Source organism: Drosophila montana, unplaced genomic scaffold (genome assembly GCF_035044405.1).
Source record: "Drosophila montana isolate Dmon_TW-CO22-7 unplaced genomic scaffold, ASM3504440v1 contig_446_1, whole genome shotgun sequence".
Taxonomy (NCBI): domain Eukaryota; kingdom Metazoa; phylum Arthropoda; class Insecta; order Diptera; family Drosophilidae; genus Drosophila; species Drosophila montana.
In genome coordinates, this window is record NW_026998780.1 from 1 (window position 1) to 133,376 (window position 133,376).

The following is a 133,376-nucleotide window of genomic DNA, read 5'->3' on the forward strand; positions in this document are numbered from 1 at the left end:
CGGCTGCAAGTTAATGAAGTGAATATTCATGAGCTCCTCGTTGACTTTGCTGCTCGGATTGTGTACGTGGAGAACGGTATGGCCCTGGCTCCACCTGTCGTCGATGAGCTCTCTCCTCCTCCAGGTGGTATGAGTAGTACTTTGTAGAGTAGTTTTTGGTTCTTCAAGTTTCTGTATGATGGCCCTGTAGGTGGGCACATTCATTGGCTAGGGTAGTCCGCATAGTCCTACCTAGGTTGAATTTGATGGTCTGGCTATCCAGGTCCACTTCTTGGGATAGTATGCGCCACACGCCGTTGATGTCGTCGATGCCATTAACGACGATGGGGGTTGGCTTCTTTCCTTAGCATCATTATATTAAATGCTAAGATACTCTAAGAGGGAGAACGTACTCAGTCATATATTTACTTCTCGTACATAGCGCTCCCGGGCATTCGCCTGAGGAAAGCATGTTCAGCGCTTTGCGTAAGACGGTGGCCAATCATGTTAAATTATTTGAAGTTATTTGTGATTAAAAATAATTTGTTTAATGGTGTCAATCTAAAAATAAGTTCTGTTGTATTATCTTGCGTGTATTTAAGTATGTGTGTGTTTTTATGTATTATTATATTATTTAGTATCACAACAAATAAAAAAGTTTTGTGTTTTTTAAACCCTGAACCCATTAAAAATGGGTAAAAAGGTTATATTTTTGTTAAAATGTATGAAACAGATAGAATAAAGCATCTCTGACCCCATAAAGTATAAGAATATTCTATAGCACAACAAGATTTACTCTTAAAAATTGTTTGCGTTAGCTTTCGTAAATTGCAAGAATTGATGTCAATCAACAGCATTGCAATTGCGATTGTATAGTTTTATATGCTGTGTGTATGTGCTTCGTGCACGTTTTTTTTTCATGAAGAATGAATTGCCGGTGTAGCTGTCACGGGTTTGAAAAAACTTTTTTTAAATGTATAATTATTATTGCTACAGCAATCGAGCACGTAGCGCGAGCTGCATTGGGTGTTGGAAGAAGAGGGTTCAGGGTATCTTCTAGTCGGAACTCCCGACTAGAGCCTTTTGCTTGTATTTTTAAAGGTAAGTGGCGTACATTCTTGTTCTTGTTTCACAACTTTGTTTTCGAAATTAACATAAATAACTTTTATTTTTATACCCTGAACCCATTAAAAATGGGTAAAGAGGGTATAATGTAAGAATTTGTGCAAATGTATGTAACAGGCAGAAGGAAGCATCTCTCGACCCCATAAAGTGTATATATTCTTGATCAGCATCAATAGCCGAGTCGATCTAGCAATGTACGTCTGTCTGTCCATCCGTCTGTCCGTCCGCCCGTATGTATGATCGCAAGGATCTCAGAACCTATAAGCGCTAGCGAAATTTTAGCTGTAGGTCCTCCTAGTGCCCGCGCAGATCGAGTTTGTTTCCGATATTCGATAACTTGCCCCGTTTCCAAGTAATCGTTAAAAATCGATATCGAAATCCTGTTTATGGAGCAAATTGAGTAATTAATAAGAGCTAGATATGTTGCATCTAGAATAGTATATATATATCCAGTATCTTTAATTTTATAACTGTCACCACCTCCCCGCTACCACCACAAACCTATAAATCAAGTAAATAAATCAATTTACATATGCTGCCCACCAATATAAGTTTTTTTTTTTATGCAATTGTGAGAATACACGAATATTTTAAAGACAATTAGATCTACTGATGAAAATTACATCAAGATCGGGTAAGAAGCACAAAAGAAAATATGATTCGGCTGCCCACGTGTTTGCGGCAGTTAGCGCAAATTGCAAGAATTTCTGTATACATGTATACACACACATTCATGCGCGTCTTCTTTGAATTCTATCAACGGCATTGCAATTGCGATTGTATTGTTTTCTGTGCTGCTTGATCGTTTTTATGCGGCCAAAAAGCTGCACGACGATTTGGAGTATGAATGTAACTATAAAGATATCACGAACAAGGTGCTTGTAAATCTTGCAGAAAGTTGTATTTCGTGAAAAATCCATGCCAATAATTCCATTACATGGTATTGGAAATTTATCAAGCTATATATGAAAATTCTGAGGTATAATGTATGAATATGTATGTCTGACTTTATTTCGACATAGGCAAATCTAATAGAATTCATTGTTCCTTCACCGCTTCCTGTTATTTGTGTAATACATTTTTGGTTTATGTTGACAATATGAATTTTAGTTTTGTTTGACTTTCCAATTCTAAGGGATCCGAGTTACTTTGTGTAACTCGAACATTAGTATCTCTGTCATTGCCATTGTTGTTTCTATTATTGTAGTTTTGCCTACTGCGAAAGCTTTTACTTCATATACCTATGTAACTGCCTCGCAAGCTTATGTTTCTACTACCGTGGTTAGTATTGTTGTCTCCACGATAGTTATTGGTAAAATCCAGAACTGTATCTGATCGGCCAGTTGCATCGGTGCTGCTGTTGACCTCTTTCGTTAGCTTACTATGATCAGTTTTTTACCATTGCTTTAACGCTTGTATAGTAGAATATTTGTTTGCTATGGTCAGTCAAATGATGTTTTGTCAATTATTATATTCTGGGGTATATAATTAGATATTCTTCTGCTGATTTCGCATTCAATTTCTATTTACTGGTTTGCCACTTTACTGATAAATCTTTGCTTTTCTGACATAGCTGCTTGGTTTTTACAACGGATACTGCCAAACTTTCGTGTGATTCTTTTAATAGAATCAACTATTTCTTTAGATTTTCCAAATTCCATAATTAGCTTTGAGTCTTTTTATCTAGAAAATGGACAGGAGATTGGGTCATGTTCATAAATCGTTCTATGCTTCTTGATTGGGCCCCCGTCCTCCGTTGGCCGTATTGCTCGGAGTGACGTTTACGGCCAATTTTGCAAAAAACTGCAATATTAAATAAAGATATCAGATTGTTTCATTTAATTCTGTAAAAATTGAGTCTGTTTAATTAGTTGACTTTATGTTGACTCTCATTAACCAAACTCCTATTTTAATTGTATTGGTCTTGCCCCAAGTATCTCAGTGCGTTTGAATTTTGTTTGGTTCTGAACAGATGCGCTTTTATTCAAATAACCTTATATGATTTTTATACCCCTGGAAACAGGCTGAAAATGGGTAAAAAAGGAATAATGTATTTGTGCAAATGTATGTAACAGGCAAGGAAGAGAACATCCGACCCATAAAGTACATATACTCTTGATCAGCATCAGTAGCCGAGTCGATCTAGCCATATCCATCTGTGCGTCCTTCCGTCCGTCTGTCCGTATGTATGAACACAAGGGTGCAACCTATAGGAGCTACAAGGAGCTCGAACGAAGGTCCTCCTAGTCCCCGCGCACATCGAGTTTGCTTCCGATGTTCGATAACTTGCCCCCGTTTCCAAGTAATCGATAAAAAATCGATACCGAAGGTCATGTTTGATGGGCAATTTCTGGTAAAGGCGAATTCTATGAGCTAGTGTCACCAAACTTGACATGTAGCTTCTAGATATAGTATATATATCATGAGTATCTTTCATTTTATACCTATCGCCACCTCCCCGCTACGACCTCAAGACTATAAATCAAGTTAATTCTCGGACTCGTATTGCCCATCAATTTAAGCCACAGTTTATACGCAATTGACTTTTTGAGAATTCACAAATATTCTATATTCTATTCTACTGATAGAGATGTGTTATGTCAAATTTCATGAAGATCGGTTAAGAAACACAAAAGTTGTTTGTTGTGCGCACGTGTTAACAGCGAGCTAGCGCGGATTCCACGAATTTCTGTATGCATGTACACACCGACTATTCATGCGCGTCTGCTTTCGAGATTCTATCAACAGCACATGCAATTGCGATTGTATTGTTTCCTGTGCTGCTATCTTAATTGTTTTTTTTTTCAATAAATCTCGATTATTCGTGTGGCTCTTGAGTTGAGGCGGCGGCAGAGTGGTGCAGGATTCGTTGCGAGCTCGAGCCCTGCCAAGGGAACAAATTTTTTTTTTTATTTTAATTTTTCTTTATTACGACTAAAGCAAACAAGGGCGTAGCGCGAGCTGCATTTGGTGTTGGAAGAAGAGGGTTCGGGGTATGAACACAATTATTTGCAATTTTGAAGGTACTCCTAGTGTCCGCGCAGACAGACTTGTTTCCGATAATGAACCGCAGCTCCCCGTTTCTAGCAATCGATTGAATCGAAAATCCTGTTTTGGGCAAATATCATAAATTTTGAGAGCTGGAAACACCAAATTTCCTATCACAAATTGCCAAGAATTTAAGTATAAATTAATTATATGAACAACATGGCGATTGCAGTTCTGTTGTTGTTGTTGTGCTATGGTCTTGTACTGCTATTTTAATTAGTTTTTTTTTCATAAAGGTAGGTGATTCAATCTGTCACAGGTTCGATTCCTAGTGAGGGAAAGACAATTTTTTGATTACTGCTAAAGCAAACGAGCTCGTGGCACGAGCATCATTTGTTGTTGTTCGGAGTGTCCCCTAGTCGAAAACTCCCGTCTAGAGTGTCTTACTTTTTTTGATTAGTATTTGTTAAGGTATGAGTATGGATGTATCACACAAATAAAATCAATTAAATGGGGCTGTGTACGGAACTTCTACACCCAGGGATTCCAAAAAAGACGAAACTACGACTTGTAAGCTGTACTCCGTTGTTACACACGAACTTCTTGGGCACCCCGAATATACTCAAAATCTTTTCTCAGAACGCCGCCTGCAAGTGCGTCGCCGTCGTCCCCTGAGTGGGATCAATTCCACCCACTTCGAGAAAGCACCATGAAACACGAGCAACAGAGTACTGCCGTCAGCTCTGCCTCCGTAACATGCAACCGGCCGGCTTGAGTTGTTAGCTGTTGAATATCTGGCGGACTTTACAGCATTTCATATACTTGGCGGAGTCGCAGACGATACCCGGCCAGTAGTACCTCCGGGCTAACCTTGACACTGTCTTCCTTGTCCGGTGTCCGGCCGTGGGAGCAGCATCGTACATCTCCGCAGCACCCTTTGTCGTTGATCACTTTCCAGCACACTGTTCCCAGGGACATTCTGCGTTCTCGTCGTCCATCCGGTGGCCCAAATGTCTATACATTTGCCCATTTTCTGTTGCGCAATTAATTTCCCAGGGGGGCCTTCGCCACCACTGCTTGCTGACAGGTCTGTGAAGTGCTTGGATCGTGCATCAGCCGCGACGTTAAGCTTGACCATGGGTCGTGGACATCAAACTGGAATTGTTGCAGTTCCAATGCCCACCAGAAGGGCACTCGATCGAGTTAAGCCATTTGAATGCCAGATGATCCGTTATCACGTCGAAACGGTACCCCTCGATCACAAGATCGCCAGGCACTCCTTCTAGCTGGCGGACTACTTCACCTCAGCCTTCAACAACTTTCAAAACGTGTATGCTAACACTTGCTCCTGTCCCTCTATTGTCTGCGTCAGCACTGCACCGAGACCATATTCACTCGCGTTAGTCTGCAAGACGAATCTGGCGGAAAAGACCGCACAAGCTAACACAGGGGTGTCCTTCAATTGACGCAATGCCTCCTCCTGCTCCTCTCACCAATAGCGGCCGTACCTGAGCCGCGAAGATGGGCACGGAACGCCTGTACCAAGAAGCCATCACGAACGCTACCCCAACTCCTTGCAATTAGTCAGGTATCTACGGTTACGTGTCGGCTCAACCTTCTCCGGATCGGTCCATATCCCCTTCCGCTAATCACATGTCCACGATAGACCAACCTCTCCTTGAGGAAAGTGCATTTCTTTTTATTCAGCCTTGGGTTGGCTGCCCCTAACCGGCGGAATACCTCCCTCAAATTCTCGACGTGTTGTTCTCGTGTCGCCTCTATTACTACAATATCGTCTAGGTAGGCGAACGAATGGGGCTTCATCTCCGGTCCTTTTACCGAGTCCAATGCTCGCTGAAAGGTCGCACACGCTGAATGTAGTCCGAATGGCATCCCCGCCCTTGGAACAAACCTCTTCCCGGCAATTGTATGCCGTGCATTCTCTTCTATCGCCTGCCATCGCTATCTGCCAATACCCGTGTTTCAAATCTAGGGTACAGATACATCGGGCACAGAGTAAGCATCCGGAATGGAGTGCGCATTAAGTTGCCGGTAGCCGATGCACATGCACCGCTCTCCAGTTTTTTGCTTGATTAAGATAATTGCGGCGCTGTGCGGACTACGTGACGGCTCGATGGCACCTGCATGGATCAGCTCATCTACCTGCTCATCGATCACCTTCAACATGGCCGGATTCTTCAGGTAGTACCTTTGCTTCAATGGCTTGTCATCCTTCATCCGGATCTTGTGCTCTATCTTCGACCACAGATGGAGCCCTATGATTCCTCCACTCCCGGTCACGTTTCCGCCGTGCCACCTCCATGAGCAGCTGCAACTCTATGCACCGCCTTTTGGGCTCCTTGTATGCTCAAACCGATTCCAAGTAAGGACCTTCCTTCACTTCCTTCTTCGTGTCCTCTCCATTCGATTGCGGAGCAGGCACTCCCTTTCCTGACGTGGGAGGCCTTCTGTTGACTCAGGCCCCATGATCGGTGCCCAATACACACAGAAAATGTATCCCTACAATGTCGTGGCATGGAGAGCATGATAGCAGGCATGATCGACAAGCTGATCACATTTTCTGTCAATCCGACATCTTACCACAAGGCCTTCCATTCTTCCAGCGTGTGGCGGCAACAATCGTAACTATTCCTGCCCCGGTTCCCACATAGCCAACAGAACACGGCCCTTGCGTTGGGACACTCCTTGGCGAAGTGCCCCTCCTGTGCGCACCTGTGACATGGCTGCTCCGGCCTTTTGGCTCCTCATCCGATGGGCGATCTCCGCTTGGTCCATTGCTGGCGAGGCGGGGAACCTTCCGTCCGTAATTGCCGCTCGGCTCCCACTGGGCATAGACTAGAACGGATTGAGATGTCTCCACGTGGACTGTACTGTCCTTCCCAATTCAGCGCTACCCGGACTCATGGCAGCCATATGTGATGACGCGCTTCTCAAGGTCGTCCACGAAACCAAGCGGGTCGGATCGGCCATCATACCTCGCCCCATTTCCGAACTTGTTCCGGAACGTTCGAAAGTGGCCTAGCATCCGACTGAGGATACGGCCTGGGAGCATAAATAACACTGCTCGGGTTGGCGGGGTTCCGCCCTATCTTGGTGTCGATCGCTGTTGCTCGGAGGGCTCCATCCCTTCTGATGTCATGAACCTCCCTTAGACCCCCTGACAACTAAAGTAGGAGTCCGAATTTCTGGACGCTCGTACAATTGGCAGCTCCTCAGGTCTGGTTCCGATTTTTGATGTGGCGCCAACGTCGGGAAGGCCGTTCCAGGATGGCGGGTCTAACGTCTTGGCATACTGTGCTTCCAACTCAGCGAGCCGAACCGTAGTTTCAGGGGAATGGCCGCCATCCTGTTCATATATAGTCGCTTTCGCAGCTCCTCCACGTGCCCTTCCTTTTCCATTTACGCCCCGTATAGAAACCTAGCGGAAAAGTAGCGCATATCCAAAACAGCCGAGTCTGCCTTCAGAGCTTGATGGAAATCGCGGGCGTTATCTCACTAAAAGCCTGTATTGTTCTCACAGGCGACGGGACTGGTCCTCGTTTTACTAAACACCACACTTTAGGTTAGGAATATGTTGAACACCGGCTTGCCACGATGCCCGAGATTACTATAATAGGAAATAAAATGAGTGAGCATACTTCGTTGCCTTCGTACATTTCTTCTTTGGACTTCATTCACTATGATTGTTATACACTACTCTATTCTTCTTCCCTACCTAAAGGCCCTGCCGCACTGCCTGCGTGCCTTAGCGCTCCGCCGTACACTTTCGGTTATTTTCGTTTCTTTTTGTCTCCCTCACGCACGCTACTCACATTGATCGTCAAAGCAGAAGTGCCGGCACGCACGCTGTCAAGCCGTGCGTTTGCCTCGGCCACTAAACTTCGCCTCGGAGTTTTCGCTCTTCTCAGCCGAAGTGAAGTTGTGCTCTCGAGGGCGGTGTTGAGTAACCGATCACTAACGCAAGGTTGCTGCGGTGGCGATTAAATTCAAACTTAAGCTATGCCCTTAATCAACTTCAAAAACTCGGCTCCTTGCCCTACTCATTCTAGTTATTAATAAAAAAATATTCACAGACTAATAATAATAATCGTGACAAATATACAAAACAAGCGGCTTCTTGCCTTACTTATTACTAATAAGAACGATGCTTACAGACAAACGATATCAATTGAAATATAAATCCAAAGGCTCCTTGTAACTGTGGATTTTGGTTTGCCTGCTCAAGGTAGCCGCCTCACAACATTACATCGGGATGCACGCGAAAAAAAAAAGAAATGTATGACAAATGTTATTGCAACCAACAAAACAATATCTAAGCGTTGAACTTTTTCTAAAAAAAAACAAGTTGTGCCCACGAAGATCTTTTTATAAAGTCATTCTGCTATTAGGGGCCCCAAATCTATAAAAAAAAATGTGTTCAATAAAAATCGGTAATAGCTGTAGCATAGTGATATCGATGCTACCAACAATAAAAGATGGCAAGTAATAGGATGAAAACAGCATATCGTGTTTCGAATTTCTTAGTTCAGTCTAAATCACTTTCAGAGACGCTACTTTTTCGATAGATATAGGATAGGCAGTAGAGCCCAAACGCAAAAGCTCCATTCGCATTGAAAATTAACATTGTTTAGCATAGCTTAAAACTGTAGTGGAAACGAGGTATTTTTCCAATAGTAATACCAACTATAATCGATTATATAATCGATAGTGTTTTAGCCACTTGATCTCCTTTTCGTGAAAATTTAACTTCTACACATAATAAGTGATTATTAACCAAGCAATTTTGTTGACTATCATGCAGAAAACTATATTCCCACATATATAAATTTGTAGAGTTTTTAATAATTTTAGGAGAATTTTTTAAAGTTAAAGTTTTCTGAAAAGTGCTTGTGAGCTAATGTAAAATATAACAAAATGTTCTGTATGTTATAAGGGCATCAAAATGACAGTAAATAGTGTATTTATGTAAATCACGCGTGAGTAAATAACTCTTTTTCCAGCTTAAATCTATAAAATTGGTTTGACATATTAAAAATAAGCGCTATTTAAATTTATGTAGTTGTGTATATATTAAAGTTTTTATATTTGTATGGATTGAAAGTATGTTTATAAATACATTGTATTATGTATAAAAGGAATTACAATTATGAATAATTAATTTTACAAAAAATAGGAAAGAACGTATATCATAAGCAAACATCTGCATGTGTACATACAAATATTATATCTATACATAAACATATCCGTAAATATGTATACATAAAATCGGTGACTACAAATAAAAGGAAATGTCCATGAGTATTCTGACGCATTCCAATCTGGGTCAAGGTAATTTTGTACACTTTGTTTGTATACTATAAAAAATTGTGAAAATATATATTATCTATGGCGGTTATTCTCATTACTATAGAATAAAATCTGCAGCGAGTTACATACTAATTGGTGTTGAAATTTAAAAAGTTATCGGTATTATACCCAGAACACAATAAAAATGGGTTAAAAGGGTATAATGTATTTGTGAAAATGTATGTATGTAACAGGCAGATAAAGGCATCTCCGATCCCATAAAGTATATACATACATATATTCTTGAGCAGCAAAAAAAAGCCGATTCGATCTAGCCATGTCCATCCGTCCGTATGTATGAACGCAAGGTTATCAGAACCTTTAAGAGCTAGAGACTTGAAATTCGGGCCGTAGGTCCTCCGAGTGCTCGCGCAGTACGAGTTTGTTTCCGATAATCGATATTTTGCCCCGTTTCCAAGTAATCGATATCCAAATCGTGTTATTTGAGCAAATCTCTAGGTTTTAGGAGCTAGAGTCACCAAACGACATGTAGCTTCTAGAATAGTATATATATATCAAGCATCTTTCATTGTATAGCTATCGCCACTACCCCGCTATCACCACATAGCTATAAATCAAGTAAAAACTCCAATTTGTATTACCCACCAATTTAAGGCACAATTTTAATGCAATTGTCAATTGAGAATACACGAACATTCTATAGTACAATAAGATCTACTGCTGAAATTTCAAGTCTCTAGCTCTTATAGGTTCGGAGATCCTTGCGTTCATACATACGGACGGACGGGCAGACAGACAGACAGACGGACATGGCTAGATCGACTCGGCTATTGATGCTGATCAAGAATGTATATACTTTATGGGGTCGGAGATGCTTCCTTCTGCATGTTACATACATTTGCATAAACACATACCCTTTTTTACCCATTTTTAATGGGCTCAGTGTATAATTACAAAATATAATCTTTTCGCGTATCAAATCGAATAGCATAATTTCTTGAGAATATGCAAATGTGTACGGTTAAAAAAAACTCCTTAAAAGCCCCTACTGCGTATTACTCAATGGAAAAACAAAAAAATGGAGTTTTGATTTTAATTAAAAGGCATCTGAATTAGAAAAAAAAAACAAGAGGTTCTAAGTCGGGAGCTGCCGACTAGGGGATACCCTGAACCCTCTCCTTCCAACGCCAAATGCAGCTCGCGCTACGCGCTCGTTCGATTTAGTAGTAATAAAGAAAAATTAAAAAAAAAAAAAAAAAAATTGGTCCCTTTGGCAGGGTCCCGAACTTGCAACTAACCGAACCACTTGCCGCCGCCTCTACTCACCAGCCACACCAATAATTGAGCTTGAATGAGAAAAAAACCAATTTAAATAGCAGCACAGAAAAGAATACAATCGCAATTGCAATGCTGTTGTCTTATTGCATAATAGAATAAAGAATATTTGTATATTCTCAAAAATTCAATTGCATATAAATTGTGGCTTTAATTGATGTGCAATACAAGTTGGATAATTAACTTGATTTATAGCTTTCAGGGGAGGTGGCGATAGCTATAAAATGAAAGATACTTCATATATACAGTTTGTCAAGAATGAGTTTACACATTGAATATAAATCTACTTTTTCAACTATTAGACTAAAAATATGAGCAACCGCCTGCAATTTTTAACTTGCTTTTGGGTATTTATAGTTAGTTGTGCTATTTTTAAAGAGACAGTAACATAAAAATGCAATTTCAACAATAAGAAACCAAAAAAAACACAAATTCAAATGTTACTCTGTTAAACTAGTATCAAGAAACTCTTTACACATTCTTTTCCTCCTTCCTTCTTTTCAATATTCCATGAAATACGGTCATTTTACCGTTATCTATTCTTTGCTTTGCATTGTTTTCAATGCATTTCATTCTCATTCGGCGATTATTTTTGATGAATACACGTGCTTTGAGATGCTTTTGATTTGTAAAAGATGCCAGGCAAGAGATTATCATTTGAAGTTGTCCAGATTATATACTATAACCACCAGATGGGAAAACGTGTGCTTGAATTAGCAGAAATGTTTTCTGTTTCACGGAAGACTATCTACAACGTCTTAAAACGCATTGACAATGAAGGTACGTTGGAACCCACGCGTGGAGGTGGACCTAAGCCTTAAATAGGGGAGCGTACAGAGCGTTTAATGATGAGGAAGGTGGCTCTAAATCCTCAGATCTCAACCACAGCTCTTGCCAGGGAACTGAAGGATGAATTCGATGTTGCGGTTTCTATTGAAACAGTAAGGGAACCCATAATTCGCAATGACTACAAATCAAGAGCTTCGCGCAAGAAACCGCTCCTTTCTCAAATAAACATTGAAAAAATATTGTGCTTCGCATATATGCATATTTCTCATTCAATTGATTATTGGGACAAAGTCATATTTTGTGATGAAACAATAATGATGCTGTATTACAATGATGGACCAAGAGTGTAAGGCGGAAGCCGTTAACTTCTTGGGAAATCAAAACATAATACCCACTGTAAAATTTGGAAAATTGTCGGTGATGATTTGGGGGTGCATTTTAAGCAGCGGAGTTGGAGATTTAGCTTTTATTGAGACCACTATGGATGCGCAGCAATATTTTAATATTTTGAAAAGCCACTTGAGGAACAGTGCTCTTAAATTTGGGCTCATAAGAGATAACAAGCCACAATTCAGATTTTATCAAGACAATGACCCTAAGCACAAAGCGAATATGGTGCGCATGTGGCTCCTCTATAACTGCGGAAAAGTGATGGATACACCTGCTCAGAGTCCGGACTTAAATCCCATAGAAAATGTATGGAGTTTTCTGAAGAAAATGTGGCTTAAAGGCAGCCAAAAACTAAGTCGGAACTTAAACCTGTCATTTTAGATGAATGGCAGAAGTTACCAACAAATTATGACTTCAAAAAATTAATACACTCAATGAAAACACGACTACAATGTGTCATAAATGCTAAGGGTGGACATACGAAATATTAAACTTTAATTTCAATTACCATTTGCGTATATATTAAGTGTAAAGTCACTTTTTATTATTTGTGTAGTTTCTTGACACCTAAAAAATGTAGAGTTACTTCTTTTTTTGTTTTTTTTTCGTTGAATTTGCTACTAAATTTTACCTTTTTGTTACATATTTAAGTAAAAAGGATAAGTAAAAATAATGACAAAAAAAAACAATAGTAAAATAAATAGTTCATTTTTATTGTTATTAGCTTGAAATGTAGCATTTTTAGTCAATGTGTAAACTCATTCTTGACAGACTGTATATACCATTTCTAGAAGCTACATGTCAAGTTTGGTGACTCTAGCTCATATTATTTGCCGAAATTGCTAAAAAAAAAACCAGGATTTTAATATCGATTTTAATCGATTACTTGGAAACGGGGCAAGTTATCGAATATCGGAAACAAACTCGATCTTCGCGGGCATTAGGAGAACCTACAGCTAGCTGAGATCCTTACGTTCATACATACGGACGGACGGACAGACAGACGGACATGGCTAGATCGACTCGGCTATTGATGCTGATCAAGAATATATATACTTTATGGGGTCGGAGATGCTTCCTTCTGCATGTTACATACATTTGCATAAATACAATATACCCTGTTTACCCATTTTTAATGGGTTCGGGGTATAAAAATGGTGGCGTGCAGACTAGTAATATGTTACTCGATTTGGCTTTTCGTTCTTTAAACGACAAGCCAGCCGACTGGCTTTTCGCTCTTCGAAGGCCACACGATCAATTGCCGAAGTCGCGGCTTGTTGATGCTGACACGAGCGACGATGTCTGTCGCTAGCCTGCCTGCAGCAAAGCTGGTCGTTTCCTTTTCGAAGTACATTGAGCGAAAAAGTTGTATACTAACGATTAAAGCTTAGCACTTTTGCTATATCCACGATATGCATGCTATATATGAATGACTACATTAGATACTATTGCTAAAGCTTAAAGTCAGATTTAACAATATAATAATTGTGCAATAACTATCTTCAAAAAATAACCCACGTCAAAAAATTTTACCTTTCTTTTTGCATAGTGTATTCTGGCGAAAAGTTATTATATATTTTACGTTTCCGTTTTCCAGGATATTTTTGTCAAACTGCATTTACGAGCTAACATGTCTGCAAAATCGTTAGGCAAATTATTATTATATTTTCGCTGTGCTGAATTAAGTGCCTATTAAAAAATCTGTAAATACCAGTTAAAATGACAAAGCATTGGCATATACAAAATGTATGCCTCTCAGCTGATATTTTTTAAAAAAGCTTTATTTTTGAAAATTTTAAATGTCATTTAAGTATGAAGGGCTAATTTATCATGCTTGCCACCGTGATGGTGTTCAACTGGCGAATATGATAGGCGCACTGATGGCTTCGAGATTCCGCGTGTACCAACTTTTTGATAATGGATGATGTTACTGGGTTTCCCTTTGTCTTTAGAACGGTGTGCCTTGCGTTGGAATCTGATCGCGAATATTAAAGAAAATCCGCCGACTCGGAAGAATCCATATGAGTCGATGAAGGGTGTCAGGGAAATATACTGTTGTTCAAAGATAACAATTTCTTCTCCAAAGGCATCGCATACGCTTGAACAAAATGGACTCGATTGCTTTTGATCAGTACATATATAACTACGCGAAGGTCCTCGACAGTCGAATCTCCTCTGGAGTAGCTTACCTTGTGATGTAGTAACCAGAATCTGTAGATGTAAGCAAATACCGCCAGAAAAATCGTCCATTCCGTTCTAAAAGTTATAGTTATCCCTCAGTTCTCTTGGAGTGAAAACAAGGTGTGCGCTGGATATTTTTAATTTTTTTTGATGCTAAGCTCGATTGAAGGCAAAAACATTAAATTCCGGCATTCTCGAACCATAAAAGATCAATTGTAGATTCCCACCAACAATGCAATTGACAAGGGAATGATACATTTTAAGCGATATTTCAGTCCAGTGTTCCATGTACCAGTCATCATAAAATTCCAATTTAGAAATATGAAGCAGTTCCTATGGGTCCCTGATCGAAGATATACTCTGGTACACAACTATAAACGCACCCACTTTTTTCAATGTATTATTCTTAAGAATCGGGCGAACGAAAAACTAAATGAGGAATGAAAGAAACGCACTCTGATATTTTTGGTTTTCTCGTCAGTTTATAAAAAGCAGAATCGTTTAAATAATTGTTTGCATTAATTATTAAGCTAAAAGTTTTAAAAATAAGAACATGCCGCAAGTTTCATAGAAAATAAGTGCTTTTAACAGTGAGGGGATCCCGATGCAAAAATCATCAGAAAAATTAATCGTTCTGATGCTGTAGTCAGAAAGTATTTGAAGAACCCTAAAGAATACGGCACAAAGACGACGGGAAGCCCAAAAACAAAAGTTTCTGACCGAGACAAGCGATATATAATAAAAAAAGCTAGCAACTCAATGAAGTGGGCCAACCAAATTGTCCATGACTGTAACCTCAATGTGTATAGCTGGACCATTGCATTGTTTTAAAATATTAAATCTACAACAAGATTGCTAGACCGTCACAAGACAGCTCGTCAATGCTCGTGCTGATGGTTGCTTGAAGTTAATTTTTCCAACTACTCGCATGGATTCATCTAAGTACACAGAGATTCTGATCATAAAGTAGGTATAATTCAGGCGTGGGAATCACTTTTCAAATATACGCTTGAAACCCTAATTAAGAGCATGCCAAAGCGCATAGCTGAATTGATTAAAAATAAAGGGGGATATACTCATTATTAATTTGCTAAATACACTATTTTTTGTTGAACGAATTTGATGTTTTTTGATAGTGTGTTTATAGTTATACACTAGCCGAAAATTGTTTTAGTAATGAACAAGAAACGGTGAAGACATTAATGTTGTTGTTTTGCACTTTATGTTTTATTTTACATTCTCTTTTATCACGCATCAGAGTGTATTTACACACGCCTTATGCCACAATAATTGCATCACAAAAGGCAGGTATTAGAATGGTGGCTTGAAAAAGCACAACAAGTCGAAGCGTGGTAATCGATACTGAGAGCTAACTCTTGCCATACCAAATGCAATTCTTGGGAATGGTTTCCTTCCAAATTGAGTTTTATCTCTACATAATGATTGAATTAAATAACGTAAGTGCTAACAACAGTAGATAGAGCGGTACGTTTGGTAACTAGTCCATCAGGAACATTTTTTGAAAAACAAAACAAAAAAGGAGACTGCTCTAAAACCAGCCCGAGCATCTTGACAATATTCGTTACGTCATGGAACTTTTAACAGTTTCGTCTTATCCACCAAGCTCATCATCGGAAGGTTCGCTTGCGCATTACTTGCGAATAGGAAATTATCCACGGCTTAGTAATTTCCTCACCTGGCATCTAATCTCACTCACCTGGTTTAATATGTCCCTACAGACTTTCTATCCACATAAAAAGCTCTACGAATGATAAAAGATCGAAAGGAGAATTCAGACTCGTTATCATTGCCCTGCTGTTGCATAGAATTGCTAAAAAGCTGCTTGGTACCATATGTTACCGTGGCCAACTTGTAGGCTTCTACTTGTTCAGATGGGTCGTCGCGCCAAAGAAAGCATTGTAGATATTCATCATAATTGAAAATCCGAACTGTTGAACTAGCAAATAACAATTTATTTAGTTGGAAGCCAGATTACCAAATATAAGTGATTTGATAAAGCTTCCAGAAATTCTATGTACATAACTTAAACAGGCTCATAGAAATTGGCAAATGGTTCCGGATCATAAGTCCGGATCAAAGACGGTAACAATAAACTAAATTCTGTTGCAGGGACATATACAAAAAAAAATAGATATATTAATACAAATCAAACCGTATTTATCACAGTCATTTAAAAAAAAAGGCTGTTAAAGTTCAGAATTATGTCTATTTATACCCTGAACTCATTGTAAATAGATAATAAGAATATACTGCTTTTGTGCAATTGCTTGTAACAGGCAGAAGGAAACACTTTAGATCCGGTCGACCTAACCATATCCGTCTGTCCGCATGTATGCGTCGATCGCAGAACCTATAAGAGCTTTAGACTTAAAAATGTTGAACTTTTAGGATTTAAATAGCCCCACCAAGTTAATAGGCCGCGTGTTGTATGGTATAAACAGATTAAGTTTGTGATTTTTTTTTTGGATAAGGCAAAAATTTGTTTAATAAATAAATATTTAAAAATAGGTTTGGGCCGACCATGTGTAAAAAAATTAATTTGTTTTCGTTAGTATTTGAATTGTATTAACTTTTAATCTACTTTAGCGAAACGCAAATCGGGTGCGATTGGTGCTTAAATAAGTTGTATTTAAATATTGTTATTCAAAAATATCATGTAATATTCCGTTGTATAGAATTATTTATTTACGAATCAGATGTGCACTACAATTACCAACAAGTATCGATATTTTTTCTCTGAAGATGTGCTCTTTATACGCTACCAGGAGCTGAAAGTTCGATAGAAAATTACTTAACATAGTTTTGAAATCGGATAATGTAACATCTCTTATGTGATTGCATACAAGATTTGATCAAATAATAATGCTAATAAATTTAAACAAATGATATATTTAAACTAAGAGAAACCATTCACTTGTTCACAGCTCCGCTGTACAATAACTGATTTTCCTTTTCGCAAGTACCCTCAATTGAAAACGAATCGTACGCTGCTCTTTTCCAAGTGCCGGGTCATCCGCCATCGGAGCTTTCGCTTTTCGCCGCTAAAGAGAAGTTGCGCTCTCGCAGGGGATATTGGACCGGCGGCCGTTACATTCTTAAGTAATTTCAGTAATTCTGCTCCTTGCCTCACTTATGATTATGTAGCAATGCTTATACACTATAAATATGAGTATGACCTGTTCGGTGCTAGCTGCCTTGGTAGTCGCCTCAGAACAATACGCAACTAAATTGGGCTTAACAGGCTGCTCTTGGACACTGACTACATGGCCGCAATCGTCGTGTAGTAGTAGTAACATATAATAAACAATTTATTAAATTGGAATATCTTTTTATATGTTGAAAGATATTATCGGATTTATTTGAGTTGATAAGTAAAACACATGCACGTCAGTGCGATTTGATGTTCATATTGAGAAATGATTTTATTGTCTTCAAAAATGTTCTTAGCCTATGGATAACATATATAAACTTATGCTGTTACCGGTTAACAACTACAAAGAGAGAGAGAGAGAGAGAGAGCGCGCAAGTGTACTCATACATACATATGTGCGCTCACTCTCGGAGCGGCTACAGTGCTAGCTTCCCACGCTAGCTTGGCCTGCTCAAGTGGCTTCATGTTACTCATGTGCGCAGCACTGTATGTATGTATGTGCATGTGTATGTGCATACATATATACAATTATATTTATGCTATGCGCTTGGATTGATTCTTTATATTTGTTTTTACTTGCAACAGAGTGATACAAGTTGAGTTATGTATGAATACACTACAAAATACTTGCCAAGAGTCTGGCAATAATTGGACAAATATAAAAACGGAATTTACAAAGAAATTAGTTTATGAATATTGTGCAAATTAAAATACAAAAAATAAGTACGAAAAGAATTTGTGCGTAAATATAAAACAGTTTGTGGGTAACGTTGCGCATGATAGCAATAAAAACTAATTCACAAAATAAAAAAAAACGATGACACTCGCATCGACGAGCCAAATATACAGGCATAAAAATCCAAATTCCATTATCACCAAGCCGACGGCTATGGGCAGCGGCGACGAAGTCCAAAGCAACCAATGCTTTGGTACAAAAGAATTCTAAACAATCCACTAAGACATTAACATTCGGGCAGCAAGACATGTAAGTAAAAATCTAAACTAAAATTATTTTAAAAATCCCGTCAGAAAATAAAAATAAAAAAAAGAATAATAGAATAATTTTGTGTCAATGCGAATAATAAAATTTAATAATATTGTGCGTGTTTTGGTTTAATATTCTAAACAAAGTCATTAAATAAATATTTGTTTGGCTAGCTCGATGTCCGGGGTTTTTATTGAAGACAAAAAAAAACACAATTTTGCTGATTTTCACCGATATATTATATTGTTTGATGTGTTTATTAAGTGTAACATTAGAAATGTATGTCTTTTGTTGTAGAATTGTAATCAATCGAAATTTGTATTATTTTTGTCTTAATTTGAAGTCCGTTTTGTGTTAAGTTCTTCTTGTTTTTAGTTTAGATTTTGTTGTACACGCTATTGAAAATATTGTTGTTGGTATTTTCGCCTTTGTATTGTTAAATAATTTTTGTAACGTATTTGTAGGCTTGCGGGATAGTTATATTTCTTGTTTGGTAGATTCTGTTGGCTTTTGTGTTCTGATTTGTTGTCTTTTGAATAATCTTCTAATTACATTCTGTGGGAAGTCATTTATGGTCAAGAATTATTTTAATTTCGTGTTTAATTTCTTTGTGGTATATTGTGTCCGATTTGTTTGGCATTCTTCTCATATAGCTTAGTGCTGTATGTATTATCATACTTTTTGGGTGGTAAGAGGTAAAGTTTAGTATTCTTCCAGAGGCTATGGGTTTCTTATACCAATAATTTTTGAGAGAGTTGTTCACTCTGTTTACTAATGCGTATAAAAATGGTAGCTTCCCGTCTTGTTCTAGTTCAACTGTGAATTTGATGTGTTTGCGAAGCGAGTTAAATTCTTTTGGAAAGTTTTGTACTTCTGTTTTGTTCGTTACGGCAAAAAGGTCATCCACATATTTTGTCAAATAATGTTGTCCAATAGTTCTTCCATTATTATGTCAGCGATTACTGGAGAGGCCGGTGATCCCACTGGCATTCCTTTCAATTGTGTGTATATTGTCTTCATATTTAAAATACCTGTTTTCTTGAATAAAGAATTAAACTATATCCATAAATAATTGTTTAGGTTTAGTTGTTTGTTCTTCTAATTCAATTTTCATTTTATTGTGTCCAGTACCAATTCTATTGGTATGCTGGAAAACACTGATACTACGTCAAAATATAATAATATTTCGTCCCGACGTAGGCGTTGTTGACATTGTTTTTTAGCTTTAACGAATTCTTACTTTTGTATTCAGAGTCCATTGTCAAGTTTCTTAATATTTTTATAATATATTTGCATAGTCCATTTAATGGAGAATCAGTAGAGGAGCATATTTGTTTCAGAGGCGTTCCTTCCTTGTGAATTTTGGGTAGGCCATATGTCCTCGGAGGTGCCGCTGGGGTAGTAGTCATTTTATTTCTTTCGTCCTTTGAAATAAGTCCCATTTAAAATAATTGTGTCACAAGGCTGTTATTCTTTGTCTGTAATCTTGATGTCGGGTCCTGTCTTAATGTTCTATACGCGCATAAGTCATCTAAAATATTTGCCATTTTATTATTGTAGTCGTCACTAAACGTTGCTACTGTTTTGTTACCCTTGTCAGAAGATAATATTTTGATATTGTTATTTTCTTGTAAGAATTTACGTGTCTGTTACACTGTGTCTAGTATTGCTCGATCCCTTGTGCTTTGGTTGTTCTTTGTTTTGTATTCTTTAACTAAAAAAGACAATTTAGTACGTGCCGACTCTTGTGTTTCTTTTTCGTTTATCGTCTGTACCAGCTCTTCTCCGTCCGCAATGTAATTTATGAGAGGGAATTTCTTTCATATTAATCGGGAGAGCGAATTTTGGCCCTTTTGCAAGAAGCGTTTCTACGTTAGGCGGGAATGCTGTTTTCGTTTTGTTTACAAACCATTCTCTTTGAGTCTTGTTGTCCGCTAAGTCGAGGTTTCGTTTATTTCGTAGCTTGTCGTTTTTCGTTTCTTGCCTTTTCTTCAGTGTTGTTATTTTGTTTTCTATGTTCTTCTCGCTCTCAAAAAACGCTTTTGAGTCATCGATGGTCATCAGGTATTCTATGTTTGTTTTTGGTGTTTCCATATGTTTGGTTTGTTTTGTAATAAGTTTTATTTTTGTTATTTAAGTAAGATTAAATTGAACTAGAACAAGACGGGAAGCTACCATATTTAGACGCATTAGTAAACAGAGTGGACAACTCACTCAAAAATAAGTGGTATAAGAGACCCATAGCCTCTGGACGAATACTAAACTTTACCTCTTACCACCCAAAAAGTATGATAATAATACATGCAGCACTAAGCTATATGAGAAGAATGACAAACATATCGGACACAATATACCACAAAGAAATTGAACATGAAATTAAAAAAACTCATCACCATAAATGACTTCCCACAGAATGTAATTAGAAAATTATTCAAAAGACAACAAATCAGAACACAAAATCCAATAGAATCTACCAAAATACGCCTCACGATATCAGTCTGTTACAACAAACAAGAAATATAATTATCCCCCAAGCCTAGAAAGACGAAAATACCAATGATGGACAAAAGTAACGTTATTTACAAAATACCGTGTTGCGGGGATAACAACAATTTTTGCAATAGCATGTACATCAGCTCAACAAAATCCATCTAAAAACGAGAAAGAAGGGCTGTCTTGGGCACGCCGAAGATTTTATACCCTTGCAGACCCAACCTTTTCATAATGCTAATAGTGCTTGCCCGTAGCTAAGAAGCACAGGGAAAATAGTAAATGCCGAGTATAGTTAAGATATCTTGAAGAACAAAAAAGTTATCCATGCAAGAACCTAGGTTTCGACCGATCTTTCCTATGGCAGCTATATGATATAATGATCCGATGTAAATAAGATTTTGCATAAATGTAGGGCACATAGTGAAACTTCTAAATGGCGAGCTTGGTCAAGACATCTTGAAAAACAAAAAAGTTTTTCATACAGCAACTTAATTTTCGACCGATCCTTCCTATGGCAGCTATATGATATAGTAGTCCGATGTAAATATGTTTTTGCACAATATAGAGCATAGTGAAATCTCTAAATGCTGAGTTTTGTCAAAATATCTTAAAAACCGATTCGACCGATTGTTCCTATGGCAGCTACATGATATAAAGGTCCGAAGTTGATAGGAGTTTGTAAATACATGAGGAGCATAGTAAAACTAATAAATGCCGAGTTTTGTCAAGGTATCTTAATAAACAAAAAAGTTTTTCATACAAGAAACTACTTTTCGACCGGTCGTTCCTATGGCAGCAATATAATATAGTGGTCCGATCCACATTCCGACATATGTAATGCGTGCAACAGAAAAAAGTACTTCTGCAAAGTTTCATAAAGATAGCTTAAAAACTGAGACAAGTTCGCATAGAAACAGACAGACGGACATGGCTATATCGACTCGGCTGCTGGGTTCAAACTCGCAACTAACCGAACCACTTGCCGCCGCCTCTACTCACCAGCCTCACCAATAATTGAGTCTCAATGAGAAAGCCCAAACTTTAAATAGAACCGATGGAGCCAATCACAGGGATGCGTTCGCGGTCACGACCCGATAGAAAAAATGGATGTAGATCCAAGATCTTCGCAGCTTCCTCATTCAACAAACTTTCACCGGCAGCAAGGCCAACAGGGATACAGTCAGGTGGTATTAGCCGCGCAAACCATTAATTATCAAAATTTAAGAAGATCAAATAGTTTGATTTAATGGACAGTGACGTGAAAGAGTTAATCTTAGCTTAATCAATCGAGGATAAAAGTGAAACGGGTTATAACAGTGAAACCGTTCGTTTTTTAGAGGACTTTCCCAGTTTCAGTTAATAAAACGGAAGCTTAATTTTCCAATAGACACTGGGGCATCAAAGAACAACATTTAAGCTATATTGAATTTGAAAGCGATAGGCAAAGGAGATGATCCGTACACGACAAATACCCTTTATATACCTTTGGTACGACCTATTCTTGACAATATTATATCCATCAAGACGGAATTGATCCTTGTGTGCGGTTACCGTCATACTCCAGTAGACTTTTGATGATTAATCTTCCTTCTTCAATTAAAAGTAGAACTACGCTTGGTGTAATATTTATTATTAAGTTAATTACGGGTGTAATCGAATCTTGTGGGTTGACTAGCTAATTTAACTTCTCTGTCCCTACTAGATAAACACATAATTTTACACCTTTATGTTCAAGGTCCTCTGTGATGATAATAACAAGCATTATAATGATGATGATCTGCTGCCTTCAAATACGTCGGTCGTCGGAACAACCAAAGACACTATAAACACTAAGATGAGTAACGCAATTTGTTTTTTTGAAATTTGAGAACGAAAACGAAATTAGTATCACAGCCGAAAGAGCAAAAAGCTAAAAATAGAATGTATTCTGCGCTTCGGGTCTATGAGAGCCGTGCAAGCAATTATGTTTGTATGTGTGTTAGTATACATACATAACAGCATATTTGAATGTGTTGTTATTCACAGCTCTGGCTTTAGCTGGAAAAGAAATCAATTTTGTTAGTTTTCTAGCGCTGATCATGCACCTATCCCAAATTTGTATTCACATACGAATGATACTGAGGTTGGCTCCGTAAAAAATCTGTTTTATAAAGTCGTCGCAAATATTTATATAATTTCTTTAAATTAAATGATTAATTATTAAGTATTATTTTTATTTTATTAAAAAATAGAAGAGTGCCAAAAAATGCAAATAGGGTAAATTAAATACATCGGTAGCTAGTTCGACCGGCGGAGTACAAAATAATTTAAACAAAAAAAATTGATTAAATGAATCTTTGGAAACACAAAATTTGGGCTCTTATTTCATGTCTTTTATTTCTTTAAAATAATAATAATTTAATTAATAAGTTAATTTAAAGAAATTATATAAATATTTGAATCGACTTTAAAAACCTCAGTACACAACATGCATTCATATGTGAATATAAATTTGGAATAGGTCGTGCATGATCAGCGCTAGAAAACAAAATTTATTTCTTCAAAAGCCAAAGCCAAGGCAGTGAATAACAACACATATACATATACATATTTTGATATAGTTATGCATGCATAATTCACACATACAAACATAGGTGATTGCACGCCATTGGCTGAACAATACACTGTCCAAAAACTAAAGTGAAATAAATCTATGTGTGATATTTTCTTAACATAGTTATTGCACAAGTTGCGACTTTTTAAAAAATTATTTTATTCTTAAATTTTAGTGCAAAATTTATAGTTAGTATCTTGGGTAATGTATCATTTAAATAAAGCATACATTTCATGGATAAAGCAAAAGCTTCGAAAACGAAGCGACGCAAAGTACCATCGACCAGCTTTGCTAAAGGCAGGCTGGCGACTAACTTCGTTGCTCGTGTCACCGTCAGCAAGCCGCGACTTCGGCATTCGTTCGTCTGGCTTTTGGAGAACGAATAGCCAGTCGGCAGGCATGTCGTGCGAAAACTCAAACGCCAGATGAAACGCCAGGCATGAAATTTTTCGTCCCATGCAAATGTATGGGCGTTACTCATCTTAGTGTTTATATTGTCTTTCGAACAACCCAGACCGAGAAAGATGATCCGGTATATTCAAAATTATATCCGTTTCCAATAAGTGATGCCGATTCAACGAAGGTGTAAAAGATATGTGGAAAAACGGTATTATTTGCCCATCCAGGTCGCCGTCCAACAATCCAGTCTGCGTAGTGATTAAGAAAGTCATTGATGACACAGGCGCAGGTAAGCAGCGCCTGGTAATCGTTTTCTAAGAGCTCAATGAAAAAACATGCATGCTATGTTACTGTCAAACCTTGGAAAACCTCAATATTTTACACCTTAAATCTGAAAGCGGGCTACCACCAAATTACCATTGCGGAGTAAAACCATAAAAAGATGTCTTTCTCCGTCAACGGGGGAAAATACGAGTTCTGTCGACTTCCGTTCGGCTCCAAGAACATTCCAGCGAGACTTGTTACCTCTACATGAATGATGTCTTCATATTTTCCAAGACAGAGTCGAAATATATGAAGGACGCCAAAGAAGAGTCATACTTTAAAAAAAAAAATGCCGAAAGAAAGAAAACCACGTGGCGGACGCTGTGTCCAGACAGAATGTCAACGCGTTGGAAGACGCACCACGGTCCGACGCGGTTACACGATCGATGCTACTGAGAAACCATAGAACTGTTTCAGAGAGCAGATAATAGAATTCAACCGCACATACCACTTGGTCATAGACAGAATGCATGTTGAAGTAATACACTCAGCACCAAGCGAGATGGTAGACGACATAAGAATAAGTATCCACAAAGCGCAACAATGGCAGTTTTACACGTCAAGACAGAATAGCGTATTCGAGGTAGGGGAAAAGGTGTAGAAGATGCGTAGAAGAATAAAAATAAGCTATTTTGGGAACAAGTGTTCTTATAAAAGGAAGGGCGGTCCAAAAGGTTGCACTATCCAATACAAAATGATAAACACCCACTCAGATTACATATTCCGATAGAAGCTGAACTGATTAGGGAAAACAATAGACAATTAGAGAGAGCTAGAGAATCAAATGGTAGCGATAACGTTGTATTAAATCCTAAAATAATTGACGACTGTCACTTAAAAGTATTGCTGATAATACAGGTAGTACTATAATTCAATAAATGAATGTACAGCTTTGGCAAGTATTAGAATTATTCCCCTTATCATAAAATGTTCTAAACCTGAGTATGTTTGTAAGAAGATAGTTGTTTTCCCAGTCGCACACGCCGGCGTAAATATACAAATACCAGAAAACACATGCGCCCAATAACTACATTCTGGATCCGTGGTTCAATGCAACTCATATCCGAACCACCTGGGCCAATTACCATAGTAGAGGAGTGTGTCACCGTTATCAACGACAGACCTGTTGAGCAACAAGAACGGATTTGACAACAACATCATTGGCCCACGTAAACGGCACCAAGTACGAAGTTGAGGTCAGAATTTAACACGATACCAGTGATGGCGTCGATTGTATCTGGCAATAAACACTGTGATGACCGGTATCATATTTCTAGTACGCAACAAACAAGGGAAAGAGAACCATTCAGAAATCTACACGGTGCACAAGGATGTAGGCATGACCGAGGACGGCCCTTTTTTGAAAGGGGGAGTAGTTAACATAAGTAAACAATAAGCAGCTAAATTGATCACTGTTCATTATAATACAATATAATAATGATGACCTGGCTGCCTTTGGTCATTGACCGTCACGGAAGCGTAATATGAGTCTTGCATGACGCGAAAGCTCAGCAATATGCTTGAAGGTATCCGACGTTGCGGCTAGAGTACGGCTAGCTAGTAATAGTTGCACATATGTCAATTTAGTCTTCGACTGCCATCAACTTACATATCTCAACTAATTAAATACCCGCTATTTATGTTGTTGTATTTATGTTATGACTGTCATGTGGCAAGGTTTTAACCAGTTGCGAGTTCGACTCCGGTACAAAGAAATAACTTTTAAATGTTAAACCGCGAGCTGTATTTGGTTTTGCTAGAAGGTTCAGGGTAGCACCTAGTCGGGCACTCCCGACTAGAGCACTCATGTTTTGAATTGCCTGTAATTTCTGTAGTATATTTTATCTACATTTTTTAGATCTGTTGCTGGGTGGAATGAAAAATGGCTTTCCGACCCGTGCCATATCGTACAGCTTTCTATTCTTGCGCTGCGATGTCTCGTATTTATGATACGAATTATTCACTTACTTTTTGTTTTATAGACTCCAGATGATAGAATCCATGCTCAATATCCCAACACTACATTGTATGTGGTACTATGATTTCTCCTCTCTTTTTAATAATAATACATCAGCACCTGTGTAGACTAACTATGTTAATGCTTTGATTTCTCATTCTGTACTTGGTTATTCTATCTCTTATTACTGTTTGCGTTAAAACCTATATTTTAGATATTTCTGTAGCTATCTCTTTTGCTCTACCTCTACAACCATTGCCACGGTACCTATTGTTACCTCTAAGGTAACTATTGGACTGACTGTGGTACAATACACTCTTGGGTTTTCGAGTTGTTTCTGTAAAACTGTTCACAAATTTGTTAACTGGCTCATTTGTAATATTGAACGTGCCGGCCTGTGTTATAAATTGTACAGTTACACAGCCTAACTGCCTGTAAAGTACTATATTTTGAAGTGAGTTCTGCATTAAGACCTTGGTCAACTGTTCTACCTCGTGGGAATACTGATTTGCTATTTAGTTCCTCTGATAAAGTTTGAAGAGCTTTGGTGTAATGATGAGAACAGACTCGCCTTATACAATATAGGGCAGCTTATTCGCGGCTGTACTTTCTGTACTAATCAGATTGCGTGTATGCCCCTTTGATAATGGGTTTATAACTTGAATTTTTATTGCAGCTTAATGGATACTACTCACCGTAGCGCATCCAAAAACCTTATTAAGTTCTTAGCCTTACCATCGAAATCTTGGCTGAGCGACTAGGCTGTCTAGAAAAAGGACACTATCGATTGAGCCGCTTTGTCACAACTTTATAAATTAAAATTTTCTGGTTGGCTCTCTATCGATGCGGCTAGCTCCTATATTTCTGAATTATCTTTTAGCAAGTGCCTAATAACAATGGTAAATGGAGCTGTAAATTATATTGTGTTCACTTAAATTAATACGCGGAAGGCAGGAAGCGCTGACCAGATAGGGCGGACGCCGATGCAACTAAGTTACCAACGAAATCTGAGACCCGCTTGCCAACGCTGAGTGACTACTGCAAGAACGGTCACGAGTTGCCGAATCACCGGTCTGCTGCGGTCCTTGCCGCTTGCTATGCTTTGGCGCTGCCGCCGGCCATAAGCGATGCTGCGCGGTATAAAAATATGTTTTAAGTCAGCAGATCTCGTGTGATCCAAATAAAGAACATTATATCTGAAAATTTGAATTTGTTTACTTATACAAGTATTTGTATTTATGGTTTGCCTTCACACACTTAGAAGACTTTTAAAATTGGCCGCTTTATTCCTTCGACTATTTGAGCCTATTTCGCTTAATATAAAAACCCCTAAGGCATATTTCTGCCAGGGCCTGGTACCGTAAATTTCAACAAACATACATATATTCATGAAGAAAGTAAGCTGCCGTGGCGATGTGCACTTAGCGCGATACGTTTTGATGCTGATCGTTTGGCTATCAAGGATCGGCGTTCGGCTGACTCTGTTAGCAATCGTACTCTCTTTGGGCGTAAAACAATGCACGTAAGCACTTCTGGTGCTCTGTTGATGTAGAAAATATGTTAATACACTATATAGTGTATGCTTAGTGATTGTAGCAATTAACAAAATATTGAAGCCGTAAGTACCAATTAGTTTTATTAACTGATATGTATTCATTGAAGGTTCTGTAGCTTCGCAAAACAATTCCTTACGTCTGGTGACGTAATTTTGTCTATTTATATATATTTGTTTAATTATGGAATTCTTTCGGCATCATTTGACAGAATATAGCTTTGCCAACGTTTTTTGGACTTTAATTCGCTGTAGGTACGGCAACACGATATTTCAATAGGTCACACATAATCGTGAGTGCATATTCGTTACACTTTTCTGACCTTGGCAATAGTGTTGTGTGGACTAGTTCCGTACCGAAAACTCTGATTGATGTGTTTGTAATAGTAAATGATGTCTTTGTGTGCCATGTTGTTTTAGCATTTGGGCATTTCCGACGTTTACGTACGTACTCCGTAAAATGACGTGTAATATTTTCAATAGGAATGTCTTAATTTTTGCTAGCGTCTAAAATTTTTTCTAATGACATACGTTGGGCATAGAAGCATTTTCAAGATTTTGCCTTGGAAAATGTTTTTGTTTATTTTACTATGCTGTCTTGAAGACTCTTTCATAACTCTTTGTGAAAGTAATTCTTGAAAACGGATCTGCTATATGGCCAACTGAATAGCTGAACGAGTGAACTAAATGGCCGAATTGATTTACTAATCACTGAATAAGTTCAGTAGTTCATTTTAATGAGCCGTTCAATCGAACTTAGTCTGATCTAAACGACACAACTCTAATCAACAGCATTGCAATGGCGATTATATTGTGTTCTAAGCGGTCTTTATGTGTTGCTATTCTAATTCGTTTTTTTTTCGCAGCGATAATAAATTTTTGGTATGGCTTTCGAGTAGTGACGATGGCAAATAGTGCGGTTGGTTCGAGTCCTTTAGTCCTATTGTCCTACATATTTTTTTTTTTTTATATATTACTGCTAAAGCAAATGAGCTCATTGCGCGGGCCGGATTGGGGGGTTCAGGATGTTCCCTAGTCGGGAACTCCCTGACTGACACAAAACGTCAATCCAAAATTCAAAAAATCTTCTATCTACATCCGTTGGTTCTGGGTATTTCTCAATGACATCGTAGTTTTTGGTTTCTGGTAAAATACCTTTGTCGGTACCCTTGTGAGGTAGAAACGTCACTATTGAAAAAACGATAATTTCTCTGAATATAGCTTAAGGTTGTGCTTCTGACACACATCTATTCGAGTTTTTATCATGTATTTTTCGGAACTGTCAATGATTATTAATATATATAGAAAATCTTGAGATTGCTCGTCCCAGAGCAATATATTTTTGCTCACATATTTTTTTTTCAATTTGACAATAATTTACGACTTGTCGCCTACTTTGGTCTGCGGAACCTGGTAAAGGTTTCTTAGAAATTAGTAAGATTAAGACGTTGTATTCTGATACAGTAGGCTATACAATTATCCACTCGATATTTATTTTTTTTTTACTTATAAGTATGTGGGTTTCAATAATATTAATGTAATAATTCTATAATATAAATAATATATACACTCTCGTCATATTCTGATCTCAACTTTTGTTTATAAAAGTTATTTGCTGAAATTGTTTTTGATTGTAGTCTGAAATTGTCACTAAATTCTGCACATCGTTTTTTTAATAGTTTAGCAAACAATGATAATTTTTTTAATTATGCCAATAATTGATCATGTTTTTCGACATGGGAATGGTTAAGAATATTTATTATTATTACTTGGGGGCTCATAAAAAATATTTCCGAAGTTTGCTATTTGACTAGTATTTATTGTGTTTAATAGTAAAATATACCATATTTTTATATTCAGATTGGATATGAAATCTTCTTCTTCAGTTGATTTGATTTAAGCACCAAATACTACAAGGCTTTAGCAATCTGCGTCCACACAGCCGTTATTAAAAATTTTAGGTTACGATGATATTCGGATAATTATTCTAATATTGGGTTGTCAGTATTTTCGAAATAAATATCAAACTTCTTTTTTCTGTGGGGAAAAATTAATTTTATGTTTATATAAAATTCCCTTGTAGAGGGTATTAAACTTTTACCACAAAACATATAACGTACATATGTCGACATTTTGGCAGTAGATCGCATTGTGCTATAGAATATTCGTATATTCTTAAAAAGTTACTTGCAATAAAATTGTGGCTGAAATTAGTGAGCAGTTGACCTATTTATCTGATTTATATACATATTTATCTTTTTGACGGTAGCTATCAAATGAAAGACACTAAACCTGTATTTACTATTCTAGAAGCTGCATATCAAATTTAGAGATCTGCTCAAAAAACGGGAATTCGATTCTTATCGATTGCTTAAAAACGGTACAAATTATCGATGATCGAAAGTAAACTAAGATCGTTCGACATTTTAAGTCTCTAGTTCTTGAGGTTTCGAGATCGATACGTTCATACATACGAACGGGCAGGTGGAGAGACAGACAACTGGAAATGGCTACATCGATTCGGGTACTAATGTTGAATAAGATTATATATACTATATAGTATTGGAGACGCTTCCTTCCTCCTGTTACATAAATTTTCAAAAAACCCAATACCCAATGGGGTCAGCATATACATATATATATCCTAGCGGGCATAACCCGGCCTTGCCCGTGGCACGTATAAAATAAATGTTCTCAAAAAGCTTAGAAAATGATTTTGAATTCGATTGGACGGTAAATAAACAACTTTCATACAAACGTTTTCCGCCAATTTACCACTGTTGCGAGTGGAATTTCCCAAACCGCTGAAACACGTTTTTATTAAGTACGTATGTAGAGCTTTCAAAATAAATTTGAAGCGAATCAGACAAAACTTAACACTTCACCCAATCCACTGTTGCGAGTGGAATTTCCCAAACCGCTGAAACACGTTTTCATAAAGTACTTACGTAGAGCTTTCAAAATAAATTTGAAGCAAATCAGACAAAACTTAACACTTCACCCAAAAAATCTTTGAATTGCGCTTTCCACCGAGAAAGCTTTGATTTTGCGAAAAATATAAATGAATTTGAGCGCGAAACGTCACCCACCAAATCGTTGATCCCCATTTCACCAAGGAGGGATAGATTTTCCAAAAAGTGCGAAACATCTCTCAAATGAATTTTGACAAAGATCTTTGAAAATGTTTATGTAGCCGATCGGATGGTAAACAAACAACTTTCATACAACCGTTTTCTGCTAATTAACCGCTGTTGCGGTTATCGGACAAATCGGACACAACTTAAAACTTCGCCAACTAATCTTTGAATCGTATTTCGACCGAAGAAGTTTGGATTCTGTGGAAAGTGAGATACACGTCTCAAATGATTTTTCATATAGATCCTTGTATGTTAACTTGAGCGCGAAACGTCATCTACCAAGTCTTTGACCCCCATTTCCACCAAGGAGGAATGGGTTTTTTGAAATGTGTGAAACACTCCTCACATGAATTTGAACAACGATCTTTGAAAATGAGTTTAAGGCCGATCGGATGGTAAACAAAAAAGTTTCATACAAACTTTTTTCGCGAGTTTTCCACACTTGCGGCTGGAATTTTTACGGATTATACCCGCTAGTATATATTTATGTTATTTTATGTTGCTTACATTTATATGATAAAAATGATATATGAGTGCTTTTGTTTATTTTTTTACAGTTACTGGGGGAAACTAATTAAAAAAATGAATTTTAATTGCATCAACCAACGTAGGAAAATGTTGGCCACGTAAGTTTAGAAACAATTTTACGATAAATTGGTCAGTAAGTTTTATTACTTTGATGCGAACTAATTTGCATGATCGCCGAAAATGGAATGTTGTTGAATGTTGCCCTGACACTCCAGTTTATTTTTATCTTAACTAGTTTGATGCATTATTGAAAGACTGCCAGTTGCGCGCTAAATGAATTGGTATGCACTCTACTGTGTACTTATTAATCTGCTTTTAATGGATATCTATCAACCAAATTTAAAATTATTCTATAAAATAAATTCCTACTAAGATTTGTAATTAAAATGTAAAAATGTGTGCAACAGGGATATCCAACTTTAGCAAGTATATATTTCATCTTTATCAGCATTAATAGCTAAGTCGATCTTGCCATGTTCTGTGTAGCATGTGCATACAAATAGACGGAAATGACTTGATTGACCAGCTTTTAATGTTCAACAAGAGAATATTATTATATTAATTGACTTTCGCAAGTTAAACCAGCGAACTATCGCAGATCGTTATCCCATGCCAAGTATCCCCAATCAAGGAAAGGTCAAATACTTCACGACGCTAGATCAAAAGTGCGGATACCACCAGATCTACAAAGCGAAACAAGACCGTGAGAAGAGTTCTTTCTTCGTAAAAGAAGGGAAGTATGAATTTAACCGATTGCCGTTCGAACTGAAGAACGAGTGCACCATATTCTAAATAGCGATTGACGATGTCCTCCGTGAACAAATTGGCAGAACATGCTATGTTTACGCTGACGATGTCATAATTTTGCTCAGAAAATGAGAATGAATCTGAACACGTCAAGAGCACATTTACTGAGTTTTAAAGAGAGAAAACTAACCTTTTTAAGGAAAGTGTCGAGTACTTGGGGTTCATTGTCAAAAACAATAAAAGCTAGAAAACAAATTAACACCCTTGTGCACAGAAAAGAAGGTACAGCCAGATCTAGGAACGCATGTTCTTATTAAAGGGAGGTTTTGCCCATCTTTAGCCTTAACATTAATCGATACTTAAATTTTAATACGCTTGTCTCATTTGGGGACCCTAATCCTCCTATGCTATCTTATCACCCTTTCGACCTGTCGGCTGACTAATTACTCCCATTCAACCTACATGCCAATATTAGATGGAGGCATACTTATTTGGAAAGAATATGAATACTTGCGGCACTCGACATATCAAACCTTATATTATGAAATAATTAATAGTTCCAGGAAATTTTCGGGTTTTTCTCTCAGTCGTATATGCAAAAGTTATTAGAGTCCGATTGGAGCCATTTGGAAACTCTATTGTCCGCTTTAAGTTCACACCATGGAATCGTCAGAAGCTTAGATTTCTTAGGAACAGCTTTAAAGGTTATAGCCGACACTCCTGACCATGATGATATGGAAAGGTCCAGGCTAAAAGAAAAACAGTTCATTGAAGCTAACAATAGACAGGAAGATATCATCACTAGAACCACAAATCGGATTATTAAATTAACAAACACAGTCAACCAAATCTTGAGTGCCACCAAAAGACTCACTTATACGAACTTTACCAGCATAAATAGAATTCTTAGTATCGAGATAAAAAATCATGTATATTCTTGGCATAATTCAATGTAATTAACCGCACAATTTTAGACACCGAATATTTCAGTCTCATAACAACCAGTCAGGTTGCAAATATCACCGTCAGCGAGCTTTTGCAGTTTGCCGACGTAAACGTTGTGTTGTACGGCGATGTAATTCAGTTGCAGTGTAGAAGAGTACATATATTCCCTGTTGCACACAGCGGAGTAATCATCGATTTGAATGGCGATATTTTGGCAGAATGCAGAAAGCGGTAGAAATCTGCAGTCCCACCTTCCGCAGGCAATCTCAAAGCGCCAATTGCACGGAACAGCTATTTTCTGGTAGAGTTCTAGTCATCTAGCAGAGTTGGAAGAAATCGACGATAGCGTGCCAATCATTAAAGACTACACAGCGGCTGTCACCATTGATGGCGAGAACCCAACAAGGGTTAGAGGCAGTTATCTGGATACGTTCAGGAAAGAGGCAACTGTAAACAGGACAAGATTCGTCAGACGGCGCACTCCCGATCGGGAGTACATCAACAAGATGGAATCCGCATGGACTTCTTAACCTCTCATTATGGCATCTGGAGCGAAACAGCTAGCCGAGGCATGCGACACTGCGACATGCGAAAATGCAAGGTCAGCATTACGCCGGCGTCACCGCTGAAGTAGAGTAGGGTCTCGGCTTAGGAAAATATTTCCTTGTATTTCAGTCTAAGAGAAGTAATAAAGCGATGAGCTGCGAATTGTTTTTTAATAATAAATAGCCTGTGTACGCTTTACTCTTCGAACTCTGTAATCAACGAATGCTTCACTAATTCTCTTAAGTTCGGTTCGCTACTTATACGCATGTCCATTCCAGTTAACATCTTGAAAGGTGAGACTTTAATGCTTCGCGGCTCTACTCAATTTATGATTTGCTGAACTTTACTTAAGTGTTTGTACCAGGCACCTGCATCTCCTTTACTCAACTTCGAAAGCATCGGTACTACAATTTTGTGCATGCGCGCTACCTGCCTATGCCACGCTGAACTCCAGTTGCAATCATTAAATGTTGAATATTTCGATTTTCAGAATATTCACGAAATAAATAGGACGTGAATGCAGCACCTCTATCTGAAACTATTCGTTAAGGATTACCAAAGTTCGTAGCCTGCACTACCAGGCACTTAATGAATTCATCTATACCTGTGCTTCGAGTAGAGTACAACCAAACATATTTAGAGAATACATCTACCACCACAAAAATATAATTGTACAGCTTTTTAGTTAATTCCATTGGCCCAACAAGGTCAATGTGGTAAGTCAATAAGGGTCTATCTTCCTTTTCTATAGGCATTAAATACCCCTCTCGCTTGCCAAATTTCTCGTTAACAATAATGCACTCTATACAACTATCAACAATTCGTGCTACTTTGTCCTTCAATTTCGGAATGAAATACGATCATTTAATTAAGTCCTGTGTCTTTTTTGCAGAAAAATGACCTTGCTTGTGCGCTATCGATATAATCTCATTCTCTATTTGGGCTGGTACTACAATGAGCTCGCGGTTTGGGTCCTTAAACAAAACTTGGTTTTCTATATAATAGTCTTCATATGCTCTCTCTTCAACAAGACTCCGTATAGTCTTCATACATTCGTCCGCTATTTGCGCTTCTCTTAATCGATGTACGACAGCGTCGGTAAGCATATAACAAGAAACACGGCTTAAGGCATCAACGTGCCTCATCTTTGAACCTGATCGATGCTCTGTTATATAATTGTAGTCCTGCAAGTACATTGCCCAGCGCACTACCCTCAATGGAACATCTTTCTTTTTCATTGTTATTGTAAATGCAATACAATCCGTGACTATTTTGAATTTTACTCCCAACAAATAAACACGCCATTTAGTTAAGTATTCGATAATTGCAAGAACTTCGAGATCGTAAGCTGGGTACTTTTCTTCGCAAGGTTTAGTCTTGCGACTCTTGTACTGGACTGGATGATATATACCATCTTCCAAACTCTTTTGCAACATAACTGCCCCATTTCGACGCATCTGTATGTATTTCTGTCTCTAAATCCGGACTATATAACTGCAAAACAGGTCTGCTGGTCTAAGCAACCTGAAGTTGATGATTGAATTCAAACTTGGAGTCCTTGCGTAACAAGTCGGGTAAAAAGTTGTAGTCTGCTCCACTGCACTGTTACCGCACTCTCCTCTAACTCTTCAACCCATTGATTAATGTCTAGACTCTCAGAGCCTGAGAATTGTGAAACACTGCCTCCTTCATCTTTTAACGTAAACCGCGATCTGTTTTCAGTTCGTTCTTCATTTGGTCAACATTCTGTCCTGGGTTACTAAAAGCTGTTATAACAGACTCATCATCGTCTTCCTCATCGTGGTGGCCATAATGAAGTAACAATCTGTTTTGTAAGTCGCGTTTTACACCGGTCGTCTGTACACTAAGCGCGGCCAATTTTAGTCACAGGTCCGCGACTCTCAATACCATTATCTCATCGACCTGCATCGTTACAACAGCACCAATATTTTAAATATTTAGTGTTGATATTTTCAGATCTTATTGCTATAAAATGATCAGAAGTTTACTTCTTACATGCAAAATACAACTGCATACATTTATCGGAAAGTATCGATATAGCTTTTATGTGTTATTTCAGATAAATCGAGCAGCCACCGCTTCTGCTAACGTCGACTTTCTGCACATGCAAAATTTAATTCGCTGCCTCTCGTTGTTTTTCCGCGCTGTCGACTATCGAACGCTACTCCCGTCTCTAACACGAATTTGCTTTGCTTAACTCACTCTTGCGTTTGTCGTTTTTCGCCGTTTTCGCTGACTGTTCGATGCTTTTGCTCGTTGCTTCTACTCGTTGCTTCTGCTGACGCTAACACCATGAAATTCTGCACTTAGGCTGCTGTTGGTAGAAGAGGGTGTCCCCTAATTGGGAGCTCCTGACTAAAGCGTCTTGTTACTCTCGTCTGCGTTTGCTACAGTAACTGCTGCTTTAAAAAATCATGACAAAAGCCAGCACACCATTTTGGCCATGTGATATCATTATGTATTCTAGGCTACACAGGCTTAGTGGGAAATGCTCTTCCCCTACGGGTGGTGGCGAAGTGCAGGTGTTTATGCGGCAGACGAGAAGCGACTGAAGCGGTCTAATCGTTGGTTTTTGCAAATTTAATAATCACCTTAGTAGCAGGTGTCTACAAAGCCTAAGTCTATTCCTTGAGACTTGCAGTTCAGCCTTCGACTGCAAATCTACAGCATGCAACTCCCATCACACAGCAGCTCTTCTCTTTTGATGTGGACACAAGCCGATGGGTGACATTTATACGAGAAACACCATACATGTGATTCGAGCCATCCGCTGTCGGATGAGTTGCTGCGTCAAAAACTAACTTTCTGAAAGTGGCTTTTGGGTTCTCGGCTAATCAGTAAAGAAGATTGATTGGGAACTGAAAAAATATAGTTTGTAAAGTAGCAAGAAGTTATTGATTGAATCAAAAACCTTCAGTTTAGATGACGTCAGTCTCTGTTCTTATCTTAATACCATCAATTAATAGGAAAGTAATCTCAAGAATGTGAATTGTTGCAGATCTACGCATCATAAACCCATGGTGAAATAATAGAGCTGCATCAGTGTCTCAAAGGCATGACTCCCTTTTTATGGAGAGGAATGATCATATCTTTCCATTTGGCCGGAACAGAAAGAAGTAAAATAATAAAGGTTTGTGGTTACGGATCTACGCTGATGGGATAGTGTAATAATGGGGCTGCATAAATTATTGTGTTTAGATATAACGATTCTTTCAAGTTCTCTAAATTTCGTCATTAGATTTATGGACTTTTTATGAAAAAGAATGATAAAAAACTTCGCTTGATTGTGTTAATGTCGCTGAGTAGTGATAAAAGTGGTAATGAAATATTTAAAATGTGGATAAGGCTGATTTTTTAATACATAGAGGAGAAGCTAGTTTGGAAAATAGATTGGCCTTCCCCAGATCAATATTCGCGCTCACATTTGCAAAATGGACATCTTACGTATCGACTTAAAAATTGCAATAACAAACCATTATGAAAACATTGAAGCAACTTGCAATTGCCCTTTAAAACTTGCGCTGTTAAAACACCTCAATTAAATTGATGTTAGTATAAATTTTTTAAAGAATTCATAAAAACCATAACTTTATAAATTTTTAACGCTACAGTTGACTTTGCTATCTAGAAGTGACGAATTATCTTAATGTTGTCTCTTACCAGATAGAAACGACAAAATTAACAAGAAAAATTATGTTACGCAAATTGCGCGCCTCTTATTCGCTTTGAATACGGATGTACATTGTGGTGGCCCTTGCAATTTTATGCCTGTGGAATTTGGCACCACCAAATTTGTGAGAGGATGCACAATTTGTGCAGTAAAGTCGGCATCGACTGACCTTTCGTCGTGTTTGTGTTGTTGGCGTTGTTAGCGCTGCAACTTTACAAGACCTCCCAACAACAACACTGAAATTTCTTGTAACGTTGCTAAACGCAGACTACGACTACGAAAAACGACACGATTAGTATATCATTCGATTATTTGAATAATAAATTGGTTTGGTATATTTTAGAGCGAAAGTTGCAGAAACCGATATTTAGTGGTCTGTACAAGACTGAGACAGCTTATCCACAAAGCACCTTCAACAAGTTAAATTTTGTACATAGTTTCGTTTGTTCTTATTTCCAATAGGGTATTTTTATCGCTTTGCAGTTTAAAATAGCCTAATTAGCTAACTTACCAATTTTCGAAAAATATTAATCGCGAAGAATTTGTTTCACATTGTCCTGGAACGGGCATGTGATATAACTGAGGGGAGATTATTTATAAAAAGAGTAAAGAGTAACGTGAACCAATTTTGAGATAGTCAGCATTACTCTTTCGGTCCTACATTTTAAATAAGAAGAAGTCCAATGCAAAAGTGGGGAAGCCTATACGGTCAAGTTTAAAGAGTAATAGATCATGGTGCACTGAGTCAAACGCCTTACTGAATTCAGTGTAAATGACATCAGTTTGCATATTAGAAAGGAAAGCATCATTTACTAAGGTAGTAAATTCTAGCAGAGACAACTGATTTGCAGAAATGCTGCAAATTCGAAGTTATTATATTTTCAAATAATTTAGGAATAGCGGACAGTTTTGCAATGCCCCTGTAATTTTGTATATCAGACTTTACACCTTTTTCTTGCGGAGTGGAATAATATAATATTCTTTCCAAAGAGGTGGAAAGACAGACGATTGAAGGGATAGATTAAAAAGCTTTAGCAATGTACGAAGAAGGGAGGAACTGTAATCCTTGAGTATACAACTAGGAATATTTTCAGGCCCAGGACAGTAAGGAGATTTCAAAGAATTTTTAGCAGAAAGGAGAAAGGGATGGGAAGTAATAGGAAAAAGTATAGATAGAGGAAGTTATATCAAAAGGGTAAAAATTATTATTAGGACAGAAACAGAAGTAAGTAGATTGGAAAGAATTAGAAGAGGTTAGCAGCATCAGCATCATCATTGATAGCTTTATTCATCCCAAGAGAAAAAGAATATGGCATACTTGAAGATTCACGCTTCAAGTTTAGATAATTATGAAACTGTATCGGATTTTGGGCAAATTGCTTTTTGCAGCGAGTAAGATAATTCTCAACGCACTGAGAATTCAGGAAATATAAGTTCTTGGATATGGAATATTTAGCCAAATCAATACTCGAACCAGACTTATTTAACTTTTTAATTGACTTAATATCTTTTTGGTTTGATAGTCTGAAAGTAAACCAGGCTGGCTTTTAAGAAGCAGTTAAAGGAATTGAATGGGGAATACAAACATCTAAGAGGGAGTTCAGGGTGTTATAAAAAACATTAATATCAGTATTCATATCAACCGAGTCATATTAAGAAGACCAATCGGTTGAATGAATACGTTGATTAAGCAAGGAGTACTTTCCTTTGCTAAAGCAACGTCGGGGCTTATTGGTAGCTGATAAATGCGAAATAAGAGGATTGAAATTGAACATTGCAACCTCTAAAGTAGGATGACATACATCCTCAGGAGAGATAAAGGAGGGGACCTGGACACATTAGCAATAAGGAAATCGTTGACAAATACAAGATTCAGTGTTCTATTCAAATTCGAAATTGAATTGATTGGAAACAACGAAAGGTCTAGCATGCAATCAATAACGCCATGCTGCGCTGAGGGTACTTAATAATTTTTGGCAGTGAATAATGATTAAGAAATGGTCAGTATATCAAAATCACCCAACCCCACTTTTTTTGTTGCTTTTTTTTTTTTTTTGGGATTTAAAATTTGGGATATAAAAAAAAATTGATATGCAGCTACTGTAGCTTAGCAACTTTTATCAGCGTGAGGATCGGGGGCTCATATTAACTTTGTAGCTTTGGTTTTATGTACATGTTTATTTTGTTAGGGCTAGATTATTTTGGTTGAGGGTCTGCATGCTTAACCAAAGGCGTCGGTTGGCCAGGTCTATAGGATAGGTCTTTTTAAGCCTCCTTCTTCTTCGCCTCCATAGCAGATTCCTTGCCAGGACGTTAGGGTGGTTGCGGAGCTTAAACAGGTAGCTTGCTGCTTGTTTGTTGATAACGTCTCCTACCGTAGGAACCTTAAGGGGCTTTGCGATGTCTCGTGTGCGAATATACCATTCGGATCCACAGATTCTTCGCAAGGTCTTGGCCTGGATGATATGAAGTTTGTTCAGGTGCGTTTTTGCGGCCATTCCATAAACCTGGAGCCCTTATCGCTACGCAGGGGCAAGGATTACCTTATAGATAAGGACTTTGTTTCGGAGCGAGAGTTTGACGTTTGGGTCTAGCTGCCAGCTCAGACGCCTGAATTTGCTTTTCAAGTTGTTGGTTACCTCGGTGACATGTTTTTTGAACGAAAGTCGTCTGTCGAGTGTGAACCCTATTTATTCCACCCTTAAGCCCATTTTTCGAAGCGCTTAAGATACTCCTGCAGGATGTGCGTTGCTTCATACACGCAACTGTTCTTGGCAAGGATTGCCAGGAGGTCCTGCCGACTGACAGTGCCCATTTCGCTAGCCGTAGGCATATCGTGCGTGAAGAGAAAGTTTGGGGCCCAAAACACTGCCTTGTGGGACACCCGCTCTTATGCGTTTGGTGTGAGAGGCTACGCCATCCTGCACCACTTGAAATGTACTCTCAGTCAGGAATCTTGCAATGATGTTAAAGAGCTGCGGATTAAATTTGCCCTTTAAGACCTGCGTACCACACCCCATCAAAGGCTTGTTGGATGTCGATGTATGCTGCCACCATATGCTCCTTCCTGTGCAAGCTGTACAAAATAAAGCTTGTGACCCAACGAAGTTGCTCTGGGGTACCGTGCTTGAGTCAAAACCCAAACTCCGGGGTATACAGGATCCTTCTAAGGATGCACCTTTCCATAATCTTGCCGAAGGCTGATGGGGCGATTGGATTCCAGTTGATTAGGGGGCTTTCCGCATTGTCCATTGGCGATTTGGCCCAGGTGCCATCGGGATGTCGAACGGAGAAGTTTGGCGCAGCTTGCCGTTTGTATCCACCGGTAAGTTTCCACAGCGCAAATTTGGAGCTCTCGTCTGGCGTTGTTTCCTCCAGCATGGTGTCTGTGGCTTTTCTTCTCAGGATACTCAACTCTTTCCCGACCCTGTTGGCGATACGGCGATATATCCTGTCGATTCTGTGGTCCTGGGTACGTACTCGCTCCTCAGTCGCTTTTACAGGTAAAGAAGACCTTCAACGATGGGGAAGCGTCCTTGTAAGTTGGCTTGAAAGTGTAGAGTACATATGTGCTGGCGCAGCGTTGGCAGGCGCGGCATATAGTTGATCCAACAGGATACCCTTGTATATAAAAAGTTAATGCACGAAAGAGAACTTTGCCCATTGTACGGGAAGTGGGTAGGTTTCCCGGTGGCAAGGACCTGGGCTGAGCAGCTGATCAGCGCAATGCCTCTGCTGTCGGCTCTGTAGCTTCCCCACAGCCGGTGTTTGGCATTGTAGTCGCTACCAACGATAAATTTATGACAAAGCTGATCAAGAAGAGAATTAAATCCAGCTCGGCTCCAAGATAGGATTTGGTGATAGATACACTGTAGCTGCAGATATTTCGCCCAAAGGAGTTCCCACCATAATGGCAGCCATTTGTGTGGCGCTGGAGGTCACCCGATGTAGTTGGTAGTGCACCAAGTCCTGCTTGACAAGCACCGCAGCACCTCCTCTGGTTCGAACTGCTGGGTGATCCGCACGGTAGCAAACATACCCCTCCATGGCGAAGTACAGGCCGGAGTGTAGATGGGTTTCTGAAACAAGCATGATGTCTATTTCATGTTTTCTCAGAAATAGTTTGAGATCGTTTGCGTTTTGTAGGATGCTGCGACCGTTCCACGATCCGAGGCGCATCTGGGCAGCCATTATTTGCGGTGAGTGGGAAGATCGAGCTGTGGAGGACCTTGAGCGTCCTTCAGTTCCTTAATGCTGACCAGGATAGTTGCGACTGCGGCATTAAGTGCTGCGGTCGACTACTGGGGTCCTTGGAGGATGCTTCCGAGGACGTGTCTTGCACCTGAGATCCATGCTGGGGGATTGGGGCTGCATTGGTGTAACGATGGTCTGTTTGGTGCACGCGGGGTAAGTGTTGCGTCCTGGCCGCAACGTATCAGCATACGGCAGGCCTTGTTGCACAATTCGGGAGGGTACGAACTGCGAGTTGATGCGCCGTGCAGGCTGCTGTTGGTTGTGTCCTGCCGGGGGGCAACATTGATGGCCGGTTGTCTGGCATTCATGCGCTGCTGGTATGCTTTGCATCCTTTATAGGAAGCAGCATGGTTCCCCTCACAGTTCGAGCATCGCAGGTCTGTCATTACCTGGTATTGCTCCGAGTTCGCCCATAACATTACCTGATGCTTTTGTTCTTTATCGGGAGCTCAACTTGGACCCGTTACAAACCAGTAGTTGCGACTTGGCGAATTGTTGGTGGGGTCAGCACCGGCGTCAATTGTGGGTAGCCTGCTCCCCGGGTTGTAAAGGTTTGTCATAACGTGGCCGTGTGTTGCAAAGGCACCTTCGATTTGGCTCCTGGGAGTTAAAGCGGGCAAGTTTTTGACGACTACGCGATACGGTCTGTCCTCCTTAAGACAGAAGTGCGTGAACTGGACCCAGCTTGCGAATAATGGCTCCGTGAGTGTCAGAATCTTTCGCGTAGATCCTCAGGGTGCCACAGGGAGAGACCTTGAACTCGTAGGCATCTGAGCCAACTGCCTGGTCAAGCGTCTGTTCCATTGCGACCATTTTGTTTACTCCAGGAACTTTTGTGAGCCTGGGCTTGGAGGCCTTTTTTGCAGCTTGAGGTTCGGCTTGAGCTAGCGGAGCTTCGTCGGCAATCCCCCCTCTCATCTCATCTCGTCGTCTTCGATGTCAGTGGCTTCTTCCACTTGAGCATATCTGCTCCATTTGTCGGAGAGGCACTGGGAGCAGTGGAACTTTCACCTGCCTTGCTGGTTATCGCATTTTTTGTGGGTAGTTTCCCTTTTTTGACGGCTACGGCCATTAGCGTTGTTCCTCGCTGGTTTTTTGAGACTCCCGTTTGCCATTTGACCAGCGATTCCTGGAAGGCTGGCATATTAACTTCTCTCCGTAGAGGGTGCAGAGCAGGGTTTTGGCTACTATGAGCGCTGCAAGACGCTGCTGCCGGGAAAGAGCTCTGAGCGCCATATGTAGCGACCGGCTTGGGCTGCAAACCCTCATTGGTGGTTTTGGGGCGTATTCCAATGGGTTCCAGAGCGGCACGGCTTGTACCAGTGGAGGCAGAGGTCCTGCAAGTGCTACTGAAGGACGCGGTGGTTGTAGTTGTTGTTGTTGTTGTTGTGCTCACAATGTCGTATTGCTGGAGTAGTAGCTGGTGCATATGTTTCCATCGCTCAGAGGTGAACAGGTACGCCTCGATCATGTCAACAGATGGAGATCTACTTGCATCAGTGAGCGGGGCTGGAAGCCCCTGCACTTGATTGCTGTTGGCTTCGGGATTAGCTTGTGCTGGGATGTTGCTGATTACTGCATGACTGGAGCAGATATTGTTGCATGTGATGTATGCATTTTGCTGCAGGGACGACTTTGATTTTGAAGTTTTTATTTACCATGGCAGCCTGACAAGTGTTAAAGCCGGCTGCTAATTTTGTAGGCAACTCAGCATTGTTATTGACAGCACTGGCCTTGACAGCTCCCAGTTGTTGTTGTGTGCAAATTCACATTTGCGGTTTTGATTTTTGGGTCTTTCTTTATTTGAGGCACTTTTACACAGTTTTTGATTTTTTTGGGGTTGAATTCACTTTTAAATGTATTACTATGCCACTTTTGGGTGGGCTTGTCACTGTTTTTCAAGATTTTTGCGGAGCACATTAAACACTGAATGTTTTAGGTGAAAAGCACGCACATGTGTAGAAACTTCTTTGATACAAGTAATATTTTTAATACAAACTTGAATATCAGTAGAAGGAGAATAAGAGCATGTGAAGTAAATATCGCGTAATGGAAAAGTCACCTTAACTGACGCAATCTCAGCGTCATTAGGCGTAGTAACACAGAAAGGTTCTGACTGGAGAGCGGCTTTAATGGCAATTAATACCCCACCACCTCAAGTCGGCCGATCATTTCTATGCACAATGTAATTGTTCGAAAAAACTTTAAATCGGATATGGTTGAATTTAAGGCAAGGAATTGCGAGCCATAACAAGATTTTTAAGCTTAGAAATGACACCTCTGATATTCTGATAATGAATAGAAATCAGGTCGGAAGACTAACTTTGTTTTTTTGCAGCAATAACAGTACCTTGTATCGAAGGGACCGGAAGGTTGACAGGGAAAGGCTGGTTTCGCTTTTATTGCTTAAACTCGTAAACCATCATGTGAGGAGGCCAAAATCTAGGATAACAAATGATAAGGAAGGAATTATTTGAAACATTAATTTTGAATGGTGCAATTTCACGGCGTGTGGAGAATTCAAATTCTGTTATTGACTAGCAGAAGATTTGCTAGCAATGTAGGCAGCCAGTGAATCACAAGTTCTGTCAGCCAAAAGCGGGAACACAAAAACTAGCCTACGAGGGGCATGTTACCGTAATTGATACTGCTGTCGCGAAAGTTCATTGTCACTTCTGCCTGCATAGCGGTCGAAGACTATTATATCATTAAACATACTGAGTGTGTCTAATAGAAAGAATGGTGCAATTTTTCCAAACATTTTAAAAAAAACTTTTTTTTTTACTTTACTGGAGTCGTGTTGGAACTCACAGCTAATGGGGAGACGACAGGTGTTACGTTTTTAAATTCCTTTACGGGTTTTACGTAATTATTTTCCGCTCCAGGATCAATTAACATTTTTAATATGTTGCCAGCCAACGTTGTTCGACAGGATATCAGCAACCGCGGCTGTGGCTGAGTCTTTAAACCCTCTGAGTGACATTGGCCGTCATAAGCTCTATCGTGTTCTGCCTATTTTGAGTACGAGACTTTACAATGTTGGTAGGCTGTCTATATTTTTATGACGACGGGTCGACATCCATGGGCTCTTGATTCTGTTTCTGGGTTTTTCTGTCATTTGGTTTTGGGTTAGCTTCACTCTGTTTTGACCTACCCCGGCCTTGCCTCCAATGGCCTTCTCTCTATTCCATTCTCTCTTCATTGCCTATCATCAGGGCGATTTTGCAGCCTATTGCCGTCGGTTGCCTAGTTTCTTTCCTCAATGGAATAGGTGGATTTTAACATATTCTTCTCAATGCTGGACTCAGGCTCTCGGGCCAGAGCTAAAGCGGATGGCAGGTCTTTCGGTTGTGCTGGGAGAACTACTAATCTCAAAGCACTATTAAGCCCTTAATGCATGTAAAGCGTCGCTCGGAGGTCTGTGTTAAGCAAGGTGGCTTCTTCGGGTTTATAAGTCATAACGATTTTATTCGTGACAAATATCAGCCTTCTCTAGAGCTTATCATAGTACTGCATAATGCTCAAATCGGCTTGCCTGACCATCTTTAGTCCTTGGCAGAAGATACGTAGCGAGGGTGTATCGCCGCAGGTGCAGTCTAGCCCAGTAAGTATTGCGTCAAAATTAAGTGCCGCCTTACCTGATACAAGCATTGCTCTTGCCGCCCCTGTGATCTATTTGCCTCCGAGATACGTGTTCATTCATTTCACCTCACTCTTAATGTTTCCTTCTGCCTGTTACATACATTTGCACAAATACATTATATCCTCATTACCCATTTTTAATAGGTTCAGCGTATAAAAAGCAGCATGTTTTTGTCGTCAAGAACAGATGAATGACACCTCGATCTGTAAGCTGGTCAGTAAAGTTGAGATATTACAAAGCATTTAAGTAAAAGTTTTTGTAGCCGATTTATTATATGTGCAAAAAAATATATGTTATATGTGCCTAAACCTGGTCAGAGTTACACCTGATGAGATACGCCGTTCATCAAGTCATCATAGCGAACGTCATAAAGAAAAGGCATGGCTCGCGTAGTTTACTTTGATACACAAGACGTTTAAAAATTGTTTGCTTTCAATTTGCTTGGGTATGTAGGATATGGGTTATCATTCCTACTTAATTTTTATGATTATTCCGTTTTGTCTGGAGATCATGACTGATACTATCATAACATCAAATTTCTTACATTTTGATACGCGATACTTTGTTTTCGTACGTAAGCTAACGAAATTTAATTAACAATAAATTTGTTATATAATACGTTCATTGCTCTGGAGTTTATCGAGAAAGTTATCCCACTGGTAATAAATGAACGTTAAATTATACCGATTGGACAACTTTAAGGAGCAGGATGAGTCAAACAACTTCCGAGATACTAGAATCAGTAGAAACAAGTAGGAGTGCTTTAGTCGGAAATGTCCGACTATGGAATACGCTGAATCGCCTTCCACCACCACCAAATGCAGCTCTGCTTTATGCCAGTATGATGTTTGTATTATGTAATGCTGCCGATGCTGTGATGTCACGCCACCTCATTATCAAAATAAAAACCCGGGTGCAGACTGAAAAGGTACTTGATATCCTCTACAGTTGACAGACTAGAGTACCTTCTACCTTAGGCTTATTGCATCTATGTTTTTGGATATTGTTTGTCTAAGTGTATTTTAAATTTTCGCATTATTTACAGCCTAAAGCTAAAGGAAATGTTCAGTACGATTTTGTATATCCATAATTTTGGTTGTGAATGCACTGGGCGGTTACTCTGCGAAGCTGATAGATATAAATATTGTAGATATAGATAATCTTTTAGACATCAGCGTCTGCATTCAGCTAAATTCTGAACAATTGCTGTGAATTTTGATTCTGTTAATAACATGACACTCCTAACATCGGAATCTTGCTCAGCCAGTTTTAAGAGGCGACTGGCTATTGAGTGCTTGCAGGCTCTTGCTGTTTTTTATACCCTGAACTCATTAAAAATGGGAATAAAGGGTATAATGTATTTGTGCAAATGTATGTAACAGGCAGAAGGAAGCATTTCCGACCTAGTAATGTATATATATTCTTGATCAGCATCAAAAGCCGAGTCGATCTAGCCATGTCCGTCCGTCCGTCCGTCCGTATGTATGAACGCAAGGATATCAGAACCTATAAGAGCTAGAGACTTGAAATTTTAGCTGTAGGTCCTCCTAGTGCCCGCGCAGATCGAGTTTGTTTCCGATATTCGATAACTTTCCGTTTCCAAGTAAACGATAAAAATCAATATCGAAATCCTCTTATTTGAGCAATTTTGGCAAATAATATGAGCTAGAGTCCCCAAAACTTGGCATGTAGCTTCTAGAAAAGTATATATATATCAAGTATTTTTCATTTAATACCTATCGCCTGTCGGAAGAAGAGGGTTCAGGGTATCCCCTAGTCGGGAGCTCCCGACTAGAACCTCTTACTTGTACTTGTTTACCATATTTTAATAAACATTTGAAAGGTGTTAATCGTACATCGTCATTCTTAATGACTTTATATACGTTGGGTATAGAAGCATTTTTAAGATTTTGCCTTGTCAAGTTTCCTTGTTAATATTTATTGTTATGTCCTGCGCAGGATTTATTTTGTCTACTTTGTTGTCTTGTGGCGATTTTTTTTTAACTCATTGATGTTATTCTTGATAACTAATATGCAATATAATTATCTTTACCCTTAAGATATTCTACTGTAAATTCATATTCTTTTATGGTAATCGCGTGAAACGCTATGAGCCATTGCTCGTTGAAAAACACGTTATATTTCCAGAATTTTTATGAAGTTCAATCAGATGGAATCCTGACATTAGGTCGATATATGAAAAAAATTTTGCTCGTTCTAGTTGATCAAGAATATCTTCTATTCTTGGAAGTGGAAACTTGGGTATTAATCTGACGATAATCTACTACTATTCGCCATATTTTGTCAGGGGAACCTGGTAAAGGTTTTTTTTGGGAATCAGCAAGAGTGGGACGTTGTATTCTGATACAGACTGTTTTACCTTTTTTTTTTTGCTTAGGCATCAATATGCGAATTCTTGTGTTCCGGTTAGTGTTTTTATTTTTTTAATTTTCTAAATTGAAAGTGAATATGGGAAAATAATTGCTGGGTGTCGACTGATTTCTTAAAATTTTAGTGTGCGGTCTCAGTGACGCGATGCACTTGGAACACAGCGACTGCCTCTACCTTGGCCTTGAGTGCCAAGTTAGCGCAGCACCGGCTGTACCCTGAGCGCTACTGGCAACATTGGCAGTATTATCATCTGCCTTGGATTGTTTTCCACCCACTTTTATACAATAACCTGGCCTTTTTTTTCAATCGGTCAATTAGAATTATTCGCAATAATTTTTGAATTTCTGATTTTTATAATTTTAGCTAACAGAGTTCTATTGTTCGTTTACTTTTATAATAAAAGTTGTTCTTATTTTTTTTATTAAATTTAATGTTTTTCTTGTGTACAACTCGTGTTATTTTTTGTGTTTGTATTCAGCATGAAACGCATCTTAATTGTTTTTTTCTTGTTATATATATATATATATACTTTTTTCTTGAAAGTTAACTTTTGTTTTTGCTTAAGTAAATTTTTATTGATGATGAAAAATTATTTTGCGTTTTGCTATTTTATATTGTAGGTTTTGAATTTAATAATTTTGCGCGACAATTGCGCTTCTACCAAATTTTTTATACGTCCTTTTGGGACGTATTCTACATGAGCGAGCGAGTTACAGTATTTCTAACAGTTTTTAAGAACAATTTTTATTTTTAAATTTATATATATATATATGTGGCTCCCTTGAAGCGGCGAGCGGTGCCAGTGCTGGTCCTTGCACAAGCTTGGGTGTCAGTTGACACGTATCCAGGCAGGTGGCGCTAAATAAAAATTCCGCGCAGTCGTTGGGGCACTTCCTCTTGATCTCTGGTAATTCCTTTGGGATTTGACAATTTATTAGCCGTGCAGACAAATTTTAAATAAATATGAGTGGTGGTTGACTTAGTGTGTTTCCTTAGGTTTTGCCGGACTGCCTCTAGATGCTCGATCTCAGAGAACAGTTCCACGACTGGGGGCTTAGGACTGTCATCCGACAGTGCTTTTAATTCAGTCTGACGGATTTTAATACGCCGCTTTATGCCATCGCGTCGGCGGTGCCCTTTTTTATTGCCATCTGCCAATTTTGGGGCCTTCGTCGATACTCATCTAAAGTGATTCGAATCGACATGTAGCGGTTTGTTTTAAAAAAACTGAACACTTCAAGTCACCCAACTCAGTCAGATTTCTTAGTTTTCTTTCGGGGTCCTTTCGAGTCTGCTATTGTTGCTGTTGTCGCTTTAGTTGCTGTTGTTATTGAAGTCGTATCTGTTATAGGCTATGTTCTCTGATTGCAGCGTTATTTGCAGCGGCCGCCAAATGGTCTTCTGCGCAAGGTAGTTTTGTCCGGTCCATCGATCGTAGATCCTGGTCCTGCAATCTTTAGATGCCCTGTCACGGTCGCCATATAGAACGCTTTACACAACTTGATTGATTTTAATTGAATTAAAATGAGCTTATCGTAGCTTACAAATTCGAGAGCGTATGCATATATTATATAATTGCACTTAAGTATTAGTGCGCGTGCAGCTATGTACTTCTTGTACATAGCGCTCCCGGGCATTGCCCGTGGGATGCACGGAAAGTCAACAGAGTACGTTAAGAAAACAAATTTATGAAAAGAACCGTTTGGGTTGTAGTGTTCACATGTATACATACTTTCCACATGGAGTGTCCACGTTCAGTCGCTAACTTCTATGGCGTACTCGCCCATAGTGGCTCATGTTGGTCACGCGCCGGTTGCGTTGGGTTCGGGGGCGCGTACTTGACACTCCTAACATCGGAATCTTGCTCAGCCAGTTTTAAGAGGCGACTGGCTATTGAGTGCTTGCAGGCTCTTGCTGTTTTTTATACCCTGAACTCATTAAAAATGGGAATAAAGGGTATAATGTATTTGTGCAAATGTATGTAACAGGCAGAAGGAAGCATTTCCGACCTAGTAATGTATATATATTCTTGATCAGCATCAAAAGCCGAGTCGATCTAGCCATGTCCGTCCGTCCGTCCGTCCGTATGTATGAACGCAAGGATATCAGAACCTATAAGAGCTAGAGACTTGAAATTTTAGCTGTAGGTCCTCCTAGTGCCCGCGCAGATCGAGTTTGTTTCCGATATTCGATAACTTTCCGTTTCCAAGTAAACGATAAAAATCAATATCGAAATCCTCTTATTTGAGCAATTTTGGCAAATAATATGAGCTAGAGTCCCCAAAACTTGGCATGTAGCTTCTAGAAAAGTATATATATATCAAGTATTTTTCATTTAAAACCTATCGCCTGTCGGAAGAAGAGGGTTCAGGGTATCCCCTAGTCGGGAGCTCCCGACTAGAACCTCTTACTTGTACTTGTTTACCATATTTTAATAAACATTTGAAAGGTGTTAATCGTACATCGTCATTCTTAATGACTTTATATACGTTGGGTATAGAAGCATTTTTAAGATTTTGCCTTGTCAAGTTTCCTTGTTAATATTTATTGTTATGTCCTGCGCAGGATTTATTTTGTCTACTTTGTTGTCTTGTGGCGATTTTTTTTCAACTCATTGATGTTATTCTTGATAACTAATATGCAATATAATTATCTTTACCCTTAAGATATTCTACTGTAAATTCATATTCTTTTATGGTAATCGCGTGAAACGCTATGAGCCATTGCTCGTTGAAAAACACGTTATATTTCCAGAATTTTTATGAAGTTCAATCAGATGGAATCCTGACATTAGGTCGATATATGAAAAAAATTTTGCTCGTTCTAGTTGATCAAGAATATCTTCTATTCTTGGAAGTGGAAACTTGGGTATTAATCTGACGATAATCTACTACTATTCGCCATATTTTGTCAGGGGAACCTGGTAAAGGTTTTTTTTGGGAATCAGCAAGAGTGGGACGTTGTATTCTGATACAGACTGTTTTATCTTTTTTTTTTTGCTTAGGCATCAATATGCGAATTCTTGTGTTCCGGTTAGTGTTTTTATTTTTTTAATTTTCTAAATTGAAAGTGAATATGGGAAAATAATTGCTGGGTGTCGACTGATTTCTTAAAATTTTAGTGTGCGGTCTCAGTGACGCGATGCACTTGGAACACAGCGACTGCCTCTACCTTGGCCTTGAGTGCCAAGTTAGCGCAGCACCGGCTGTACCCTGAGCGCTACTGGCAACATTGGCAGTATTATCATCTGCCTTGGATTGTTTTCCACCCACTTTTATACAATAACCTGGCCTTTTTTTTCAATCGGTCAATTAGAATTATTCGCAATAATTTTTGAATTTCTGATTTTTATAATTTTAGCTAACAGAGTTCTATTGTTCGTTTACTTTTATAATAAAAGTTGTTCTTATTTTTTTTATTAAATTTAATGTTTTTCTTGTGTACAACTCGTGTTATTTTTTGTGTTTGTATTCAGCATGAAACGCATCTTAATTGTTTTTTTCTTGTTATATATATATATATATACTTTTTTCTTGAAAGTTAACTTTTGTTTTTGCTTAAGTAAATTTTTATTGATGATGAAAAATTATTTTGCGTTTTGCTATTTTATATTGTAGGTTTTGAATTTAATAATTTTGCGCGACAATTGCGCTTCTACCAAATTTTTTATACGTCCTTTTGGGACGTATTCTACATGAGCGAGCGAGTTACAGTATTTCTAACAGTTTTTAAGAACAATTTTTATTTTTAAATTTATATATATATATGTGGCTCCCTTGAAGCGGCGAGCGGTGCCAGTGCTGGTCCTTGCACAAGCTTGGGTGTCAGTTGACACGTATCCAGGCAGGTGGCGCTAAATAAAAATTCCGCGCAGTCGTTGGGGCACTTCCTCTTGATCTCTGGTAATTCCTTTGGGATTTGACAATTTATTAGCCGTGCAGACAAATTTTAAATAAATATGAGTGGTGGTTGACTTAGTGTGTTTCCTTAGGTTTTGCCGGACTGCCTCTAGATGCTCGATCTCACAGAACAGTTCCACGACTGGGGGCTTAGGACTGTCATCCGACAGTGCTTTTAATTCAGTCTGACGGATTTTAATACGCCGCTTTATGCCATCGCGTCGGCGGTGCCCTTTTTTATTGCCATCTGCCAATTTTGGGGCCTTCGTCGATACTCATCTAAAGTGATTCGAATCGACATGTAGCGGTTTGTTTTAAAAAAACTGAACACTTCAAGTCACCCAACTCAGTCAGATTTCTTAGTTTTCTTTCGGGGTCCTTTCGAGTCTGCTATTGTTGCTGTTGTCGCTTTAGTTGCTGTTGTTATTGAAGTCGTATCTGTTATAGGCTATGTTCTCTGATTGCAGCGTTATTTGCAGCGGCCGCCAAATGGTCTTCTGCGCAAGGTAGTTTTGTCCGGTCCATCGATCGTAGATCCTGGTCCTGCAATCTTTAGATGCCCTGTCACGGTCGCCATATAGAACGCTTTACACAACTTGATTGATTTTAATTGAATTAAAATGAGCTTATCGTAGCTTACAAATTCGAGAGCGTATGCATATATTATATAATTGCACTTAAGTATTAGTGCGCGTGCAGCTATGTACTTCTTGTACATAGCGCTCCCGGGCATTGCCCGTGGGATGCACGGAAAGTCAACAGAGTACGTTAAGAAAACAAATTTATGAAAAGAACCGTTTGGGTTGTAGTGTTCACATGTATACATACTTTCCACATGGAGTGTCCACGTTCAGTCGCTAACTTCTATGGCGTACTCGCCCATAGTGGCTCATGTTGGTCACGCGCCGGTTGCGTTGGGTTCGGGGGCGCGTACTTCTTGCTTTTGCTCAATTTAGCTTGTTGTGGTTGGGGGTTCTTCCTCGCCAAATCTGCATATCGACACCGATATACTAAAAGAAAAATATTAAGTACGCTTCAAAAAACAAAAAAAACCCGATCAAATACTATCATAAAAATTATATCATATCCTGTTCCAAAATAACTTAACTGGAGAAAAGTTTTCACTACTCCTTATAAAGTCACTCATACTTCCACCGTTGCGTGCACTTGGGCCCAATATGACGTCGATCTTTGTGCATAACAATATCACAACCTTACCATTGCATAATATTTATAGGACTAAAGGAATATTACTACTGTTGCTTAACTCTATTATCTATTGACTAATTTTTAATTCATTTTAATACGATTTTCTTCATGTTCGTTTTGCTCCTTAAATTTACATTAACTTGAAAGCTTAATAGGAATAGAATAGGTAGACATCAGCTGTCGGTATCAATTTAAATAAGTCGCCTATAGCAAGACACATTTAATGATCTTCACCGAGAAATCTCACATGTGGCACTGGAGCACGGTTTTCCTTGGAGTCGATTTACTAGCCATGTCCCCGAGCCAATATATGCACCAAGAGATTGGTGAAAAGGGACCAGCGCTTGCGGCAGCACCCCTGCCATGTGGCTGTAATATCGAACAAAGGTCAAACCCCAATCTAATGACAAGAAGCCAATATAAAAACCCCTGTTTAAACCTCTTGAATTACTTTTGTATTAAATTATTTTTCCACTAACACGTTTGCATCAAGACAACTTTTTCTCTCCTTTTTGATAAGGGTTTTTTAATAATTACACTGTTTAATTGTCTTATTAACGAAAGAACGTCTGTTCGCTGCAAATCTGAGCTGAAGACTGTCACTTAAAGCTTTCAGCGATCGCTTCTCAGCTTAACTGCATTATCTTATAATCTGCTTACGGGCAAAATCAGACACCAAAAAAAGAACATGCAAAAGTGTGGGATTCAAGTGCGAGGGTAGCAGATAAAGTTTCTAGCTACCAAAAACTGTTCGCACTCGGCTACTACAACGCAAATAAAGGAACAAGATTTTCGAAGAGGTTTTATTTGAAAAATAGACAAGGTGGTATAGTTACGTGTTATTTGGATGTCTCATAGGAACTTGCTATTTCCATTGACTAATTGGTAATAAGACGGACTTAGTTTCTTGTGAGCTTTAGCTGCCACAAATACCTTTGCTTGTTTTGAGCTGAACTTTTTGCTCGCGTTACTCAGAGTAAAGTTTTTAATAATTGCATGGTATCTGTACGGCTAAGGTTAACATCGACACTTAATATATTCAGGTTTCTAAGCAGAATGTAATGTTATGTAAATTGCGATCCATTGTCAGTGAGAATAGATTCGGGTACACCAAAGGTGTAGAAAATCGAATTCTCGAGATACTCTCTAATTTTCGGAGCTGCAAATTTCTTCAGAGAAAATGAAACTTCGTTTGGTGATCTACCACGATCAACAAACCTATGTTACCCATTTTTGTACGAGGATACGGTCCAAACAGGTCGACATATAGTCTTTGAAATGGCCCATCAGAGGTCACTGGCTTACCCATTGATTTAAGGACTAGGATCTACGAGGGTAGATCTACAAATGCTGCAGTTAGCAATGTATGTACGTATCTGGCTCATCATGCATGGCCCAAATAAATACCTTTTAATTTTCTCAACAGTTTTCCCCATGCCACAGTGTGCTGAGCTAGGTGGGTTGAATGCATCGTGTAACATTCTAACATTGTTTTTGCTCTTTTATAGGCTACTTCTAATCTATACTTAAATTCCTTAGGGTAATCATCTATATTGTAAATAGGATCTATTTTTGTCAAGTTATTGAATTCGTTGAATTTTCTAAGTAGCCTACCATAAACAAGTAGCCTACCAACAATATTCATGTACTGTAAATGGATTTGTATTGAAGCAATAGGTGAAATAATTCCTCCATATATGATGACTGCGGTTGGTTGTTTTTTACTTATTTTCATATACTTGCATAAGTCTTTTATAAGTGAATTTTTGTATTCAGTACCCATGGCCGTTATGAACGTCTTCATAGGACCGTACTTTATTACAAAATATTCATATATTGCTCTAGCTACTGTATTTGCACTTTTATCTGCTACTGGTATTGTTACTAGATATTTAGTGAGATCCCATATTATAGTGACTGCATACTCGTTTCCATTCTCTGAACGAGGTAAAGTTTTCACATATTTTGCAATGGTTTTATTCATGTGAGGCCAATAATAAAATTTCTTCAATTTTTAACAAGCTACGCGTAATCCCTGTATGGCCTTCTATTGGATCGTCATGATATCTTGACAGGATTGCTTTTATTTAATTTTTATCATTTTTGTCTATTTGTGTCGCCTTTGTCAATAGCGCTATTTTGATTTCTTTTAAGTGTTTATTGGCCATTTAAATACCCTGAACCCATTGAAAATGGGTAAAATGTATATGTTTTTGATTTTACTAAGTGATACAAATTCGAAGAGTTGGTCACTTGGGGACATCTGCAAATTAATGATATTATGTAACCCGGCTTCACGATTAAGCCTTTGAAAAATGGCCCGAAGTCAAATTTTTCATTGAAGTACAAATCATTCATTTTGAATTGTGAAATGATTCTATTCCCTTGTTTAAATAAACAATTGGAATCATTGAATTTTATTTTCACGACTTTTTTCACGTAATTACTAACGATTTTATAGACATTGGGCTGTTTCTGTTCATTTTTATTTGTTTGTAATTTTGTTTTATCATCTGCGCAGATGTTTCCCTGTATTTGAGATGATCTTGTTTGGACCATCAATATGTTTCTATTGTCTGTTCCCTTAAGATATTCTATAGTAAACTGATATTTTTCTAAATCTAGTCTCAGTCTGGTTTTTCATTAAAAAAAGGTATGTTAAGGGTCTATGGTCTGTTTTTACTATGAAATGTCTTCCGTATATGTATGGTCTGAAGTGTTTTATTGCCCAATAAATGGCTGTTAACTCTTGTTCTATTGTGGATTTATATATTGCTTTCGCCTTTTGTAAAACTGCGAGAAGCGTAATCTACTGGCAGCTGAATTTCATTATATGATTGTGTCAATACTGCTCCACATGCTTCTTTATTAGCATCTGTGATTATACAAAATTCTTTGCTAAAATCGGGATATTGCAGTGAGGTTGGATTCATTTGTAGTGCGTATATGCCCGTACAGAATACCCTGTATTCAAATATAAAGTATGCAGCACTTTGTTGCATACAATAACAATAATAACGTAAACAAGCCCAGAGCCACTTTATGTATTGGCTCGGTCTCATATTACGCAGCGCGGTTCACTAGCCTCACTAGCTGACCGTTTATGCTTACGCTGCAGATCCCACGCTCCGTCTGAGCGCATTCCGTGAGCAATATATATGCTCGCTAATACAGGCATATGCGAGCTACTCACTCTCCCTCTCTTTGTAGCTGTTAACGAATAACAGCATAAGTATATATGTATATCCATAGGCTAAGCGCACATTATTAAAACTGAATAAAATCATTATTAATATCCAAGCCAACCAGCACTGACGTGCTACTGCAATCATTTCAAAACTGTTATATATATACTTATATTACATGGCGACCGTGACAAGTGTCACGAACATGTTAAAAAATAACATGTGCATATAAAATATAAAATATGCAACTGGAGGTGCAGCAGCGGCAGCAGCAACAACAATCATCGGCAGAACACATACTAAAATTGGAACGATACAGAGAAGATTACCATGGATTAACAACATCATCGACAAAAATAAAACTGGAGATGCAGCAGCGGCAGCAGCTATATGTATATATAAAAAAAAATAATAACTACAACCTGCTTAGAGCTGGACTGGAGCTGGAAAAATAAAAAAATATACTGAGTGAGTACAGGGCATGAGCTCTAAGGCAAAAAAAAATAAGCCAAGACGCAGTGGCATTAAGGAGCGAATCAGACAGAGAAAGTCTGAAATCGTAAGACTCCTATATAAATGCAAAAATCCCATCCCATGGGACACTGCAGTGAAACTAAATGATGAACTCGAACATCTCGAGTCGTTATTAAAATCAAAGAGCGAGCCCTGTCCCTCAGATATAAATATTAAAAAACTAACAAAGAATCATCGTCCACCGCCAAGACAGATACCAAAAGTGTGGGACGCAGTCCGCCCTTTGCACCAACGCGGGAAGTAAATGAGCAACGCAGGACTGGAAGAGGCTGCTCCTGTTGAGCAAAGGGATGCACCCAGCATGCAAGAGGCTTTAGAGGTGTACCCCAACGATGGACCACGCCCACTCACAATAGCTGAGTACCGGGCACGACAACAAATAAAGAATCTCGAATGCATCGAGAAACAACTTCGTACTGGTGCTAAGCAACGCAATAAGGGCTGCAAACCTGCCAATGCCTAAATTGCCCTTAAATATAAACTCTAGTTCAAGCCGATGCGCGAAAGCGCTACTTGAAAAATACTAAAATCTGTTAGGCTTTTTACTAACACATACGGTTGGACTATTAATTGTATAAATAAAAATTGTCAGCCAACCGTATGCCGTAATTATCTCAAATTTTTCCTTTTCCTAAATCAGTTTATAATGAACGACCCCAGTAAGCATATATGAATTAGAAACTTTATATATGGAAACATTTCACTTAGATTTCTCACCGTTAATACAAAAACACAAAAAGGCATAGTATTGACAACAACTCACAAGTCAGGTCAATCATTAAAGAGCACCCAATATTAGGCAGAACTTTAGATTTTGTAGTATTCAAAAAAGAAACACCCTATAATTAGAACACTCCATTTTAGGACCTACCGACATTATTATTGTGCGTCAGCACATATAAATTAAAAAATGTCTATAAATGGAATGGGCACAAATCGTTACCATTCTTAAGCAACAACGTGAGGGAAGAATTCTACAATTGGTCTCAACGACCCCAGTAAGCATATATGAATTAGAAACTTTATATATGGAAACATTTCACTTAGATTTCTCACCGTTAATACATTGCACAAAAACACAAAAAGGCATAGTATTGACAACTCTTCCGGGTATACAAGTCAGGTCAATCATTAAAGAGCACCCAATATTAGGCAGAACTTTAGATTTTGTAGTATTCAAAAAAGAAACACCCTATAATTAGAACACTCCATTTTAGGACCTACCGACATTATTATTGTGCGTCAGCACATATAAATTAAAAAATGTCTATAAATGGAATGGGCACAAATCGTTACCATTCTTAAGCAACAACGTGAGGAGTTTAACAAATCTTTCAAGTGCCTTAACAAAAGCGCACCAGTCTCACACGAGACCAAGTCAAAACACGTTAAAATTCTTGTAGATTCCTACAATACCAGCCGTCAACTTATATGTGACAATGCAACAAAACTAACAGATTTGCATTTAACACAGACAGTTGATGCTTTAAGCAGTTTGAGAGAAAACATTAGACGAATTTCGGAAAGGCATAATATAACAATATTCCTTCCAAATTCTCTAAACACTTCAGCGTCATTCGACGAGAAACTGTTTTCACTGCCAGCTGATACTAAACCATCAGATTCTAAAGTAAATAAACAACCAATTTACAGCACAATGGCCCAAACAGCCATAAGTTTTCTCAAACTAGCCTCATCGCTCTTACCAGAGTTTGATGGAAAGGCAGAAAACTTACAAAGCTTCAATGATGCTTTGAGTCTTATAGACTCACTAAAAGAAGATCATGAGGCAACAGCTGTCAGTCTTATTAAGACAAAACTAAAAGGCCATGCAAGAAACTTGATAAGCAATGAGCAAACTATCGCTCAAATCATTGCAAAATTATCAAGCACGGTAAAAGGCGAATCAGTCGAAGTATTGTCAGCCAAACTACTCAACTTGCAACAAAAGAACAAAACTGCCAACCAGTACACCCAAGAGGTTGAGCAGTTAACAAAAGCTTTAGAAGGAGCTTTTATAAACGATGGTTTAACACCAGAATTGGCTAATAAATATAGCACAATCCAAGCTGTAAAGGCAATGACCAAGAACTGCTCTATAGATAAGGTAAAACTTATCATGCAGGCAGGCACATTCAGTAACATGAATGATGCTATCTCAAAATTTGTAAATAGTTGCACAGAAGCAACTGGGCAGTCTAACAGTATCTTATTCTGCCAGAATTACTCTCAGCGCGGCGGAAACCGCGGTCGAGGTAACTACAGAGGAAGGGCAACCGGCTCATATGGTAACAACTCATACGGCCGTGGCTACTACCGCGGTGGTAATAACAACCGCGGTGGTAATAATAATAATAACAGAGGCCGTGGAGGATCTAGAGGTTATAATCATAACAACAATAACAATAGAAACAATGTTAGGGTAGCCCAAAATACTTCGGGAAACTCGCAGACACCTCCAGATACTCAGGGTTAAACAGTAAAATATATACTGTTAACTTAAGTCTCAACAATTTCGTATCATTCAAAAATGTTGCAACAAATAAAAAGATAACATTTTTGATTGATACAGGTGCAGATATTTCAATTATAAAAGAAAATTCTGATGTCTTTCATGACATCCAAATCAATAGAATTATAGACATTAGAGGCATAGGAGAAGGAGTAATAAACTCCAAAGGACTAGTCTCAATCGAACTACAAACAGACAAATACATTATTCCATACAAATTTCATCTACTTCATCCAGATTTCGCAATCCCTTGCGATGGAATAATAGGATTAGATTTCATAAAAAAATTTAATTGCCAATTAGATTACAATAGTTCCGAGGATTGGTTTATAATCAGACCGCAAAACCTAACGTATCCTATCTATGTTCCAATAACATTTAGTTCTGGTACTAATTCAACACTGCTACCAGCAAGATCCCAAGTGATACGCAAAATAGAGTTGTCTTCAGCAGAAGAAAGCATTTTAATTCCCAATCAGGAAATTATACCGGGTGTTTATGTTGCAAATACGATTGCTACAGCCCAAAATACTTTTGTCCGATTTTTAAATACCACAGATAAATGCCAAATAGTAGGCATTAATAACATAAAATTTGAATCACTTTCGAACTACGATGTAGTTCAAAATCTAAAAGACAATAGAACAGAGTCTGTAATTAATAAATTAAAGAAAAATTTTCCAACCTTGTTTAAGAAACAACTTGAAGAAATATGCACCCAGTATAGTGATGTGTTCGGACTTGAATCCGAACCAATTACAACAAACAATTTCTATAAGCAAAGATTGAGACTTAAGGATGATGAACCAGTATATGTAAAAAATTATCGATGTCCGCATAGCCAAATAGAAGAAATCCAGCATCAAGTTGGAAAGTTAATTGAACAAAATATTGTTGAACCGTCTGTTTCACCTTATAATAGCCCACTCTTATTAGTCCCAAAGAAATCTCTTCCGGGCTCTAAAGAGAAAAAATGGCGATTAGTAATTGACTATCGCCAAATAAATAAAAAATTGCTGTCAGATAAATTTCCACTCCCCAGAATTGACGATATTCTTGATCAATTGGGTAGAGCTAAATATTTTTCATGCCTTGACTTAATGTCAGGTTTCCACCAAATTGAGCTTGAGGAAAGTTCAAGAAATATAACGTCTTTTTCAACAAGCAATGGTTCATATCGCTTCACGCGATTACCATTTGGTTTAAAAATAGCGCCTAATTCATTTCAGAGAATGATGACAATAGCATTCTCAGGCCTAGAGCCTTCACAAGCATTCCTTTACATGGATGATTTAATCGTTATTGGTTGTTCTGAACGACATATGATTAAAAACTTAACAGATGTTTTCAAACTTTGTAGAAAACACAATCTGAAATTACATCCAGAAAAATGTTCATTTTTCATGCACGAGGTGACGTTTTTAGGTCACAGATGCACAGATAAAGGAATCTTACCAGACGATAAAAAATTTGATGTTATCAATAACTATCCAGTCCCTACGGACGCAGACAGCGCTAGAAGATTCGTTGCATTTTGCAATTATTATAGACGATTTATAAAAAACTTTGCCGAATATTCACGGCACATAACAAGATTATGTAAAAAGAATGTCCCATTTGAATGGACAACAGAATGTGAAAAGGCATTCCAGTACCTAAAAAATCAACTTGTTCAACCAAATTTATTACAGTACCCAGATTTTAGCAAAGAATTTTGCATAATCACGGATGCAAGCAAGCAAGCATGTGGAGCAGTTTTAACTCAAAACTATAATGGACTCCAACTCCCAGTAGCATATGCATCCAGAGCATTCACTAAAGGTGAAAGCAACAAAAGTACTACAGAACAAGAACTAGCAGCAATACATTGGGCAATAACACATTTTCGACCATATATATATGGCAAACATTTTACAGTAAGAACTGATCACAGACCTTTAACATATTTATTTCTATAAACCCAAGTTCAAAATTAACACGCATGCGACTCGAATTAGAAGAATATGATTTTACAGTAGAGTATCTGAGAGGGAAAGATAATTTCGTGGCAGACGCCCTGTCAAGGATAACAATATCCGACTTAATAGACATGAATAGAAAAGTCCTGAAAGTCACTACCAGGCACCAAAGTAGACAAAACAATTTCTGCGCAGAAAATAAACAAGAACTATTGCCAAAGCAAAGTCTTGAAAAAGCTTCTAAGCCCAACGTATACGAAGTCATCACAAATGACGAGGTACGAAAAGTAGTGACCTTGCGAATAACAGATTCGACATGTTTATTGAAACATGGAAAAACAGTTGTAGCAAGAATTAATGTTAGCGATTTGTACTCCAATGGAATTCTCGACTTAGGTCAGTTTTTCCAAAGGCTTGAATGGCAAGCCGGTGTATCTAAAATCAGCCAACTAAAAGTGGCACCGAGCGAAAAGATCTTTGAATCAATTTCAACAGATACTTTCAAACACATGGGCAATAAAAATTTAAAATCATTAAGAGTAGCGCTACTCAAGCCGGTGACCCAAATAAATAATGAACAAGAAAAAGAAGCTATATTGTCTACATTCCATGCACGATCTCAGGCATAAATAAAACGATATCAAAAATAAAGAGACAATATTATTGGAAAAACATGACTAAACATGTAAAAGAGTACATAAATAAATGTCCAAAATGCCTAACGTCGAAAACGACGAAACATACAAGATCACCTATGATAATAACCGAAACTCCACAATATGCTTTTGACAGAGTGATAGTAGACACAATTGGTCCACTACCACGTTCGGAAAAGGGGAATGAATACGCAATCACTTTAATATGTGATTTGACAAAGTATTTAGTAGCAATTCCTGTTGCAAACAAAAGTGCAACAACTGTCGCAAAAGCCATATTCGAATCTTTTATTCTGAAGTACGGTCCAATGAAGACGTTCATTACGGACATGGGAACAGAATACAAAAATTCCATTATAACTGACTTGTGCAAATATCTAAAAATAGACAACATAACGTCTACAGCACACCACCACCAGACATTAGGTACCGTTGAAAGAAGTCATAGGACATTCAATGAGTACATTCGTTCATATATATCAGTAGATAAAACTGACTGGGACGTATGGTTACAGTATTTCGTGTATTGTTTTAACACAACACCATCAGTAACTCATAATTATTGTCCATATGAACTAGTATTTGGTAGACAAAATAACTTACCAATACAATTTAATAGCGTAAATACCATAGAACCTATATATAATATAGAAGATTATTCAAAAGAAGTTAAGTTTAGACTAGAAAACGCGTATAAGAGAGCTCGAATACTTTTAGAAAAAAATAAAATTAAGCAAAAAGAAATAAATGATAAGAAAGTATTAGATTTTAAAATAGAAATAGGAGACCAAGTTTACTTAAAAAACGAAACAGGTCATAAATTAGAATCTTCTTATATAGGACCATTTGAGGTCATTAGTATAGAAAACAATAATAATATAATTATAAAGAATAAGAAAAATAGGGAACAAAAAGTACATAAGGATAGGTTAAAAATTTTTAATACATAATCATTTTTGTAGTATGGCCATACAAACACAAAAAAAAAAATATAATAAAAGAAAAATTTATATACACAAAAAAATTATATATATATAACCATATAAATAAAACATTCATTAATTTCAAAAATGTTCCTTTATTCAAATATCAAAAAAAAAAACAACAAACACAAAAAAATTTATACCTTTAATACTTTTGTATTTTTATATTCCAACATTTTTAAATTTCTTGTTATTACCAAAAATTTCAATTTTTATTAAAAACAAAAAAAAAAGAAAACCTCAATAATTAAGTTCATTTAATAACTACACATTCATAATGTTACGTTATTTCTCTAAAAGGGGAGGTGTAGTGCGTATATGCCCGTACAGAATACCCTGTATTCAAATATAAAGTATGCAGCACTTTGTTGCATACAATAACAATAATAACGTAAACAAGCCCAGAGCCACTTTATGTATTGGCTCGGTCTCATATTACGCAGCGCGGTTCACTAGCCTCACTAGCTGACCGTTTATGCTTACGCTGCAGATCCCACGCTCCGTCTGAGCGCATTCCGTGAGCAATATATATGCTCACTAATACAGGCATATGCGAGCTACTCACTCTCCCTCTCTTTGTAGCTGTTAACGAATAACAGCATAAGTATATATGTATATCCATAGGCTAAGCGCACATTATTAAAACTGAATAAAATCATTATTAATATCCAAGCCAACCAGCACTGACGTGCTACTGCAATCATTTGAAAACTGTTATATATATACTTATATTACACATTAATGCCTTTTTAAGATGATCGAAGAAATGCTGGCAATCAGCTGTCCAGTGGAATGTAACATCTTTTTATACCCTGAATCCATTAAAAATGGGTAAAAAGGGTATGATGTATTTGTGCAAATGTATGTAACAGGCAGAAGGAAGCATCTCCGACCCCATAAAGTATATATATTTGTGATCAGCATCAATAGCCGAGTCGATATAGCCATGTCCGTCCGTCTGTCCGCCTGTCCGTCTGTCCGTATGTATGAACGCAAGGATCTCAGAGCCTATAAGAGCTAGAGACTTGAAATTTTAGCTGTAGGTCCTCCTAGTGCCCGCGCAGATCGAGTTTGTTTCCGATATTCGATAACTTGCCCCGTTTCCAAGTAATCGATAAAAGTAATCGATATCGAAATACTGTTTTTTCAGCAAGTTTGGTAAATAATAAAGGATAGAGTCACCAAATTGGACATGTAGCTTTTTAAGTAGTATTCTGATATCAAATAACTTTTATTTTAAAGTTATTGCCACCTACACAACATAGCTATAAATTAAAAAAATAGCTACTACTACCTTCTTCAAGATCGTTTAAGAAACACAAAAGTTATTAAAGAAAACGTGTTTTTGCTGGCCAAAAACTGAACGTCATATGAATCATATATATTCGTCGGGTTAAGTCTCGCATTTCGACAGTATGCGATATCATTTGCGAAAGTTTGGTCTGCAGGCAGGTGTGGAATAGGGGCTCTGCTAGTCGCACTCTCACGACTAGAAGTTTCAATGGGTTTATTTATTAAAGCTAATAAGATCTTTATATTTATTTCCAGGTACTCCACTGATTCAATATTTACAATTGATAAGATGAAGAAAATGCTACATTATTCAAATAAATTGTTATTAAGTTAAATTAATTGAAGTGTAAGGAACTTCCGGTTATTAACCATTTTTGCGGATTTCAACATTTTCCGCAAGGAAATGGGGTCCACCACATCTAGCGTTGGTTATTCAATGGCCACAACTGCTGAGAGTGCAGGTGCTAGCAGTGATCATGGAAACGTACACGTGCTACAGTCGACTAACACTGAAAGTATAGTCTCAACTGGCTCAAATGGAATCAACGCAGGCCCTGACCCAAATTTCATATATAGCGGTGCGCACTATCATCGCGATCAAAGGCGAAAGCGAGTTACGGGTTTTGCGACACTTAAACGCAAATTCATACGCCGTCGACGTTCCTCAAAAGCCTGTGATCACGCGCGTGTTTTACGCGACTTTGTGTCTGACTGGACGCCTCTTGAATTGGCAGCGCTCTGTGAGGAGTTTGAAGCGTTGGCTGCTTTAAGGGATTTATCTGTAAATAAGCGACTGATATTTTGAAGCATCTCTTATTGTTTTTTTATTTTTTATAAACAGGTACAAGCAGAATTAGCACGACCCCCGGCTACTACATACAAACAAGATCTGGCCGCTCTTTACGATTTAAATCTGTGTACGGATTGTGACCTTGTATTTCGTGGAGCCGTTTTTCCTGTTCATCGTTCTATATTATCCTCACGATGTACATATTTTCGAGAGCTGCTTTCTGGCTGTCCTGGATTTGGTGCACGCATATGTCTCGAGCTTCCTACGTCGTCTATTGATGTAAAAATATTTTCTATATTGCTTCGTTATTTGTATACCGGAGATCTTTGTCCGCATGATCCGACCATTAATATCAATTTGTTGCGTCAACTAGGTGATGATTTTGGTACGCCTAACCCTCTCGAACATGATCTTCGTTATTTGTTAGAAACCGGCGATTATGCAGACGCCGCTCTCGTGTTTACAGCAGAGGGCACAAACGAATACTTACGTCAAGATTCGGTTAACTCCGAGTACGGCTTTCGGCCAAAACTTGAGCTTCCCTGTCATAAAGCAATTTTAAGTGCTCGTTCACCTTTCTTCCGTAATCTTATTGCCCGCAGAACGCGGAACATTGACGAGTATGTAGAGCGCTCTATACATGTACCCACACGCATCGTACTTGATGAGACCGTTATACCGAAAAGATACGCGCGTGTGCTACTGCACGCCATATATTTAGATACAGTCGACTTGGCACTCATACTGCGTGGTGCTGGAACCGGATGCTCGACAGGCTCCCTTGGTGAGGTTCACGCGTTAACAAACACTGGTCGTGTACGACCTACAACTCTTGAGGAAGCTATGGAGTTATATCAAATAGGACGGTTTCTAGAACTGGATATCTTAGCTCAGGGCTGTGAGGATTTAATACTTGAATGGTTGTCACTTGATACTTTATCAATGGTCTTGAAATGGGGATGTCAACCACATGGCTCCGCTTGGGTTTTTCGTCAAGCATGCCAGTATTTACGCGAAGAATTTGCCGCAGTTAGCTCCTCACCAGTGCTAAATCAATTAGATAAAGCACAGTTAGTACATATATTACAAAGCAACTTCTTACAAGCATCCGAGTTGGAAGTGTTACAGGCTGTTTTAAAGTGGGGGGAACAGGAGCTTATTCGGCGCATGGAAGATCGCGAGCCAAACCTGTTATCGCATACCGCTCACTCCGTGGCGCGGAAAGGTGTAAGAAAGCGCGATTTAAGTGACGTTGAGTTGCGTGAAATACTTTCGGAACTACTGCCTCTAGTAAGAATGGATCATGTTTTACCACCAAACAGTGAGGTTCTTTGTCAAGCTATACGCCGCGGTCTTGTTAGCACACCGCCATCGCATATGATTGGCGACGAGCGTGAAAATTTACGAATAAATGCTTGGATACGGGGTGGAAAAAATCAAGGTCTATTTGTACGACCACGTCTTTTCATGCCGTATTTTGAGGAAGTAAAGGCCTTATTGGAAGATCGAATGGCCTCGTCTCATCATCAAATTGAGCTCATGCGTATGCGTCGATCCCGACATTTTCCCGACATTCCGGATACCCTTTATATGGTTTCACGCATGAACTCTACTCCAAATAGCAGCTTTGTTTCTGGAGTGACTTGTAGTATTATTGGTGAGAATGGGGATAAACTAGAACCTACCGCTATACCACCACCAGATAGTCATACGCTTGCAGCAATGCGTAAGCGTGAGCATAAGCTTCGTCAATCCCCAATGTGCCAACGAGCATTGCTACTGCCACTGTCATCAAAACATGAAATCGACCGTCAAATTCGCCTTCGTGTCGTTAGAGAGTTCAACCTGCCCGATGAAGTGTCTGATTTGTTAGAAACCTCCCTACTAACTAACCATGGGAGTAGAGATGAGAGAGTTCCACCGAGTACACATACGGAAGAGTGCCTGTTAGAAAACGAAAATCAAAGTCCGCCACCGTCACCGGCAGTTACCGGAAGCGCATGCCAAACAGCCGTAACAGCTCCTTTTTTGTCGACCTCATCAGTGTCATCCGCATGCGGTGCAAATAGTGTACATGATTGCTACAGTCGAAATTTGACTTTTCCACGTCAGCAGCCAAGTAGCCTACTTGGTGTCGCAAGTATTTTGGAAGGCAATCCCGGCTCGGCGCTTCAGTCAAGCTACGCACGTCTATCGACATCAGTTAACCATCGTAATGAATTGCCGGCATTGATCACAGAGGGTGATTATCGATTTCCACATAGCAATGCTCTGAGCATTGTCAGAAGGCGTGAGAGCGGTGCTTGTGGTTTAGACACTGGTAATGGACATCTTTCTGACATGATGCCCGATGTAGCCATGGCTACTGCATCGATGGGTCAACTTCAACTCGGCACAGAAGAAGCCGGTTGCATTAGTAACGTCAGCAGTCGTCCAATTGAAAGCAACAGAGATATGTCAGAAAGTTTACAACTTGATTTAGGAGATGGACCGACTCCGCATGTTATCAGTAGTGCAGCTGGTGTGATAACTATACGAAACTTACAGGTGAATTTTTTTTTTTCAATGTATTATAAAATGCTTGCCAAAATAATTGTACTTTCCTAAACAGCACCAGTTACCAGAAGGCCATTTCCACCACATATTGCAGCGTTCAAATTCGCCATTTGACATTCTGCGACAAGGGCAACACTCGCCTGCTCCACAGGTTCCACCTTCAGGTGCATTAAATTCTGGGCCATCTATGGTTTTTTTAGGGGTTGCAAGTGGCTCCCAACATGGCGCTTGATTTAAGCCCTCCATTCTCAAGAAAATTAATATTAAAATTTTGAAGGAAATATGATATGTCAGCAGAGCGCCAGCATTAAGATGCAAGAAATTTAGCTTACTAAAAATGTACGCCCCTAACAACAATGACTTGTTATTCTACACTTTTGATGTAAGCAAAGCGTATGTACAAAAGAGAAATGAATAATATTAACATAACAATATCTGTCGCAATTAAATGTACACCTAGTTTTTTTTTTATTATATTAATCAAATAAACAACAGCTATGTAAAACATATATAATAAAATAGAATAATTATCTTTAGCTCGCAGAAGTGTTTACAAAAAATTGGAAATAAGTATACCCTAAACTCATTGAAAATGTGTAATAAGTGTTATTGTGAAAATGTACCTGGCAGAAGGAAGCATCTCATTGACTCCATAAAGTATATATATTCTTGGGCAGCATCAATAACAAAGTCGATCTTGCCATGTCCGTCTGTCTGTCCGTCCGTTCGTCCGTATGTATAGACTTGAATTCGACACATAGATCCTCCTAGTACACGCGTAGTACTTGTTTGTTTCCGATAATCGATAACTTGTCCTTTTTTAACTGATAAAATTCGATGTCGAAATCATGTTTTTTTAACAAATCTCTTAGGGTTTTAGAGTTACAGCACTAACTATACAATGCATAGACATGTCAAACAGCGGAATAATCGGATACCGATAAATCGTCTACGACTGAGCCCCATGGGTGTCCATGCTTGTTGTAAGGGTAAGGGTACCTGAACGTTGGAATGTGTGCATAATAACTTTTGGGCCTGCCAAGCACACACTTACTTACATTTCTTTATGGATGGAAGCAATTATGCGTTTGTGTGCGTGTTGGTTGCCTGCCTGCCTGCCCGATGCAAATTTGACCAAATTTGAAGTTTTTGGCATTTCTGAATTTCGAACTCTACACACAGACACACACAAAAATGTGTGCGAATGCGCCGATCAAGGGCTTGTCGTGAGACAGAGATATTTTCATCAATGGGTGGTTAAATTTGGGCGGCAGGCACGGTCTTTTTTTTTGGCATGCCTGCGGTGGGCTTGCGGGCACACAATTGAAGAAAAAATCTCTGGCTCGCGACAAACGCCGCGATCTACTTGTGCGCACATCCACACAACACAAACATATGTATGTTTGTAGATCTCGGGGTTTTTGTGAAGCTATGCAGGGAAAAGGAGATGCACACAAGTGCGCAAATCAATAAGTGAGAGCGAGGCACACTCTGCACATGCATACACACATATGTATGTTTTTGGGATGTAAGGAATTAAAAATTAACATACATATATTATGAAAAGGCATCAGCCGCAGCGACGTTGTGCGCTGATCGAGATGCGGCTTCATACTGAACTTTCGGCTTTCGAGGCCGGCGTTCGGCTGCCACTCTCAGCAGTCTTACTTTGTCTGGGCACACTAAAATGGTCGCGGACACCCATGGGACAATCACCAAACTTGACATATAGCTTCTTGAATAGAATCACTAACCAAACAGCATATAGACTGGACAACCAGTACAAATGCTGGGGACAACCGTTTTCAGTGCGGCTGGTCCAAAGTCGCCTTCGTTTTTGTTCGGGTTCGAGACATGCCCGCATGCTCTCACAGCAAGAGAGTAAGAAGTACACATGAATTGAAAGAGCACTGAGAGTAAGCCTAAGCAGTTTCCTGTAGTGGGACAGCGATGCAGTTATGCAACACAATTCATGTGTTCACGCCGCTGCTGCTGCTGTCGCCGTTGCCGCTTTGACGCTCCCGCCCCATTGGTTGGTGTCGGGTGTCCAGGTTGAATCCCACGGTGGAGCTGTCCTACGGTGGCTCTTAGAAATGCGCTGACTTGGCGCACGTGTCGATTATTGGTCATGCACCTTTGCCGTGATCGTTGTGTTGGGTGCATGAGTACTTCCTCTTAGTATTTGTAATAACTGTTCTTAACTCCTTCCCCTTTAAACGCGGAAGTCCTCGGACGCGATGTAATAGCGTGTTTGGGTAGTGTTGGAGTGTTCTATTGGAATGGCTTCTGGTCGAGTAGCATCCCCGTTAATTTGTTGCGAGGTGCTTCTTTGCTTAATCAGGCGAACGACTACTGCCACTATTAATATGAGCAGTGTGCCTGCGAGCGTAACGTTTACGGTTTTCGTATTGGTGTTGCTGCTTCTAAGGGTTTTCAGCTCTTTTGTGTTGTTAATGTTGATCTTGTTTAACATTTGTAACGACAGAACTTCATCGATGTTTGTTTTTTCCGCCATTAATTGAAGCAGAGGTGGAGTTGCTTCTGCGAACATATTGTTTTCGACACGTACTCGTCTTCTCCAATTCTTTCTGTACATTCTCGAATTGGATAGCGAATGTCCCCTTCAAGTCCATTCTCTCCTTATCGATGCCGATTGTGCCCTTGAAATCGTTAAGCAATCGTACCGGTATAAAGTTCTTCGTGGTCGGGCACATGTTAGCTATTGTACAATCTCCTACCTGGCTTCTCAGCAGATGTGTAATGCATGTGTCGTTGCTTAATTCTATGGGCTTCACAATTTTCTCTAATTCCGAAAATATGTTGTTTGCATTTAACAATTTTAGCAAATTTTAATTTAATTATTCTATTTTTCTTTTTTAACTGCTTTTAATAACATGACCGCACAAATTTCTTTACTTAACAATGGGATGCTTATAATATAGAGTATGCTTTACCGCTAGTTGCTATTTTGATCTTGGAAAATTCTAATAATTCTTCTGCGGTATTGAATAGTATATTTTCGTTTTCTAGGAGGCTTGTTAATTTTTCGATTTCTATTTCAGACAAAATGACAGAATTTATTGTGTTTGTTTTAGCCCAATCGATAGCGTAAATTAAATTATTAAATTCTTTGAAAATATATAGCTTTATTTTAGAATAGTGGCTTTTTCTTCTTTAAACTTTTTGTTTTCTGTTTCGGATTTTATTATATTATTTGCTACTTCGCTTAATTCATTAATTCGTTTGCCTAAGACTCTATTTATAAATAATTGATTATTATTGTTTTCCAATTGTTCGTTCATTGTAGTGATAAGAATTTCGTGGTCATTGTGGTCTGGTGTACAGCCAACCATTTCCATGTTGTGCCCAGTCTATTGCTCTAACTTTTCGTTGGGTTGGTTTGAGCCGTCGTAGGTCAGTTTCGGCCTTTGAACGTTCAAATGCAAGGTACGGGAAAAATGGGTGTGTTCTTTCAATTTCGTTTAATCTGTTCGATAGGTTACGTCAAATACGTGGATAATTTTGTAAGTGCCATTTTGTACGGCTGCAGCGCCTGTTTTTATCGGAATAAGCTGCGAGTGTGAGTAATCTGGGATAGTTGCCAAACCGAAACAGGTCAGCAAGAATAACCTACATATGAAATATAATGTTTTGATATTATTTTTGTGGATTATTCTACCATTTTGTGTTTGATTGTAGTTTTTCTATTTTCTGCTACTTTTTCTTTTTTGTACTTTGGTGTGATTTTTGAGCCTAATCTTTTATCTATTTTGACATATACTGTGTCTCCTGTCTCATACTGTTTTAATTTTATTTTCTTGCTGTTATGATATTGCAGATCTTCATACTTCTTTTTTTCTGATTTTAGTTCTTGTATCTTCTAATTCCTGAGGGTCGCTAGTATGCTGAGTTCCGAAAAAAATATCTATGGATTTTGCGTTAACTGTGGAGTGTACGGATTGGTTGTATAATTCAACGGCTTTGAATATTAGGTCTTCGAAATTTACACATCCGTCATCCTTCTTTACACATCTCATTATTTCGGTCAAAGTTGAATGGAATATTTCAACTTGACCATTGCTTACTGAGGTGGATGACGGTGTCGTGTAGACGGCTGCTTTCAATTGGTTCTCCAATAGGAATTTGATGGATGCGGAATTTAATGACTTCTCGTTGTCCATAACAACTAATTTCGGCATACCAAAGGCGATCATGACCTCACGAGGTGGGTGCTTGATGTCTTCAGCTGCTTTTGATTTCAACATTTTTATTTAAGCGTATTCAGAAAATTTGTCCATGGCGGTTAGGACAATTCTTCTTTCGGTAGTGTACAAATCTATATGAATAAGTTGACCGGGGTAAGAGGGAATGGGTGTCGGTTGCAGCTCGCCTTTTGGCGGTTGCCTATATGTCTATGGTAGGTTGGAAAAGGTATTTTAAACTCATATGATTCTATATTTGAAGTTAATAAAAAAAAGTTGGTTCTTGAAAACGTTTATTAGAACTTCCATGACGGGTATGGGGTTATGTGACGAGCTATCGTCGCTATGTACCGTTGCACTTGTGCTACTTATTTGAGGATCTGGGGGATTTCTGGACAAAGCGACCGCAACTGCGTTTGAAGTTCCTGGTTTGTGTCGAAGTTCTTGATTGTACTCTTCAAGGTAGCTTTTCACCTTCTGAGTTTCCCATTGTGATTCTTGTTGCTAAGAGCGAAAGTTAAAGGCTGATGGTCGGTGAATATTATTACTTTTTAAGTTCCGTATAAATACATGCGCTCTGTAGGGCCCATACGATAGCTAACATTTCCTTCACATTCGTGGCGTAATTTTCTTCCGCTTTGGAAAGTGTACGCGATCTGTAGGTGATAGGCTTACCGTCTTGTTCTAAGACTGCTCCGATAGCGTAGCTTGATGCATCGGTTGTTAAATGAAATTCTCTTTCGAAATTGGGGTAAGCTAGTATCACATCGTTTGAGGTGAGCGTCCTCTTGACTTTATTGATTGCGTCCAGTGCGCTGTTGTCAAATGTCACTTTTACTTTATTAGAGACATTTTTGGAGAGTCTGCCATTTTCTTCCCTATGAAGAGTTGTAAGAGGTTTCGCTAATTTGGCATAATCGCGGATAAATCTCCTATAATAACTCGATAAGCCCAGAAAAGAACGCAAGTCCTTAAGGGTGGTGGGCATGGGGAACTTTTCTTTTGCCTTTACTTTTTCGGAATTGGTTTTTACGCCGTTGGCCGATATGGTAAAACCTAGAAAATCGACTTCGGTTTTGAAAAACTCACATTTGTCGATTTGTATTTTCATATTCGCCTTGCCTAGGGTCGTGAAGATCATTTCTAGGTGTTCGGCGTGATCGTTCTCGGACTGACTAAAGACGATAATATCGTCGATGTAAACGTAGCATATTTTTCCAACGTGTTCCCTTAGAATATCATCTAAGGCCCTCTGGAATATTGATGGGAAATTTTTCAGCCTAAATGGAAGTCTGGTAATCTCATATTTACCTCCGTTTACTGCAAATGCTGTTTTTTCTATATCTCTCTCCTTGAGTGGAATTTGATGAAAACCTCTTTTTAGATCGAGCACAGAGAAATATTTGTTCTCGCCCAATTGTGCGATTATTTCTCCGATTTCAGGGATCGGATACCGATCCGAAATTGTTACCGCGTTAAGTTTCCTATAGTCGATTACTATACGATACTTCTTTTCTCCTGACGCATCGCTCTTTTGAGGGACCCACCTGAAGGTGAAGGTCTTATAATGCCGTCGCGCAACAACTGATGTAATGGTTTTTCTACTTGGACCTCGCACGAATTGGAGTATTTTAAACTGCAAGTGCAGTGTTTAGTTTATTAATCGTTTTACGTTTTGTTATTGGGCTCTTGATGCATGAGCGTGGTAAAATATAAAAATTATAACAGGGGTTGCAAATAGGTTTTCAGATTACTTAATCTAAATGTAATAATAGGGTATATCGATCTTAAAATATTCCAAAGTTGAGAAGCAAAATGGAAAATATAAATTTATTTTTTTAAGTTTGTTTTTAATCTTATGAAAGTATTTGTGTTTGTTTTCTTGGTAAATTTTTTCTGTAACTTAAACACTAATCTTACACGATAAGTAGCATTCGGCGAATCTCCCACGCTGGTCCTTTGGATTTTTTTCTTTTTTATCTCGCGGTGTACCGGCAAAGCGGTGTAGCGACGGCGGGTGACTGGGGATCCTGCGAGACACTAGTACGTGGTACCCTGCGAACTGGTACTACAGGGTGGTCGGCGATAACGACCGGAAAACGTTAGAGGATAAACGCAGTAAGGATTGTCTTTATGGTTTGCACTCGCGCTGTGGCTCTTTTGCGGCACTTTTCGTACTTAAGCTTAAACTTTCGGGCTTTGTGGCTCCTTTTGAGGCACTTTTATCTCGCGACGCGTTATCCTTTGATGGTTTCAACCCGGTCCCTGCTCGGGCGACAATTAAAACAATTGTTGATTGCTTTTATTTAAGAAAACACAACAGTTTATTTGTAATACTTCTTAAGAACTAACTTGACAAAATTTGGCTTAATATTTATTAGCCTCGAACTGCTGCTGCTGCTGGCGTTTTGTCGCCGTTGGTTTGTCGCCGCTGCTGCTGCTGTCGCCGTTGCCGCTTTGACGCTCCCGCCCCATTGGTTGGTGTCGGGTGTCCAGGTTGAACCCCACATTGGAGCTGTCCCACGGTGGCTTTTAGGAATACGCTGACTTGGCGCACATGTCGATTATTGATCATGCACCTGATCATGGACGGATCCCAAAGAGCAGCAGCGGCGAGACAATAGCGGAATCAAACCTGTGAGTTCGTTACGGGAAGTCATTCCTCCCAGCATGGAGCAACAGCTGCTGCACAACTCATAAGTAATCTACCCGATCCCAAACAGTAAAACAGGAAAGCAGAAGAATAGCAGACAGAAAATAGCAATGACCTGTGTTCCAAAATTCTGCTTCGCAACAGCAGCTGCACAAAATCACATGCGATGTTCACAAGCGGTGAGCAATAATATTATTAATGGCGTAAGTAACAGCCGCAGCTCAACTTAACAAGCACAGTGATACCTTGCAGTAACGAATCGTCACGTTGGACAATCAACCCGCTAATGTTGCGCCCAGTTGTGCACAAATACACTTGATCTTTTCAAAAATGTTTTAAGGGCGGTTGACTTGATTTTATTTTTGTATTTATATAAATCACTAATATGTGCCAAAAATTGATTTCTCTGCCCTTTACACCAGCAATTAAACACACACAAATTGTGTATCTTCTTATTTATAAATTTTCGGCACGAAATACCTGATTTTTTCAAAATTTTCCTTGAGAGTGTCTTAAATCCAACCAATGTCCAGATCCACTTCAAATATCACACAAACAGACATCCAGCGAAAGAAATAAGTTGGAGCTCTTGAGCATGTGCCGAGCCAATAATGCACTTTTTGCTAAGTAATCCAATTCCCACAATCCCTAAACGATGTCCCTGCTCGGGCGCCAATGTAAATTCCGTGCGGGCTTTCACGAGTCAAATCAAAATTCCAATTATTTGACCAATTTCAATTAATCGACGTCGCTTAGGTATTTTTTCACTGACCGATGTCTTTACTAGCAAAGAAAACGAAAAACACTTCTGTGGTTTTCAATTTATTACTTCTGACCACTGGTAGAGCTCAAAAACAATTGATGCTTAAAAAAGGTCACAGGAGAGGCTTGGTAAAATTGTCGCTGCTAAATATAACTATTGAGAGCGCTCGTTAGATAAATTAAGAGCTACTGTTAATTTACGTGTGCGTGTGTGACAGAACGTTGCTGCACTCTGCAAGTTGGCATAGGTGGTGTTCTCACATATTTAATTTATTTATATTATAATTTAAACTGCATCAACACTAATGTTATTTTCTGAAGCCCCCTTGGTGAACAATAACCTAATTTTTTCCCTGCTACTGTTCGTATAATGAAGGGGCGCAGTGACTCTCCCTTAAAAAATTGCATGAGTCTGCATCGGACAAATCTTCATCGCTGTAGCTTCTGACTGAGCCTTGATTTCATAGATTTGATCACTTATCTGCTCTTGACTTGTGTGATTTATTCTTTGTCGGCTCCGCATAGACTGGTCCTCTTAACCTTGGTTTCCTCTATAGTTTGCCTTTGGTCTCTTTTAAATTAGTTTAAATTAGGAAATAATGATCATTTTGTATTTCTAACTCACTCAACATTTGTTGTCGTTTTTTACTGTTTTCTTCTGTGGCAGCGTTGGCCGACGACTTAGGTTGATTTTCGCTTTCTCGTGTTGGTTGCTTTTTATATTTTTAATCAACCGTAAGTTCTCACACACTCGATTTAAATCCGTTGTTGATCTGGATTTCACAAACTGCGGGATTCTAACTGTTGGTCGCCAATCAACGAATTTTATGAGTTATAGGGTTTAATTTATATACTTTATTAGGCGTCAATGCCTGTAAACTACCTCATATGATCTTACCTAACATACATTTAACCTATCCCACGAAGCCCATAGTCTGAGGCAGTGGTCCCGCCAAAACGCTGACTTGGCGCCTCGTGACCGTTCTTAGCTTGGTCACTCAGCGCGCGCATGCATTGGGCAGGTGACCAGGTGACCAACGGACGCGTATGCTACCGGACTTGCGACTCTGTGTGGGTTGTTTGTGTTAACTCCTCCCTCACTCAAATGACGGCCGTCTTCGGTTTTCTAGAATGATAGTTTTAATGATTCTGCCAGCTCTGTTTGTCGTCTGATCTTCAGGCTGCGCTGAACAAGGCTAATGATTATGTAGAGTATGAAAACCACGACCAGGATGGTGCAGCTGCTCAGGATTGGTCTAGTAAGTAACTTATCTTGTAAGTTACTAATGTGTTGCAGGTTCTTCATGCTCAGTTCGTGGATGACAGATAGACTGAGTCGTTCTAGATGTTTCGTAACATTAACTTGGCACAGGCTTTTTTTTCGCAGTGCCCCATAGTTGTTAACGTACATCGTGTTGTTCAGGGAGACCTTGCGACGAAAGGGCAAGTTCCAGAGTGCAACCTGGTGTCTGCAATCTTCTGCAAAAGATAATACCAACCGATGAGTCACATTCGTTGACAGCGAAGGTTATCAGCACCACACTCAGCAATTGTGTTACCATCCTCAAAATCTAGAATCCTTCTATTATGCTGGACTGGGTAAACTTGAACTTTTTAACAAACTAATTTGGATTTGGGAAATTAAATGAGGCAGCTAACATTGGTGAGATGTTTTCATTTCTTCAACATGAATGTCATCCAAAATGGTAGGGCTAATCAGGTTGATTTTCGTCAAAGTTATTGTAAATATTCAATTTTCTAAATCTATTATTACTATACCCACACTCTCTTTCTGAATGACATGCACTTTTTGCTAAGTAATCCAATTCCCACAATCCCTAAACGATGTCCCTGCTCGGGCGCCAATGTAAATTCCGTGCGGGCTTTCACGAGTCAAATCAAAATTCCAATTATTTGACCAATTTCAATTAATCGACGTCGCTTAGGTATTTTTTCACTGACCGATGTCTTTACTAGCAAAGAAAACGAAAAACACTTCTGTGGTTTTCAATTTATTACTTCTGACCACTGGTAGAGCTCAAAAACAATTGATGCTTAAAAAAGGTCACAGGAGAGGCTTGGTAAAATTGTCGCTGCTAAATATAACTATTGAGAGCGCTCGTTAGATAAATTAAGAGCTACTGTTAATTTACGTGTGCGTGTGTGACAGAACGTTGCTGCACTCTGCAAGTTGGCATAGGTGGTGTTCTCACATATTTAATTTATTTATATTATAATTTAAACTGCATCAACACTAATGTTATTTTCTGAAGCCCCCTTGGTGAACAATAACCTAATTTTTTCCCTGCTACTGTTCGTATAATGAAGGGGCGCAGTGACTCTCCCTTAAAAAATTGCATGAGTCTGCATCGGACAAATCTTCATCGCTGTAGCTTCTGACTGAGCCTTGATTTCATAGATTTGATCACTTATCTGCTCTTGACTTGTGTGATTTATTCTTTGTCGGCTCCGCATAGACTGGTCCTCTTAACCTTGGTTTCCTCTATAGTTTGCCTTTGGTCTCTTTTAAATTAGTTTAAATTAGGAAATAATGATCATTTTGTATTTCTAACTCACTCAACATTTGTTGTCGTTTTTTACTGTTTTCTTCTGTGGCAGCCTTGGCCGACGACTTAGGTTGATTTTCGCTTTCTCGTGTTGGTTGCTTTTTATATTTTTAATCAACCGTAAGTTCTCACACACTCGATTTAAATCCGTTGTTGATCTGGATTTCACAAACTGCGGGATTCTAACTGTTGGTCGCCAATCAACGAATTTTATGAGTTAAAGGGTTTAATTTATATACTTTATTAGGCGTCAATGCCTGTAAACTACCTCATATGATCTTACCTAACATACATTTAACCTATCCCACGAAGCCCATAGTCTGAGGCAGTGGTCCCGCCAAAACGCTGACTTGGCGCCTCGTGACCGTTCTTAGCTTGGTCACTCAGCGCGCGCATGCATTGGGCAGGTGACCAGGTGACCAACGGACGCGTATGCTACCGGACTTGCGACTCTGTGTGGGTTGTTTGTGTTAACTCCTCCCTCACTCAAATGACGGCCGTCTTCGGTTTTCTAGAATGATAGTTTTAATGATTCTGCCAGCTCTGTTTGTCGTCTGATCTTCAGGCTGCGCTGAACAAGGCTAATGATTATGTAGAGTATGAAAACCACGACCAGGATGGTGCAGCTGCTCAGGATTGGTCTAGTAAGTAACTTATCTTGTAAGTTACTAATGTGTTGCAGGTTCTTCATGCTCAGTTCGTGGATGACAGATAGACTGAGTCGTTCTAGATGTTTCGTAACATTAACTTGGCACAGGCTTTTTTTTCTCAGTGCCCCATAGTTGTTAACGTACATCGTGTTGTTCAGGGAGACCTTGCGACGAAAGGGCAAGTTCCAGAGTGCAACCTGGTGTCTGCAATCTTCTGCAAAAGATAATACCAACCGATGAGTCACATTCGTTGACAGCGAAGGTTATCAGCACCACACTCAGCAATTGTGTTACCATCCTCAAAATCTAGAATCCTTCTATTATGCTGGACTGGGTAAACTTGAACTTTTTAACAAACTAATTTGGATTTGGGAAATTAAATGAGGCAGCTAACATTGGTGAGATGTTTTCATTTCTTCAACATGAATGTCATCCAAAATGGTAGGGCTAATCAGGTTGATTTTCGTCAAAGTTATTGTAAATATTCAATTTTCTAAATCTATTATTACTATACCCACACTCTCTTTCTGAATGACATTTAAAGACTGTGATCTTGTTAAACATAATCTGTACTTTTGTATTTATTTCTATTTGATCATTTACTGGCTCTACTACTTGACCCTGTTTTAATTTAATTTGCTCCCAATCATCAAAATCGTGATTTCCTGCTATTACTTATAATGCAGTACCCCGTATATTTATACTACGGGCATGCCGGTGATGAGCTCCTTAAGTATCCAGCAATGTTTCTATATGTCTGATGTCCGTAGTAAGGATCTGTTTCATGTGTTCCTTGGCAAAGAAGTCTAACGAATTTCTGGTCTCGTCAGCGTCAGTTTTGTATGATGTCACGTTAGTCTTGTATCTCAAGTCCCCATATCCGTCCCAGATTGCTACGTCACCGTTTATAATGGGTATGTGGTCTGAGTGTGTGCAGTCATTAAGTTTCAAAGTGTCACTAGCAAGTATAAAAGTAGTTTAAAATAATTAGGGTGATAAGTGTTTTAACCTAGAACATAGAAAAAATGTTTTTTGAATTAGTCGTTTGTTTGTTTTTATCCAAACTATATCCCCTACTTGGCATTCTCTGTTGATTCTGTTTGCGTTTGTTTGTCCTTAATTTCTGTCTTTAGCTGGATTCCTTCTCCGGTGTGCGTTTCGGATTCTACGGGGACTGCATGCATGAATTCAATCGGGGTTTTGTTTGTACTGAGTGTATTGTTTTTTTGTACTCTATTGTCGAGAGAGGAATACGGTTTATGGTTTTTTGTATCTGGCTTCCGATTTTCATGCAACGTGCAATTTCTGTAAGAGTGTTATGAAATCTTTCGCTATGTCCATTTGTTTATGTTTATTAATTATAATAATGGTGTTTTTATGTCTATAATTGGTCGTGAATAAATTAGCTGAACCAAGGCAAACTTGGAGAATTTATCGATGCACGATAGGAAATACTTCCCGTCCGTGGAAAAAAATGTGCAGAATTTCACCGATGTATGATGGGATTGGAGTTTATCCTATGACCTGTTTTGTTGGGTGTCGGTTGTATTTAGCTTTTGAACAAATTTTACAATTTGCTGCTCTATGAGCTTTATTATGTTCTGCCATCATGATTTCTCTCTGCTCAGTTTTGTTGGTGTATCTACGACGAATATATTTGGAATACTTAAATGATTCAACTAATTTGTGTTGAATTAAACCTTACATTAGGAGTTCCAATGGTGTGTAAAATAGAGACTCGTGGTCTGAAAATCGAACAATGTGCCTGATTTTATCTTTAAAGAGTATGAGCATTTTTATTGAAGGGAAAGCTGCTCTCTCAATTACTATTTGGTTTATAAAATAGTTGACCGGCCTATCGGTTGTTTCTATGGTGTAAGTAAGGGATTTTTCACTATGAATAGTGGTAAAATCTGTATATGGAGAATTCTCTAAAGCATTCACGTGTTGTCGCGATAGAGCGTCAGCCACGTGATTTTCCCTTCCTGGTTTATAAAAACATGTGTGTTGTGTTCGTATACAAACGCCTTCCATATTTTTAACCTGGTATTTGGGTTTCTTTTCCAACATAGTGTTTGTCAGTGGTTGGTGATCAGTGAAAATGTTCAGTTTTCTGACCCCGTAAAGGTGATTTCGCAGATTTTGGAGAGCGCACAGAATTGCGAGGAGGTCCTTTTCATTTTTTTGCAATTGTTACCTAGCTGCCGCGTAGTGTACGAGAAATCATGGTTATTGGACGCTTGTTTTGTGATATCACATTTTCAGTTTTTAAAATGTCGTTCGGAGGTTTTGGGATCGTAGCGAAACCCTTTATGAAACATCTTTAGTAACTTGATAGCCCCAACAATGTAGAGAGGGGCTGAAAATCTCTTATGGCCCGCACTTTCTCAAGCGAGGCAGTGATTCCGCCTATTGACACAACGAATCCCAAGTATTCCACACTGGGAAACTATCATGCCTGCGTCGCAAAATGTCTTAAGGGATTTGTCGATGTCTTCATGTCTTAAATGTCTTCCTTATTAGCTGAAAATATTATTACGTCACCTACGTAAATGAGGCAAGTTTTGCCTATTTGTGCCCGCAGGAATTGGAATATGCTGGAGGCGCTTTAAATGCCGAAAGGAAGCCTGCAAAATCATACTTCCAAATGTTTACCGAAAAAGCTGCATTTTCTCGGTCCTCCTCCGCCAGTTCTAGTTTCGGTGGTCTAAGTCGTCGACTCTTTTTTTGTCGACTACTGAAATTGGGTTGTTATACGGAGATGTGGGCGGTCTTAAATTTACATCTGTAAAAAAATTTGCGACGCCCATTGGATAGGGACACAATTTTGAATAAACTGATTCTTCATCCAAACGTATGGTAGCCACCGTGTTAATGGACTCGTTTGGGTCCGCGAAGGCCTTCAATCTTTGTTAAATCATTCGGTTAAAATCTTATCTGACGGCAATCGGTACGTCTGTGTCACAAATGAAGATCACATTCTGATACTTCGTTAACAACAATCTTATTTTTTTCCCTGCTACTGCTCATGTAATGAAGGGGAGCAGGGACTCTCCCCTAAAAAACTACATGGGTCTGCATCGGACAAATCTTCATCGACCGCTGTAGCTTCTGATCACTTATTTGCTCTTGAACTGTGTGATTCAATCTTAAAAGAGCGCAGGAGAGGCTTGGTTAAAATTTCGCTGTTAATTGTAAGCAAGCATATAACAAGAGCAACTAATGAGAGTGCTCTTTAGATAATTAAAGAGCTACTGTTAATTTACGTGTGCGTGTCTGACAAAACGTTGCTGCACTCTGCAAATTGATATTGGTGGTATTTCTACATATTTCATTTAATTATAACAGTTTGATTGCATGTTTTTTGAGTAGTAATAAGCCTGATTTGCTGTCGTAGAATAGGGAACATAACGCCGGCATGGTAATTCCTGGGGTAAATGCTTCAATGAAATAATTCGACAAAATGAGACATCAATATGGGATGCATCATATTGAATGGATGCATTTAGTAATCTTTCACCAACCCGAATGATTTTTATTTTCCAAAAATTTATGTACAAATGGGTTTAAATTTGCACCACTTGCACCACACTTGGAAAGGCGAGTTGCAGCTCCTGTGATGAGATAACTGATTCGCGACTGCGTTTTTTCGTTTGGAGAAAACGGTTTATGTATGCCATGATACACACCAATTTAGTGAATGAGGAGAACCTTTCGATTAGCGTAAAGATTTCATTAGACATCTCTAATGCGACAAAATGCACAGCCAAGGTCTTCTTGAACTCGGATGATTTCATTTCCAGCGATATTTCAAATTGATGAAGTTGCGGCCAATCACTGGGAACTTATGCCAAAAATTTAGGACCATTAAACCAAAGCGGGCAAATAAAATCGTCCACATTTGTGCCCCTAGAAACAAGATCAGCTGGATTTTGACAGCACATGACGCCAGCAAACACCAAAAGGAAGTTTTTGTTTATCTGCTACTCTGTTGGCTACGAAAGTTGCTAATGTATTGGGGTCTCTTTTAAGCCAGCAAAGGGTGACTTGAGAGTCTGACAAAAGTTAACGCTCCCCACCTCGTATTCATAATGTTGCTAACTGATGAGCAGCGCATAATTCTAGTCGTGGAATCGATTTTGTTTTAAGGGGGGCCACACGAGACGTGGCTGTGATTAACTTTGAAACTACATTCCCCATATCGTAGGCGCGCAAATAAATGCAACAGCCATGGGCATAGCTAGAAGCAATCGCAAATCTATGAATCTGTTTTCTTCTTATATATGATACATTAGATTGGAAAACATACCGAGGAATGGAAATTTTATGTATTATAATTCCGATAGGTTTTGTTTAATTTTTACCCAGGTTGTGTGTAGACCTATGGGAATAGCGCCGTTGCAATCCAACTTTACTTGTGGCGGTACTGGGGCAAAATTTTTTCTGTAGACACAACAATCGTAACGGGTCAAACAAGGGAGATGTAACAGAGAATATTGCGCTTGGTTGGCTTTAAAGAATTATATGAGTCATCCAGGGAAAAATTGAATGCATAATTTTGAGGATTCCAGCTCATTCCAAGAGTTTTAACAGATGCCGACTGATCAAACTCTCACCACCTTTCTTCACTATTTCCTTTCAGGAAATTTTTGTGGTTTGTGGCCCATTTGGCTAACTTGAAGACCCCAAACAGCTCCAACTTGTTTGCGATTAATCTCGAGCTCTTCTAAACTATTCGGTTCTGTTAGCATATCATCCTCATAAAAATCGTTTTTAAAAACATGAGAAGCAATTGGGTGAGATTTTGCGTACAGTTCTGCTAAAAGGCCAGTTGTGCTAAGTCCTCTGACAAAAAGTTAATTTGAAATCCAGATTCTAAAAGTCCTCTGGCGTGCTGCAAGTGCACAAATCTATCTTTTAACTTTACAACAGATGTGGCTAAGATTACTTGTTCGGCATTAAGAACATGACTTACATAAGCCTGTTGTTGTGGAGCAGCTGTGGCGGAACTAGAGGCTTTTGGTTGCAAATTCTCGCTCTCATACCTGTGAGGTACAGTGTGGTGTGGCTTTAAATACATTCGACATTTCGACCCTCCACATTTTTTTACTACTTGGCAATGTTTATTACAGTTGATGCACAAGTTTTATTGCTTCAAAACCCCAAGCGTTGATAAACAGGTTGAGCGCTAAACGATTGACAATTTGCGGGCAGACAAGCAAGAAATAAATTTGTCGTTAATAATTTAATATCTCCTTCAACTTTATCATGCTTATGAAAAATCGCGATTTATTTAGAGCTTGACTTAGCGTCTTTAGCATTTCCATCATTAAGCGTGGACATTTTGCACAAAATCAATCAATCCAAAAAATAATATTTTTCCCAAAAAGAAATTGCTAGACAAGTGGTTAATGACTATCCACCCGGTACCAATCACTAAAACAGGGAAGCAGTAGAATACCGAAAAGGAAATGACAATGACCGGTGCTCAAATTCTGCTTAGCAACAGCAGCTGCACATAAGTTAAGACAATGCTTACCATAAAAAGTACAACGGCTTTAGCAACCGCCGCTGCACAACTCACAAGTAATCTACCCGATCCCAAACAGTAAAACAGGGAAGCAGAAGAATGGCAGACAGAAAATGGCAATGACCTGTGTTCCAAAATTCTGCTTCGCAACAGCAGCTGCACAAAATCACATGCGATGTTCCCAAGCGGTGAGCAATAAAATTTTTAACGGCGTAAGTGACAGCCGCAGCTCAACTTAACAAGCACAGTGATACCTTGCAGTAACGAATCGTCACGTTGGACAATCAACCCGCTAATGTTGCGCCCAGTTGTGCACAAATACACTTGATCTTTTCAAAAATGTTTTAAGGGCGGTTGACTTGATTTTATTTTTGTATTTATATAAATCACTAATATGTGCCAAAAATTGATTTCTCTGCCCTTTACACCAGCAATTAAACACACACAAATTGTGTATCTTCTTATTTATCAATTTTCGGCACGAAATACCTGATTTTTTCAAAATTTTCCTTGAGAGTGTCTTAAATCCAACCAATGTCCAGATCCACTTCAAATATCACACAAACAGACATCCAGCGAAAGAAATAAGTTGGAGCTCTTGAGCATGTGCCGAGCCAATAATGCACTTTTTGCTAAGTAATCCAATTCCCACAATCCCTAAACGATGTCCCTGCTCGGGCGCCCATGTAAATTCCGTGCGTGCTTTCACGAGTAAAATCAAAATTCCAATTATTTGACCAATTTCAATTAATCGCCGTCGCTAAGGTATTTTTTCACTGACCGATGTCTTTACTAGCAAAGAAAACGAAAAAAACTTCTGTGGTTTTCAACTTATTACTTGTGACCACTGGTAGAGCTCAAAAACAATTGATGCTTAAAAAAGGTCACAGGAGAGGCTTGGTAAAATTGTCGCTGCCAAAAATATTTATTGAGAGTGCTCTTTAGATAAATTAAGAGCTACTGTTAATTTACGTGTGCGTGTGTGACAGAACGTTGCTGCACTCTGCAAGTTGGCATAGGTGGTGCTCCTACATATTTAATTTTTTTATATTATAATTTAAACTGCATCAACACTAATGTTAGTTTTTTAAGCCCCCTTGGTGAACAACAACCTAATTTTTTCCCTGCTACTGTTCGTATAATGAAGGGGCGCAGTGACTCTCCCTTAAAAAATTGCATGAGTCTGCATCGGACAAATCTTCATTGCTGTAGCTTCTGACTGAGCCTTGATTTCATAGATTTGATTACTTATCTGCTCTTGAGTTGTGTGATTTATTCTTTGTCGGCTCCGCATAGACTGGTCCTCTTAACCTTGGTTTCCTCTATAGTTTGCCTTTGGTCTCTTTTAAATTAGTTTAAATAAGGAAATAATGATCATTTTGTATTTCTAACTCACTCAACATTGTGGGGGTTTTTTTTTTGGTTGTGGTGTTGTTGTTATTTGTTGTTGTCGTTTTTTACTGTTTTCTTCTGTGGCAGCGTTGGCCGACGACTTAGGTTGATTTTCGCTTTCTCGTGTTGGTTGCTTTTTATATTTTTAATCATCCGTAAGTTCTCACACACTCAATTTAAATCCGTTGTTGATCTGGATTTCACAAACTGCGGGATTCTAACTGTTGGTCGCCAATCAACGAATTTTATGAGTTATAGGGTTTAATTTATATACTTTATTAGGCGTCAATGCCTGTAAACTACCTCATATGATCTTACCTAACATACATTTAACCTATCCCACGAAGCCCATGGTCTGAGGCAGTGATCCCGCCAAAACGCTGACTTGGTCACCGCGTGCAGGCAAGTATCATAGTTACTTATCATAGCTACTTTGAGCGTGTGCGTCAGGTCTTGTGACACTTCGTGGGTTGTTTGTGTTAACCTATATATTTATTGATGTGGGTATTTGTTGCCCATTGGTGCAAAAAACTTATATATATTCGAGTTGGCGGCTTTTTGCAAAAAAATATACACACACATTCACGCGGGTCTTTATTGATTTCTATAAACAGCAATTGTATTGTTTTATGTACTGGGAGTATGTGCTGCTATTTTATTACGTTATTTTTCTAAAAAAATGAAGTGGTAGTGGCAAGAAGAGAGGCCTGCTACGAGTTCGAGTCCTATTGAGGGAACTATTTTTTTATTCTTAATTTACTTTCATTACTGCTTAAGCAAACGAGCTCGTACATGTTGCATTTGGTATTGGTAGAAGAGGGTTCAGGGTCGGGAACTCCCTACAGCCTCTTACTTACGGTGCAACCATACGTTCCGTCCGAACCGCTGGACGAGAGGTTAGATCTATTGTCGGTCGGGTCGAACTCCCAATCTCATACGGGGAGCATAATAAAAATATATCGTTGTTTATTTGCCCATACTTGAAATATCGAGCCTTTTTTGGGGTTGATTTCTAACGCGCATTTAAGCTAGCTCCAGACGTTTTGGGTCCCGAGAAGCCAATCCCCCCCGAAAGCCAATTGGAAGAGCTTCTGGCCGTATCGATGACGCACTATGGAGTAGAAGATGAAGAGCTCGAAAGTGAGCCGAATTCCTGTGAGCTGTATAGTGAACAAAGTGGATTGGGAACGACGGAGCTACATAGAAACATACAATCAACTAAGTAGTCGGAGCCCAACTATCCAAAGATAGACCTTACCCATTATCGCGAGAGATGCAAACAGTGGTGGATGATGAAGTAGACAAATTGTTTAGTTTCGGGGTAATAGAAGAGTGCAATAGCCCATGGAGTAACCGCACGACAGTAGTGCAAAGACCGGGTAAACCCCGTTTTTGCCTAGCAAGCAGACCACTATATCGATTTCGAGTCATGCCATATGGGCTATGCAATGCAGCACGACGTCCAGTTTGCCCGATTGACAAGGAAATCCCTACCGAGCTGCGGTCCAATGTTTTTGTTTACCTGGATGGCCTGCTGGTTATTAACTCAGATTTCCAAACTTAAAGGAAAAAAATCTCTTCATTGGCCAGCACAAATCTAAATTTTGCTTCAAAGCTTTGCAATATCTTGGGTTTATTATAGGTGGTGGTACGCTTCGCATGGACCCCGATTGGGTTATAGCTATTAAGCGAGTCCCAGTGCCTCAATCGTGCAAGGAAGTCCGCTCGGCCATAAAGAAATTTAGTTATATATAGAAGGGTTGCTATTTACGTGCACCTGACAACCACACCAGCTTAAAATGGCTGATGTCCACAAAGGACCTAAGAGGGAGACTAGCTCGTTGGTCATTTCCCCTGCAGGGCTATGATTTCACCATTGTGCAGCGGAAGGGTAGCGAGAACGTAGTAGCCGATACCTTATCATGCAGTGTTGAAGCTGTAGGAGATGATCCTAGGAGCCTGCTAGGACTTGTGACCACTGAGTTTGAGTCAACAGAATATCAGGCGTATCTCGAACAGGTACGGCAGAATCAGGACAAGTTACCCGATTTCAAGGTTGAGGAAGTCTGCTCTTTAAGCGCACGGGATTCATTCGCATGAAAGACGAACAAGAAGGTACAGCGTTGAAGTTGTGGGTGCCAGGCTCTTTGAGAGCCGGCCTGATAGCGAAGGCTGAGACGGCTGGCCATGGTGGTGTCGTAAGGACACTCGATACCTTGCGCTGTCAGTTGAACTGGCCCTGGCATGGCTAGTCAGGTAAGGGATTGAGTACGACAGTGCGGGGCGTGCAAAGAAAGCAAGGTGCCGAACATCCGCATGCAAGTGTGTTTGGGAAAAGAGGTAGGGACCGAGTGACCGTTCCAAAAACTTTACGTTACCTTTTTAGGGAAGTATTCGCGGTTCACGTTTTTCAAAGCGATGCGGTATGCTACGGCCGAACGAGGTATTTTACAAGTTTGAAGTACTCGAGGTTATCAAATACTTGCCATGGCTCATGGCACAGAGTAATGCAGCAGAGCGAATTAACCGAACCTTGTTGTCGGTAATCAGGGCGTATTTGGAGCAAGATCACCGCGCAAGATACCCAGTAGACAAAATATATATTATTTGACAGCATGCCCAGTTGCATAACGCGTATGAACGTAGTCAACAACAGTAAAATGCCCAATCTCGAGTTTTCCAGGCCAAACCGGGTCAAGAAGTCTACCGACGTAATTTTGTGCTGAGTAACTTGGGGAAGGCCCTTAACGCAAAGAAGCTGCTAAAGGCCAGGATAGTGCGTCGATTAGGGAACAACTCGTACTTACTGGAAGACTTGCAAGGGAAACCAATAGGAGTCTACCATGCAAAGGATATACATGCGTAGAGGTAGGTCGTGGTGTGCTTCCTAAGTCAAGAAAGGGTCAGGGTGGCCAGATTGGGCGCAGGCAACAGGATAAGATCTAGGACCCCATTGCGTCCAATGCTTCCGGCAGCACCTTCGCGTCCTTGGTAATCCTTGGGTGATGTTGCATGAGGAGTCCCAGAGAAATCCACTGTCTGGGTTGGGGTATCTCAGTATCGTTGATAGAAAAAGGTGGGAGAGCGTTGGCGGTTGCCCGCCCGATTCGCTCGGAGGGGAATCAGAAAAACCCTGTGCGCTTTATGATGCACTTGGCCTTCCACGGTCGTTGATTGACATATTCAGTTGTACATATGGGCAACAACAGACGAAAATTTGCGTCTATGCGTAAGCAGATTTCTGCCTCGATCTCGTTGCTGCCCATGGCAACGAAGATACGAAGTGGAGTAGCGGCAAAAACCGGTCGGGCTGAGCGCAAACGCACTTGGTAAGTTTCCTCCCCTAGGCAAAAGGCAGCGGCCGGAGAGACCGAGTAGTCGTCCGAGATTTAGTGATCTTTTCTTTTCCTGAAACTCAGAATTAGTAACATTCGATTTAGTTTTTTTTAATATGTCCTTATATACCTAAATATAGTTCAATTTAAATATATTAAATAATATATAAGTAATTTAAGCGAAATTATTCAATTGTAATAAATATAAGTGGATGCCCAATTATACGCACCTGATGAAAATAAACATGTTCAGTTAAATTTGTTGATGGAGGGTAGGGGAATGTCCACGTCGTTCGCATAAGTGCCATCTGAAATCTGAATTAAAAGGGTTTTGAAATGCAAATAAATTATTAGCACCACACGACAATAACGAAGCTACCGATCGACGTGCGATTTTGTATTAGTAAGTTTTATTAGTTTTGTTACCTTTGATTTTGCACAGTTTTGCAGCGAGCTTGAGAATCAGATGCTTAGTTATGTGTAGATTTTGGGTATTTCGTGACGGAGAAATTTTAAGTTGTGTTCGATTTGCTTCAAACTTATTTTTAATGAATACGTGTTTCAGCGATTTGTTTAAATTCATTTGGGGGTGTTGCATACTTTTCGAAAAATGCATTCCCTTGGTGGAAATAGGGGTTAATAATTTGGTGGGTGATATTTTGCGCTCAAATTCCTTTCCAAGGATCTCTACGAAAAATCATTTGCGACGTGTTTCACATTTTTAGCAGAAGTAGAGTGCTATTCAAAGATTTTTTGGGTAAAGTTTTAAGTTTTGTCCGATTTGCTTTAAATTTACTTTCAAAGCACTACATAGGAGTTTAATGAATACGTGTTTAAGCGATTTTGGAAATTACACCTGCAACAGTGGTAAATTGGCGGAAAACGGTTGTAAGAAAGCTTTTTGTTTTTCGTCTGATCAGTTTCAAAATCATTTTCGAAGATACTTGAGAGAATTTATTTTATAAGTGCCACGGGCAAGGCCGGGGTATACCCACTATTTATATGTATAAATGTGGTTCCCACTTGGAATTTTGCAAAATAAAAAAGTTTAAAAAACGAATATTGCTTCATCATTTTCATCGTTCCAACTCCATTTGATACAAATTAATTAATTACAAATAACAAATAAATTATTGAATTTAATTTCTATCGCAGCATTATTCACTGCGTTGTCTACTCATATTTTATGTTATTGTTTCTCCGCTTCTTCTGAATACATTTAAAGTATGAGTGTTGAAATGCTTACTCTCCTACCACAATGATTTGATATACATATAAAAATGCACGTGCTACTAAATTTATTATTAAAATCACATACATAACAACTTCAATTTAATTATAATATTTACTTATATTTATTAATGCATCAGTCAACCTCTTTTAGACTATACTATACTTTATATATATACTATATAGTGACATATTCATATCAACAGAATTTTGAACCACTGTTATTCATAAGCTGCATTGCATGGTATAACCCACTGTGTGTTTACAAATTGAATATTCATAACAATAGCATGCCTTCTGTAGCCGAATTCAAATAATACTAACAGCAGCAAAAGTCATAAGAGCAGAATGCCTTCTGCAGCCAAGCTCACATATTGTCAACAATCATTTATAAACAAAAACTGACCAACAGAAAGGGGCTAGCATAAACAAGCTGGAGCTGCTGTCCCTTTGCAAAAAGTAACGTACTCCAATTATTATTTAGCTTTAAATATAGCGTAAGCCAATTTTTGTCTTCAGTCTTAATCCAGATATTCAACATAATAAACTGATACAAATTCACTCTCGTGAAATAAAGTCTTTTTATTTTTAAACTTAAAACTACGTTATTGGCCCAGCCGGTGGGATAGCGTAACATTTTGTGAAAAGAAATAAATTAAAGCTCGTGAGTGATACGATCAATTAAAGAGAGGCTTATCCATACAACTGGTGTCTTTTCTGATCAACAAGTGTAATTGTGCACAGTATTACAACTAAATCGAACATATCTCAATTCCAAAATTCGCTTTCCGAAAAGAACTTGACGTGTCAAAACAATTCAACAAAGTATAAATCCAATTCGGTCGTTGCAACACATAAACTAAATACCTAAAATTATTAAAAAATGGAGCAACCAGAAGGTTCTCATGTTGCTGCACTTCCAGCAATGAATAAATTAAACGAACAAAATGTATACCAATTGCTTCAACAAATACGGAACGTGCCAGCCTTTGAGGGAGACCCTATAACCCTACTCACAATGAACGACAACAATGCATCATATTCTGGGCGATTGAGCTCCAGATATCCGGAGATGCCTAGAAGGTACCTAGAATGCTGCAAATCAACAACTGGTCCCAATTCAGTAAAGCGAAGATTATATAATACCAATTATCAAGGTAATTTGCGTAAATTTTGTAGTTAGGTAGAGGCTAAAATAATAAATATAACTGACAAGTCAGAATTAGAAGGGAATTTAGATAATTGAAGATTGTATACAAACGCTATGACATAACATTATAAAAAACTTAATGCATAAAAAACTACCAGATAGACTCTTTATGTCACTCGCAAGATATGACATATCCACTATTTCAAAGCTCCCGACTAGAGGCTACCCTGAACCCTCTTCTTCCAATACCAAATGCAGCTCTTAGTCGTAATAAAGATAAATTAAAAAAAAATTTCCTTGGCAGGGTTCGAACTCGCAACTAACCGCACTACTTTACTTTAAAATATTCGTGTATTCTCACAATTGCATTTAAATTGTGGCTTATATTGATGGGCAGCATATGTAAATTGGTTTATTTACTTGATTTATAGTTTTGTGGTGGTAGCGGGGAGGTGGTGATGGGTATAAAATGAAAGATACTGATATATATATACTATTCTAAAAGCAACATATCAAGTTTGGTGTCTCTAGCTCTTATTGGTAACCCAATTTGCTCAACAATCAGGATTTCGATATCGATTTTTACCGATTACTTCGGAACGGGGCAAGTTATCGAATATCGGAAACAAACTTTAACTGCGCGGGCACTAGGAAGACCTACAGTTAAAATTTCAAGTCTCTAGCTCTTATAGGTTCTGAGATCCTTGCGTTCATACATACGGACGGACGGACGGACAGACAGACAGAAATGGCTAGATCGACTCGGCTATTGATCAAGAACTGATCAAGAATCTATATACTTTATGGGGTCGGAGATGCTTCCTTCTGCCTGTTACATACATTTGCACAAATACATTATACCCCTTTTACCAATTTTTAATTGGTTTAGGGTAAACAAAACAAAATACTAACAATGCTATAAATTATACAGAAAATACTAAACCTCAATTTACCTCAAATTACTTAACTAATAAAAATAATCAAAGCCACCATTTTTCCAACACCCTCCAAACAACCAAACCTTTTTTAACCAAAATAAGCAACTAGCTCAAGAACTCAAACAGAATTTACAACAAGCACAAATAAATAACCACGAAAATCAACATATTTCTCCAGGTAGGTATATACCAAATCAATCGTCGGATTTCTCGTGTGCGAGAAAATACTAGTAGTTCCCAAAAAATGCAGGTTGATGAAAATTATCAGCAATCAGAAAACTATCAGGGCAACTATGTACAAGAAGAGTATGGTTGTCAGAACAACCAATATGAGGAGATTCAAAAAAACGAAATAAAAGACGAACATTTTCCAATTGGAGCCTCGTTACAAGCCAGTACATAGAAATTAAAATTAATAACAGACGCTACAGATGTCTCATGGACACTGGGTCGTCAATAAATATGATGAGGGAAAATTTCCTTAATATACCAGTTTATACAAGACCTACTCCGATTAGAACTATGACAGGGGTATCAAAACTAAACCATTATGTATCCATTGCTCCTAATAAGCTCTTTAGGCAAGACCAGATATTTGATATACTCATTATGATATACTTTTAGGCAGAAATGTATTAAAGGCAAACGACGCAATAATTGACTACGCTAATGGCAGAATAATAATTAGCGAGAAAACGTTCAATCATAAGAAATTAGTTTGGGATCCAAATTCAGAAAAAAACTTCGAAGCATATTTAAAACCAGAAATTTATACACGAGAAATTAATTACGCAATAAATAATGAAATAACATCGGGAAAAGATTACCGAGTTGATCATCTAAACGATGAAAAAAAAACAAAACTATTAAAATTACTGAAAAATTTCAGTGACACCCAATATCGAGAAGGTGACAATTTGACCTTCACGAGCATTTTTAAGCACGAAATTAATACACATCATGAAAATCCAATTTACAAGAAACCATACGGTTACCCTTTCGTTTTCGAACCAAAAAAGGCAGACGCCTCAGGAAAGGCAAAATTTAGATTAGTGGTCGATTACAGAGGATTGAACGACATTACAATAAATGATAAATTTCCCATTCCAAACATAGACGAGATATTGGAAAAATTAGCAATATGCTCATACTTTAGAACAATAGATTTAGCAAAAGGTTTCCATCAGATTGAGATGGACAAGAAATCAATTAATAAAACAGCATTTTCTACCAAATACGGACATTACGAGTATACTTGAATGCCATTTGGACTTAAAAATGCACCTGCAACATTCCTAAGGTGCATGAATCATGTTCTTCGTGAATTAATTAACAAGTATTGTCTTGTTTATTTGGACGCCATTATTGGCTTCTCCACATCACTTGATGAACATTTAAATTCAACAAATAAAGTTTTTGAAAAATGAAGACAGGCAATTTTGAAACTCCAATTAGATTAGTGCGAATTTTTAAAAAAGAAAACAGAATTTTTAGGCCACATTAGAAGGCTTACGGCCAAACAAACTGAGAGTAAAAGCAATACAAGAATTTCATTTGCCAAAAACATCAAAGGAAATTAAATCATTTCTAGGTTTATGTGGTTATTATCGAAAGTTCATTCCAGATTTTGCAAAAATTGCAAAACCCATGACTCTTTACCTAAAGAAAGCAGCATAAATTGACAATAAAAATGTTGAATACAATAAAGCCTTTGAAAAGTTATAATTATTAATTATGAACGACTGTTACGGAACTGCTTGTTTCTCTGTGGGCCGCGCCGGCTGGCTCATCGGTTCTCTAGGTGTAGTCCCATCCCTGGCCCGCAGTCAATCGAAATCAACAAAACTACAACGTCTGTAGCAAAACCTACCTATACAACACTATTCAAAATGAACCACATAATCGATAACAACAAACAATCGGAACTTCCAACAAATAAACAACACTAACAGCTGTAACAACAAGCAAATGTAAACAACAAAGGTGCGACGCTCATTATAAATTAACAAAAAAACACTATTTATCCACTTTACTCTTCCAGATCGGGTACCGGTTCCGGACCCCCGTACCCGCCCTACCTGAGACGATCTCATGATCTTGTCTCCCACATTTTGGCCACTAGATGGCCTGCATCAGCCCGTGTCGGCTGTTATGCCCCCTCTCCCCATCAATTGAGACTTAGCCGAACATTTCTCTCTTCAGTAGGTGCGTAGGTTGCGTTTCCTTTAATTATTAACAAGTTTAACATCTCCTATTTTTACAGGGTATCCCCATTCTGCAATTTATTCTATGCAAGCTGACATTGTCTTTAATTCGTCAACAGGTGCGTATTATTGCTTTGCTTTGCCTTATAATTATCACAATTGTGTATTAATTTCTAAAATTTCATTTATCTTACAGAATATATTTTTATTTAACAACATTAAATGGAACAGGCGACGAAACACTGCAAAGTTATTGCCAGTCAACAGAAGAAAAAAATAACAAGGGGAAAGATATAACACCAGGTAATTATTTGACCAATGGGGAGCAAGTACCCGCTGAAATAAATGCGTGTATATATATATGTGTTACAAGAAAAAAGGATGTTATATGTTTGTCAAGAGCGCTTTTAATAACGTGCCTGCCTAAAGAGCTCTCTGGGTGGAGGCGGTAAGGGCCATCATAATGGTTATTTTGCACATATCGTGTATGACATATATATGTATAAGCGGGTATCGCTCGTGCAAAATTTCTCAAAAATATAATTATTTTCTTTTTTTATTTATTTGACAGACGCAATAATCTTTGGGGCCTTTCCTTCACTGTTTGCACTTTTGGAAATTTTCTTACAAGTAACTAGGCGTAAGTATATTACATATTAATACAAAAAAACTAATTCTAATTACAAAAAAATCTTTTCTTCGTCGGGGTCTCGAACACAGGTCTACGTCTGACTCTGCCTGCTGCGAAATCTGGCCGGGGTGACTTTGTTGTCCTCTCTGGTCAGAGAGCTGGTCCCTTCGTTGCCGGAGCCGTTTATTTTGTTAATTGTCTTATGGTTTTTATTTGTTCGCCTCGTGTCGCACGTAAGTTATAAGTTTTTTCTAATTTTTATATATTGTGACACAATGTTTAAATTCGGATTTTAATATTAAACGGCAAAAAAAAATGCATTGTTTAATCTTAATTTGCTGAAAACTTTTCTAGAACATTTTTTTTTTATATGGCCGACATGTAAAAAAATAACTTTTCGCTTCGAGCTGGCATGCCCGCCGTTGACCGCTGATAAAATCGAACTCCCTGCTGTACATTTGGGCAGCAATATCGGTGCCGAATTTCGGCACTCGCATACATTTACGAGGCGGGCACCGTTGCTGCCCAACTGCACAGCTGAATTTTTTTGGGTCAACGGCCCAAATGAAGGCCAAGGGCATATCCAAGGGCAGGCGATCCGCTCTCCTTATAATTTCTTTAAGAGCGAATCGGGCGGCCAATAACAATCGCTTCAATAAATTGGGCGCCGCTGTGGGCCCAGCTTCACCCCCGATACTCTGACCCCATGACAAAAGATATCGGCGTGGCTGATAATAAAGAACGCACCCAACTAGGCAAACTATCGATGCTGCCGATAACGTCAAATGCAGCAAAACCCAATATTAAAATGACCAGATTTTAATAAAAAGTTTCAGGTAACAACCGACGGAAGTAATTTTGTAATAGGAGCAGTGTTGTCACAAGATAACAAGCCAATTAGTCTCTCAAGTAGAAAATTAAACGACCACGAACAAATTTACAGTACAATAGAAAAAGAGATTTTAGCAATAGTGTGGGCAGTAAAATATTTTCGGCCATATTTATATGGCAGACCATTTGACATTTTAAGCGATCACAAGCCACTCGTTTGGCTAAACAACATTAAAGAACCTATAATGAAATTACGACGTTGGCGTATCAAACTTAGTGAATATAATTTCTCAATCAAATACTTAGAAGAAAAATTAAACCACGTAGCAGATGCTTTATCACTCATTAAAATTGATGAAAATATGCTAGACGAACATGATATTAACACACAAGCTACAGCACATATCGCTGAAGAAGATAATGAAAACTTAATACATTTAACAGAAAAACCATTATACTATTTTAGAAGACGAAAAAATATAAGTTGAACCATATTTTCAAAAATTAAGAATAAAAATCGAATATTTAAACCTAAACATTGAAAAAGCTAAACAGATATTGATAAAACATTTTTGCAACAATTGAAGCGTATTATTCATTGAATACGACTCAAATTTTTAAATAACACAACATGCCTTTAAAGAAATAATAAACCCCAAAACAACTCGAATATTACGAACAAAATATTAAATTAAAAGACATTAAGAGCTATGCAGAATTTAAAGAAATAATAGTTAGCAACCACAAGAAACTTTTACATCCAGGTATCGAAAAGATGGTCAGACTTTTTAAAGAAACATATTATTTTCCAGACTATCAAAATTTAATCCAAAACATAATTAACGAATGTGGAGTTTGTAATCTAGCTAAGATAAAACACAGGAACACATCATATAAATTTAAAATTACACCAGAAGTAGAAAACTTAGAGAAACTTACGTAGTAGATATTTATTTAATAAAAAAACACAACTTTTTAACGTGTATTGATTTAAATTCAAAATTTGCAAATGTAATTGAACTTAACGACAAGCATTGGATGGAAGTTAAAAGAGGACTCATTCAAATATTTAACAATATGGGAAAACCTACAACTCTGCCCTGAAAGAATGGTTGAATAAGGAAAAAGTTGAAATTCAAATAACAACAAGTAAAAATGGTGTAGCGGATGTAGAAAGACTACATAAGACAATTAATGAAAAAATACGTATTATATATACTGACGATGATGAAGAAAATAGACTCATGAAAATTGAAGTAATTTTTATAATAATAATAATTACAGTATTTCTAATCATCATATTAATCATAATAATGTATCTATCATATAAGTTTAAAAATATACCCAAACAAATATTTATTAAGAAACTAAATGTTATTGATCAGCAACCTGCACAACTCCCAGTTGAACTTGAAATTGAAAATGGACAAGAAAATTAAAGTATGTTACCAAAATTGTACCCTAGCATTTAAAGAACATTTTTTATACTTACCTTTTTCATATACCCAACACGCGTGAGGACACGCTTTATTTTTAGTGGGGAGGAGTGACTTATTCACAACAACAGAATTTTGAACCACTGTTATTCATAAGCTGCATTGCATGGTATAACACTAACCAAAGAACATATAGACTGGACAAACAGTACAATTGGTGGTGACAAGCGTTTTAAGTGCGGCTGGTCCAAAGTCGCCTTCGTTTTTGTTCGGGTTCGAGACATGCCCGCATGCTCTCACAGCAAGAGAGTAAGAATACATATGACCTGTATCGTAGAACGGCATAGCTGTCATTTTCGCTCACTCTACAGGAAACTGCTTAGGCTTACTCTCATCCATATGATTTGTGCGATAGAACGACATCGCTGTTTTTTATTTCGCTTCCACTACAGGAAACTGCTTTGGCTTACTCTCAGTGCTCTTTCAATTTGTCTATGTACCGTTATTGGCAGGCGTTTGACGCGCGCCCTATTTTTTATGATTTAGGGTGTGAATTGAATAACTTGAATATGATAAGTCAATAAAATCATTAATACAATAAATATATAATTGAAGATTTTATATTTATTGCACAAATATCCGCTGGTTATAAAATTATTTAAGTGATCAGTCACTTGACCTATGTACATATGCATGTTCTTTGGTTAGTGGTATAACCCACTGTGTGTTTACAAATTGAATAACCATAACAAATTTATGCGCTAGCATAAACAAGCTGCAGCTGCTGTCCCTTTGCAAAAAGTCACGTACTCCAATTAGTATTTAGCTTAAAATATAGCGTAAACCAATTTTTGTTCTTCAGTCTTAATGCAGATATTCAACATAATAAACTGATACGAATTCACTCTCGTGAAATAAAGTCTTTTTATTTTCAAACTTATAACTACGTTATTATATATATTATATATAAATTTTGTTGAATTTCACTATTGTTAGGTTGGATGGCCGATCCGCGCAGTAATCAATCAAGTGAGTTTTTAATTCGTTTGTTTATTACTAAGCAGGCTGCTGCGGTTGTAGCTAAATTAAGACTAAACCTAAGAACTCCGGTTGCAGAGCGCTGCTGTTGCTGTGACCAAGAAAGGCAGCTTAGGCGCCCCGTGCAGGCGACCCAGTTTTTCAGCGGATGCTGGCGCTTCTCAATGGTAGCGGGCAGTATGTGGTTAACTACTTCCCGCCTAAAGTGCGACCGTGCTCATTCGTACCAAGACTTCCCACCAATTCCTTGATTTGGCGGGTGTTTCTTCGTTTCCTGATGTACTGCGTTAGGAAGATGAAATCAAAATCAAAAATTCTGCCCAAATTCTGGAGTCCCGGTAGAACACGCTCTTTATCCCTTCTATAAACTTTAAGTTCTCCTCGCTTAGATGATGCAGATATGGGAGGCTAAGCACCATGTTTTGGCCGCTAATGTTCAGCAGCAGTGATCATGCGACACCAGGAAACCGGCATTGAATGTTGTTGCGGATTACGAATCTTGAATCGTTTACCAGCGCGTAGCGATCAAACGTGATGAGGCTCGTCCCGGCTACTCTGGTTTCGATGCCTACATCGTAGCTGACAGTGACCGGTCGTTGATGATAATGACGCCATCATCTACCAAGGTCACCGGTTCGAGGTGGTTCGGCCGTGTTTTGTGCTGTGTTGTCTGGGAGGTGCAGGGTGGAGCCGTTGTGGGCTAGGTCAGCATCATCAAGTAAGGTGGGGCTTATAATTATCAAAACGTCGAATGGGTGATTGTTAGCATTAAGTTACTTATTGCAGTGAAAAGCATTCTGTTCCTGGCTAACAGAGTCTGGTATAGGTGACCCGTCTCGACCTTTTTTAACAAATAGTTAACGGTGCCTGTTAAACGGTTTATTTTTGTCTGCGTTTCATGTTATAATTACCTGCCAATTGCTGGACTCGACCAACTGTGACTCTGTAATTCTTATGTTCTGTAAGTCGTTGGTGCCGGGGGTGCCGGCAATCACCTTTAAGGCTGTGCCCAAGATGTCCAAACTTCTTCCCATTCTATAGTGCACATTGATAGCGGACAACAAGTTTCGTACGTGTCTTGTGTCTTCTTCTAACAATCTCCGCATGTGAGATTGTGGGAACATTGCCGTTAATTTAATAGTCACGCCCGTCATCAGTCTGTAGTTGGAGAGGATTGCGGCATGACTTAAGTAATTACGTCCACCCCATACAAGTGTGTCCCATTCTATAACCGGTATATAGTTCGATTGAGAAAGGTTGGTAAAGCGTGTCGTTGTCCCTATATCAGCTGTAACCTCCAACCTCTGAACATAAGGGGGTGATCTTGTTTCCTAGCCTCCGGTTGGATTTTACTAGTACCTTTCCCCCTACCTTAAAAACCCTTTTCAGTCTGTTCCGGCTTACCCATTGGTTTTGTGTTTTTAAACCGTTTGCATTTTGGTAGCTACTTCTGGCCATGTACTAGGGGTCGGTGCGTGGAGAACATCCAGCGGTTTTCTATTTGTGATGGAGTGCACACATCTATTGTACTCCGCTGTAGCCTGGGGGATAAGGTCGGTCGTTTGCTCGACCGCCCTCTGGAGCTTGATGCATTTCGCTATTTCTAGAAAAGTGCTATGAAACCTCGCAACTTAGCCGTTCGAGGTACTATGGGGAGGAAGGACATATGCAATGCTGACCACAAAATTATTCATTCGAAAACTTAGAGAGTTTGTCAACGCATGTAAAGAAACATTTCTTGTCGGTTGAAAAACGTCAGTATGTATCATTTCTCCAGGCGACGAAGGGATTAGTGTTTGGCCAAGTTCCTGCTTCTTCGGTAGCCTGTCGTATTTTACTTGTGGCCAAATTCTTCAGTTAAGGGCCACCTCATCGCGATTTTTGTGAAATAGCGAAAACAATTCACTGTAGCCTTATCGGGGTCAAGTTCATTCAAGCGCATTGAAATTTTGGCGCGACATGGCGTCAGCGACGTGATTTTCTTTGCTTGTCTTGTAGAACATGTTAGCACTTAATTTTCGCGTTCGGTTCGCTTCCGAATAGGCAAACATGAATAATTGGTGGTCCGTGCATATGTTAATGTCTCTCACCCCATAGAGGTAGTGACGAATCTTTTCCAAGGCCCAACCAATATCAGGTAACTCACGCTTTTTTGTTGCGTAGTTCATCTCCCTGGCTTTCAACGTTCTGGAGATTATTTTTATTGGTCGCCCATTTTGGGAGAGAACTGCTCGAATATCGTAATCTGACGTATCAGTAGTCAGAGCTAAAGGCTTTTTGTAGTCGGGATACATTGACGTGCCGTCTTCTGCCGCTTAAATGGCTGGATGGAAATTTGTTCGACCTATATTTACTTATACACCCATTTTCCCATTTTAAGATGTCTGAGAGTGGCTTTGCCACTGCCCTAAAGTTCTTTATGAAACATCTGAAACAGCTGGCCAGGTCCACAAATGATCTGGCCAAGAAAAAAGTGTTTGGCTCGACGTACTGCTGAATGGTCTTAAACTTTTCAGTGTCTGTCTAAGTGCCGTTATTTGTCACAGTAGAACCGAGATATTGTACGTTTGTCCTAAAAAATTGGGAAAAACGATGACAGCGTCGGCATGAACATAGCAAGTCTTGTCGATTTGCTCGCAAAGAACGTCATCTATTGCCCTTTGAAAAATACGACAGACGTTTGTGAAGCCGAAAGGAAGCCGACGAAATTCATACTTCCCCCCATTTACGGAGAACGATGTTTTTTCTCGATCTCGCCTCACTAAAGTTATTTGGTGGTATCCTGACTTTAAGTCTAGAGTCGTAAAGAACCTAGCTTTACCCAAGCCTGCCATTATCATTGAAATGCTAGGCATAGGGGACAGTTACCCTATGCCACCGTTTCCGGTTGAGCTTCCAAAAGTCTATTACTACGCGCTTCTTCCTATTGCCTGCGTGATCGACGCCGTTCTTGTCAACGACCCATATCGGATTGTTGTAGGGCGAGCGCGACTTATGATTATGCAGTCCTTCAGGAGGTTGGCTATATTGGAAGCGACGAAATCTGCCGCATCTATGGGATATGGGTAGTGTTTTGTATATATGGGCTCATTGTCCGTCGTGCGAGTTGTAGCGACGGCAGAAGTTTTGTATGGCATCGACGCGTTAGGGTCGAAAGCCTTTTCGATATCTTCTAGCATTTAAAGAAGCTTTTCTTTACTGCTGGGAGGCGTCAATGCTTACCATCTTAGTGCAGTTAACATTGGCATACCTGTGATACTGATTCTTATCATGATATTTTTTAGACAGAGGACAGGTGTCACTTGCGTTAGCAGGTCAAGGCAATGATCCCGTCAAACGTATATAACGCGCTTAGTAAACAAAAAATTGTCATTACACAAAACATTGGCAACAAATATTTCTTTTTGATGTTGTTAGAACCACGAATGAAGTGATCGGCAAACGGGGTAGCTACTGGGATTACGTCCTTTAGCCACTTGATCAAAAATTTCATATTCGTCCCCGCGCCATATTGTGCCATATAACTGGCAGCAGGGATATTACCCTAAAAATGTACATTATCACTGTCGTACTTTGGCTCGCCTTCAGCCTCGACTTCATTAAGTGATTCGGTGGCAGACTCGGGTATGCCTCCTCGGTTCGACCAGAGCTGGGAGTGATGTGGTCTACGCTTTGCCTCATTGGGCCGGTCATGTGGTCTGAGGTGTTCGACATTTTACAGGGAATCGCGTTGCACTTTTCCAAGCTGGAAGGCATTTGATAATAGGTAGTCTGCCTGTACTTGGATATGGATTGGTCTAATTCCATTGGCTCAGGCTGGCCGTTGATACTGGGTTTGATCTGTGGCAGATCGGACTGACGTTGGCCCCCCTGCTTAAGGGCCGAGTTTTCCCTTGACCAAAGTGTTTCTTTTGAATACTGAATCAGGTGGCTGAGTTGCATACAAGACGTCTGTCAGGTTACATTTTAGACTAGGGATGACTAACCGTTGAGCACTCTCTCTAAATTTCTGGCAAAGGCCACTCGCCCTTTCTATGTCATAAGACATGTTTGCCTTGTTTGTTGGCAAGGTCAACTTCTTATCTACCTCATCTTAGTATTGTAAGATTTTTTAAATTACTTTGCCTGAGCGTATTTATCTCTTGTTCTATGACGTGGATGGGCGCTTATCAGTGTATGTACCATCAAGGCGGGCAATAATAGCCTCAAAACTTGAGGCTGTATTGAAGGAGGCCAGCACATAATGAAGGCTTGGTAGTAACGCGAGCTGCCGTTGTATCTTTCAAAAATTTTGTATATAGCATGCGCCGCTTCGCGCCACGCTACGCATGTTTCCTGTGCGCCGAAGAACTCGGAAAGACACATCACTTCAACGTCTTTATAGACCTTGATATGTGGGATTGCCACATGCGTGGCTTTTAGTTGACTTGACAACTCACTAATTTCTGCTTTAGCCTTCAATGCGGCAGAAAACGCCGCGTCTAAGATTGCGAGTAAGTGACTAACCTAAATGTAATAGTAAACTTTCGTCGCTTTTGTTCATAAATAAACCCGAACGAGCAAACACACATTACAAATTATTATTGACTGGCAGAGGAACACCCTGGCAGTCCGGAAAAACAGTAATGAGTTCGACTGTTAATGGAAATTTTATAAAGTTTTTATAAAACTTTTTCTTTTTTCAAAATTACTTTTGAACTTTGCAAAGGACATTTTGATAATTTGCTACGACTGAAATCAATTTTCGCTAAACATCTCAATTACATGGCTTAGAGTTTTTTAGGATATATTAGCAGCTGCCTCCAATTGTTAAACGCCGCAGTCAGGCGTTTTGTACATTTATTGTTTACTTTTTCTTCCCGAGCAGCGTAAGTTGTCGCACTTTCACAGTTCCAGCAATTCGTTGTAGGAGTTCTTTATATTTGTTATTGTATGTTTTTTTTTTCTTCGCAACGTAAGCCGTCGCACTTTTCACAGATGTTTACCGATTTTTTTACTCGTGAGTTCTTTGTTGGTTGGGAGCCAATTAATGAAATTGCCTATTGTTGGATTGGATGGCCGATTGGCGCATAAATAAAACTAGTCAGTTTTTTATTCGTTTGTTTATTTGAAGAAGCGGTACTTGCAAATGCATACATATTTATGATTAGTGATACCAAAGACAATATAAACACTAAGATGAGTAACGCCATACAACAAAATGCTACTATGCAGCTTGCTTTTTTGAAAATTGAGAACGAAAATAAAATCAGTATCATTTCGCTCCCACAGCCGAAAGAGCGAAAAGCTTAAAATAACATGTATTCTCAGCTTCGGCTCTATGAGGTATGTGGGTGAATATACATACATAATAGCATATTTGAATGTGTTGCCATTCACTGATCTGGCTTTAGCTGGCAAAGAAATAAATTTTGTTAGATTTCTAGCGCTGATCATGCATGACCTATCCCAAATTAGTATCCACATACGAATGCGTGTTGTGTACTGAGTTTGACTCCGTAGAAAATCTGTTTTTTAAAGACGATGCAAATATTTATTAAATATTAAAATTTATAAAATGAATTTTTAGAAACAAAAAATTTGTACTCTTATTTTAATTTTTTTATTTCCTAAAAAAAATAATAATTAAATTTAAAGAAATTATATAAATATTTGCACCGACTTTAAAAACCTCAATACACAACATCCATCCATATGTGAATACAAATTTGGGATAGGTCGTGCATGATCAGCGCTAGAAAACTAACAAAATTTATTTCTTTGCAAGGCAAAGCCAGCGCAGTGAATAACAACACATGTATACATATTTTGATGCATGCATAATTCACACATACAAACATAGGTGCTTGCACGCCATTGGCTGAACAAGAACTTCTCTCGAGCATACACTGTCCAAAAACAAAAGTGAAATCAATCTATGTGTGCTATTTTCTTAACATAGTTATTGCACAAGATGCGCTTTGAAAAAAAATTATTTTATTCTTAAATTGTCCTGTAAGATTTAACGTTAGTATATAGGGTAATGTATAATTTTAATAAAGCATGCATTTCAGAAGTACTTTGCGTCGATCGTAAGTTTAAAACTTTTCGCTCAATGTACTTCGAAAACGAAGCGAGGGAACTTTTTTTTTTTTAATTTATATTTATTACTACTAAAGCAAACGAGCGCGTAGCGCGAGCTGTATTTGGTGTTGGAATAAGAGGGTTCAGGGTATCCCCTAGTCGGGAGCTCCTGACTAGAACCTCTTACTTGTTTTATTTTTATAATCATCCACATTCACGATTTTATTACCCTTATCCGACGATGGAATTTTAATATATATATTTTCTTTCAAGAATTTGCGTGTCTGTTCCACTGTGTCCAGTGTTGCTCGATCTCTAGTTTTGTGGTTACTCTTAGTTTTATGCTCTTTAATTAACAACGAGAATTTTGTGCCCGCCGACTCTTTTGTTTTTTTTCTTTTATGGTTCGGACTAACGCCGTCCCGTCTGCAATGTACTTTGAGAGAGGAAAATATCTCTCTTTTCGTTTTGTTTACGAACCAGTCTCTTTGAGTATTGCTGTCCGCTAAGGCAAGATTCCGCTAATCTTGTAGCTTGGCGTGTTTCGTGTCTATTCTCTTCTTAAGTGTTGTTGGTTTTTTGTTTTCTATGTTTCTCTCGCTTTCAAAAATCGCTTTGGCGTCATCTTTGGTCATCAGTTGTTTTATGTTTGTTTTTGCGGATTCCATATGTTTTGTTTGTTTTTGTAATAGGTTGTATTTGTGTTATTTAAGTTAGTTTAATATTTTGGTGTGGTAAAAATGTATGTGTCTAGTCAATGCTCTATTTATGTCAGAGTGGATTCTGTTGTCAGTCGTCAGTATAGACAAGTGCTTTATCAAGTTTTTGATGAAGTGAAATAGTGTTTACATAGGCACATCTAAATCTAAACTAAATTCAAGGATTAGTCAACATAAATCGGACTTCAAATTAAGACATCAAATAATATACAGAAACACCACTAATGACCCACTGTATGAGAAGTAACAAATTTTGACGCAACAACAATCCTACAACAAGATCAACACTACATCAAACGACACACATTGGAAATGCAAGACATAATCAACACACCACCAGACCATCACAGAAAATTGCGCTCACTTGTAAAGACACCTATTAAACAATCACACAGTTTCAGTTTTAATCTCCACGTCAAAAAGCGCAGACGTGTAAAATAATATATTTAAAATGTTCAATTAATTGTTTAAATTATTGTATTCTAATGTTAATTGTTTTTTGTATCTAAATATATTGGAAGCGAAACATTAAATTAAATTGTTTTCAACTTTTTATTTGAACAAACCCGGACCTCTCAAATACATTGTGTGACCTTTTGCGATTCTGCGAGTATTAGCGATTTGAACCCATCACTTGATTGATTTACGAAAAAGTAACTTTGCTTATGCCGGTGCGCTCTACAATCATAAATGAAATGGTTTTGAAAATGCGTTCCCATTTTATATTCTTTACTGTCACAGGTAGGTGGACACCTGCTTCTTATGCTGACTATGAGTAGATATCAGCACAAGACTGGTGCACGCAGGTGTTAGCTGCACCTACACACATAAAAAAGCCCATGAGAGTTCTAAAAAGAATTAAGGGTACAGCTGTGGAATTACACAGGTATGAATAAAAATACCATTATGCCTTGACCTGATATATGTGAATATAAATGTCAAGCAACCGCCGAAGTGGCTTATTCAACTTTGAAAACTGAAACTTGTGTGGTGATAATGTTGTTGAACATTATTAATATACTTAATATGTTTAAACCCGTAACAGTACGCAAAGATTTGATTGTTGAAGTGTGAAACAACTGTCTATAACACCATGGATATAACATGTTGACATTAAACGGGAAGGAAAACTACATGAAACCAATGAAAGAAGACATTATCGGTGAAACATACGAATACCATGGACCAAATCTAGTGTAACAAAAGCTGTAGCAAAACCGAATCCGCAGCCCACCAAGTGAATCCCAGAAGATGCCTCCCATTTTTTTAATGTTGAGAAACAGATGTATAAGACAATGACAAATTTTTTTAAAGAAGCACAACGTAGATATTCAGATACCTTTTGCGAAATTGGATTCAGTTTCGGTTCAGTGAAACTCTAGGACCTTGTCGAGCATTCAGTAAGGTGCATCGTGGAAAGTCTACCCGAACAGCATATAGAATTGTCAGAACACTTTAGCCTGTTCTGTAAAGAGGGCTGGGATGGATCATCGCGATCGAGTGCTTAATCGAAATTAATAGGTTTCAATGGAAACACTTTAACTGATACGAGAATAGTCATGATTGTCCCAATGCACTTGAGAAACAGGGAAGTTGATCATTGGAAAATACACTGCCTCTGATCAGTTCATTACTGCTCAAACATGCGAAGAAGACATCCGACTTAATCTAACTTTAAAGACGGTTTTGACTAACGTTTTCGCAACTAAACTAAATATATTTGTTGGATTTCGGCTGCGCCATGTGCGGCGCCCCAAACTGCCCGTAGATATGATGCGGCCTGCGGCGTGGTTACCAACCGAGGCGGCTTTGAGGTTTTTGCACGATTGTTGCGAATGTTGTAGAACAAGAGTCCCAGAACTTAAAGCTCTTGAGAGAGCCACTAAATTCCACTCAACCGTGAGTGCGATCCATTGAGTGATAAGACATCACTCAATGCGGCTGATCTAGGCACAGATGCATTTTCGTTACTCGCTCTTTTCATGCACTCTCTTATAATATACGCTCTCCGGCCATTGCGATTGCTCTTGCGGGTTAGCTGTAGCCCAAACATTCTCCCCCCTTTGATGATTGCAGCATCCATCATCAAATTCACGTCCACTAGCGTTCAGAGTCTCCGGCTTGGTACCTTAACTTAAACTGAAAATAGAAGAGTACAATTTAACATTTACGTAAAGGTTAGATGTCATTATCAAGCCAATTCTCTTGTATGGGCAATGGACTGATCTTTGTTACTGGCTGTTTGATAACACCACTGCTTGTTTTTATAGTCACAACTCTAACTAATCCATCTGCACCAGCATGAGTGCTTGTAATTCGACCCAAAGGCAATCGATGCGAAGGAAATTGTTCATCCTTGATTAACACCATGCATCCAATATCTAGGTTTCTCTTCATCTGCAACCATTTTGGTCTTCTCTGCAACCGTGTCAAATATTCAGAACTCCACCTTTTCATAAATTGTTGTGAATAGTATTGACAGTTTCTCCACTGATGCATTAAGCTCAATTGAGGTACATCTGGTGTAGGAGGCGACAAGAGCGCATCACCAGAGAGAAAGTGACCGGGGGTTAACACCATCAAATCCTCAGGATCATTCGAAATAGGACATAAAGGCCTTGAATTAAGACAAGACTTAACTTGTGCTAACACTGTTGCAATTTCCTCAAAGGCTAACACTCGATCTCCAATGGTTCTCTTGAGATGACACTTCATGGACTTAACTCCGGCTTCCCATAATCCACCGAAGTGTGGAGCTGATGGAGGGTTGAAATGCCAAGTGATTCCCTTAATCACTTACTTTGGCGCGATCAATCTTGAAATGTACGAATAGTACGCCTCGCTATCAGCTTGTAGTTTTTCGTTGGTCCAACAAAGTTCACTATAAATATCTGTACATAGACCACGTCTGCCTATGAATCGATGTAAGGTTCCTAAAAACGCATCTGACGTTAAATTTCCAACTGGCTCTAAATGTATGGCCTAGGTCACCAAACATATAAACACGGCAACGTATCCCTTTTGTGCTTCACGTCCTCTTCCCTTTGATGGCGAAATATTAATAGGTCCAGCATAGTCAACTCCAACAGATGAGAAAGCTCTTGAGGGCCGCACACGCACCGCTGGCAAATTTCCCATTTGTTGACTTGAAAACTGAGGCTTCATTTTGAAACATGTAATACATTTATGTATACCAAAGCGAACTGCGTTGCGCCCATTGATGATCCAAAATTTCTTTCTTATATAATTGAGTGTGAGCTAGGAGCCTCCATGCAAAGTATAAGCATGACTATAATTTACGACAAGACTTGTGAAATAATGTTTATAGGGTAATATGTATGGATGTTTCTCATTCACTGGCAACAAGGCATACCGCAATCTTCCTCCGAGCCGTAAGACGCGCTCCTCCAAATCAAAATATGGGTTGAGGGCTAATAAACTGCTATCTCTTGGGTCCGGCTTGCTAGAAGAGAGCGCTTTCCATTCCTTTTCAAAGCAGTCCTTCTGCACCAATCTTATTACTTCTCTGAGGCTTTCCTCTAATTCATCTGTTGATACCTCAGTTCGCTTACGCTCAGACTCTATTATGCGACAGTTTCGAATAAAAGGTTAAACATATGCCATAACTCGTAGAAGTCGTGTATACGATATTGACCCACGATCATCGAGCTAGGCATCTCTTCCAATGATATCTTGTGGCAAGTCAAGCTTCTTGTCTCAATACTCACATGTGAAAGAGACTGCTGATCAATGTTATTGCAAGGCCATTCTTCTTCCGGCCCCTGTAACCACTGCGGTCCATGCCACCACAGTTCACAAGACGTCAACTTAGATACGCTGTTTCCCCGACTCAGATGGTCAGCAAGGTTATCATTCGAGGGAACATGCCTCCATTGTCTTCCATTCGAGATCCCCAGAATTTTGTTTATGCGATTTAAAACAAATACTTTCCAGTTTGCACCTCCTCCACGGATCCAACTGATCGTTATCATTGAGTCGGACCAAAAAATAGTACTGCAGAAGTTTATATTAACTCGCAAATTCTGTTTTAAATACTTATAAATTTTTGCAGCTTCAAGAGGAGCACACAACTCACCTCTGCGTATGGTTAATTGTGGCTTAACAGGCGAGAGCTTACATTTTAACAGCAGCAACTCCGTATAAAATGCGTGATCCCCGGTTGGAACACGTAAATATGCAACCGCTCCATAGGATTGCGCTGACGCATCACAAAAGATGTGTAGTTCTGCTGCTGCGTTATATAATCCCCATCTTATATCTCGTGATATGCGTATGTCTGAAATATTGGTCAACTCCGTTAAAAACTTCTCCCATTCTCTTCTAACGGATGCTGGCACAATATCATCCCAACCAATCTTATCCTTCCATAGACGCTGCATTATTATTTTCCCGATTACAATAATCGGACTCAGCCATCCCATAGGATCAAATAACCTTGCAACTGTTGACAGAATTTATCGCTTCGTAGGTAAGCCTGCTGATAGTTCAAAATTTAAATGAAATCGAAAGTCATCCTCCACGGGGCTCCAGTGTATACCCAGCGTACGAATTGTGTCCTCGCCATCAAGGTGCAACAATCCCTTCGTTTCTCGAAATTCGATTGGTATCTTTTCTAACAATTTTCGGCAATTACTTGCCCACTTTCTCAACTCAAATGCCACTGCGTAACATACCAATGACTTGAGTCTGGATAGCTTCCGCCTCTGCGACACTATCCGCTCCAGAAAATATGTCATCAACATACATCTGATGTTTCACCACATCCACTGCCAATGGAAATCTCTCCTTTTCGTTTGCAGCTAACTGTTGCATGACTCGCAGAGCTAAATACGGTGCTGAACTAGTTCCGAACAAAACTGTTAAGCATGCATACTCCTCGATGTAATCGTTCTTATCGGGTTTCCCTTAAATGCGCTGATACTGGGCATCGTCCCTTAGTGTATTGATACACCTGTACACTTGCTCTACATCAGCCATAAACACGAATCTTAGACCACGCCAATTGAGAATAACTCCATGCTTCAAGTGTAATTTTGGCCCAATTGCTAAAATGTCATTCAATGACTTCCCATTGCTTGTCTTGCTCGAGCCGTCGAACACAACTCTGACCTTCGTAGTTGAAGATGTTTCCTTTATAACTGGGTGATGCGGTAGATAACAATGTTGAACTCCTCCTTCAGATGATGATTGCATAATGTTATTAACCGTTCCATTTGGCTCAGCTCCAGATATTCATTAAGAGTGTGACAATATGCTTAGATAATCTAACCGCTTCAGTGCGCTTCGATATGACGAACCAATCACCATAGTTTGGTCCAGATGGGACAAAAATGGTAGACGTACAAGATATTTTCCCGAAGATAAGCGACGATGAGTATTGACAAAGAAGTCCTCGCACCACCTCTCCTCCGGTTAGAGACCTGGAGACTCATTGTCAAATTGCTCTAGTTCCCAAAACAACGCACGTTCGTTGATCTTTTCAGACACGATTTAGTCCAAATGCGTATTTTGTGTAAGAGGTGAACCGGTTCGTCCTCGGTATGCTTCACCTAACATCAGCTCATCATAAATGTCGCTCCCGAGCAAAATGTCGACACCTTGTGGAATAAAATAATTAGGATCGGCTAAACGGAAATCCTTTAGATGTGGGCACTTCGTGGTAGATATTCTTCTGTCAGGCATTCTTTGACTCACCATGGGTAGGACATACACAAATATCTTATGCTTTACCTGCGGATCAAATAGGGATCCAAATTTTAGCTCAATTCCAGTAGACGCTTCGGTGATTCTTTCATTCGCTAAACCGTTGATTTTTATATATACCCTTTTCCTTGTCAGCCGTATTTGTTGGGCTGCACTCTCTGAAATGAACGATGCTTGGGAACCCTGATCCAAGAAAGCTCGAAACTTCAAGGGGTAGCCATCTTTGGACTCGATAAGCACCATTGCTGTTGGTAACAAGGCCTCCTGTCTTGTAAAATGTAGGACTTCATCCTTTCCCTTGATTAAATTTGTAGATACTTGCTGTGCACTTGTATCCATTTGACCACGCGTTCTATCCAGGTGGATTAGAGTATGGTTCCGCACGGCACACCTTGCACAATTTCGCGAGCTGCCACATGCAGCTGCTTGATGATTCGGACTAAGACACATAAAACATAACCGATGTTTCATGCCTTACGATCCGACGCACTCATTTCCTTGAATACATTACAAGTTCCACTGGAGTACTTCACCTTGCCGCAGACGCTGCATATGTCCGTTTGTCGAGTAACAAATGAAGTTTTTGTGTCTCTTTGGCTTGCACGTAAGCCATATACGCCTTGCTTTTTATTCCTGCGGCTATCTATTGGCTGCGTTTCCTCGCAACTTCTCGACGATGCCGTAATCATCGTTCGATATTGGGACTCGAGGTAAACACAAAGCTCTTCAAATGTCGGTAGATCTGGCGACGACGCTAATGAACGTTCCCAATCTACTCTTAATTGCTGAGGTAGCTTTCTCATCATATAATATACCAAAACCAATATTTTATATCAACTCCAACTTTCTCCAACGAATTCACACATGAGCGACAGGTCTGCACAAATCGCCATAGACACTCGGCGTCTCCATGTTGAGCTGCTTATTAATGATCAAAAACATCCATGTAATGTAAAAACAATACTCGTTTATTGTCATATAAACTCAGCAGCATTCTCCATGCCCCTGGATAGTTCGATTCTATCAAAGTCAAGTGCTCTATATCTTTAGCAGCTTCCTCTGATAGCGAATCCTTTAAATAATGGAAGCGATGTAAGTCAGTAAGTCTCTGACAGTGATGGACACGCGATAGGAACACCTCCTTGAATGCCGGCCAATCTATGAATTTACCACTGAATGTTGGCAAAAGCAATGAAATAAGAGCGCAAATTTTGTGTTTCCGAAGATTCATTTTATCAATTTTTTTTTGTTGAAATTATATTTTACTCCGCCGGTCGGTTGGTTTTTTTGGCATTCTTTAATTTTTTAATAAAATAAAAATAATACTTAATAATTAATCATTTAATTTAAAGAAATTATATATATATTTGCGTCGACTTTAAAAAACAAGATTTTTTACGGAGCCAACCTCAGTACACAGCATGCATGCGTATGTGAATACAAATTTGGGATAGGTGCATGATCAGCGGTAGAAATCTAACAAAATTTTTTTCTTTGCCAGCTTAAGCCAGATCAGTGAATGGCAACACATTCAAATATGCTATTATGTATGTGTACTAACACACATACAAACATAATTGCTTGCACGGCTCTCATAGAGCCGAAGCGCAGAATACATTCTATTTTTAGCTTTTCGCTCGTTCGGCTGTGAGAGCGCAATGATACTGATTTCGTTCTCAAATTTCAAAAAAGCAAGCTGCATAGTAGCAATTTTTTGTATGGCGTTACTCATCTTAGTGTTTATATTGTCTTTGGTTATACACTGTTCATTCATAGTCTGAAGCAAACACGTCTCATTGAATGCGGTAGATGCCGGATGTCTTTGCTCCTTGTGTTTATGCAACTCATTACGTAATTCTGCTTCTCCACGATGGTCTCCTCAAACACATCCCTGATTACCGGATCAAAATACCTTGTTTTAATCTCATCGTTGTCTCGCACTCGTACAAGCTGCTGATGGATGCGTTTAAATTCTGCGTTAATTTCTACCATCGATTCGAGCCTGGCTTCAAGCTGGGTTTCCGTATGTACCGATTCATCAGCCTTGTATTTTTTCAGTAATTTCTCCAACGAGGCGCAAATTGTAAGAATTTTCGTATACATGTGCACACACACATTCATGCGCGTCTTTGAATTCTATCAACAGCATTGCAATTATCGTCTTCTGTGCTGCTATTTTAATTGATTTTTTTCTCATTAAGATTTAAGTATTGGTATTGCTGTTGGGTAGAGACGGCGGCGAGTAGTGTGGTCTGTAGCGAGTTCGTACCCTACCGAGGGAACTATTTGTTTTTTTTTTGTCTTGTTTGGCTGTTGGGTAGAGGAGGCGGTACGTAGTGCGGTTAGTTGCGAGTTCGAACCCTGCCAAGAAAACTTTTTTTTTTTTAAATTTCTCTTTACTACTACTAAATCAAACGAGCGCGTAGCGCGAGCTGTATTTGGTGTTGGAATAAGAGGGTTCAGGGTATCCCCTAGTCGGGAGCTCCTGACTAGAACCTCTTACTTGTTATACCCTGAACCCATTGAAAATGGGTAAAAGGGGTATAATGTATTTGTGCAAATGTATGTAACAGGCAGAAGGAAGCATCGCCGACCCTATAAAGTCTATATATTCTTGATCAGCATCAACAGCCGAGTCGATATAGCCATGTCCGCATGTATGAACGCAAGGATCTCAGAACCTATAAGAGCTAGAGACTTGAAATGTTAGCTGTAGGTCCTCCTAGTGCCCGCGCAGAACGAGTTTGTTTCCGATATTCAATAACTTGCCGTTTCCAAGTAATTGATAAAAATCGATATCGAAATCTTATTTTTTGAGCAATTTTGGTAAATAATAAGAGCTAGAGTCACCAAACTTGACATGTAGCTTCTAGAATAGTATGAATATATCAAGTATCTTTCCTTTTTTAGCGATGACCATCTCCCCGCTACTACCTCATAGATATAAATCAAATAAATAAATCAATTTATACTGCCCATCAATATAAGCCACATTTTGAATGAAATTGACTTTTTGAGAATATACAAATATTCCATAGCATCATCAAGATCGGTTAAGAATCACAAAAGTTTTTTAAGAAAATGTGCTTTGGCTGGCCACGAGTTTGGGGCAGCTAGCGCCAATTACAAGCATTATTGTATACATGTAAACACACAGCATTGCAAATGTGGTTGTATTGTTTTCTGTACTGCTATTTGAATTCGTTTTTTCTCATTAAGACTCAATTATTGGTGTAGATGTTGAGTAGTGGCGGCGGTCTGTGGTCTTTTCCGAGTTCGAACCCTACCGAAGAATTTTATATATATTCTTAAAATTTAAGTTTATTACTACTAAAGCAAACGAGTGCGTAGCGCGTCGTGAGTTCCCGACTAGAGCCTCTTACTTGTTTTTAGTTTGGATTTTGTTGTTTATTTACAATTTCTCCCCGAAATGGAAAAGACCACATCGTCCCCAATACGTTGTCGAGATTGAGTGAGGAGGAAATTGCAGATCTGGAAATTGGCCCAATTAGAGATTTAAAATCAGCTGCTTTCTTTGACCCAGAATATATGAAGTTGAAAGAAAAATTTACTCTGCAGCAGTCTGAGATTTAGAATCAGCTGCTTTCTTTGACCCAGAATATATGAAGTTGAAAGAAAAATTTACTTTACAGCAGTCTTAATTTCCAGATATTATTATTATATATATGTTTGTGTTGTGTGGATGTGCGCACAAGTAGATCGCGGCGTTTGTTGCGAGCAAGAGATTTTTTCTTCAATAGTGTGCCCTTTGTGCCTGTGGCACACATATTCAAATGCTCTACCATGTATTTCTTCGTCCAGTCAAGCATAATGAGAAAAATCTGGTTTATTTATATTTAATAAAAACTTAAATGACCCAAATGAAATATTTATATTATATATTCTAATATATTTGTTTACTGTGGGGACCTATTTTGTTTAAAATCAAAAAAATACTAAATCATATTTCTGCAAGGGTAATTCCTCGTCGGCTTGTCGAAAAATGCTAAGAAAAGTCCAAATATTGAAAATATTCAATTTTTGCGCTGACCACCCTAGCCCTGCTCTCCAGGGTAACTATCAGGGCCGGGTGGTCGCTCGGGGCGATAATAGTTCCAATCGTCAGCGATTGAGAGGAGCTGGTCAGGGATCCCATACGGAGTGCCTCTGCTGCCGTACGGTTAACTTGTGGGAGAACCTGTGGCCAGTACCTTATCTTGACGATGCGCTAGGCTGCAGACTGGTTGAAGGCCGCGTGCATTGCTGCTTTTTGCGCCCCACAGCAAGTGATGTACATTCAAGTCGCCTCCCACCAGATATTTGCTTCCAGCCGAGTTGAGTATGAAGTTGAATTCATCAGTCGACGTCTGCACATTTGGCCTGCAATAGACTACTCCAAAGTCCACGTTACCAGCATCAGTGGAGACTTTCAAAGTCGAACATTTAAAAACACGATTAGCAATGCTCAATTGCGCGAAATGAACCACTAGCTGAGCCATTTTGAGTCCAGTGCACAGAGTATGGATCGAAGCCGAAGATTCTGGGGTAAGTAGGACCGCTGGTTCAAGGTTCTGACAGCAGAATTATTTCAATGGTGCGTTTTTGTACTAAGGCCTTCAGCTCTAGTACTTTACCTGAAATGCCATTGGCATTCCAGAATAGCACCTTCAGTGGTGTGTTCATTTGGATAGCAACGCGGTGAAAAGAGTGAGGATTTGCTGTTGCATACCCAAAACCTGCTGTTGCATTACTGCTATCCTCTCGATAGCCCCGTTTCCCCGTTTCCAGATGTCTGCTGTTGCTGTTGTTGCGCGGTCAGCCTCTGCTGTTGCTGTTCCCTCAGCAATCTATGTAGCCCAGCTTGCGCTGGTACTTCTCGCTGGCTAGAGCTGGGGGCGTTGTTCTCTTTGCTGAATGCACCTAGTCCGCTTCTGGTGGCAGCGGCGTATGAAAGCCCGTCTACTTGTTCAGTGGGTGCTGTACGGCGGAAGTTAACAGATGTAGGCCCATTAACTTTATTGCTGCGGTTTCGGTTCGCTTGAATCGGTGGGAGATTTTTCATTTTGGCGGGCTTTGGGCCCCTGCACGCCTTATATATTCGGTAAACCACTCGCAGCCCTTATAGTTGGCAGGGTGGTTACGACCGCATTGGGCACATGTTGTCGGAACTGAGTCGGGCCGTGTAAAATCAGCAGTGCGATGATTGAGCCGGCAATTTAACACATATGTGTTGTTTTCTACAGTATGTGGACGTGTGCCCGTACTCCTGACATCTATGGCATTGCACCATATCCTGGCTTCTTCGACCTTGACCACCTGCTTGTACAGCTTCCTGATGGTAAGAGCCTCCTTGTTGTTGGCCGCCGTCTGCAAGTTAATGAAGTGAATATTCATGGGCTCCTTGGTGACTTTGCTGCTCGGATTGTGTACGTGGAGAACGGTATGGCACCTGCTCCGCAGGTCGTCGATGAGCTCTCGGTTTTGTGTGGATTTATGGAGGCCTTTGATTACTATGCGGTAGGGTCTCTCCTCCTGCAGTTGGTATGAGTAGAACTCAATTTTTTGTTCTTCCAGTTTCTATACGATGGCCCTGTGGACACATCATTGGCTAGGAGTCGCATAGTCCTACCTAGGTTGGATTTGATGGTCAGGCTATCCAGGTCCACTACTTCGGATAGTACGAGCCACACGTCGTTGATGTCGTCTATCCCATTTAGGATGATGGAGCCGGTTTCTTTCCTCCAGTGGAGGCATTGTTGTTGGCCCTTTTTTCGGGCACGGGGGAGCTGGTGCTGGCATGGGCGACAGCGTTGGGCTGGCTGCCGCCCCCAACCTGAGGAGTCGCTGAGGCAGGCAAGTTTCCTTCTTGGGCTGAGTCACTAACCATACAATGCATAGATATGTCAAACAGCAGAATAATCGAAACACGATAAATTGCAGCGAGTGAGCGCCATGGGTGCCTGCGACCATTTAAGTGTGCCCAGATAGAGTAAGCCTGCTGAGAGTGGCAGCCGAACGACGGCCTCGAAAGCCGAACGTTCAGTATGAAGCCGCATCTCGATCAGCGCGCGACGTCACTGCGGCTGATGCTTTTTCTTAATATATGTATGTTTGTTTTAAATCCTTACAGCCCAAAAACATATGTGTGTATGCATGTGCAGAGTTTGCCTCGCTCTCACTCATTGCTTTGCGCACTTGTGTGCATCTCTTTCTCTCTGCATAGCTTCTCAAAAAACCTCGAGATCTACAAACACTAACATTTGTTAGTGTTGTGTGGATGTGCGCACAATTAGATCACAGCGTTTGTCCGCGAGCCAGAGATTTTTTCTTCAATTGTGTGCCTTTCTGCCAGTTGTAGCAAAAGGCACACACATTCAAATGCTCTATCTTGTATCTCTTCGTCCAGTCACGCATAATGAGAAGAATCTGATTTATTTTTATTTAATAAAAAACTTTAATGGCCCAAATGAAATTTTATAGTTTATATTCTAATTTTTTTGTTTACTGTAGGGACCTATTTTGCTTAAAATAAAAAAAAACTAAGTCGTATTTCTGCAAGGGTAATTCATTGTCGGCATGTCAAAGAATTTTAAGAAAAGGCCTCAAAATTGAAAATGTTCAATTTTTGCGACTTGCTACTTGTGCACACGCACACTCTTTCGGGTAAGCAGATGTGTGATATTAATAAAGGGTTTGGCCTGTTCATGTGCAAAATTGCTGTTTTTCATGCTTGTTGTAAGGGTAAGGGTACCTGAACGTTGGCATGTGTGCATGATAACCTTTTGGGCTGGCCAAGCACGCAGACTTATATAAACAAAAAAGTATCAAATGTGTGAACAGTCAACGAAAACAGGTGAATTGCCAGATCGATACGCGTAGAGGAGCATCGACTGGACCACGTTGCAGATGAGCGTTTGCTGCGCTGCCTAGGGCTACCAGTGTTCGCCATTATGCCAGATAGTGAATTTTTAGCTCTACTCGCTTTTTCTCCAGCGTATTCCAGGTGATGTTTGAAGCAGAGCCTGTGGTCCAGCAAGACGCCTAGATGTTTAATCGCTGGCTTGGATAGTATTACGGTGCCGACCACTATGATGTTGGCGGTTTCCACTTGCTTCCGGCTGCTGATAAGAACTGCCTCCGTTTTTTGCGCAGCTAGGTTGAGGCAATTTTTGACAAGCCACGTAGTCACCTGTTGGGCTGCTCCGTTGGTGTTCCTCTCCACCTGCAGTTTCTCTTTTGCCAACGTGCTGCATCCAGGTGGTAGGGAAAGTCGGAGCACTCTGTCATACATTACGTTCCAGAGCAAGGGTCCAAGCACCGATCCTTGCGGGACGCCTCCAGTAATTTCGTACTTGCGTCGTCCTGCAGCCGTGTCGTACATGAGTACCCGGTACTTGAAGTATCCAGCAACAAGATTGATGAGGTATTCAGAGATCTGCAGCCTGGAGAGTGCCAAGAGTATATTTGGCCAGCTTGCCGAGTTAAACGCGTTTTATACGTCTAGCGTTGTTACAAGGCAGTACTTTTTGGCTCCGCCGCGCCATCGCGTGCCTTCTATTGCGTTCCGTGCCGTGTCCGCTACCAGTTTGATTGCGTCGACAGTGGTAGTGGTGCTTGCGGAAGTCGAACTGCTTGTCAGAGAGTCCGTGGAGATCTGCGATCTCTTTCTCTAACCGATCGCAGATTATGCGCTCGAAGAGCTTGCCCGTGGCGTCTAGCATGCAGAGTGGCCTGTATGCTGAGGGGTCCTGTGGGTCCTTTCCGGCTTTTGGGATAAGGACCAGTCTCTGCAACTTCCAGCTCGTCGGAAAGGTTCTCTCAATAATGCATCGGTTAAACACATTTATTATTGTGTCTGGGTGGGCGCTAGCGATAATCTTCAGGACTGCGTTGGGGATGCCGTCGGGTCCTGGCGCTTTTTTTGTTTCGGTACGCTTTAGCGCGGCAGTTATGTCGTCCGTGTCAATGGGAGGCGCCACCGATGTGTATACATCTGGCAGATGGTGTCGTAGCTCTGTCTGGTGCGGGAACAGTGTCTCCACTATCTGTTTGAGATGTTCCGAACAGGTCGGTACGGGGCGTCTTGCGAGTTTGCCCATTACCGTTTTGTAGGCTTGGCCGAGGGGCTGAGTGTCGGCTTCGTCGCAGAGTTGCATCCAGCATTTCCGCTTGCTTCGCTTAATAGCCTTGGTGAGCATAGCTCGCCAGTAGTGGTAGGCTGCCCGAGCTTCTTCGGATTCGCGCTCCGAGGCCAGGTTTGCTGTAGCCCATCGCGCTCGCTGTGCTGCGCGCTGGTACAGGCGTCTTGCTGTGTGGCACCTTTTACGAGCATTCTCAATTTCATCATTTCACCAGCGTATGCTTGTTGTAGCCTTTCCTTTTCCTCGTCATTGCTGCATCGCAGGCTCGTTGCATTTCCCGTGTTAGGCAGTTAGCGCGCTGTTCTGCGTTTCCAGTAATCGCGGTGGGGTCAAACACCGCTAAGAGTGCCTCTTTATTGAGCGTTTCAGGGTCCCAATCGATGTGATGTGTTCTGCCTGTCGGGCTTGTTTGCGCTCTGTTAGTGTTGCTTACAATAGCCTGGTGGTCACTATGCGTGTATATCTGGCATACCTCCCATGTGTCCCGACTTGCTACTGTGCGGCTGACGAACGTCAGGTCGATTATTGAGGGTGTGCTGGGTCCCGGTATTTAGCTTTGTTATGTTGAGGACTGCGAAGGCGTCTAGCAGCGCGCAGCCTCGTGGGTTCGTCCTGGCGCTTCCCCAGTCCACTGCCCACGCGTTGAAATCGCCAGCAATGACTAGTGGGGAGTGTGTCTGCGCGTCCGTCACTAGTTCGTCGAGCATTCGTGCATATTCGTCGAGTTGAATGCTGGGGGCCAGATAGCAGCTGTAACAGAAGATGCCACCGATCTTCGCTCTTGCGTATCCCAGCGCTGTTTTTCTATCGCTCACTAGGAGTGGTTGGCTTCCGCAGCTCAATATAGCCGCACCATGTTCGGTGTCTTGGACCCAACTCTCTTCAGACATTGCTGTGTATGGTTCGCTCAGTAATGCCATGTCGGCTCGTATCTCTCTGGCTGTTTGGGTCAGTAGCTCCTGCGCGGCTCTGCAGTGGCTTAAATTAAGCTGTAGTAGCTTCATTTTTAATTCCTTTTATTTGCAGCCTTTACAAATAATGGATGTGACCTACTAAGGGTGTTAAGTCCCGGGTTTTTCTGGCCCTTTTTGCCGATTTTCATTTTGCCGATTTTAAGCAGCTGTTCTGATAGATCTTTGGGTAGAAGAACTCCAGCCGTCTGGGTTCCTCGGTATGCTGCTCGCAGTTTGGGAGTGGCTTCTATGGGCATGCCCTCGTCGATTTTGGCAAAAACTGCATCCAGTACGTCGGTAGCTGAGCACCACTCGGGAATATCTTTAACCTCCGGCATGACTTTTTCAGAGATAGTTTTAACCTCTACGAGCTCTCCCATCTTCCATTGCACAGCCTTAAGTAGTTTCGCTGTTGCATCGTCTCCTACTTTTTCCATCTGCAGGAGAAACTCTCCAGCGGCTGTTCGACGTATTTTCGTGACGTTTTCCCTGTATTTTTGCAGGGATTTATCGCCCTAAGGACCTGGGCATATGAAGCCGTGTCCTTGCACTTGACCAGCAGGGCATCTGGTCTGCTTGGCACTTTGCGTGGCTTTTTTGGTCGGCGGTTTACTTGCTGCCACGTACTTTCCTTAACGGGTCCTTCCTTAGTGCGTGGCGCTGACCGTGCTTGGCTGCTGTTTCTATTGGCGGTGTTATGATGTGGTGGCTCTTCTCGGATTCTTTGCCTCAGTGGTTTGCCCATCTTTGCTGCCGGGTTTGCTGACTTCGGCGCTGGTGTGCGCGCGCTCGTAGGCATCCTATTCTTTTTGTTGCGAGCACCCGGTTGCGTGTCGCTAGGCTTCTTAGCGATTTCCTTGCAATTGGGGCAGATTGTTTCTGTCCGCATACTGCGTCCTGGATCTTCTTCAGTTGCGCAAGGGAATCCTTCATTCCCTGGTTTATGTGGCGCACCACAGGCTTCTCCTCATTGACGAGGTAGATTACCTCGTCTAAAATTTTGCCTAATTGCTTCATCTGGCCGCAGCAGGAGCCTTTTGCGCTCTTTGCTCGCTTAGACTGCGTTTTCCGGGGCGTGCTCTCAGGGCTTCCTGAGTTCCTGCCTCTCTTCGGCGTATTCATATAGCGCCCGCTGCATTTCATTTGGCAGCGTCGCATTTGGTCTGCAGTTCTAGCATCTCTGCTAGATTTCGCAAAAGCGAGACCATCTCCGCACTGTATGGCCTCTGCCTCGCACGATGTTGTTGTTGTTGCCTCTATTGTTGCGGGGTGGGTGCCTTTCCAGGGAGTGAGGTCCACGCGAGCGTTGACTCCGGTCCTTATGGGACCGGTTTACTAAGGTGCTAGAATACTGCGGCCTGTCAGCCCGGTGTCTTCGGATATGTAGGTTGCTTCCAGTATGAAAATTGAAACCTTACTGAGCTGGGATCTCAATGGATCCTATAGGATCCGCTGTGCACGGAAAATAAATGGCGAGACTTTGTCCCGCAGGGCGTCCCACGTTGGCTACAAGTTTCCCCATAGCGTTTGACCGATGGGAGTTATGCCGCCCGACTCGGCCGCTAGAGCCCCGTTTGTGGGTACGCCGCCGGAGCGATGGGGATGGCTTAGCCAGATCCGCGGCCTTGTGTACCCGTTGGCCCTGTTGAACGATCAGCATTCTGCATTTTGTTTTTTTTTCTTTATGCTGTACTACTAGCGCCTTCTATGGGCGGGCAGCTAGGTATATACATCCTGTCTTCGTAGTGGCGCCATCTATTTTTCACGTTGTTATAAGTGTTTGTCAGCGGTTTTAAGCACTGGTGCTCTGCTGTGCTTACGCAAATTGCCATCGCTAGCTTGTAGCAGCTGATCGTCGTCTGCATGACTTTCACAATTCCCAGAGAGATTGGGAAGCTTTTCACTCAATGTGCTCCATGGGCACAATTGAGTGGTGTTGTTGTTGTCTTACCCAGCGGATGGGACCTGCCCGGATTACTGCAGCCACTGCTGTCTCCAGTTGGCGAACAAGGCCAGCTCCAGGTACGTTGAATCCGTCGTTCAGCCTATAGTTTTGTAGACGCTTTTTCTTTGCAGGAGCTGTAGCAAACGGCGCAACCCGGAGCACCACAGAATGCGCGTCCGCTCCGCGTCTTTCACTTTCTCTTTGTACCCAAACATATGTGTGTAGAGCTTAAAATTCAGAAATGCCAAAATCCTTAAATCTTGTCAAATTCGCATCGGGCAGGCAGGCATAAATGCTTTCCAATCCATATAGAAAAGTGTGTAAGTGTGCGTGCTTGGCCAGCCCAAAAAGTTATCATGCACACATACCAACGTTCAGGTACCCTTACCCTTACAACAAGCATGAAAAACAGCAATTTTGCACATGAACAAGTAGCAAGTCGCAAAAATTGAACATTTTCAACTTTGAGGCCTTTTCTTAGAATTCTTTGACATGCCGACGATGAATTACCCTTGCAGAAATACGACTTAGTTTTTTTTTATTTTAAGCAAAATAGGTCCCTACAGTAAACAAAAAAATTAGAATATAAACTATAAATATTTCATTTGGGTCATTAAAGTTTTTTATTAAATAAAAATAAATCAGATTCTTCTCATTATGCCTGACTGGACGAAGAAATACATGATAGAGCATTTGAATGTGTGTGCCACAGGCACAAAGGGCACACAATTGAAGAAAAAATCTCTGGCTCGCGACAAACGCCGCGATCTAGTTGTGCGCACATCCACGCAACACAAACATTTGTATGCTTTTAGATCTCGGGGATTTTGAGAAGCTATGCAGAGAGAAGTAGATGCACACAAAGCAATGAGTGTATGTATTTGGGCTGAAGAGATTTAAAACTAACATACATATATTACGAAATAGCATCAGCCGTAGCGACGTTGTACGCTGCGCGAGATGCGGCTTCATACTGAACGTTCGGCTTTCGAGGCCGGCGTTCGTCTGCCACTCTCAGCAGTCTTACTCTATCTGGGCACACTAAAATGGTCGCGGGCACCCATGGGGCTCAGTCGTTGACGATTTTTCGGGATCCGATTTTTCGGCTGTTTGACATATCTATGCATTGTATAGTTAGTGCTAGGACCCTTTAACATTAAAAAAATAGAACCTGTAAATACTGTAAATAATGTAAATTCTTTAAATAAGGCAATGTTATAAAATACTAGAAATAAGCCAATATTATAAAATACTAGAAATAAGCCAATGCTATAAAATACGATATGTACTGAATATGTACTGAATACATATATGAATACCATGACATCAGGAGAGGGACACTTTTTGAATTAAATTGGTGCGGTCGAGACCTCAGTTCCGACATCGGAAAATAAGGGTTAACTATAAAAATAAAGAAGTGTGAAATCAAATCTAAAAGAATGAAGTTTTACATCTCAGGTGTGGGGTAGACTCCGTTATCGTTGACATCCCGCAAATAATGAAATATTGTGAAATCATACGGAAAAGAAAAAACGAACTTAACGGCATATTGGACAGCAACGGCTTGCAGTTTAAATACAATACGCCGGTTCAGCAATAGCGGAAAGCAGCCTATGGTGTCCTCAGCGAAATGGAAGCGTCCAAGTGCGTATTGAAACCAACAGTGATTTGTGACGCCGGCTTACCAAATTCTTGGTTGCGCAGCGATGATAATCGCGACGCCGCCGAGTTGGTGCCATCCTGTGACGAAATTCGCGACGCCGCCGAGTTGGTACGAGCCTGTGTAATTCGTGGAAGCAACAAAACGACAGCTAGCGAGTTGCAAGTGGAAGCTGCTGGGCATAACTGTCCCGAAATAAGAATTTACGCAGCAGAGATGCAACATCTAGAGCAAAGGGAAAAAATGCTAGCTAATCGTAAACGTGTTGCCGAAACTTTTACTCAGCATGGGTGATATCGAAGCATTAGTACGTAAATTTTCGGGTGACGACAACTACCCTATCTGAATTTGGATACGCGATTTAGAAGAGGTCATGGAAGCATGTAATATATCTACAATGCAACGCTTCCTGTATGCCAATCGGATGCTATCGGGGTCAGCACAACTCTACTGTTTATCGCTGGAATATTAAACCGGAATAATTTGAAAGAGGGGTAGACCCATACTTTTCAGCAGAAAGTAACGGCGTGGGATGTGGGAAAACAGCTTGAGTCACGCAAAATTGCCAAAAACGAGAGTGCGTTGCAGTACTTCCTAGCGATGTGCAGCATAGCTATGCAAGCTGACTTGACTGTGCGCGACATCATACAAAATTATTGTCAACGGGTTGCAGGACAAGACGGGAGCAGCTGTGTCTATGCTATATTGTACTTCACTGGACGAGTTTCGTGAAAAGCTGGTCATTTTCGATCAGATACGTCTGAAGCCGCAAAGAGTGGCAGACAGAGCTGATGGAGGCGCAAGTGGCAAGCCCAAGCCCAAGGCGGTATCTAATCAACCATCCACGGAGATGACGTGCTTCAACTGTCGCCAACTAGAACACCGAATGGCTGAATTCAATCAGCCTAAAAGACCAGAGGGAGCCTTTAAGTGTTGGAGCACTGATCACCAGTACCGCCAGTGTCCGCAGCATACTGCAGTTTTTGCATCTCCGCCAAAAGTGGATGCCGATGATTTCCAGGATAACTGTACGCCGGTAGCGTTAATGCCGTTGATTGACTTATGAGTGCCGCCTGGTGAGCAGAGATTTGGAAGATATCGTGCCTTTATTGATACTGGTAGTCCATTAAGTTTTCTTGATATATCATTAGTACCTAAAAACTTAGTATTTAATCCAAATAACGAAAAGTATTATGGGTTGGGGGGAAAGGTAATCCCCATATTGGGCCAAGTTGAAGACCATGTATATTTTGTCAGGAATATACATTTGATTTTATTTCACGTTGTACCGCCTAAGGTGTTACCTAGTCCTGTACTGTAGTGTGTATATGCCCTAACAGAACACCCTGTATATAAATATAAAGTATGCAGCACTTTGTTGCATACAATAACAATTATATAGTAAACAAACCCAGAGCCACTTTATGTATTGGCTTTGTCTCATATTACTCAGCGCGGTTCACTAGCCTCACTAGCTGACCGTTTATGCTTACGCTGCATATCCAACGCTCCGTCTGAGCGCATTCCGTGAGCAATATATATGCTCACTAATACAGGCATATGCTAGCTACTCACTCTCCCTCTCTTTGTAGCTGCTAACCAATAACAGCTTAAGTATATATGTATATCCATAGGCTAAGCGCACAATTTAAAAGACGAATAAATTCATTGAGAATATACCCACAAAACTGCACTGACGTGCTGATTGTCTTATTGAAATATATTTATGTGTAAAGACATAATACAATTTCTACATGGCGACCGTGACATGTTCACGAATCCCTGCCTGGAGGCAGTAGACAAACTGGATAAGGAAAATAAACCCCTGGAGGAAAACGACAATACACTGACTGCGAAAAGGGGTCATCAATAACATCTGCCGTCGTAACTGGGACATCGAGCGTCCAAGTTTACTGAGTGAGTAGAGAGTGAGTGTTATGGCCAATAAAATTAAAAAAAGAATAGCGCACCTAAGGTGGCTGCTATATACAAAAACGCCAACACCCGCATGGTCGACAGCTCAGAAGTTACAAATTGAGCTCGACTTCCTGCAAAATATAATTAAGCAGAAAAAATCTAACACCGCTACTCACTCAGCGTATATAAAAGTTATAATAAACCAAACAACCACTAATAAAGATACACCCATTGCCGCAGTCAGCCTCCCAAAGTTAAAGAAAATGTGTCCCGCTGGATAACCCCTTCTGCAAATACACGTGCAAACACTGCACAAGCAGCACCACCAACCAGTGAATACCTTTGCGAAGACCAGCACCGGTACCGCCAGCGCAACAAACTGCGCCATCGGGATAAGTGCGAGAGGCACACCGCCACTTGCGCCAACGAGGGAGCATCAGCGTGCCATATCCGGCGACGCCCAGCTGATGCAACGGACCAGTAACAGAAGGACACCTATACCTCGACTACTGACAGAAGACACCAGATGCAGTTATATACTTTAAATATATTAAAATACAAATAAAATTTTTGTAAAATTAAGCGGAAACACATCCGATCGATTAGCATCATAGCCCGTAAAGCTATGCGAATTGCTAGGTAGGATTTTGTCATATTATCCAAAATTTAAGAAACTAATAAGCCATATATATGGCAGAATAAGCTTTACACAAAAAAATGGTCTTCTGCCGATATTAAAAAAAAAAACCCAAAAATTATCTAATTTTACATAAGTACAAGAACATTATTAAAATTTGAAAATAAACAAATATTTAAATTTGAAAAGAGAAATCTTATAAGTAATCATTCGTTCAGATACAATACAACAATATAAGACATTTTAACTAAAATGGGCTCGAACGAGTCCTAGGTTGAAAAATCAGCCGCAAATGTCATTAATAATGTAAAAGTCATCGATCATAGACAAAATTTGGAAGATATTGCAATTTTATTGCTAATCATAGCCGTTGTGTCTGTCATTTCATTAGGACTCAAAATTTATGCAATGCATAACAAGAAAATTAAAAAACGTTACTTGAGTAGGGCAAATGATTTAGATAAAATCTAAAATTAAAAAAAAAATTTTTTAACAATGACAGATATAGAATCCATTATTAGGCTCACATATAGAGATGAGCCAGATTTTCGTATTCGCACACTAAACGTACTGCGATTACATAGCGAATTCATTACAGTCTATGAATTCGAACAAGAATATATAGAAACTTACGGCGAGTCACTTTTCGGTGCTTAAGGTGAACGGACGTGCTCGCGGAAAACAATTAATAACCAAAACTCTAGTGCGCAGCCAAACGGTCAAAGCGGCTATTGCAACTCTGCACAAAGAGTGCAAAGCACCAATAATTTCACAAAAACGAAAAAAATTAAAACAAAACTAATTGCTGACAAAGCAATTTGTTTTAGGTGGATCGAAACCAAATCAAACACAAAATAAGGTGGTCACAAATTGAGCAAGTCGGCTGCGTTGCCGTGCTGACAGGCACCCGACCAGCGGCAATGCCAATAGAGCAAAAATTCCAGTGAGTGCTGACAACAGTAATGCACCCACAATAAATAACAAGGGGCCGTCTCGAACTAATGAGGTAGGCCAACCAAATGCTGACGCCGCAACGCCGCCGAGCACCTCATTGCTTAACAGCCGCTTAGCAACAGCTGCTAACAAATTCTCCGCGCTGATGTCTGGAAGAAGTACATCAGTCTCCCCTTCCTACCCTCTAATGGAATCCGAGGACCCCGGCAGCAGCCCAAATGCTGGTGCTAGCGCAAATAGAGACCCCGTTGACGCCCTAGTGCGTATATTAGATATCGTCAAACCCAATTCGGGCGCCGCAGCTGCGGCTCGAATGATTCAAGCACAGGCAAAAAAACTAACGACAAGCGCAAAGTCTCAGACAGCAGGACCCCACCTGCTGCGCGGCGAAAACTGAACAAAACTGACACCTGCCCAGATGACACTGATGCTTCCAATAGATTTGCACTCTTGGCCCCACCCGATAACGTCGAAGACATGGATACTGACGAATCTGAGGCCGAGCAAGAAGAGAACTTGCATGCCTCAGCGACTCCTCAGGTTGGGGGCGACAGCCAGCCCAACGCTGTAGCCCATACCAGCAACAGCTCCTCCGTGCCCGAAATAAGGGCCAACAACAATGCCCCCACTGGAAGAAAGAAGCCACCCCCCATCCTACTAAATCGGGTCAGCGACATCAACGACGTGTGGCTCCTACTATCCGAAGTAGCGGATAACTTGACCATCAAATCCAACCTAGGTAGGACTATGCGACTCCTAGCCAATGATGTGCCCACATACAGGGCCATCATACAGATACTGGATGAACACAAAATTGAGTTCTACTCATACCAGCTGCAGGAGGAGAAGCCCTATCGCATAGTTATCAAAGGCCTCCACCACTCCACACTCAACCGAGAACTCGTCGACGACCTGCGGACCCAGGGTCACACCGTTCTCCACGTGCACAATCCGAGCAGCAAAGCTACCAAGGAGCCCATGAACATCCACTTCATCAACTTGCAGCCGGCGACCAACAACAAGGAGGCTCTTACTATCAGGAAGCTGTGCAAGCAGGTGGACAAGGTTGAGACTGCTAGAAGAAGCCAGGATGTGGTGCAATGCCATAGATGCCAGGAGTACGGGCACACGGCCACATACTGTAGAAAACAACACAAATGCGTTAAATGCGGGCTCAATCATCGCTCTGCTGATTGCACACGGCCCGACTCACCACCAGAATAGGACTAGCTGCATTCAGCAAAGAGAACAACGTCCCCAGCGCTAGCCAGCGAGAAGGACCAGCGCAAGCTAGGCTACATAGATTGCTGAGGGAACAGCAACATCAGATATCTGGAAACGGGGAAGGACTTTCCTCTGCCATCAAGGACATGAGCCGAGCTATCGAGAGGATGACAGAAATGCAACAGCAGGTTTTGGGTATGCAACAGCAAATCCTTACCCTTCTAACAGCGTTACTATCCAAATGAACACACCACTGAAGGTGCTAATCTGGAATGCCAATGGCATTTCAGGTCAAGTACTAGAGCTGGAGGCCCTAGTACAAAAATACGCAATCGGAATAATTCTGCTGTCAGAAACTAGAACCAACGGTCCAACTTTCCCTAAAATCTTTGGTTTTGAGGCATACCCTGTACACTGGACTCAAAATCGCTCAGCTAGCGGTGGCTGCGCTGTCCTCGTTCGGAGTAACTTGGTTCACTTTCCGCAATTGACTATTACTAACCGTGTTTACCAATACTCGACTGTGAAAGTCTCCACTGATGCTGGTAACGTGGACTTTGGAGCAGTCTATTGCAGACCAAATGAGCAGACGTCGACTGACGACTTCAACGTCATACTCAACTCGGCTGGAACTCGGCAGATATCTGGTGGGAGGCGACTGGAATGCACATCACTGGCTGTGGGGCGCAAATAACAGCAATGCGCGCGGCCTACAACTAGCTAGCAGCCTAGCGCACCGTTAAGCGAAAGTACTGGCCACAGGTTCTCCCACAAGATACCCGTACGGCAGCCGAGGCACTCCGTCTTGTATAGACTTCGCCATCTACCAGGGGATCCCTGACCAGTGCCTCTCAATCGCTGACGATTGGGATCTCCCCAGCGATCACCTGGCCCTGATAGTTACCCTGGAGAGCAGGGCCAGGGTGGTCAGCGCAATACCGAGGCTGATCAACGCACGCACTGATCTCGGTGTCTTCCAGAGACAGATGAGTGAAAGTATACACCTCAACACCGAAATCTGCACTGGACGAGATGTAGAGGACGCCATCGAGCTGCTTAACGCAAAGATTCGCGCAGCAGCAGCCGAAGCCACCTCCCCACCAGTTGCCAGGCGGCTGGACAATGCTGGCAACGGGCTGCCCGCAGACATAGACAACCTGCTCAGGATCAAAAGGCGGAGCAGACGCAGATTCCAGACGACACAGCATCCGTGGGACAAGGCGGAGTGGCGAAGAGCGGAGCGGCAACTCAAGGAGGCCCTTCGCAGACACAAAGATGCATCCTTCTCTAGAAGGTTGGAGAGCATGGACTATACCCATGACTCAGGATACTCGCTCTGGCGAGCAACTAAAAACCTGAAGCGCCAACCCTGGAGAACCGTTCCCCTTCTTCGTCACAATGGTAAATACTACCTTCGCCAGCCACCTGGAGGAACGGTTTACTCCCTTCAATCTGGCCTCCTCAGAAGAGCTCGATGAAACAACCCGAGCGTTAGAGACACCGCTACAGATGTCACCACCTATCGGCCCCATCCGCGTGGAGGAGGTGATCAACGTCGTCAAAGTCCTTCCCAGGGCCAAAGCACCGGGCCATGATGGAATATGCCACACCACTCTGAAGGCCCTACCAATGCGCGCGCTCCTTTTTATAACGTTGATCTTCAACGCCATATTAAGGACGCAACACTTCCCTGCCCAGTGGAAGTTAGCGAGGATCCATATGATCCATAAGTCGGGCAAGCCGGAATATGACCCTGAGTCATATCGGCCGATCAGTCTCCTGCCTTCCTTGTCGAAGGTCTGGGAAAGACTGATTGTCGCCCGACTTTCAAGGCTTATGGATCACACGGCCATCCTTCCTGAACACCAATTTGGATTCAGGGGAGGGCATGGCGCTGTCGAACAGGTTCACAGAGTGATTAACCATATTCTTAAGGCTTACGACGACAAAGACTACTGCTTGATTGACGGATTGCTCCAGAAAATCAAGATGAGTCTTCCCGCCCCCTTCTTTCTACTTCTGCGCTCTTATCTAATGGAGCGAAAGTTCGAAGTCAAAGTTAGAGCAGCAATCTCTCCTGCCCGCAAAATGAAGGCGGGTGTCCCCCAAGGCAGCGTACTGGGCCCCTTTCTCTACAACTTGTACACGGCAGACATCCCCACTCCGGATGAACTACACGAGTTTGCCACCCCAGGCAAATACTTAATGGCTACATTTGCCGATGACGTGGCAATATTTTACTCAGCCCACTGCGAGTACGAAGCCACTGACGGTGCCCAGGAATACATTCACTTGCTTGAGAGCTGGACACGCAGGTGGAACATCAAGCTCAATGCCTCCAAATGCCAGGCGGTCAACTACACACTGAGGCGTGGCAAGGCTCCAGCAGTCTGGATAACCGGTAGCCCCCTCCACCCTGGCAGAAGCGCCAAGTATCTTGGAATTGTACTGGATAAGAGGCTTAGCTTTCGGGCGCACATCGACGGCCTTCTTAAGCAGTGCCGCTATAAGATGGCCAAGGCCAACTGGCTACTAAACCCCAACAGCCCATTGCCACTTCGCTGCAAACGGGCAGTTTACAACGTCGTGGTGGCACCAACTTGGAGATACGGTATTCAGGTTTGGGGCATCGCATCTCGGACAAATCGAAGACGGATTCAGACACTCCAAAACTTGGCCTTGCGCCGAATTACGGGTGCTGACTGGTACGTCAGAAATTCAACCTTGCACAGAGACCTCAAAATGGAGACCATAGACAGCCAAGTCGGAGCATTCGCCAACCGGTACAGCGAACGCTTGCAGCGACACTGCAGCCGGGTAGCAAGAGACCTTGCTGGGAGGTGTGTAGTCAGGAGGCTCAAGAGAAGATCGTTCAAGGACCTCCTCCAACCACGACATAGGAGCCGCTGTCCTCGTTCGGAGTAACTTGGTTCACTTTCCGCAATTGACTATTACTAACCGTGTTTACCAATACTCGACTGTGAAAGTCTCCACTGATGCTGGTAACGTGGACTTTGGAGCAGTCTATTGCAGACCAAATGAGCAGACGTCGACTGACGACTTCAACGTCATACTCAACTCGGCTGGAAGCAGATATCTGGTGGGAGGCGACTGGAATGCACATCACTGGCTGTGGGGCGCAAATAACAGCAATGCGCGCGGCCTACAACTAGCTAGCAGCCTAGCGCACCGTTAAGCGAAAGTACTGGCCACAGGTTCTCCCACAAGATACCCGTACGGCAGCCGAGGCACTCCGTCTTGTATAGACTTCGCCATCTACCAGGGGATCCCTGACCAGTGCCTCTCAATCGCTGACGATTGGGATCTCCCCAGCGATCACCTGGCCCTGATAGTTACCCTGGAGAGCAGGGCCAGGGTGGTCAGCGCAATACCGAGGCTGATCAACGCACGCACTGATCTCGGTGTCTTCCAGAGACAGATGAGTGAAAGTATACACCTCAACACCGAAATCTGCACTGGACGAGATGTAGAGGACGCCATCGAGCTGCTTAACGCAAAGATTCGCGCAGCAGCAGCCGAAGCCACCTCCCCACCAGTTGCCAGGCGGCTGGACAATGCTGGCAACGGGCTGCCCGCAGACATAGACAACCTGCTCAGGATCAAAAGGCGGAGCAGACGCAGATTCCAGACGACACAGCATCCGTGGGACAAGGCGGAGTGGCGAAGAGCGGAGCGGCAACTCAAGGAGGCCCTTCGCAGACACAAAGATGCATCCTTCTCTAGAAGGTTGGAGAGCATGGACTATACCCATGACTCAGGATACTCGCTCTGGCGAGCAACTAAAAACCTGAAGCGCCAACCCTGGAGAACCGTTCCCCTTCTTCGTCACAATGGTAAATACTACCTTCGCCAGCCACCTGGAGGAACGGTTTACTCCCTTCAATCTGGCCTCCTCAGAAGAGCTCGATGAAACAACCCGAGCGTTAGAGACACCGCTACAGATGTCACCACCTATCGGCCCCATCCGCGTGGAGGAGGTGATCAACGTCGTCAAAGTCCTTCCCAGGGCCAAAGCACCGGGCCATGATGGAATATGCCACACCACTCTGAAGGCCCTACCAATGCGCGCGCTCCTTTTTATAACGTTGATCTTCAACGCCATATTAAGGACGCAACACTTCCCTGCCCAGTGGAAGTTAGCGAGGATCCATATGATCCATAAGTCGGGCAAGCCGGAATATGACCCTGAGTCATATCGGCCGATCAGTCTCCTGCCTTCCTTGTCGAAGGTCTGGGAAAGACTGATTGTCGCCCGACTTTCAAGGCTTATGGATCACACGGCCATCCTTCCTGAACACCAATTTGGATTCAGGGGAGGGCATGGCGCTGTCGAACAGGTTCACAGAGTGATTAACCATATTCTTAAGGCTTACGACGACAAAGACTACTGCTTGATTGACGGATTGCTCCAGAAAATCAAGATGAGTCTTCCCGCCCCCTTCTTTCTACTTCTGCGCTCTTATCTAATGGAGCGAAAGTTCGAAGTCAAAGTTAGAGCAGCAATCTCTCCTGCCCGCAAAATGAAGGCGGGTGTCCCCCAAGGCAGCGTACTGGGCCCCTTTCTCTACAACTTGTACACGGCAGACATCCCCACTCCGGATGAACTACACGAGTTTGCCACCCCAGGCAAATACTTAATGGCTACATTTGCCGATGACGTGGCAATATTTTACTCAGCCCACTGCGAGTACGAAGCCACTGACGGTGCCCAGGAATACATTCACTTGCTTGAGAGCTGGACACGCAGGTGGAACATCAAGCTCAATGCCTCCAAATGCCAGGCGGTCAACTACACACTGAGGCGTGGCAAGGCTCCAGCAGTCTGGATAACCGGTAGCCCCCTCCACCCTGGCAGAAGCGCCAAGTATCTTGGAATTGTACTGGATAAGAGGCTTAGCTTTCGGGCGCACATCGACGGCCTTCTTAAGCAGTGCCGCTATAAGATGGCCAAGGCCAACTGGCTACTAAACCCCAACAGCCCATTGCCACTTCGCTGCAAACGGGCAGTTTACAACGTCGTGGTGGCACCAACTTGGAGATACGGTATTCAGGTTTGGGGCATCGCATCTCGGACAAATCGAAGACGGATTCAGACACTCCAAAACTTGGCCTTGCGCCGAATTACGGGTGCTGACTGGTACGTCAGAAATTCAACCTTGCACAGAGACCTCAAAATGGAGACCATAGACAGCCAAGTCGGAGCATTCGCCAACCGGTACAGCGAACGCTTGCAGCGACACTGCAGCCGGGTAGCAAGAGACCTTGCTGGGAGGTGTGTAGTCAGGAGGCTCAAGAGAAGATCGTTCAAGGACCTCCTCCAACCACGACATAGGAGCCGCCCCAGAGTCCCCCGACTACCTACGTGACGATGCAGCCTTACTCAAAAAGCCGCCTTTGACGTTTGTCCACGATAAAGCCTGAGGACCCAAACAGGCTTGGCGTAATATCACCTAAGCCAACTGTGTTGTAATAAAAATGTATGCTATTTTTGATTCAATACAATAAACACAAAAAAAAAAAAAAAAAAAAAAAAATAAAAAAATAAAGAAACTTACGGCACTAACACAAGTCCGTTAAGACATTGCCAGAAGATAGAAAAGGGAATAGTACTTAGTACGTTGCCATGTGTCTCAGTCAAAATAATTACTGAAGAACACCCAATTTTGGGACAAGCAACAATAGTAATGGTCCGATTGCATAAATAATATTAAAATAAAGAAGTGCCACATGGAATGGCACCAGATAGCTGAAAAAATAAAGATGCATAGATCGAATTTCGACAAATCATATAAGTGCCTAAATAAGAGCGCAGCTGTTTTGCA

At 40.2% G+C, this 133,376-nt stretch overlaps 1 protein-coding gene and 1 long non-coding RNA gene across 5 annotated transcripts; both read left to right on the plus strand.

Moving 5' to 3' along the window:
• Positions 1-8,917: 8,917 nt before the first annotated feature.
• Positions 8,918-67,551, plus strand: LOC135439569 (BTB/POZ domain-containing protein 7). 4 transcript variants are annotated; one of them, XM_064698310.1, is made up of 5 exons: positions 8,918-9,089; positions 31,285-31,353; positions 63,957-64,482; positions 64,543-67,038; positions 67,103-67,551. In XM_064698310.1, exons 3-5 carry the CDS (start codon positions 64,105-64,107, stop codon positions 67,277-67,279), a joined length of 3,051 nt encoding a protein of 1,016 aa, XP_064554380.1. In that variant the 5' UTR covers positions 8,918-9,089; positions 31,285-31,353; positions 63,957-64,104; the 3' UTR covers positions 67,280-67,551. The 4 variants fall into 4 exon arrangements, with proteins under 4 accessions (XP_064554380.1, XP_064554383.1, XP_064554381.1 ...); XM_064698311.1 differs by lacking the exon at positions 8,918-9,089 and adding an exon at positions 9,287-9,441; XM_064698312.1 differs by lacking the exon at positions 8,918-9,089 and adding an exon at positions 17,912-18,272.
• Positions 67,552-93,311: 25,760 nt separating this feature from the next.
• LOC135439571 (uncharacterized) lies at positions 93,312-94,643 on the plus strand. Its single transcript, XR_010438110.1, has 6 exons — positions 93,312-93,439; positions 93,498-93,661; positions 93,720-93,779; positions 93,857-93,963; positions 94,232-94,300; positions 94,381-94,643. It is a non-coding gene; the product is annotated as an uncharacterized LOC135439571 (long non-coding RNA).
• Positions 94,644-133,376: the final 38,733 nt, after the last annotated feature.

Excerpts from the sequence above, each read along its gene's own strand:
- LOC135439569 (XM_064698310.1), top strand. The coding sequence starts at position 64,105 with ATGGGGTCCACCACATCTAGCGTTGGTTATTCAATGGCCACAACTGCT. Across the intron at positions 64,483-64,542 it reads CTGCTTTAAGGGATTTATCT|GTACAAGCAGAATTAGCACG; the intron begins GTAAATAAGCGA and ends TTTTATAAACAG. Across the intron at positions 67,039-67,102 it reads TAACTATACGAAACTTACAG|CACCAGTTACCAGAAGGCCA; the intron begins GTGAATTTTTTT and ends TTTCCTAAACAG.